The sequence below is a fragment of the Panthera uncia genome (genome assembly GCF_023721935.1).
Source record: "Panthera uncia isolate 11264 chromosome D3 unlocalized genomic scaffold, Puncia_PCG_1.0 HiC_scaffold_8, whole genome shotgun sequence".
Taxonomy (NCBI): Eukaryota; Metazoa; Chordata; class Mammalia; order Carnivora; family Felidae; genus Panthera; species Panthera uncia.
In genome coordinates this window covers 59,473,956-59,616,737 of record NW_026057586.1, presented here as the reverse complement: position 1 = coordinate 59,616,737, position 142,782 = coordinate 59,473,956, and the positions used below count along the sequence as shown (strand labels likewise).

The window sequence follows — 142,782 nt, the reverse complement described above, 5'->3', positions numbered from 1 at the left end:
CCCCCCCCCCCCCCCCCCCCCCCGCACCCGCCCCCAGCCCTGCTCTTTCTCAGGTCCTTGCAACACCAAACTGTGACTCAAAGACTGTAAAGCGCAAAGAAGGAAGAGTCAACACTCTGCCCTCCGCCTCTGCCCAGCCCAGCTCAGAACCGCCTCCGGATCCTCGCGTCCCCACCGGGGACCGGCCCCGCCCTGGACTAGCTCACTTCCTGAGACACTGTCAACCGTGCCCCGCGCTGGTGATTGTCTCCATCCGAGCCTCGAGCCTTTTGAAGTCGCGCTTAAATACTTTTGTCACAGACTCAGGATCACACAAAAACTATTTTTTAAAAAAGGAATCCAGACAGAGCTGGGAAGATGGCGGTATAGGAGGACGCTGGGCTTACCACGCGTCCTGCTGATCACTTAGATTCCACCTACACCTGCCTAAATAACCCAGAAAACCACAAGAAGACTAGCAGAACAGAGTCTCTGGAGCCAAGCACAGATGAGAGGCCCACAGAACAGGGGAGGAAGGGGCGCGAGGCGGTGTGTGCTACACGGACTGGCGGGAGGGAGCCGGGTTGGAGGGGCGGCCCACCGGCCAAGCAGAGCCCCCGAGTCTGACTGGCAAAGCGGAGGGGCCGGACGGAGTGTGTTCCGACAGCAAGCGGGACTTGACATCTGGAAGGTTATAAGCTAACAGCTCTGCTCGGAGAACGGGAGGGCTGGAAGACAACGGGAGGGAGAGTTGTAGAGTCCCAGATGACAGAGCTCAGCTTGGTGGGGAACAAAGGCGCTCGCCACCGCCATCTCCCTCACCCATCCCCCAGCCAAAATCCCAAAAGGAACCAGTTCCTGCCAGGGAACTTGCTTGTACCCCGCAAACACCCAACTCTGTGCTTCTGCGGATCTGTATCTCTGGCAGGTCTGACTCCCTCCTGGTGCCACAGGGCCCCTCCCGAAGCAGATCTCAGAAGGATAAGCAAGCTGAGCCTGCCCTTCCCGCCCCCGTGCACCTTGCCTACCCACCCCAGCTAATACGCCAGATCCCCAGCACCACAAGCCTGGCAGTGTGCAAGTAGCCCAGATGGGCCACGCCACCCCACAGTGAATCCCGCCCCTAGGAGGGGGAAGAGCAGGCACACACCAGTCTGACTGTGGCCCCAGCGGTGGGCTGGAAGTAGACATCAGGTCTGATTGGGGCCCCTCCCACCAACGTAACTTATTCAACACAGCACAGGGGAAGTGCCCCACATTCTGCACCACTCCAGGGACTATCCAAAATGATGAAACAGAAGAATTCCCCTCAGAAAAATGTCCAGGAAATAACAACAGCTAACGAACTGATCAAAAACTATTCAAACAATATAACAGAAAGTGAATTTAGAATAATAGTCATAAAATTAATCGCTGGGCTTGAAAACAGTATAAAGGACAGCAGAGAATATTGCTACAGAGATCAAAGGACTAATGAACAGCAGGAGGAGCTAAAAAATGCTATAAATGAGCTGCAAAATAAAATGGAGATGACCACAGCTCGGATTGAAGAGGCAGAGGAGAGAATAGGTGAACCAGAAGATAAAATTATGGAAAAAGAAGAAGCTGAGAAGAAGAGAGATTAAAAAAAAATCCAGGAGTATGAGGGGAAAATTAGAGAACTAAGTGATGCATTAAAGAGAAATAATATACGCATAATTGGTATTCCAGAGGAGGAAGAGAGAGGGAAAGGTGCTGAAGGTGTACTTGAAGAAATCATAGCTGAGAATTTCCCTGATCTGGGGAAGGAAAAAGGCATTCAAATCCAAGAGGCACAGAGAACTCCCTTCAGACGTAACTTGAATCAATCTTCTGCACGACATATCATAGTGAAACTGGCAAAATACAAGGATAAAGAGAAAATTCTGAAAGCAGCTAGAGATAAACGTGCTCTACCATATAAAGGGAGACCTATAAGACTCGTGACCGATCTCTCTACTGAAACTTGGCAGGCCAGAAAGGAATGGCAGGAAATCTTCAATGTGATGAACGGAAAAACTATGCAGCCGAGAATCCTTTGTCCAGCAAGTCTGTCATTTAGAATAGAAGGAGAGATAAAGATCTTCCCAAACAAACAAAAACTGAAGAAATTCATCACCACTAAACCAGCCCTACGAGAGATCCTAAGGGGGATCCTGTGAGACAAAGTACCAGAGACATCACTACAAGCATGAATCCTACAGACATCACAATGACTCTAAACCCATATCTTTCTATAATAACACTGAATGTAAATGGACTAAATGCGCAAACCAAAAGACATAGGGTATCAGAATGGATAAAAAAACAAGACCTAGCTACTTGCTGTCTACAAGAGACTCATTTTAGACCTGAGGACACCTTCAGATTGAGAGTGAGGGGATGGAAAACTATTTATCATGCTACTGGAAGTCAAAAGAAAGCTGGAATAGCCATACTTATATCAGACAAACCAGACTTAAAATGAAAGGCTGTAACAAGAGATGAAGAAGGGCATTATATAATAATTACAGGGTCTATCCATCAGGAAGAGCTAACAATTATAAATGTCTATGCGCCGAATACAGGAGCCCCCAAATATATAAAACAATTACTCACAAACATAAGCAACCTTATTGACAAGAATGTGGTAATTGCAGGGGACTTTAACACCCCACTTACAGAAATGGATAGATCATCTAGACACACGGTCAATAAAGAAACAAGGGCCCTGAATGATACATTGGACCAGATGGACTTGACAGATATATTTAGAACTCTGCATCCCAAAGCAACAGAATATACTGTCTTCTCGAGTGCACGTGGAACATTCTCCAATATAGATGACATACTGGGTCACAAAACAGCCCTTGATAAGTATACAAAAATTGAAATCATACCATGCATACCTTCAGACCACAATGCTATGAAGCTTGAAATCAACCACAGGAAAAAGTCTGGAAAACCTCCAAAAGCATGGAGGTTAAAGAACATCCTACTAAAGAATGAATGGGTCAACCAGGCAATTAGAGAAGAAATTAAAAAAATATATGGAAACAAACGAAAATGAAAATGCAACAATCCAAATGCTGTGGGAGGCAGCGAAGGCAGTCCTGAGAGGAAAATACATTGCAATCCAGGCCTATCTCAAGAAACTAGAAAAATCCCAAATACAAAATCTAACAGCACACCTAAAGGAAATAGAAGCAGAACAGCAAAGACAGCCTAAACCCAGCAGAAGAAGAGAAATAATAAAGATCAGAGCAGAAAGAAACAATATAGAATCTAAAACAACTGTAGAGCAGATCAACGAAACCAAGAGTTGGTTTTTTGAAAAAATAAACAAAATTGATAAACCTCTAGCCATGCTTCTCAAAAAGAAAAGGGAGATGACCCAAATAGATAATATCATGAATGAAAATGGAGTTATTACAACCAATCCCTCCGAGATACAAGCAATTATCAGGAAATACTATGAAAAACTATATGCCAACAAACTGGATAACCTGGAAGAAATGGACAAATTCCTAAACACCCACACTCTTCCAAAACTCAATCAGGAGGAAATAGAAAGCTTGAACAGACCCATAACCAGCGAAGAAATTGAATCAGTCATCAAAAATCTCCCAACAAATAAGAGTCCAGGACCAGATGGCTTCCCAGGGGAGTTCTACCAGACGTTTAAAGCAGAGATAATACCTATCCTTCTCAAGCTATTCCAAAAAATTGAAAGGGAAGGAAAACTTCCAGACTCATTCTATGAAGCCAGTATTACTTTGATTCCTAAACCAGACAGAGACCCAGTAAAAAAAAAGAGAACTACAGGCCAATATCCCTGATGAATATGGATGCAAAAATTCTCAATAACATACTAGCAAATTGAATTCAACAGCATATAAAAAGAATTATTCACCATGATCAAGTGGGATTCATTCCTGAGATGCAGAGCTGGTTCAACATTCGCAAATCAATCAACGTGATACATCACATTAATAAGAGAAAAGATAAGAACCATATGATCCTCTCAATCGATGCAGAAAAGGCATTTGACAAAATTCAGCACCCTTTCTTAATAAAAACCCTTCAGAAAGTCGGGATAGAAGGAACATAGTTAAACATCATAAAAGCCATTTATGAAAAGCCCACAGCTAACATCATCCTCAATGGGGAAAAACTGAGAGCTTTCTCCCTAAGATCAGGAACAGGACAGGGATGTCCACTCTCACCGCTGTTGTTTAACATTGTGTTGGAAGTTCTAGCATCAGCAATCAGACAACTAAAGGAAATCAAAGGCATCAAAATTGGCAAAGATGAAGTCAAGCTTTCACTTTTTGCAGATGACATGATAGTATACATGGAAAACCCGACAGACTCCACCAAAAGTCTCCTAGAACTGATACATGAATTTAGCAAAGTCGCAGGATACAAAATCAACACACAGAAATCAGTTGCATTCTTATACACTAATAATGAAGCAACAGAAAGATAAAGAAACTGATCCCATTCACAATTGCACCAAGAAGCATAAAATACCTAGGGATAAATCTAACCAAAGATGTAAAAGATCTGTATGCTGAAAACTATAGAAAGCTTATGAAGGAAATTGAAGAAGATATAAAGAAATGGAAAAACATTCTGTGCTCATGGATTGGAAGAATAAATATTGTCAAAATTTCAATACTAACCAAAGCTATCTACACATTCAGTGCAGTTCGCTTTGGTTTTGCTTGAGCTTTCTTCTCGAAACTAGAACAAGTAATCCTAAAATTCATATGGAACCACAAAAGGCCCCGAATAGCCAAAGTAATTTTGAAGAAGACTAAAGCAGGAGGCATCACAATCCCAGACTTTAGCCTCTACTACAAAGCTGTAATCATCAAGACAGCATGGTATTGGCACAAAAACAGACACATAGACCAATGGAATAGAATACAGACTCCAGAACTAGACCCACAAACGTATAGCCAACTCATCTTTGACAAAGCAGGAAAGAACATCCAATGGAAAAAAGACAGTCTCTTTAACAAATGGTGCTGGGATAACTGGACAGCAACATGCAGAAGATTGAAACTAGACCACTTTCTCACACCATTCACAAAAATAAACTCAAAATGGATAAAGGACCTGAATGTGAGACAGGAAACCATCAAAACCCTAGAGGAGAAAGCAGGAAAAGACCTCTTCAACCTCAGCCGTAGCAATTTCTTACTTGACACATCCCCAAAGGCAAGGGAATTAAAAGCAAAAATGAACTATCGGGACCTTATGAAGATAAAAAGTTTCTGCACAGCAAAGGAAACAACCAACAAAACTAAAAGGCAACCAACGGAATGGGAAAAGATATTTGCAAATGACATACCGGACAAAGGGCTAGTATCCAAAATCTATAAAGAGCTCACCAAACTCCACACCCGAAAAACAAATAACCCAGTGAAGAAATGGGCAGAAAACATGAATAGACACTTCTCTAAAGAAGACATCCAGATGGCCAACAGGCACATGAAAAGATGCTCAACGTCGTTCCTCATCAGGGAAATACAAATCAAAACCACACTCAGATATCACCTCACGCCAGTCAGAGTGGCCAAAATGAACAAATCAGGAGACTATAGATGCTGGAGAGAATGTGGAGAAACGGGAACCCTCTTGCACTGTTGGTGGGGATGCAAATTGGTGCAGCCATTCTGGAAAACATTGTGGAGGTTCCTCAAAAAATTAAAAATAGATCTACCCTATGACCCAGCAATAGCACTGCTAGGAATTTACCCAAGGGATACAGGAGTGCTGATGCATCGGGGCACTTGTACCCCAATGTTTATAGCAGCACTCTCAACAATAGCCAAATTATGGAAAGAGCCTAAATGTCCATCAGCTGACGAATGGATAAGAAATTGTGGTTCATATACACAATGGAGTACTATGTGGCAATGAGAAAGAATGAAATATGGCCCTTTGTAGCAACGTGGATGGAACTGGAGAGTGTGATGCTAAGTGAAATAAGTCATACAGAGAAAGATACCATATGTTTTCACTCTTATGTGGAACCTGAGAAAATTAACAAGAACCCATGGGGGAGGGGAAGGAAAAAAAAAAGAGAGAGGTTAGAGTGGGAGAAAGCCAAAGCATAAAAGATTCTTAAAAACTGAGAACAAACTGAGGGTTGATGGGGGGTGGGAGGGAGGGGAGGGTGGGTGATGGGTATTGAAGAGGGCATCTTTTGGGTTGAGCACTGGGTGTTGTATGGAAACCAATTTGACAATAAATTTCATATATTTAAAAAAAAAAAGTCAGTTTAAAAGCCAGCAAGCAAGAAGGCAAGAGATGAAAATAAAAACCATTTTAGTTGACTGCATTAAATTATATGACTAACTTAGTCTCTCTAAATAAAGATAAATAAGAATTTAGAAATAAAAAAATAAAAAATAAAAGACAAAAACATAAGTAAAAACAAAACAAAACAAAACAAAAACAAAAATTATGGAGGCCAAAAACAACTTTGGAATGTCTGTTCAAAGTTATAAAGAAGAAAACTGTTGAGCAATAAGTTTACATGAAGTAAAACTAACCATCAAAAATGAAGGCAAAATAAAGACATTTTCAGGTAAATAAAAACAGAGAATTTATTGCTGGCCGACTACCAGAAAAAAAAAAAAATCCTCCAGTCTGAATAGAAATGATAAATGATACCAGAAGTTAATTTAGATAAACAGAAGGAATCAAGAGCACCAGAAATGGAAAATATATAGAATAAATTTAAAAGAACACATGTTTTCTATTTTTTCTTTTATTTTCTAAATGTTTAAAGTGAAGTTTATAATACTCTATTTTTGGACAGATTTAATATACAATGCCATTGCAAAATTCTTATATTTTAACAGAAGTAATTCAGTATTAACTTTTAAAATATTTCAGTAAGTTTAAAAAGCTCATTTAGTCTCTAGAGAAACCTCCAAAAACAATGCAAAGAAATATAGCTAAAAAACCAATAAATAAAAATAATTTGCTTCACACACACACACACACACACAGGACAGTAAAGGAGAGACAGATACACAGAAAATAAGTGAGACAAATAGAAAAGAAATAGCAAAATGGGGGGCGCCTGGATGGCTCAGCAGGTTAAGTGTCCAACTTCGGCTCAGCTCATGATCTCACAGTTTGTGGGTTCGAGCCCCGCATCGGGCTCTGTGTTGACAGCTCAGAGCCTGGAGCCTGCTTCAGATTATGCATCAACCTCTTTCTCTTCCCCTCTCTGCTTACACTCTCTCTCTCTCTTAAAAATAAACATTAAAAAATTAAAAAAAAAGAAATAGACCATATGGCAGACCATATCATGCAGTTAAATGTATAATTAAATTCATATAAAATTACATAAACACATAAGCAAATATAAATGAACTAAAGATTTTGATGAAATTCCAGAAACCTTTGAACTGGTTTAAAAAGCACGACCCAACTACATTCTCTCTAGAAGAGATGGGCTTTAAATACAGAGACATGAAGTGGTTAAGAGTAAAAACATACAAAAGTGTACATCATGTAAACACTTAACACAAAAAGCTGACAAATTTCTATTAATATCAGAAGTAATAGACAAGGAAAAAAATAAGAAAAGATAAGAAAGCAAGAATTTCCAGAGACACAGAGAGATATTGCATAGTGATGAAAGGTTACCATCATAAATATAAACAGATACTCTAATAATGTAGCTCCAGGACATGTGAAACAAGAACTGGCAAACTGGAAGGAGAAAAAATAAATAAATCAACAAGTTATAAATATATATGTATATATTATATGATTTATATTATATATTTTTATTTATACATACAATATATTCAATTATTATAAATTAAATATAAGTTAAACAGTTATACATTTGATTTGTAAGTAAAACATTTCTATTTATATAAATATACATAACATATAAATATAAATTTTAGTTGGATACTTCAATACTCTCTAAGTAATTGACAGAATAAGTAGAAAAAAAACATCGGTAAGGATACAGATCTGAATGACACTCCCAATCAACTTAACCTAATTGACATATAGAGAACACTTCACCCTATTGAGGAGGGCACCTTTTGGGATGAGCACTGGGTGTTGTATGGAAACCAATTTGACAATAAATTTCATATATTGAAAAAAAAAAGAACACTTCACCCAACAGCAAAATACATTCACTTTCCAGTAGAACATTCACCAAGATGGACCACATGTCAAACCATAAAACAAGACCGAATGAAGTTAACAGAAATGAAGGCACATAGAGTATGTTTTATGATCACAACATGATTAAATAAAAAATCAATAATTGAAATATATCTGAAAAATCCCCCAAATAACTAATGGATCAAAGAGGAAAACACAAGATAAATTAGAAAATAGCAATTATAAATTTTTTTAATGTTTATTTATTTTTGAGAGAGAGACAGAGTGCAAGTGCAAGTCAGGGAGGAGCAGAGAGCGAGGAAGACACAGAATCCGAAGCAGGCTCCAGGCTCTGAGCTGTCAACACAGAGCCCGATGCAGGGCTTGAACTCACGAGCCATGAGATCATGACCTGAGCTGAAGTCAGACACCTAACCCACTGAGCCACCCAGGCACCCCAAGAAAATAGCAATTATAAGTGAAAACACAACATGTCAAAATTTGTGGGCTGCAAGTAAGGCAGTATTTAGGGGACAACTTTAACTGCCTCTATTTGAAGATAAGGAAGATATACAACTTATAGTTTAAGCTTCCATCTTTTAAAAAAATGGAAAAAGTAGGGCAAGTGAAACAAAAATGTAAGGAATAATTACACTAAGGATAGAAAACAATGAAATGATAAATAATTTTTAAAAAAAGATCAAAAGATGATGGACAGACATCATTTTAGATTTTACAGACATTAAAAGGATAGCAAGGTTATAAATATTATGGACAAATGTTGGGCAATGAATTTTACGACTAAAATAAAATGGGGGGGAAAATCCATGAAAGGCATATATTGCAAAAACAGACTCAAAATAATTTAAAAAAAAATAGAATAGCCCTGTGACAATTAGCAAGCTAGAATTCATAATTGGAAACTTTCCCACAAAGAAAACTGCAGACCGGGTGTATTCAGTGATGAATTCCGGCAAAAATTTACAAAGAAATGCCGATCGTTACACAAGCCCTTTTAGAAAACAGAAGGGGGAGTACTTTCCTTCTCATTTCATAAGGTCAGTATTACTCTGATTCTCAAATCATTAAGAACATTGCAAGGAAAGAAAATTAAAGAAAGATACCCCTCATGAACAAATAAACAGAAATTCTTAACAAAATATTAGCAAATATCATCAGCAGTATGCCAAAAGAAGAAAAGGAAAAATCTACCATGATGGAATGGGTTCTATCCCACACAGAGCACTGGTGCTGAACACACACTGAGCTCCTGAAGGACCGCCAGGATGCTGGTACAAGGGGGGCATGAAATTGACTGATACACACCCGGTGACCCCAGTAGAGGCAGGAGGAGCTCACAGAAAAAGTGCAGGATCTTCCCGACCTTTCTATGGTTTTCTCCAAGGAAGATAAAACCTAGCTGAAGTCAGTTTACAGTGTCAAGGAAAGTTGATGGCAAGCTTTTTCTTTGTTGTGCTTTTTTTTTTAATTAAAAAAATTTTTTTTTCAATATTTATTTTTGAGAGACAGAGACAGAGTGTGATTGGGGAGAGTCAGAGAGAGAAGGAGACACAGAATCTGAAGCAAGATCCAGGCTCTGAGCTGTCAGCACAGAGCCCAATGTGGGGCTTGAACTCACGAACCATGAGATCATGACCTGAGCCTAAGTCAGATACTTAACCGAGTGAGCCACCCAGGAGCCCCATTTTGTTGTGTTTCTTATAGTGTCTTATGTGCCTCAGCTACTGACATCGGTCTAAGTGTCTAATAAACCAGGCTGGACATTCTGCCACCACTGAGGCTCATTACTAGTGATGGGTGAGTTGCAGGATAGACACCCAGCTGGGGACCACAGTTCTACGAGAAGGGAGAGGCTTTGAACATAGAGACAGGTTGGGAAGTGATGGTCAGAAAGTTGGCAAGAGATGGGGCGCCTGGGTGGCTCGGTCGATTAGGCATCCAACTTCGGCTCAGGTCATGATCTCACGGTCCATGAGTTCGAGCCCCGCGTCGGGCTCTGTGCTGACCTCTCAGAACCTGGAGCCTGCTTCCGATTCTGTGTCTCCCCCTCTCTCTGCCCCTCCCCTGTTCATGCTCTGTCTCTCTCTGTCTCAAAAATAAATAAACGTTAAAATTAAAAAAAAAAAAAAAAAAAAGTTGGCAAGAGAAACAACCCGTGGAACTTTTCCCTCCACAGGGGAAGGAGAGAGAATACGGTAACTCATTAGAGATGGGAAAGCCTGGCGGTCAGACACCAAAGGAAAAGGATTTCATTTCCAATATTTCCTCGGTGGTAAGTAGAGAATCTGCCCAGATAAGGACTGGCCTCATTCAGTCTGTGGGAAGTCTTTTATAGGGTATAAAAGAAGAGCAAGCAATCCCTGAAGCAGGGGAATGTTGATGGATGGCCGGCCACGGTGTCCAGACTTTCAGCCGTCCTTCATCACCTGCCCGTTCTTCTTGCCTGGCGGGGCCCACAATTGTGTCCACTTCCAGTACTCCTCATGCTGTCTCCTCCAGGCTCTGCTCCTGCACCTGAACCCTGCCTGCCACACCGCACACGGACGTCTATACCGCGCGGCGGGGGGAAATCCGCAGAGAAGCAGAGCACAGTTGGGGCAGGAGACATGTGACCCTTTATGTCCACACAGTTTGAGGGAAAGCTATGCAGAGCTCAACCTTTCTCTCAGGTCCCCGGCTTGTCTCTTCTCCCCAGTATACCTTTTTCTTCAAGGAGCCACCATCGGTACCTCCACTCACTTTTGAAAAAAAATAAATACACACACACTCACACTCCTAAAGACAAACACTAATTCCCTGAGGCAGTGCCGGCGAAACTCGGAAAAAGACAAACATTATCCAAGTTGCTTTGTAAATTACAGGCTCATTTCAGCTGCCCTGGAATAGGCATTTAATGCACGTTGTAGGGTTAGCTCCTTCATTCCCACCCCCCACTTCCAGTCGCCTTTCAGATTGCGTGTACTCTTAACCTGCAGGGAATAAAATGAGCCATATGCCTTTTATGGGCTATTTCCCTAGCTGTCACAAGACTGGCTGATTCTGGAATCACCCCGATGAAGGCCCGATGGAGTGTATGGACATGGCCAGGCTTTCTCAGAGCCTGCCTTGCCTGGGAGCCTGAGAAGAGGGGGAGCTCCGTCTCTTTATTTGGCACATGCCGTGGTGGTGACTCTGCTCACAGCCATGACACATAAATTCAATTTCTTTATTCCCGCACAAAATGTGGTCACCATGACCACAATCAATGGTCTCTCCTCTCTCTCGCTATTAGAGCCTGAGCTCCTTGCTGCATCATAAGATCATGCCAAGGCAGTTCTAGGACCCCTACAAAGGGGGCTTCGTGTGAAAGAGCAGACCTATGCTGGCCGACTCCATCTTGTTCTGTGTCCTCCACCTTGAGTGACTATGTCCCCGACATGGCCCCTTTTCCGGGAAAATCGCAGAAACCTCAGACCACGCCTCCTCCCCTTGTGTAACCTCCCGCTCACCCGTTCAAACTTCCCGATCAAAACACGCCCACCCGGAGACCTGCGTAACAGGACTCGGACCCTTCCCCAGCCAATCGGCTGAGGCCACAGCCATTACCTCACCAACTGCCCCTAGACCCCAATAAAACCTTTGTGCTTTTGAAACTCGCTCTCTCTCCCCGACATCTCACCGCTGCGTCGGTGCAGGTAGGGGATTGAGCTCGAGCTAGCTCGAATAAAGGCTCTTTGCTTTTGCATCGGACTCGGCTCCCTGGTGGTCTTTGGGGATCACGAATTCTGGGCATAACACGTGCACTTGTGAATCAGTCCTTCGTGCGTCCCTTTGGCATCCACGCATGTCCTGTCCTCTGTGAAGGAAGTCTGCAAGGTACCAGTGTGGCCTGCATCGCTTGGAGTCCTTGATGCCCACATGGCCCACGGTTTCCGGGTGGATATGCAGTGAGGTGCCTTTGGCCTGAGAGGTCTTCCTTTGTCATGTATGAACGACTGAAGTGGTACCTTGAGACCTAGTGTCAACAAAGAAAGCCACAGAGCAGACGCCTTGTTCCTTGTTCCGTTCTGTTTGCCGGTTGGCTTGTGTCCATCCTCTCCCCAGGACTCAGATTCAGAGCCGCCTTTTGATACAGCCAGCTAGGTTCCTGCCAGGAAAGCCCTTCTGCGGGTAACATCTGTACACCACTGGGCAAAATGCAAAGAGAAGAGGAGGAGGGAAGAAAGGAGAGGGGAAAAAAAGCAGCCCAAAGGTACTATAAAAGAATAAAGACAGCTTGGCATTTGGAAGAGCGGAAAGGCAATGGATAAGCTGTGGTTTTAATGAGGTTTTAACGAGCTCAGGTTTTAGCCTGAGATCAGGGCACAGGCAAAGCTGCACAGGGACTGCTGAGATACCTGACGTCTGTCTTTCTGGTTCTGAAGAAACAGAGGACAGGGTTTAAGCTCACCAGTGAGGGAAGTGTGGAAGGGGGTCCTGGGAAGAAGAGAATCTGAAAATTGAATTTTTCTGGCCACTCTGAACTAAGCATGGGCAGAGAGGTGACACGCAGCCCAGTTACAAAGCAAAGAATGAAACTGAGAAGTGCTGTTCAAGGGATAGAGTTTGATGTCTGCGACCAACCAAGTTAATTTTGATAAAACAAAACATCATGCATGCTCATTGGAGGAAGATGGCCGAACCTAAAGTCTCTACCACAGAGCATTCACAATGATCAGGGCACAAACTAAAATCATCTGGCATCTAAAGAAACTAGAAAGTAAGGGGCGCCTGGGTGGCTCAGTGGGTTCAGCTGAGTCCAACTTCAGCTCAGGTCATGATCTCGCAGTTTGTGAGTTCAAGCCCCACATCGGACTCACTGCTGTCAGTCTGTCAGCACAGAGCCCGCTTCAGATCCTCTGTCCCCCTCTGTCTGCCACTTCCCTGCTTACACTCTCCCCCAAAATAAATACAGCAAGAAAGAAAGAAAGAAAGAAAGAAAGAAAGAAAGAAAGAAGAAAGAAAGAAAGAAGAAAGGAAGGAAGGAAGGAAGGAAGGAAGAAAAACTAGAAAGTGTGACACAGTCTCAAGAGAGCAATGGAGAACACTCTGATAGGACCCAGGCATCAAAATTAGCAGACAACGATTTTCAATCAGCTTTGACAACTAGATTCAATGAATGGCAAGTTCTTAATGAATTAAGAGACAGCAATTCTCCGCAGAGGAATAGAAAATATAAAGATCCAAGTGGTAGTTCTGAAACTCAAAATTATTATACCTAAAATGAAAATGTTTATCAGCAAAATGGAAATGACAAAAGACTCAGTAAGTGAACTTCAAAGATTGGTAGAAACTAATCTGCAGAAGAGAGAAAATGAATGTGGAAATACCTTGGCAATTAAGATGAAATGGACACATTCCTCAAAAAATAAAACTTAGCAAAACTGGAACAGGATGAAAGAGGAAATTTGAATAGCCAGATGTAGGTTTAAGAAATTGAATTTTTTTATTAACATTTTTCCACAGAGGAAGCTCCAGGCACAGATGATTTGACTGGGTAATTTATCAAACATATAAGGAAGAAATAGCAGTAATCTTACACAAACTCTTTGAGAAAGTATCAGATATCAAAATGTGACAAATGTCACTAGAAAAGAAAAATTCAGGCCAATACATCCACGAAATACATATCAAATTCTTTAAGAAAATATTAACAAATTGAACCAAGTAATATATTAAAAGGATAATACACTACAACCCATCATCTGAGCCCTTTTACTGCAGGTTGCAATGAAGAAGGTGTCTCGTTTATCTTTGCTGGCCAGGGAGAATGAAGTATAGGACTGTGTGATAGTTGGCTTTTAAGACTCAGGCTGAAGCAGACCCAGCAGAACTTTCCCTAAAATTCCCAAGCCAGGATTCCCTGTCCCTCCCCTGAGCATCTCACCAAATACCCCTGGTTATCACGACATGAGTAATCTTCTCCACAGCTCCTCGAAATTTCCTTTCCAATGTTTTCTGCTCCGTTTATCAAGTGTGTCCTCTGCTCCCCCAAGACATCTGGGATCCATCATTAATTGGGACCATGCTTTTCTGGAGACAAAGTTAGTTTAGCTCATTGGAGATAAACCTACAGGGTGAGTATCCAAATTCCGTGAGCTTCCATTTCCTCATGTAAAAAATATGGATTGTAAAATATGTCCGTCTGATGTCTCTGGCCTGTTGCGAGCATTAAATAAGATGATAGGGTGTCAAGGCTTTGCATGCATAGCGTCCCAACAAACTTTTGGTATGATATCCTGTAGCGGGAAGATTGCCCAGTATGATTACACTTATGATCCCCTCCCAGTAGGATACTCACCCACTCATATATAAGTACCATGTGTGAACAAAATAGGAATAGCTTGTCTATTTTTAAATGAGGAAATATCCTAGGGAATATGAAACCATTGTGGGGACCTTGTCCTCTCTGTACCCCAGAAGACCTAGTTTTATACTCTGACCCACTGAAAGCCCTCAGCAAGTGTTCATTGCCATATTTGCTCTTTCTTGGATTCACCCTGCAGCTTGTCTCCCCCTTTGCATTCATTCATTTTGCACGCATACATTGAACACCTACTATATGCCTGGTACAATGTTAGGAACTCGTGGTGCAAGATGGGGGCAGAGAAGGGACAAACAAACCGACGTGCCCTAACGTGTGGTGGTCTGTGAGGGTTACGAATATGCACACGAGGCTTCCAGGGGCGATCAGAGGGGATCAGCAGCTGGAGACATTTCTCCTGCTTGAATCCCTCTCCTCTTGCTGCCTCACTACCCATGAGCCTTTTCAGTTCACATTCTTTCCATTCTTAAGGCTTAGTCCCAATCACTCCTAAGGCAGGAGGGCTCCTCTCATCATGCTGTTTTATCATCTTGTTGAAATCTGGGCTTTTTCTAACTTACGGCGTTCAGACATTTGTAATATATATAAGGGATGGGTGAATGAAAACCTACCAGCTCACAACTCTGTGCAAGCTTCAAAATAAAAACAGAACCTTCTAGAAAAATTAAAATCTCCCCATAACTCTTTTTTTTTTTTTAATTCAACTTTATAATTGATTTTGCTGACTGTGTGGCCTGCGATGGTAACTCTTAGGGTGTGCTGGTAATTGTGTAGACAGTGACGGTCACTTTTCAGGCCGTGGTGGTCACTAGGTTGCAGGGGCAAGGCACATGAAGGAAAAACAGAATAATGACCAAACCTCTCCACTCATTACTCCAGACTTTCTCTTTGGTGGGCATGCAAACCTCCTGCACTTCTGGGTTCCCATAGTGCCAGGCTTACCTGCACTCCAAGGACCTGAGCCAATGAATACTTATGTTCATAGCCTCTCAGCTGCCAAATCATGCACATGACTATCTCTTCATTTCCAGAAGGAGTGCCAGTGGGCTGGTGTGTTGACTTAAATTTACCAAATATTCTTTACTCTAAGAGATAGACATGCATTCCCAGCATTTGGGGACCACATGCCCCCCTTTGATGAAATACAAATGCAATTAATGCTTTGCCCTTTAGTTTGAGGTTTATATGTATTTCTGTCTCAGGTGGTTGATCTGTTTTTGTTTGTTAGACAGTTTTCCTCTGGTAAATGAGAGTATTAGTTGCCAAGACAAAGAGGGAGGGAGAGAGGGAGAAAGAGAGAGAGAGAAAGAGGGAGGTAGAAGTGAGATGAGGAGGAAGGAAAGAGGAAGGAAGGAAGGAAGGAAGGAAGGAAGGAAGGAAGGAAAGAGAAAGGGTAGAGGGATGGAGGGAGGGAGGGAGGAAGGAAGGAAGGGAAGGAAGGGAGGGAAGGAAAGAGAAAGACAGGGGAGAGGGAGGGAGGGAGAGAGGGAGGAGAAAAGGAAGGAGAAAAGAGAAAGAAAAGAAAGCAAGCTTGGTTGATGACTATGGCCCCTGGCCTCTCATCCCTGCCTCGTCTTGGATTCTCATTTGTATCTCCACCATGCAGCAAGGCATCTGTTGCTTTGTAATAGATCAACTTCTAAGATATCAGAAAGCTTATTGTATATAAGTTCGGCTTAAACTCACCTTTCATGAATAATTGAGATAAAAGGCTTATGTAGTTCCCTATTAAGGTTATGGGAAATTACTAACTGCCCTATCTCGCTTCTGTGACCTCGCCTGCTTACTAAATAGATAACTCAAGATGCAAAACGCTCCCCCACCCCCTCTACCAAGATCTGGCCTAGGCAAGACCAACATGTAAAAAGTCACGTACTCGCTGCCCTACGGCATCTCAGGTGCTAACTATGATTGGCCATTTTAAACCCTCTTAGGACAAAGACCTTTAAATTGATAGGTTCCGGCCAAAACTAATGTCTGTGTGTCACAATATAATTGGCTACCATGAAATGCTGTAAATTGTAATTGGTTAACCAAATAATGACGTATTCTGACTTGCTAAAATCCATATAAGCTCACTGCTACCTTGGTTCGGGCCATTCTCTGTGCTTTTCTCCTTAAGATCAGGAGATCATGTTTGGCCCGGCCGTGAATAAAATCTTGCCTCCGGCATCCGGTGGTTTTTTTCGACAGCACCCTGTTTCAGCTTCAGTGACTTTGATCGCAGCTGGGAAGGTAAAAGCTCTGGAGAATAATGGTGGTGTCCTCCCCTTGTCACCTCCATACACCCCCCCATATGTGAGTCTAAGGGTTCATACATAATTCGCAACCCTTTTCCAGCTATTCATCATGTTTTTGTTTTTTTTTTTTTAAACCAAACTCAGGATTTACCATCAAAAAGCTCTTAAGACATAAAAGAAAAATTTATTAATGTGCTCTGGTGTTTGTCCAAACTGTATCTGCTGTTGGACTAACAGCACAACTCAAGTTATTTTGCCTCAAGTTTGAAGAAAAAAAAAAATTAATCTGTGTTTGCCCAAATTAACCAAAGGAGATTCTTTGTGGTAAAACGATAGGGAAGTTTACGTCTTGGTCATGGGGTTTATTTTCCCAAGATGTTCAGGTAAGGTCCCAAAGTGCTGGCCAGAGAAGAGAAAGAACTCACATAGCAGGGGTCCAGAGTAAACTAAATTAGTTTTCAGTGTTTTATGTGGAGGAAGCACTCATGGGCCTTAAGGTGTGGAAAACAAGATCTGGAATGATTTAGCTGCATGTGATAACTCTGGTCTCATCACAGACACCCAGGATCACTCCTTTGCTGATGACATGAGGGGCAGGGAAGCATTCTGGTCAGAGAGAAGAGAAAATCCACAGGGTTCTTTTTATCACTTGCTTTCCTAGTGAGGAGACACGCCAGAAAACTGAAGCCGTGAACATGGTGGACCACACAGAGCCATCTTGTGCTGAGGCACAGAACCGTCACCTCTGGGTCTCACCACGGGTGCTCGCCCTGTCCCAGCCCTTCTACATCTGCTTTCCCTAGAAGCCCACAGCCCCTCGCTTCCTTTGCCACAGGGGCTGTAAACAAATCCTGGCACTTAGTGCCCTGGGGGCCATCAGATGAGGCCTTGTGTTAAGACAAATGTGAAGGGAGGAGGGGAGACAAGGGCTTTCCCCGCCTTCTTAGCACAGCAGGAGCACTTCTCAGCTCAGTGGTCGTGAGCATTACTTTGCCTCGGTTTCCTCATCTGTCAAAAGAGCAATAACACTTCTTATTTTGCAAATGGTGTTACAGGAGGCAATGTCGTACAGTGATGATCACTTTTCTTTTTCCCTCTTCCTCCCCTTTGCCCCTTCCTGAGGTAAAAAGAGGTGAAAAAGTACGCTGGCAGTAGCTGATGTGACTATAGAGGAGGGTATGTGGGAATGTGCCTGCACCAAGTAGCTGTTCACGGGGACGTTTCCTCTCCTTGGGCTCACCCAGGAATCAAAGACCTGGTGCTGGTCACTGAGCTCCTACAGGGAACCTCCTGCGCATGCCTGCTGACCACATGCCCACCCCCTCTAGGGGGCCTTCCGTGTGTGGTCCCCTATGCCCTGAGTGCACCCCAGTTCCTGTAGCTGCTTTCCACCTGTCCCTGCTCCAGAGTGCCGTTCCAGGAAGAGGCTTAGCTCTATGTCCCCCTATTTCAGCCTTGGCAGCCATGGGCTGGCCAGTCCCTATCCATGGAGACATCCTGGTCCCCAGGGAAGACCCTCCCAGGGATGGCCGCAGGTGTTATTTTATGAATGAAATGTCATGCTCTGCCAACTCATAAAGGAAAATGAAAAGACTCATCTTTGGGTTGAGAGATAGACCCAGTAGGAAACTTCTGTATCTAGAGGTCTCTGGCCCACCCTCCAAAACAAGTTTGGGAAGATAAGCCTGGAGACGTCTGCCATTTGCACCGTTTGTGGGGAGGGGCCTTCTCGTGGCTGGGTCTGCATTCTCACACTGGCTGACTTCCCTGGAGAAAAGGCCCCAGTCGAGTTCACCATTGCCATCGGCCTTCCTGGGCCACTGCTCTCCAGTGGGCAATAGAACTGGAGAATCAGGACAAAACAGGACAGGGAGGCATGTGGAGGGGTTCACGGAAAATCCGTGGATTCCTATGTGGTCTCCAAACATTGGTGGTTTCCCTCCTCTGGGGCCTGAGGATGCAGTGCGGGATTGAAACGGTGTTCCTGGAGCCAGGGCAGAGAGCAGAGTCCATGCCTCTGGCTCACTCCTGGCCAAGTTCTGGCAAAGCTCTTCTTTGTGCTCATGGGGCAGAGATACTCAGGTAAGCATGTGTTGATCCTGGAGGGCTGAAGGGATAATAATCCTTCCACAAGCTGCCCTTCTGCTCATATCTAGCTGCCCCCAGTTCACTTCTGCACAGCAGGTATCAGAATGAAAGCTGTAAGGAGTGGTCTGGCTGTCCCTTTCCCTAGAGGGGAAGGTGAGAGGCGGGCCTCAAGTTAGCTTTCCTCACTGCCTCCTTACCTCACCCAGCAGTAGCCACATGCTCTTCTGCAAGCTGGCCTTGCCATTTCTCCATCTGAGGGTAGAATCTAACTCCTCCGCCACCACCACCCCCACTCCCCCATTCAGGGTGGGCCAGCCTTAGCAATTTGCTTGACCAATAGAATGAGAAGGAAATGGCATGTGGAGACTTCGGAGCTTAGGCCGTAACAAGCCTTACAGCCCCCACTTGGGTCCCTTGGCATGTCTGTTCTTGGGATGCCAGCTGCCATGTTGTAGACAGCCATGATGGAACACAGCTGCCATGACGTAGACGGCCCAGCCACGCCAGAAGGCCACATGGAGGTGGTCCAGTTGATAACCGCAGCTGAGTTCCAAGCCAATAGCCAGCATCAACTGCCAGCTCCAGAAGGAGAGCGCCATATTTGATAATCAGCCCGCTCAGCCTTTCTCTGACTCCAACCCCCACCTCCTTCTAGCAGCAATCCAGGAGACCCCAGTTAAGACTGCCTTGTGGAATCCAGTCAATCCACACAACCAGGAGAGGTGACAATAAAACGCTGGCTTAAGCCTCTGAGTTTTAGGATGGCTTGCAATGTAGCCATGGATAATCAGAATATAAGTTCACCCCCCAACACTGCAGCCTCATTGAGCATGGCTGGTCCGGAAGGATCACGTTCACTGTGGATCTTTTCCTGCCACAGGGCCCCCTTTCTATTGACTTACAGGTAGGACACTCTTCTTCTCTAATTCTGTTCTGAATTGGAAGTTGCTCAGCCAGCTTACCCTGCCCCGCAGCCAGAGGACCCACTCAGGGGCTAAACCACACCAGGAGTGAATCCCCCCAAGGTCGTCTAGGATGGCTGAAGCAGCCTTCTGCCGAGGTCACAGAGCTGATCTCTCCTGTAAGCCCCTCTCTGGGTTCCCTTTCTTTGGAAAAGGCCCCACCTGAAGAAGGAGGGGGTGAGGCCCCTAGGCCCCAGGTTCGTGGCAGGTCAGCCAATCCACCCCAGCAACACTACTTCCTCTCAATGACATTTGTATGTATGGTACTTTGTGAAATTTTCTCACCCAAGTTCAAGGATGAGGAGTCACATACCCGAGACAGCTCTGGAAATATTGACCACCAAGTAATACCGAGCCAATGGAATCAATAAATCACCCTCAGTGCTCAAGGATGTGGCTGGCGGCAGAGCTCAGAGAGCAGACGCTGGGCGTTCGCACACCTCGGAGCGCGTAAGAACGCCAGCTTCTCTCCTTCACCTACCGCAGGCTTGTGCAGGGGCGCAGGATAGGTCTTGCGAGGTGACACCAGCCTCCCCATGTAAGTTTTGAGTAATACTTGAACACGAGTAATGATCAGAAAGGATCGCACGTAGGGTCTATACCTAAATAATGTGAAGTAGGAAATTAATATAAGTGAAAGGCAGAGGACAGAGGTGTATCACAAGAGATGCCGCATAAGGAGGACGGTCCATGGTATTGTAACAGCATCGGATGGGGACCGACGGCAGTGACTCTTGTGGCAAGCCGAGCACAGTGCACACTCTTGTCAAATCGCCACGATGTACGCCTAAAACGAATGGAACGCTGTGTGTCAACTACATTCGAATACATTTTAACAGAAAGAAACACTACACAATCATAAAAGAGAGAGAGATGCCACATAAGAAGGAGGCAGATTTAGAGAAATAGTTCTCCGTAGTCTTTTTATGAAACGTTTATTTATTTTGAGACACACACACAGAGAGAGAGAGCACATGGGGAAAAGGCAGAGAGAGAGAGAGAGAGAGAGAGGATCCCAAGCAGGCAACACGTTGTCAGCACAGAGCGCGGGACACAGGGCTCCAGCTCACTAACGGTGAGATCACGACCTGAGCTGAAATCAAGAGTGCAACTTAACCTCCTGAGGTGCCCAGGTGGCCCTCAGTTCTCCAGAGCCTTCAAGAAACCGTGCATACACATGGCGCGACGTGGAAAGGGGGAGGTATTGGGGTCCACGGCAATCTTCTCAAGGAAGAAAGAGAAGACACAACCAGAATTTTTTAAAGATGAAGATGTCGTTGGAAGCAAACATACCAACAATGGCGTGGTTTAGGACACAGTTGGAGACAAAGGAGGCAGGGGTCCACAAAGACAGTTCTCCAGGCGGTCGTGCAGAAGTTGGCACGAGTGGGCCTGAGGGAAGTCCAACAAGCTTACTTACAAGGGTGTTGCCACGGAAGAAGCAGAGCGAACGGAATGGAAAAGACTCGAAGTTGCAGAAGAGATAATGACTGATCCCAGACGGCCCAAAGCACACTTCCGGCACTGCCAACCCCTCCCCCTCCCCGCCCACCTCCCTAAAGCGTAGGGAGGGGGAAGGAAGAAAGCAGGGTTCAAACCCCAACAAAGGAGAACCCTCAAGAGCTGGACTTGTGTGGGTTTCAAGCATGAACAGATTGGGCAGATTGCAAGGTAAGAAACAGAAGCACAGAGAAGGCTACACCTTAAGTGCCTGTGGACCCCCGGGGGGGTCTGGAGAGCTGGAGGTGCTGGCAATCAGAGAAGTGAGGTGAAGGGTGGAAACAGGCACATGGGGCCAAATCTGGCCAAGGAGCAGTGAGACCCCAGATCCCCGGGTCTGGTGCGAGGCAGGCAGGATGGCCTGTCTTGGAAGGCCAGGAGTGTCCACGGGCTGCTGAGAGACGGCCGGCCCCCTCTTCCACCTGCTCACGGAAGCTGGAGGTGCCTTCTCCGCAAAAACGGACAGATCTAGAGAAGAGACCTTCAGTTCCCGGCGATCTGGGGATCCTCCCAAGAAACTTCTGAACACCTGTGCACACCAGCCTGTGGCACAGCCCCTTCATCGTAAGGCCCGCCCACAAATAGCTCCTCCTACTGAGCGCTTAGCCCCTCCCCCTCAAACTGAGGGTCTCAGAGTATCACCAGACACGTGGGGAGCGCCTCTGACAGGAAAGGCAGAGGCCAAAACACACACACACACACACACACACACACACACACAAATGGAACTGAGGGGCTGAATTTCAAAAGCACAGTAACATCCTCCAAAAGATAATATGGTATACGGTATTTCATTCAAGAAATAACAGTTCATGTTAGGAGGGAGAAGAAGAACAATTGGAAAGCAAGGTAAGAGAAGGGGGCTCGGTGGAAATTAAAAATATGAGAGTTTAAATGAAAAATGCATGCAAAATATTTGAAAGATAAAATTGAGGAAATTCTCCATTATGTAACAATAAGATGAAAACAGGAGAGAAAGGGTAATAAAAATCAGAGAACTAAATCAGGATGTGCAACACCCCACTACTAGAGAAAGATCGAAAAGAGAAAATCTAAAAAGGGAAAAACAGAAGAGTGGAAATTATTTTGAAAAATAAAAGAAATGAAGATCTTGGCATTCCCCGTGTAATCTATGCAAAGAATCCCCCAAGGCACATCATCGTGATATTTTAGAATACCAGCTAAAGAGAACATCCCAAATAATTCCAGAGAGAGAGAGATACAGAGGAAAAGCTGCCGTCATGGCAATGGACTTCTCAAAAGCAACATGGGATCTAGAAGATAATGGGGCAATGTCTTCAAATGTCTAAGGGTTTCCAACCTGGAATGTTAGTTTCAGCCCGATCACAAATCTTAGAACGAAACAGTTCATTCATACATGCACTAGCTCAAAACAGTACACAGAGGCATTTTTCAGGGAATTGCTGGAAGATGTGCTCCACTATAATGAAGGAGGAAACCAAGAAGAGGAAGACGGAGAATCAGGAGGCAGGGACCCGGAAGGAGCGCCCTATGTGCGGACGGGGGTCCCCGGCAGACAGCTATAGCAGTCTGGACACCAGGGAGGCTGGGGGGTAGGGGAGAGATCCCCGGGTCTAGCATCACAACATCAAGAAACAGTGTTCGGGGGTAGGCATGGAGGTTACAATTTCTTTTGGAAATTCTGGAAAGGATTGATTATAATTCCAAACATATAAGGAAGTAAAATGGGAGGCAATGATTAATTCTAGGCAATTATTCATTCAGGGGAAAAAATTAAAAATGCACAAAATAGGATATATAATCACAGCGCTTAATTTTCTCAGCATTTATTTACTTAACAAGGACTTAATGAGGAGGAATTTCATGACAGACTTGGTTCTTAGCCCTGGGGTAAAGCAGGAACAACACAGATTAATCCTTGCATTCTTGAGGGGAGGAAGGACAAGAGAGGGTTATGGAAAAGAAACCTCAAGGTAAGGAACATGAGGACAGCTCTCCGATGTTCAAGGAAAATTTCTGTGTTAGTCATGGCAACATCAGATAGGCAATAAACATTATTTATACACTTAAAATAATGAAATCATAAGGCATTAATCAATCAAACTATGTTAGCTGAGAAAAGGAGGAAAGAGTAGGAGGAAAAAATCTCAACTTCCACCAAAGGAAGTTATTAAATAACTTCTAAAATCTAAAAATCAAGAAACAGCATTATAAGTGTGTTATTTAGAAATACAGAGGTGCATATAAAAAGAAACAGAAAATTTGAATTCGGTCGGCTCTGGAAAACAGGATTAGGGCTTGCCCCCACTTCGTGGGGCAGCGTGTCTTTGACTCTTTAAGTTTTGTGTGTATATTACCTTGATGAAAATAATAAATTCATTTAGTAGAATTAAATATTCCTGAGATAATGACATAGTTAACTCTACAGATTAAAAGAACACAACCTGGGGCGCCTGGGTGGCTCAGTCGGTTAAGCGTCCGACTTTGGCTCGGGTCATGATCTCAGGGTTCTCTGCCGTCAGCACAGAGCCCACTTCAAATCCTCTGACTCCCTGTCTCTGCTTTTTCCGCCTCCCTCAAAAATAAATAAACATTTAAATAAATACATGCATACATAAGAGTAGAAAACTGAGGAAATTGTCATTAAAGAATCAACGTAGGGGTGCCTGGGTGGCCGAGTTGAAGGGGTAAGTGTGGGACTCTTGATTTCCACTAAGGTCATGATCTCATGACCTAGGGCTCTGTGCTGAGACCTCGGAGCCTGCTTAGGATTCTTTGTCTCTCTCTCTCTCTCTCTCTCTCTCTCTGCCCCTCCCCCCTTGCACACATTCTTTCCCTCTCTCTCTCAAAATATAGATAAACATTTAAAAAAGAACACAATGGAAATATTCTAAACCTTGAAAATGGAAAGTTAATCCTATACATTTAAAAAATCAGGGCATATTTAAAAAAAAAAAAAAAAAAAACGGTGTGAGGCCCCCAGGAATGCTAATGATCTCATTTCCAAGCAAGAAATCAACAGAAAATGTTTGCAGTTGAGTTAGGCATAAAAGCATAAACAATCTGATCCATTTTAAATGGGGGAGGAATCTTGTAGAAATAAATCTCTCCTGTGAAGAAACATTTATCTGAATTTCTTCCCTTTCACTAAGTTCCATGAAGCTTAAGTATTAACAATTTTATTTCAAAATAGTAAATAAGGTCCTATCCTGTAAAATAATTTATATATTTTTGTATTTTCACCAGTTGTGCAGAGGACTGGCATGATCATCACAAAAGAAATATTAATTTCTGAACGATAAGATTTGCAAGAATTTGTTTTTGCCTTTTCCATGTACTTTTTTTTAACAGTTTTTTGTTTAGTTATTTTTGAGAGACAGAGAGAGAGAGAGCAAGTGGGGAGGGGCAGAGAGAGAGGGAGACACAGAATCCGAAGCAGGCTCCAGGGTCTGAGCTGTCAGCACACAGCCTGATGCGGGGCTCAAACCCATGAACCGCGAGATCATGACCTGAGCCGAAGTCGGATGCTTAACCGACTGAGCCATCCAGGCGCCCTTACCTTGTACTTTTATGGTTGTTTGCTGTACTTCTTCTTCTTCTTTTTTTTTTAAATAAATAAAAAGTTATCTCATGTCCATAAAACAAAACCTAAAAGGTAATATTTATTGACTGGTACTTATTTTGTGTCTGAGCCCTGGCCACACGTAAGCAGTGTGGAAAATACAAAAGGTTCCTGGGGTCTTTCTGTGCAGTTTAGCTAGAGACAGAGGTGGTGGTGGTGATGGTGATGAGATTAGTATATAGAGATAAATAGATGAGAAATAATACAGACGCACGATGTACATATACATCACTAGTAAGCCCAATAGATTAAGAAATACCTAATAGCACAGCAATGCATAGCCCAAACATCTTACTTTTGCATTTGAGTTTACTTATCATAGATTTGCTCAGTAAGGAAAATAAAAAAGCAAGACGATTTTCTGGATGTTACCATATTGTGTAGCTCAGGGAGAGAGAAACCCCCCTACCTGGGTGCTATGATTTGTTAAGATATTTCTCTAGTTCCTTCATTCATAATCCCATGTTCTATTTGAAAAAAAAAAATGTGCTAATATTCAAACTGGGTATACTGGATGGTTTTGATAAAGATTCTTAAAAGAGTGTAAGATCTGCAAATTGCAGGGGAAATGGCTATTATTCTTTTTAGCTAAGTTACACATGCATAAAGGAAGCCGAGTTTTTCAGACAGAGGGGCCTTTACAACCTATCACTACCATTCACCTGTGAAAGAAAGATAGAACCAGGGTCAAAGGGCTGCGAGCAGGTGCTGAGGAGGCAGCCCTTGCTGAGGCCCCAGGCATACACCCAGCTGCTCTAGCAAGTTCCCTCCACTGTGATGGGCTCCAGGGGCCAAAGAAGTAAAATCGGCATTTGTCTTTTTACACTTAGCATCTTCTGTGTTCATCTTTATCCCTTGAATTCTGAGTTGTTCAAGATAAAGGGTCTTCTCTCTCTCGTGGGAGTCCAGGACCTCATGCTCATTCTATTCCAAAATCAGAGCTTTAAGCAATAAAGGTCTGGTGCACGTATTTGCCTCTCTGAGGGAGTGGAAGGCCGACGCCTTTAAAGTGCCTTCGTGGGGAGTGTGTTATTAAAGCCTCTTGCACACTGGCCATGTTGTATCACATTACGGACACAAGAAATCACATTAATCTAGACACAGAGCAGTAAATGTTACCCAGTCAGCATGGAATATGAAGTGGATGAATTATTGAGATGCCAACATACAGGTTCTTCTTTCAGGAATGCTAGTTTGAAAGCCCATGTGTCTTCCCTTTCCAAAGGTGGTAACCCCCATCAATATTTTTATGTGGAAGTTGGGAAAAGACAAAGTGCTTTCCCAGGAGGGCACAGCCACTTGTTTGTGGGGGGGTACTTCTCAACAACTCCTAGAGATTTAGGTCAGATTTCTGCCCTTCTCAATAATCCCTAAAGACTTAGATCCACCCTAATGCCCCAGAAGAAAGCCCCTTCCTCCTGTCCCACCCCAGGGCCATTGCACTTTCCACGGTACAGGAAAGCGTTCGTGCAGCAGGGCGGCCCAGGTGAGCCGAGAACGCAGTGCGAAGGTGGGTGTCCTTAAGGTAGAAGCAGGCAGCTCCTTGGCAGGTCTAATGGTGTGAAGTTTTATTTGGGACCTAGGGAAGAAGGAGAGGCTGAACTGCAGGAAAGATGAGGCCAAACAAGTTCCGTGGTGCCTTAAACAAACTGGTTAGTTTGATTTCTCTGTGTAACAGGGAAGTCTGGGCATAGTGAGAATGGGTTTAAACGGTGGCTTCACAATATCGCGGAGGGTTCAGGCTCCCTCTGCCTATCTGCTCTCACATTCTTCACTTGTTGCTGTGTTGCAGGTCTGAAGCCTGGGTGGGGGTGAAGGATCCGCTTCCAAGGCGGCTCACTCACGTGGCTGGAAGGCTCGGGCAGGTTGTGGGCAGAGGCATCCTTTTGATGAGGGAGCCTGAGATGGGTGAGGACAGAATGCACACCACACCACCACCACCACCCACCCCCCCCCCCCAGGTGGGATATGTGTGATATTCCTCGGGCATTCCTGGCTGTCCAAGAACAAAGGAAAGAAAACAAATGGTTCACCGATAGAGATCACAGGCATACGGGACAGGAGTCTCCATCAATTTGCAAATACCTTAGAAAATTACAAGAAACAGACCTTCTTATCAATAGCCTAATCTCCAGAAACCTATAAACTCGGTTTCCTGGAGCCCTGACATCACCCCTCCATAGTGATAGGAGGAACAAAGGCAAGAAGGAAATGGTGGGTCAAATTAAAGTTCCTCATAACCTGCAGCCCATTGACAAATACTTGAGGCAAATACAGAGTATCCCATTTCTCCAGGAACCCCCTGCCATCAGAATGTTAGTGCCTTACCAGAGGGCAAACAACCTTAGCCTGACAATAGCTAGGCCCCAGGTATCTTAGGAGTCCTCTTTAGCATATCAAAGTCCCTCTGGAGGCCTCTCTTTTGACTTTACCTCCCCAACTGCATAATATATAAGGAGCTACTCTTTTCATCCCCAGCACAGTTCTTCCTCCCCTGGGGTCCTGTCCCCTTGCTTTAATGAAATCATCTTTTGCACCAAAGACATCTTCTAGAATTCCTTCTCGGCCATTGGCTCCAGACCCCACGAACCCCCCCGTCACCCCAACACATGTGGGCCTCCCCACAAAGCCGCCTGAGTGGCCTCTGACCCACTGGGGGAAGCCTCAGTGTCTTTTACGACCTTGCCTCTAAAGGCAGACAGCATGGCTCCAGGTCAGCCCAGCTTCACTGTGGGAGGACCATGCCAGGGCGGGAGTACCCACGGGCAAGGGACCCCCCCCTCCCCAACTGACTGAGCCACCCAGACGCCCCCTGACAAGGACTATTATCGAGCCAGAAGAGAAATGGGCCTGGAGTAGGGCGGGAGGGGAAGGCACATTGCCCCAAAGCTCACACCCGGGGGACAGCACTGACCGGAACAAGAGTGGGGAACCTCCAGGGGCCGCCTCACCATCACCCGTGCTCTTCCAGCCACCGTGAAAATCGGAGCCCAACGCTACTTCACGTCCACTTCCGGGCCCCTTACACTTGCTGCTGACTTTGACAACCCAGACAGTGAGGAGACAGGAACAAGGCTGCTGCCATGGTGCACGCCATGAGCCATGGTGCCCACGTCTAGTGACGCAGACATGTGAGGCCTGACGCCTCCCTGTTTCGGCTGTGTCACTGCACAACCAGCCTGTGAGTGGGAGGCAGCCACTTGGAGATCACCTGAGACCAGAGAGGACCTGTCGGGGGGGGGGGGGGTCCTGCAATACTCCCAGCAAGAAGGGAGATCGGCGTCAAAGTGAGTCTCTGTACCTCCGACTCAGGACAAGAAAGTTCAAGATTATATTTACCTAATCGAGTAGAGCTTGAGGGGGCCCAAGGAGCATCAAGCTCTGTGCTTGGCCCATTGTTTCTTTTCCAAGTCCCCACGCATCTGGAGCTGCACGGGTGGCTTAAAATGCGCAGCCAGCAACACACATCCTGGTCTGCCCCAACGGAAGGACCTCCGCATCCACACCTGCAATCCATTCCCAGCTACAGACGGGGTCACTGGATAATGGCGCTGCCCCTTTGAGGAGCAGGGACTGGTTTGTTGCAGGGACTAATTCTAAGTCTCCCAGAGGCAGGTCAGTGGCTTGGCAAGAGCATGGCCAGCGAGGGCTGAAGAGAAAATTGTGGCACCTCCCTGACCCTGCAGAAGTTTCCCTCCATCCTCAGCGCTGGCTTCTAGGAAACCTGGGTGGAGGGCTGTGTGCTCCCAGGAGTGCTGGGGGCTCTCTTGCCCCTACTGAGACTCATGTTCTCCCGGATATGGAGACACGCACTGCTCTCGGGTTCCCACTGCCAGTGTCAACAAAGAGTTCCTATTATACCTTGTTCTCCAAAGGAATCCCTTGGGACCCAAGGAGGCTGAATTCTTAAGCTCATAGGTGAGATGGACCCAGATTTTCCTGGAGATCACATGATATGCTGGGAATACACATTATTCTGGCCTTTGCCCAGCTGGAGGGGATCACAGGTCTGGTTTTTCTTTCCCTGGTGAAGTGATGGGAACAAAATGGCCCCCACATGAGCCAGAGGTCCAGTGTCTGCTGGGAGGTGTGACCCTGCAGACACGCAGCTGCCATTCTGTGGTGCCTCTGGGGCCTCCATCTTGATGGATATGATTGCAATTTTTCCAGGGAAGTCTTTCGAGAAAAGCTATCCCTTCCCCCTGCTCTTCAGCCACACACCTGCGACCCAAATGCAGCCAAGCCCAGAAGTCAAGTAGTACCTCACCCTCCCAGAGTGGGCTGGGCAGAGTCCTGGAGGGGACAGACCTTGGGGGACCTCGGGGCCATTCCTACAGCTCTGCTCTGGGCCAGAGCCCCAGGTGCTCACGGGCCACCTCACCGGCACGGGCCTCTGTGCTGTAGCGTTCCGGGAGTCCTGAGTTCCCATGGCATAAACATTCACCTCCTGGCCCTTGCTTGCAAGCTGGACAGCCTCCTGGTCCCAACAGCCAGGGCAGATCCAGCCTTCGTGGAACCTGAAGCGCGTACAGTTTAAAGAGACTTCCTTAAGAAAAATTGGAAAACAAAATTAGGTTAGAAGTGCATGTTTATTTAGAAGGAGAAAGAAACCACAGCACTCTAAAAATGTTGAAAGCTGGCAAATACCATAAACATTCCAAAACCCAGGGAAAAAAAAATTGTTAATTACCTTACCCTCTGTCGTAATAATACTTAATTTTCCTAATATTCTGGGGTTTCATATTCTCTCATCTTTTATTATATGACAACGGTTTTATATTGTCCTTTTTCTATGAAGAAGCTAATTCCGCTTTCCTCTAATGTGATCGAACAAATGTTGTTTTCTATCGTTGACAATTTAGGGAAGTTTCTTTTGCGTTAGCGGCTCACTATTAATATTTCCGTGGGTTGAATTTTTGTCAAATTTGAGGAAACCTCTGTCATGTTTCTTCTACATGTTAACCATAAGATTTCGGGATAATTCAAATTTCACAAATACATTTTAAAATAACCACGTTCGGAGCGCCTGGGTGGCGCAGTCGGTTAAGCGTCCGACTTAAGCCAGGTCACGATCTCGCGGTCCGTGAGTTTGAGCCCCGAGTCAGGCTCTGGGCTGATGGCTCAGAGCCTGGAGCCTGTTTCCGATTCTGTGTCTCCCTCTCTCTCTGACCCTCCCCCGTTCATGCTCTGTCTCTGTCCCAAAACTAAATAAAAAACGTTGAAAAAAAATAAAAAATAAAAAATAAAAAATAAAATAACCACGTTCATTAATGTAATTGACGTTCTCACCGTAACGGTGCATTACAGATTCCATGGATGATGTCAGCGTTTTGACAAGTCAGCAAGAAACCCACATCTTTCTCCAGTGTGTTAACACTCTCCACTCCTCTTCGTGTGCGGCTGCCTCTCTGTTAATTTCTCTCCCCAGCTTCCCTCGTGCCCGGGAAGGTGTTGTTAAGAGCCTCCCCAGCCAAACTCATAGACGCAAATCCCCATCCCGGAGTTGGTTTCTGGAGAGCCAACCTATACCGAGTTGAACATGTCCCTCCAGATTCATGTCCGCCAGGAGCCTCAGATGGACCTTATTTGGAAACAGGGTCTTCGCAGCTGTGATTAGTTAAGATCAGGCCATGCTGGATCAGGGTGGGTCCCAAATCTGATGACGGACGTCCTTATGAGAAGAGGGGAGGAGGGAGGTCCAGGCGCGGAGAGATGAAGCCCACGTGGGGATGGAGGCAGAAACTGGTGAAGCAGCCACAAGCCCAAGAACACCAAAGATTTCCAGGAGCCACAGAAGTGGGAAGGAGCAATGGCGAAATCTCTTCTAGAATCTTCAGGAAGGGGCGGCCCTGCTGGCACCTGGATCTTGCACTTCTAGCCTCTTGAACTGACAGAATAGATTCCCATGGTTTGTAGTCACCCAGTTGATAGTACCTCGTCACAGCAGCCTGCACAAACTAGGAAACAGTCCCCTTATCCGGACTCCATCATTGTTCTGGCCACTCACTCCTCACGTAGGAAGGGGAAGAGAGACTGGGATTGAAAGACACTGACCAACACAGCTGTACTTAAAAGTATATTTTTTAAAAGTTTATTTCTTTATTTTGAGAGAGAGAGAGAGAGAGAGTGAGCGGGAGAGAAGCAGAGAGAGAAAATGTCAGCGCAGAGCCCAATGCGGGGCTCGAACTCATGAACCACAAGATCATGACCTGAGCCGAAATCAAAAGTCAGATGCTTAACTGACTAAGCCACCCAGGCGCCCCTGTATTTGCCCTTCCTTGACTCCTCTAAACCTTCCTCTCAAGGTTCTATCAAAAGGTTTAGATATTTAAAATATCTTACAAAAATTTACATAAGCTCATTGGTTGGCCCCTTTCCCAGTCCTGAGAGACCCCGAGACATAAGCTGCTTCCAGAACCAACCAGTTCCCTCACCCCGGGAACCCAGCGCCCTTCTCTCAGGAGCATCCAGGTTCACATCACAGGTCAGGCATTGGGGTTGTCAGGACTCACATGACATCCTTCAAATGTAAAATCCTCCACAAACACAGATGCTCAGAGCAAGCGAAGGAATGAGTGAATGAAGACAGTTTGCCCGGAAAGCGTAGTCCCTGTCCTTAAGTGGCTGGTAGAGGCTTTCGGAGCTCAAGGAAGGACAGGGCAGATGTGGAAAGTAGATGCTGGATGCTTCATGGAAAAAGTGGCAGAAGTCCAAGACCTTAAAAGATCGCAAAGTTTTAACCGAAGGTGTTGAGACCTTTCCTCCAGCCTGACCCAGAACCGAGTGTTTCCACCACTCGGAAGCCCGGTCATACCGCGGGAGCCTGGAGCTTTCCAGGCAGCGAACTTAACAGCAGGCTTCCCATAGCCATCAACGATGAGAAGTTTGGCATGACACCCAATGTCAACCTTACTTGCCCTTCGCAGGGCTTACAGGTGTGGTAAGTGTGTGAGACCTAAGAAATGGAATTTTTATACCTGTGACGAAGAGGAAAATAAATTAAGGCCAACCTGGAGGAAAGAGGGCATTAGGTCATTTTGTCATAAAGCCCGAGTCTTCAACATTTAGGGACCTTGAGTGCACCTGGGCCCAGCCCCTCTTTTCACAGCAGAGGAAATGAAAGCCAGGGGTGTGGTGGCCTGGCCACTGTCACAGCTGGAGTGCGGTGCATTGCCCAAGGCCATTGCCTTCCTGCCACACCAGGCTGCCCTAAGACACTGAATCATTGCTTGATTAACCAGGAGAGAAATAGTACATTTGGATCCTAATTTACTCTGTACGAAATAGCATGTTTTTCAGTTTATTTATTTATTTTGAGAAAGAGAGAGAGAGTGTGTGAGGGAGGGGCAGAGAGAGAGAAGGAGAGAGAGAATCTCAAGCAGGCTCCACACTGTCACTGGAGAGCCCAAGGTGGGGCTCGAACTCACGAAAGGTGAGATCATAACCTGGGCCCAAAACAAGAGTTGGACGCTTAACCAACTGAGCCACCCAGGTGCCCCCGAAATAGCTTTAAAGGTGACATCGGAAGCTAGGTCTTCACAATTAAGCAATATGGCAACTGAATCCTCACAAGAACCTTCAAGAGAAAAATAAAATCAATTACACAAAATTAAAGACAACCAGTGTATTTGGACTATCCTCATTTAAAACAATTATTCTGGCACCATGAAAACACAGTTTGAATCCCTTATTCATTTCACTGATTGAGCTGAAGTCTAAGCATTTTCCCTGGGCTGTGCACTTATTTGACTAAACTAATTGGCTTTGTTTTTGATGGCAAGACTGTTCGGCTTCCCTGTCGGAAAGGACAAGGCGGTGTAGGGGTGGGGATGTGGTAATACCTAAAACCGCACCAGCAGGAGGCCAAAACAACTAATTAAGATGGAGAAAATCAGAGGCGCCCGCGTGGCTTAGTTGGTTCAGCGTCCCACTTCGGCTCAGGTCATGAACTCACGGTTCATGGGTTCGAGTCCCACGTCAGGCTCTGTGCTGACAGCTCAGAGCCTGGAGCCTGCTTCGAATTCTGTGTCTCCCTCTCTCTCTGCCCCTCCCCTGCTCACACTCTGTCTCTGTCTCTGTCTCTCTCTCAAAAATAAAGATAAAAAAATAGAGAAAATTAGAAAGTGATGGTCTCTATGCAGTGAGTCTTTGACTGTATTCTTTGTCTAGTGAGACTGGCTGCTCTAGCTTTATGCGCCCATCACTGGCATAGAACTTGCCTTTGTCTTAAGCAAGTGATGCCTGGAGAAGAGAGTGATGGAGAGGAAATATGGAGCCATTGGTGATAAGGGGACAGGACGTCATCTTTAATCTAGATTTTAGTGGCTCACTTTTCCTGGCTCCCTTGGAGCAAACTTAAAAAAGCTCTACTTCTACGGGCATTCATGTTCAAATGCCCCCTCTCCGTAAAGAGAGATTTCATGCTATTCTTACTTTCTGATCTTATATCCTAATAAACTTTTGTCTGCTGCTCATAAAAAAAAAAAAAAAAAAAAAAAAAAAAGGCTGTACTTCCAGAAGAACAACTAATTGAACTCTTTTCCTATAGGCTTTCATGCATGTGATCAGATGTAAAGTGGAAAAATTTACTCTTAAAACTTCCCTGAGGGGCACTTGGGTAGCTCAGTCAGTTAAGCATCTGACTCTTGATTTCAGCTCGGGTCATGATCTCGAGGCTCGTGAGTTCAAGCCCTGGTCTCTCTCTCTCAAAAATAAATAAACATTAAAAACAACTTCCTTGAGGGGCGCCTGGGTGGCGCAGTCGGTTAAGCGTCCGACTTCAGCCAGGTCACGATCTCAAGGTCCGTGAGTTCGAGCCCCGCGTCGGGCTCTGGGCTGATGGCTCGGAGCCTGGAGCCTGTTTCCGATTCTGTGTCTCCCTCTCTCTCTGCCCATCCCCCGTTCATGCTCTGTCTCTCTCTGTCTCAAAAATAAATAAAAAAAAAACGTTGAAAAAAAAAATTAAAAAAAAAAATAAAAACAACTTCCTTGAAAGGTGAGAATTGCACCTTCTTCTTGGGATAGCCAAATTATAAAGCTTTAAGTCAGAAGACTTAAAAGAAATCCTCCCAGATAAGCTATACCCCTCTATTTGGTGAGATCCACCTTCTTACCAAGAGGCAGACCAGACATTGAAAAAAAACAGACTTGAAGAAAAAAAAAGTCACATATTAAAGGGCAATCATGTCAAGAGGCTTAAAAATAATTAAGAAGAGATCTTTTTAAAAAATGTGTTGCATCTAAAATACAAAGCAGCTACATTAATACAGCTACATTAATCCATTAATACAGCAAAGGCCAGGAAAATTTTGTATAAAACAGGAAATCCATTTTTAACACAGTCTCATTCTTGAGCTCATTGCAGGGTCCCAAGTGAAGAGTCCGAGGGGCACATTCTCCGGATTATAAACCTCACTGGTGTCGATTTCTCACTGCTTTGCATCTGTTACTGTCAGAAGCCTTACGCCGAGAGTCGGGACAGCAATTGCTCTATTTGCCTGGGACCCTTGGGGTTCTAGAACAGACAGTCCCAGGTCCCAGGTAACCTCTAGACCTGAGCAAATCGACTTGCTTGGTCACCCTAACGCTTCAGATAATTTCAGTATTATTTGTTGTTCCCTACTTTTATTTTCTTTTGTCAGGGTGATGGCTAAACTGCTTCCCAGGGATCTATACGAGTAAATGTGTAAATCCAAGAGAAAGCACTGAGAACAGTCGTCAATTACTCCATCCGCTGAATCAAAGTACAGTTTGCTTCCTGGTGGAAATTACAGTGGTAATGAAACTCTGCCACAAACCGCATGGTATCTTCACCCAGGAAAATCAATGAGGTCTTCTTGAACCATATCCTAGGGAAGCTCTTAGCTTGCATTATTTACACATGCAAAGTGGTCCTTTTTACATTTTGGAGGAAGTAGAGGGCGCCTCAAGGTGAGTCAGGTTTTTTTCTAAAACAATAACCAAGCAGTAAGCGATGAATTGGGTAACAGAAACGGTACTGTGAGTCGGTGTCCCCATCAGAAGCTGTGATAGTATCTACTTCATACAGTTGTTCGGAGAGTTAATCGGGGCCATGTTTGTAAACAACTTAGAACAGTGCCCGGCACAGAGCAGGGGCTATATGAGTGTTTGGAAAGTAAATTAATTAATTAAAGCTGCCCTGGTTAAGGGACGCTCAGTCGGTTGAGCGTCCGACTCTTGGTTTCGGCTCAGGTCACGATCTCGTGGTTCGTGAGTTCGAGCCCCACGTCGGGCTCTCTACTGTCAGCGCAGAATCTGCTTCAGATCCTCTGTCCCCCTCTTTCTCTGTCCTTCTCCCACACTCTGTCTGTCTCTCTCTCTCTCTCAAAAATAAATAAATAGACATTAAAAATAACTGCCCTGGTTAAATTTTGGTACTGTTGCCTTTCAGATATATGCAGATGGGTGTAAATACAGATATATACATAGGTATGTCCGTATATATGCACAGGCACAGGCAGACTCATGTGAGAAAACGTTGACTCGTGTGTGAAAACTTGCGTAAGGGATGAATATAAGAAGATTTGAGCAGATGTCTGCACATCTCTGACCGTGTTTCCCATCCGTGCCTTGGGCACCCCTGTGGGGACGGGTGTCAGCAGAGGTCTCCCTGGACACCAACCGAGCCAGCACCCCCGGGAAGAGGGGAGCCGGAAGCAAGGCTGCCCTTGTGAAAATACGTGAAAGAAGATGCCAGCCAGTGCCAGCCCGACCCCCTCCAGGACCGCCCCCCGGGACAGGATAAATCCCCCTACCTGGAAGCGGGAGGCGAGAGAACCTGGACCCCACCTGTAGGTGTCTTGCCCCCCCCCCCTCCAAGCTACATGGAAGGAGAGGGTTTCCCAAACCGGATGAAGGATGCAAGAGCCCAGGGGAGTCTGGAGTCTGGCCTCGCGTGGCCCGTCCGGACCCCTGGCCTTTGCTGCTTTGCCACAAAGGAATGATCACAGCAAGTGCCTGGTAACAGTCTCCAGTCTGCTGGGAGTGTGAGAATAGGGCCTTGGAGCTGGGAAACCGGCTGTCCTGAAGAAGGGCTAGCCATCAGCCACCCAGAGTGACCTGTGAGCCTGTCTCCAGGGATGGCACCCTAGAGGGCTCCCTGGATGCCACAGGACAGAGGCAAATGCCCCAAGTCCGAGCCAGGGTAACCGTGCACCTTGGGAGGGTGGAAGCGAACCAGGGCACAGAAGAGGGCCAGTGGGAACAAGTCATATCTGGAGCAGCACGAACTGGGCCAAAGAAAACGTTTTACTGGAGTTAATTGCACCTGTTTCCTTTTACTCTTTCACATATATGACTATTAGAACATTGAAAATTACATACGTGACCCGGATTATATTTTTACCAGACAGCGCCGGCCCAGATTATTTTCCTCATCAGACTTAACAAGGCAGCAAAGTCAGAAAGGAAAATTCTACAAAATATAGAAAGTGTCAGTGCTGCACCCTGGGAATGAGGCCTATAAAATTCAATCTCACAACACAGGCATTCATTATTCAGCTCTCCTGGCAAAGCCCGCCCAGATGGACTTGACTCATCCGAGTCCAAATGCACTTGACTTCTGCAAGCAATTGGCACAGAATGAGGTGGGACACATGGACAACCCTCGTAAAGCATCTTAAGAGCCTGCGTTTTCTTCCAAGTGCAGGGAGTGGTTATCAAAAGGCTTTAAGGAAGAGCAAGGCATGGGTCCACTTGTATTTCCAGAGCCCCGTTTTTGCCGCTGGGTAGAAAATGGACGGGAGCGGGGAGCCAGGAGGCCACTGCATTTGCACAGGTAAAAGCTGGTGCCCCCCTCCCCCCCCGGGGTGTGCTGGCACAGTGGTTGACATCAACTCTTTGGAGAAAAGAAAGAGTCGAGAGAGCGGAAAAAGCCCTGATTCTTAGGGCTTTTTGTCAATTTCCATGGTGGCGCTACTCCCACGATGGCTGGTTCCAAGCTACCGAGGTCAAGTTATCGATGACGAAGTTGGGGAGAATTAGCTACGGCTTATGCACCACCACCGCCTGGACCAGAAGATTCTGTGTCTCCCTCTCTCTTGCCCCTCCCCTGCTTGCAGGCGCTCCCTCAAAAATAAATATTTTAAAAAACAAAACTAAAAACAACGAAACCTTTTGTTACTGTAAAATGTGCTATCATTGCTGCTGCTGTCGTGCTCATCGGTGACAAGAAGATGTCTTTTTATCACCAGGGCTGTGAGGCTCTAAAATGGCTATTTCTCACTCTGGTGGAATTTGCTTCTGGGGGCAGCGCTCAGGCAGGCTGGCACTCAGCATGGTCCCCCAGAAGGGGAAGCCTGAGCTCAGATGGACATCTGAGTTGCCTTTGTGGGCTGGGGCCGAGCCTGACCACCTGCAGAGAACCTTCCACCCCACAGCTGTGTCTTTGAGGGACCACGTCTGCTGGCTGTGGATGGGGTTTGACGGGAGAAGGTCTTCAGGGTCAAATGCATCAGGAAAACGCGGAGATATACCATTTGTAACTATTTCCTTGCCCAGAACTTCTCTGAATCTTTTTTTTTTTTTTTTTAACATTTACTTATTTTTGAGAGACAGAGACAGAGCTTGAGATGGGGCGGGGCGGAGAGAGAGGGAGACACAGAACCCGAAGCAGGCTCCAGGCTCTGAGCTGTCAGCACAGAGCCCGACGCGGGGCTCGAACCCATGGACCGTGAGATCGTGACCTGAGCCGGTCAGGCACTCAACCAACCGAGGCACCCAGGAGCCCCAGAACTTCTCCGAATCTTTAATATGCTATCGTGCCTTCCAGAAAATACTATGTAGACTTTCTTAAACATTGAGCTGTTTTCTTAGAACTGTTTTCTCAAGGAGCATCTCACGAGAACATGGTCTGAGACATACCCTGGGAGATGCTACCTGCTGGAAGGGTTTCAGAATCCGCTAGTTGAGATGGAAAAGTGTCGGACGGGCTCATTGCTTCTCCAGGACGCCGCTTAGAGTGTCTCTTCCTCTCTGGGGTGAGGAGATGTTTATTTTACTTAAAGTATGTCTCTCTCTGCTAACAGTTCTTACTTGTTGAGCCAATTTAGAAGCCCGCCTAACACGGAGCTGAAGCCCACGCTCACAGGACCTCCCTGGGGAGGGTCCATGCTCCCTGCTCCCAAGCCGCCACCGCCTGGTGCCTGCTGTGGAACTGAGCCCCTGTGTCCTCTGTTGGGGAAGAGGGAATTTCTGTCAGAAACCTTTAAATGTCTCCGGGTTGCTAGCCTGGGAAACCTTCCTCTACTCCAGTCATCCAGTCTGAAAGGAGAAAGAGGAGGGGCCAAGGACTGCATTTAGGCAACTTTGTGACTCTGGGGAGAAGGAATAAACCCAGTGGGGTCAGACCGAAAACAGTTACTCGGGGGCCTGGATACCAGGTCCCCTGCATCAGGCGTATGTGAAACTCAAGGGGGGTCGGACAGGAGGAGCCAAATACATGCTCTGTTGTGCACACCCGGTCTGGTAGCCACTGGACCCGTGGGGCTATCGAGCATTTGGGGTGTGACTAGCGCGGCCAAAGAGAGGAATTTTACTTGGATCTCCTTTTGATTTCTTTCCATTTGAGCAGCTCCATGTGGGGATTATGTAGGGCAACACCGTCTAGAGCCGTGTTGCTGATGCTCTGACGGTAGGTCTATTTAGAAGGTAGGGCAGAGAGATACTGTATTCTCAAAGCGATCTTGGTTCACAACAAGGGACGTTAACCCAACCCTGGGCGGGGCACGTGCACATGTAGGAGGACATTACTGGTTGGTCCCAATGCGTGGGGGACACAGCCAGCATTTAGCAGGCGAGAGTCCAGGAAAGCTAAGTGACCTGCAGTGAGGGGAACAGGTCCATGCAAAGAATTGCCCTGGCCAAAGTTAACGCCTCCTTACTCTCCCCCCCCCCCCCCCCAACCCTTCCCCTCACCACCACCGGAAGAACTGAAAGTAGCCCAGGACAGAGCCTTCAGGAAGGCCCAGTCCTGTTCACATCGACTACATAATTTTATGCTAAAAGAGTAACGGCATGTAAATAAATATAACCAAGGGTTTGCTTACAGACTGCACGATTCAGAGAGACACAGAGCTGCAAGTTTTCATCTGAGTGGTAACTTTGAATCCTAATCAGCCATCCTATAGTTTGTTCACAGTCTCTGTGAGCAGTAACTTTGGAGTTGGTCTGTGCGAAGCACGGCCCGCCCTGGGCCACAGACCCAGGCGCCCCCCCACCGGCAGGCTCCCTTCAGGCCCGCTCTACGCTTGCTCTGCAGCGCCACCTGGTGGCTGGAAACTTCTAACCCTGGAGCCCTGGAACTGTCCTGATAAACCTAAATTATTATGCCCCCCAAAGGGAGGAGAGAAATGAGCAATAAACGTTCCATTCCAGAAATGTTTTCTGGCGGAAAATGGCATGAGGCGTGTGTCCTCAGAGCTCTGTTCCCAGGTGAAATCTGGGGACGGTTTGAGAGGAGCGTCTTCATGAGAGCACGAACCCTGCAGCAGGCCTTCCCCAGGAGGACGTCCTCACCTCCAACACACCGCCCCCCACCCCCCATCCCCAGGGTCCGGGGAAAAACCGTGGCTCGGTCTGACTTGGGTCTACGGGCTTCCTGCCTCTCACGTGGGTAGGTGGCTTCCCTCAGCCCTGGTTGGAGGTCTTCTTCACTCTCTGCCTCTCCATCCATTTTCCAAGGCTCCTTCCAGATGGACTGGCCATGTGCTGTCCCTGCCCTGCTTCCCCCACTGCATCTCTAAAGTGGGAGGCCTCCAGCTCCTGTGTCAGTTATCAGACAATCGGCGTGCACAGACTGGGTCTGAGGACATTTCTTTTTTTATTTTTTAAAAATGTTTATTTTTGAGAGATACGGAGACAGAATGCGAGCGGGGAAGGGGCAGAGAGAGAGAGGGAGACGCAGAATCCGAAGCAGGCTCGGGGCTGTCAGCACAGAGCCCGATGCGGGGCTCAAGCTCACGAACTGTGAGATCACGACCTGAGCCGAAGTCGGACGCTCAACCGACTGAGCCACCCAGGCACTCCGGTCTGAGGACATTTCTAGAGGGCACCCGGAGAGGCCGACGTGTGCCCCGCACTTGAGGAGGCGGAAGAGAAATCACAATGGGAAAACCATGGACACAGGCAAGCCAGAATCACAGCCGGCAGAGAAGCCCCCGAGGGTCTGTTGCTAAAGTACGAGAATCCTGTCCCCAGCAGCCCTTCCCTGGCATTCCCATTGGGTCTAGGGCTTGGCTACGGCAGACTGATAAAGTCTGGGTCCCCTTAGACCTCCCCACTTTTCCCTCACCCCCAGGGGTGTCTCTTAGCTTAATAATTCAAGGAAGATGGATCATGAGAAGGGGTCGGTATTAGCATGAGAAATGCTATTTGTGTTTATTTACTCTGCACTAGAGAGCCTGGAAGGGCTTGGCCCCCTGCTGCTAATGACAGTGACAAGATCTGCACTCCTATGGGTCCATCGTCAGCCCCCTTCTGGAATGAAGATCCGCAGGGCCCCTGAGGAACTCCTCCAGGATGGAATAACATCTGGGATGCCAAGAGCGAGGAATGTGTACCTGACCTGAAGCCCTTGCTTCCCAGCTGCCACGGGTCTGGGCTGGGCTGGGCTCTGGCACTTTTGGCCTTTGGCGGGCGACCTGTGCGATTGCACAGGGTCCACGCGCAAAGGGCCCCACGCCTGGGGTCATCTTGAATTTCTCAATAATCTTGTCTTTGGAGGTGTCTTTTGTAAGCCAATCTGATGGGATAGTGGGGGATGTGCCAGGGCCTTGGAGCCTTGGCTCATGCGGGGTCCGCCTCCCCATCGTCATGGGAAGGCTTCTCAGCAACCGGCTCCCTGCCCCTGCCCACCGACCTGGGGCCGCCTCTGCTGGGAGGGCGGCCTGGGTGTGGGAAGGGTCGGCGTCAGGCATGCACCCCTGTGCAGAGGTGCACGGCAGGGCCAAGGCCCCATGAGGGTCTGCTCCGGAAGCACCCACATTGAATAGCAAACGCAAACACTATGATAGGCGGAGAGAGAGACACACACACACACGCAAAGAAACAGAACTTTTTTTTCCCGTTTTTGAACAAAGGGGCCTGTTGTTTCATGTGGCACTGGGCCCAGAAAAATCATCCAGTTGACCCTGGCTAGAGAAGGCCTCCAAACTCCAGACTCACTGGAGCTGGGTATGGGTCGCCAGCAGCTGTGGGGCAACTCGTGGCAGCCTTGAAGTTCTAGGTCATTTGGGGATCCTTGCATTTCCTCCCTTGTGCCCACAGGCACACCACTGATGCAGGGGGATGCAGGAAAGGGGGACCAGGGCCACCGCTCACCATCCTGGGTAGCCACACGGTAACGTGCCAACCCATACATCCCGGTTGAGTAAGCACCAGCGGTGGGAGAAGTCGCCAGCGTCACAATGGCAGTCAGGTCCTGATAAATCTTAATACTTCCGTCCCATTCATCTTTCTTCTCGTGCCTTCTGCACCCTTCTTGGATAACACAGCTACAGAAACCCACTGCTTTTGCCAAGAGAATTGGTTAGGATTATCGCATTCCAACGTTTAAGCCAATGTTCAGCTCTGAAGACACAAGTCCGGACATGCCTCTCATACGTCTGCCAGGTGACAGGACGGTCCAGCTTCCGGTGGGGTGCTCATCTGTCTATATGCCCACAGAAGCCACAGGTATGGCCCCGGAGCTAAGTGGCTTCTGTAGAGGTGTGGATGAGACAGCGGAGGATATGAAGAGGAAAACATTCAGAGACCGAGGAAGCCGTGGAAGATGCTGGAAAAATGCAAGACAGCTACAAAGCGACTTCCAAAATACGGGAAGAGATCAAAACGTGTTGCTCATTCTACAACGCTCTACACATCACAGTTCAATTTTGTGAGTGAGTTCACGTAGCATGCTTGACGTCAGCCCTGAAGTTAGAAATATTCATCTGCACAGTTCTGGGAGGTATCACTCTGCCCCAGACATTTTATAAAGCCTCCCTAATCAAAATCATATTCAATCAAATCTCAAGAAACATTTGCTAACATCACAGTTAAAAGGAGCTATTGGCCAAAGGACTAAACCTAAACACACCAAAAAGGTGAAACACTGGTTTCATTTTGAACAGAAATCTTCTGCAGGGGGACTTCTGCAAGCCGCCCATGCAATAAGCTATCGGAATGTCGCCTGTTCTCACCATCAAGGTCGTAGGTGCAAAGAAGGCAGGATGTTCCGCTCTCTTGAACTGGGAAGCCCAGGTTCTAGAAAGAGCTTCAGAGAGGCTTGAAGAGGAAAGGCAAGGTTTCTGTGTACGAGTTCTAAGATTTGAACAGCACAGCTCGAACCAATTTTGTTTTCAGATTCTCCAATCTCCGCCCCTCTGATGGATCGCCCCTGTGAAATCAAAGCCAGACTGGACCTCAGCTTCGAGCAATAAAACAACTTCAGGGTCTGGCTCTGATATCTGGAGAACTTGCAGCCTGAGACTCACCCAACATGGCCTCGCTGGGCTCTGGAAGGCAAATAACCGAACGCATGTCCGTGTGCTCAGGTATTTCTCAGAGCCTCCCTGAGGAGGCTTGTGTCCTACGAGTGCCTTGGCCTAAGATCTAGCAGGGAATGTTCAGTCCCTCTAAATGAGGCATGGAGGGACAGGGAAAACAGAGAAGCTCCTAAGTTAACATTTCATGACCTTAGAAATGCTACGTCTACTGGGTTTGAAAGCACTGGATAAATATTGGCTAATACAAATTAAGAGTGACAAAGAACAGGACCAGAGACCAGCCAATTTCTTTTCTTTTTTTTTTTTTTTTTAATGTTTATTTATTTTTGAGAGAGACAGAGCATGAGCAGGGGAGGAGCAGACAGAGAGGGAGACACAGAATTAGAAGCAGGCTCCAGGCTCTAAGCTGTCAGCACAGTGCCCGACGCGGGGCTCGAACTCACAGACCGTGAGATCATGACCTGAGCTGAAGCCGGACGCTCAACCGACTGAGACACCCAGGCGCCCTGAGACCAGCCGATTTCAGTAAGAGCAAACGGAATAACATTTGCTGAGTGCTTTTGTTCCCGTATCTATTAATATTTATTCAGTGCCCACTATGTGCCAGAAACTGTTCTGAAAGACTCACAGGTGAGGGAGAGAATGAAGGCCCTGCTCTCATGGCGGCCGTATTTTAACCTAATGGAGTTCACATTTTCTTCACAATTCGTACACAAAAAACATGCACACATGCCGTAATTTCAAGTACTGAGAAGCACTAGGAAGCAAAATAACACAGGATGAAGAAAGGGCAATCTGGATAGTGAGAACAAATCCCACATTCTCTGGGAGGGAACGAACCCTAATTTGCTCAGCTGGAGTCAGAAGCCAAGTCTGGGACCAAACCACTGTGGCCAGGAGGGTGGGGACAGTGTCTGAACCTGACTGCTGAGGGCCCACCACACAGCCTGCAGAGGGAGGAGGGAGATGTGGGGCTGTCCCCCCACTCCGCCCCCAGGTTCAGAGCCACTGGTCCTGGTCTGAAGGCAGGCAGAGGTCAGCCTCCAAGAGATCACGGGGCCGTAGAGGCCGCAAACGGAACTGTGGGAGAGGCCGGCAGGCAGCATCCTGGGTACGCAAAGCCCGAGGGCTGAGGCCCATCAGTCTAACCGGGAGGTGCCAACAGGCACAGAGACACAAGTCTCTAGCAGAGACGTGGCCTCAGTTGTCATCTGGCCACAATGAGAATAAAATGAAGTCTTAGATCAAATGACTTACGCCGGAGTCTGAAATGCAGAAGTTCGCAAGGAAGTTTGGCTGTCAAAATCGGAACGACTAACTGACCTTTTCTCTCCCAGAGTTCATGATCTCATTCATCCCTGAGCACCCGCTATTTATCAATTACTCTGTGAGGTGCTTTGCGTTTGTGAACTCAATCCCCCAAGCCCCTTTAAGTAGACACCATGAGGCTCCTGTGGTTAAGTGAGGAAGCCAGCTTGCCCAAGATCCACAGCAAGTCAGCTGGGAGCACCGCGGGCCGGCTTGTCCAGGAGCCTGGCTCACCAGCGCGCACAAAAAACACAATATAGCTTCCATCAACTCTTAACAGTAAAGTCATACACGCTTTTCGAAGACCAACTAAAACACTTTACAACAAAACGTGCCTTACTCCAGGTTTATATTCTTATAGAAGTAATAACATTTTTCAAGAAAAATTTCTTGAATAATTCGTCAACTTCTGCACAAATCCTGGGACAGTCTTTACGTACTAAGACGCACTGGAAACCAAGTTCATTCCTGCTTTGTGTGCATCACAGGTCAGCTGAGGGCTCTGCTTACGGCTTCCGCTCTCAGGGCGGGACACGGGAGCATTCCGGATCTGAGTGGCAGGGGAAAGGGAACTCGTGAGTGTCCCTCCAGCCGTAAGTGGTCTGGCCTGGAAATGATGCACTTGACTTCCACCGCCTCCCTTCGTGAAAGAATTACTCTCTTGGAAGAGGTATTAAAGTCTTCCACCTCAACAAGCAGCAGATAGAACAGTATTATACTAACTGGAGGATCAGTATCTTAAAAACTCAAATAGTTTAACTCCTAAAGGTACTTAACTGACTCCCAAAGAGCAGAATACAGGACCTAACAAAATACTGTTCTTGTATATGTATGGCTGGAAATCACATAAATGAGACTATGTTCTTGGAAGAAAGGAAATAAGTGAAGCGAAATGAGTAACAACAGTCATACTTTCATATCATATATATATATATATATATCATAGTTACAGATTTTATTTTCATATCTTCCCACTGAAGCAATAATCTACATTTCCGTAACAACGCATTTAATATTTTCTCATCAAAGAACTGGAAAAAATAGGAAGGAAGCACAGATTCCATACACAAATACCACACATACTCTATGTACAAAGAAATTCAATATATTAAATATATTTGTAGATCGACTTCACTTACAATATAATAGAACACTGAGTATTCAATTCTGAGCATACTCATGCAGACTTCCACTTTGGTAAAAGTGATGGTGTGAGCTCTGCAAAAGGTTTTCCTGTTGTTGTAAACACGTTTCCCACTTCGGACCACACTCAGGATACAGACTTCCGTGCGTGGAACACTAAACTGCATGAGGATGGAACGAGGGCTCTTTCCTGGACACCACAGCGTGCGTCCTGCACGTCAGTCCCTGAGCACGGGCAGGGAGGGAGAAGGAGGCTGCACTTGGAAGAAACAGAGCCTTTTACGTTGCTAAGGGTCAGCTGCCCTGCGGATGCAGAATGCACTGAATCACTCCTCGTTTTTAGAATGTAAAAGTTACCGATTTTTCCAAGGCTGCAATGGGTAATATGGTCTTTAAACAAACGGTCTAAAGTATCTTTTAAGTGCTGCCAAATCTGTTTAGACAGATGGTGGCTTAGCTCACAGGAGCGTTAATATGAGGCTCCTGAAGTTTCCGACTAGATCTAAAGGGCACAGCAGCAATGGCGGGATCTTGGCAGCATTCTAGTATGTCCTTCAGTACAAATGTCTAAGTGCAGCTTTACTGAGATTGTTCAAAGTTAATCTCCATAGAGTCAGTGAAAATGGGCTGCTACCAGAACTAGGAGTGCAACTTGGGGAATCCAAACATTGTATTTGTTAGTATTTTAAATAGGGTCTTCAATAAATCTGTCTACCCTCCCACCCACCCCCACCCAAGAGCACCTGCCACATGAAGATAACGTCCTGGCTAAGCCCTCCTCTCCCTTGGCTAAAACCATGGCTAAACACCACACATTGTGATGGATCGGCCCTGGGGTCTTCAGAGAGCAGCGAACAGACACACGCTGCACTCGCATAAGGCCGGGCTCTGTGAAGACAGGACACGCGGACAGGAAACCACCCTGCCCGCAGAAGGCACCCTGCTGCTGACCGGTGCCTCTTTCCGCTTAGCAGACTGGGAGACAGAGGTGAAAAGGAATGCTTCAAAAATAATCTCTTAGGAATACCCACCAGGACTAAAATGCTGGCAGTCAGTCCTTTAAACAGAAGTGCTTCAGAAACCATTCTTCCCTCTAAGCTAAATGTCTATGGTATACGGCATTCCCACGTCTAGTTACTGTCCGGTTACAGCTCTAAATGAATCAAAAATTATTTTGGAGGGAAGAAATGTTCTAGACTGCTGGGAATTAGAATGCATAAAAACAGTCCTCATTAATTCCCATTTAGTCAAAACCAAGTGGATTTGGGGAGAGCCGCTGTGTTTTTTTAGGTGGAAAAAATGTATTTCAAAGAGGAGCTAAATATGCCTTCAAAGGATTCAATTTACGTGTAAGACTTTAAATGTACCTTTCATTGGGCTAAACAATATTGTAAAGCTCAAAATAGCATCCTGTCCCAGTCTTGCCTCTGAAAAGACTTAGATTTAATAATTTAAATGTATCTGAGATCACTAGGGATAAATCTCCTTTTCAAAACAAAAGTTTAAAATACTACTTTGTTTAACCAGTAAACTTTACTTTTAGCAGCAATGATTAAATAAAATGCAAAGAAAATTCTCTAACAATAAATTAAAAAAACCCAAGAGAAAAGAATCTCTATGTCTACTGTCCCTTTTGTTTAGAATATCATTTGTGGCTTGCAAATTTCAAAATCAACTGTATTAAAATGTGACAATACATTTGCCTGTTCATTCTTGCTGGGTGTCTTAGAAAGGCTCTTATGGAAAGAAAAAAAAAGTTCTCAGGTAGTGGGTACAATGGGTGACTTCGCGAAATGATGACTAAAGATGAGTCTTTATTAGCATTTTCAAAACCATGACTGCAGTGAAGTCTGGATCCCCTTAGACAAGGTCCAAGTCCATGAACGGCACGTCAGAAATTTTCTCTTCCTTTCCGCAGAGCCAAGACCCTAGCACAGGCCTCCGGCGTACTCGTCCTCGTCTTCCTCGGTGGCAGGGGCAGTGGCGCCTTCAGACTTAGCCTGCGGTGCGGCAGATTTCTTCTTGATTCCCCCTCCTGGAACCACCAAACTCAGGCCCAGCTTAGCATACTGTCAACGACAAAACATGTTCTCAGGAGCTGGATGACCAGAATCTCAGTGTGCCACGTGTCAACAGTAGTTATCTATACGAGACAGATCTTAGTTCTCTACCAATACTACCATTTAGATGGAAGAACACCCACAGCACAACCCACACTGCTCTGCCAACAGATGGCTCATGACCGTGACGTGACAGGTACGCAACCAGTAAAAACATCAGTTCTCTGCCACACCTAGGAATCTGAGATCATTGGGACCCGCTAAGTAATACTGGCAGGTACCTACAAAATAAAGATCTGTGCAGTAAATGAGAAGTTAAGCTAGAGACAAATTCTTAAAAAATCATCAAACTTACAAAAACCTACAGAAGAATTTATCAAGAAAAAAACCTATATACATCATTACAAAAAACCGAAGGTCTTAAGCTGCTCTAATATCAAATCAAATGAACAGGGGCTCATCAATCTACTGAACAGACACGGCTCGCACTCTGTATACGGCACCGTGCGAGGCTGTTTCCCACATGCAAATCTATTCTTCGAGACAGGTGGGCAAGACAGGGACCTGCTGCTCCATTCTTACAGATGAGTTAAGTGAGGCTTCCAGAGTTCAGGAGTTCAGTAGTACCCCGTGTCACACAACCAGCTGTCACGGAAGTGGGCCTCCGACAAGGTCCCTGAATTACAAAGGCCACTACCTGAGGAGCCTCTTTCGGTGAAGCCTAAAAGAAAACTCAAACTAAGCGACCTACAGAGGTCTACGGGAGGAAGGCAAAGCTGAGAACTGGAACCGAATTAAAAACTACAGATATGGTCAACAGTTAGAAGGCTAGATAAATGGCTGTGAACCCACATGGCTGACATCTCAACAGTCTAAGACTATGGTGAAATTCAGGGCAAGTGCCGCATTCCTTGTCGGGCAGTAGCCGGAGGTGAAAAATAGAGGGGGAACATCTCACACGCCCACAGGAGGAAAATGATGTCACTAGAAGCCTCCACCTTTGAAGGGGAAAGAAAAGAGGCCACTTACATCATTGTCCATGTACTTGAAAAGGGGCGAGTTGCAGACCTCCGACACTTGGTCTTGGTCTTGCTGGTCATAGCCTTCAAGGAGCTGCTCCAGGGCGGCGCAGTCCTCGCTCCCGCTGAACCCTGGAATGCTGCGGCAAGCACGAGTCACACGTCTCCACCTGCCCCCCGGCCATCCTGCCCCCGCAGCAAACGTTTGGCAATATCTGGAGACATTTTTGTTAACAAGTGGGTAGCGGCCTGGGATGCCCCAGACGCCCCACAAGGCACAGGACAGGCCAGACAGCAAGGAATTATGTATGCGCCCAAAATGTCAGCAGTGCCCAGGCTGAGACCACTCATTTGAACTACCTTCAGTAAGACATGATCCTCCTGTAACATATAATCTGAGAACATTTCTTTACTCCTTTTTTTGTTGTTCTTTTTTTCTTAGAAGGCAAACAGAACAAAATCATTGAAGTCATTCACTCCCGCGAAATCCCCAGGAGAAAAACACAGGGAAGATCCGAACTTGTCAAAATCCTGCTGAAGTGGTTAGGGAAGTCCCCCCACCACTATGAAATGTATTAAAAACCAAAAATGGCTTCAGGACCAATAGCAGCTGTCTAAGCAGTGGTCTGCCACTGAGAACTACAGACGTTAACACCGCACATCCGGGCAGCGCTGCCTCCGTCTTACCTGTAGCTCTCTCTGACGCACCTCTCCGCGGCCACGTAGTCACTCCTGTGCAGGTGAACTAAGACTTGAGCGATTGTCTTCTAAAACAGAACAGGTGATGACGGCCCAAATTTACATCTGTTTAGCCAAGTCAATCCCCTGACATCTGCAGTCATACGGAGACTTATACATTCTTAGTAGCTTCCACAGGACGCATGAAAGAAAACACACAACGGCACAGGTCAAACTGTACCGTGCCCATGAGCCACGCAGGGTCTTGCTAAATGAAGGCTGATCTAGGGGGTCCGAGGCAAGCCTGCAATCCCGCTTGCTCCCAGGTGTCCCAACACTGCCAGTCTGAGGACCACACTGAATAACACAACTTAGAACACAACTACCGCACGCTGTAAGAAAACGTCTCTTAAGTATCTACATAGGCTCAATCTTGAAAAAGGAATGAAAAAGAGGGGAGACCTGTGACGCCACAATAATACTCTGGAATTCTTAGACAGTAGGAAAAAGACAAATGAATGAATAAAAACTTTAGATAATAGGAACAATACTATCCATAAGCCCACAAAAGCATCATTAAGACCAAAAATATGACTGATAAGATCTTATTGGCAGAACAGCTCTTCAAAATGGGTTTTTCAGTCTTTTTCCGTTCTTCAGACAACTTTTACTGATCCATCTTTAAGTTCACTGTATCTTTTATCATCTCCATTATCAGATTAAGTTCATCCAACATTTACTGCAGACATTGCCTTTTCAGTTCCAAAATTCTCATTTAGCTCATCTTTAGTTTTTATTGAAAGAAAGAAAGAAAGAAAGAAAGAAAGAAAGAAAGAAAAGAGAAGAGGAAACAACAGTCCTTTTGTCTATTCATCTGTTTGCCTTTCCACCTCATGGGCCAGTTGCAACAGCTGCTTCAAAGTTGTGAAGTTGTGGGGCGCCTGGGTGGCTCAGTCGGTTGGGCGTCTGACTTCGGCGCAGGTCATGGCCTCATGGTTTGTGAGTTCGAGCCCTGCGTTGGGCTCTGTGCTGACAGCTCAGAGGCTGGAGCCTGTCCTCGGATTCTGTGTCTCCCTCTCTCTCTCTCTCTCTGTCCCTCCCCTGCTTGCACTGTCTCTCTCTCTCAAAAATAAATAAAACATTAAAAAAAAAAAAAAAGGCTGGGAAGTTGTGACCTGGTAATTCCAACATCTGGGGCACCTCTGGGTGGGCGTCCACTGTCTTCTCTTGAAAACTGGCCGACTTCCTGGCTCCTTCTGTGTGGAGCGCTTTGGGGCTGTATCCTGGACACTGTGGATGTTATGCTGCATAGACTCTCCTAGAATTCTCGGGAGAGCATGGATGCTTTCAGCAGGCAATACCGCAGGCAGGCTCAGACTGCAGGTTCCGTCTGCAGCTGGCGGGCAGCGGCTCTGGTCTTCAGCGCCTCTGCCCTGCCGCTGCGGCTCGGCCCCAAGCAAGAGTCCTGCCAGGGTGCTGTGGGCCCTGGACAGTGGTCAAATCTTACTTCAGCTCCCAAAGCCTATGCCCTGCTGCTCTGGGTCTGTCCGGCACACGCGGAGCTGGAGAGTAAACCCAGGACTTGTGTGGGCGCCTGCTCACACCCACACTCGGGATTCCCTTCTCCTCCTTCCTGAGCGTTCTACCTTGCTCTTAGCTCATCGTCCCAGCTCCTCTGGCCAAAGAGACTGATAAGCCTCTTGCGGTGTTTCATCTGCCTGCACCATCGTCACAGCCGTTGCCATGACTAGGACTCACCCTCAGAACAAAGCCATGGGAGAAACACGGGATAGATGAGTCCCTCCAGTTAGAAACATGGGGTAGATGGGTTTTAGCTGCTGGAGCCTCTGCTGCCGAGCTCTAGGACTGGGGGCCTCTCTCAAGCAATGCCACAAGAAAAATAGGGAAAACTCTGGAAACCATCTCCTGTACTGGCTGCCTGTCCAAGTGCTTACTCACCCTCTGCTTTTATTTTTCAGAGTCCAGGAATTTTTATATTTTGTCCAGAAGTTTTAGCTGTAATCAGCAGGAGAGACAGACTATAGGGGGCTTACTCCATCTTGCCCAAAATTATTTTTAAAAATATCCATGGAATCCAGTCCTAGGTACCCAGTTACACCAATATGAAAAATTAACAAATATAAAGCCAAAATAAGCACTTTCAAAGCATACCTTATAACAAGTTGGATAATTCTCAATCTCCTTATAAATATTTTTTTCTTTCTGAATAGAAAGTGCTGCCTCATCAAACCTAAAGACAAAACAAAGAAATGTCAAACAAGGCAGCTCTAAATGACCTAAAGGGAAGATCGCCTTTGTATTTGATAGCACAGACTTTAGCGAAAATAACACATAAAGCACTGTGAGCTCAGTAACCCAGTTTCCATGAGCTCTGTACATCTGGCTTATGATTTTGTTTGTTTTTTAATGTTTATTTATTTTTGAGAGACAGAGACAGAGCACAAGCAGGCTCCAAGCTCTGAGCTGTCAGCATAGAGCCCGATGCGGGGCTCGAACTCATGAACCGCGAGATCATGACCTGAGCCGAAGTCGGATGCTTAACCAACTGAGCCACCCAGGCACCCCATGGCTTATCTTTGAAACACTCCACTCACCCGTTCAGGCATCAAGCAGACAGACAAAAAGCAGCACGTAAGGATAAGTTACTTCAAACAGAGAAGTTTAAGTCTGGTAAAGATCACCCATTAATGAGCCATCTATCCAATTCAACAAACTGCTCTGTGAATTTCCGTGAAAAGCATTAGACAAGCCCTGATTTAATCACCCCAGAGTTCTTCCCTTCCACTAAGGCCATTCAGACACCCCAAGGGCAGTGCCTCACAGCTGGAGAGTTCTTTCCCCAACTCTGTCCTCACCACCACACGCTCCACTGCTGCTCAGTGAGCCAGAAAAAATGTCCCTTTCGTCCTCACCATTCACCGGTTTCAATGAACTCTCACCCACTTTCCTTTTCTTCCATCCCACTCAGACGGCAGGATGAAGAGGAAAGGCACTGCTAACACTGTTCCCCCAAATCCTCCAAGGCCCTCGCCCTTCCCATTCCGCAGCCTCAACCCCAGCACACCGTACACAGCTCCTCATCTCTTTCTACAGGCGTACCATGGCCCCGTCCTGGGACTCCTTTCCTGGCACCTAACCCGTGCCTCAAGAAAGTGTGCAGGCCTCACCCCAAAAGCCAAAAGGGCAAGCAGTCTGCACTGTTCAGATGCAGAGGCAAAGGGCTGTTTTGTAACCCAAATTAACATATAAAAATGTTAACAATTATCTTTTAAAAAAGATAATTTTAAAATTATGCCTGAATAGTTGAGTCGCATATGCGTGCACACACCACACACACAGTATTGGCTTGGTTTACTTCTTATGAATTAAATTGAATTTCTGTGGGCCTTACCCTGGCAACTTAATACTTCATATAATACGAGCACTTGTTGGGATGAGCAGTGGGTGTTGTATGTAAGCGATGAACCTCGGGAATCTACCCCCAAAAACCAAGAGCACACTTTACACACTGTATGTTAGCCAATCTGACAATAAATTATATTAAAAAAAAAATAAGGCTCACTGGAGAAATACATTCTGAATTTCTTAAGCCCAATTTGATAAATCTGGGGAACAAAGCCAGTTTATAAATTGCACATGGTAGCAGAATTCTAAGACTGTTCCCCAAGATTCTTGCTCCTTATATATATCCTTATATAGTCTTCCCTTGAATGTGGGCATGACCTCTGAATATGATAGAACTCACTCCTATGAGGAGTGACTCAGTGACTAATCAACTGACTTTGAGTGAAGCAGAGAGACTGTCTGGATGGGCCTGACCTAATCAGAAGAGCTCTTAAAAGGTCAGAGATTGAAGTCAAGAGACATGCTCTCACCAACCTTGAAGAAGCCACAGAACTACTATCTTGTAAACCGTCCAGAGGGCACATGCCAAGGAACTATGGGTACCTCTAGAGCTGAGGACTGCCCCCAGGCCAACGACTAATAAGAAAATATGGGTGTGCGTCCTACAGCCACAAGGAAAGGAATCCTGCCGACAGCCAATGAGCCCAGAATGACTTCACAGCCATACTGGACACCTCATTCCAGCCTAATGAGACTCTGAGCACAGGACCCAGCTATACCGGAGCTGGGCTTCTAACCTGCAGAACTGTGAGACAATGAATAACTGTTGTTTTAAGCTGCTAGGTTTGTGGTTACTTGTCATACAGAAAAGGAAATTAATACGCTGGGTAACATACATTTGTATCATTTGTAATTATGACATGAGCTTATCCCAGATCCTGTTTTATAAAACGTATTACATCAGGACATTCGGTGAACATCCAGATTATACCACTCTAGTAGGAATCTTAACATTTTAAGTTTTTCATATATTTAACGATAAAGGCTGTATTCTTCACACGTGACTCACTTATCTCCTTGGCATAAAAACAGCATTTCCATGTGCTAACAGCTAGTTAGCAAAACAGCCATCTAAGAGAAATACTGTTTGTTTATGTGTGATTTAAAAAAATGATCAACTTGGCTAAAAGTCCATGAAACTGACATATAAAGCCAACTGTTTTCAAATGTATCCAGGAAATTATTCATAAATTATAATGGAACATGGAGATAATTCTTAATACTCCTAACAAAATAAAATGTGTCTGGTTTTGCTGAAAAGAGAATAAACTGTTTTTGATCTTCCTACAATTCAAAAATAAAATAAAATGTAAGCCCCACAAAAATTATGTGCATACAACAGGAAATTGTCACAGGACTTCACTCAACCCAGTTTTCAATGGACATCTCTCTCACAATAACTCAAAACTCCTCCACGGCCTCCTGAAATCCAGAACGTATTTTTAACTACCTACAAAACTTTCAGCCAATTCATCACATTGCCAACTAAGCTTAATATCACCCTAATAAACCTTGGCATCACAACGGACAGGACAGGACAAGGACAGGAAACTAGTTATGTTCAACTAGTACCTACCCCACATACACACACCCAGTTCTCCCTGTGTTTACAATCTAGTGACTGTCTCAGCCACCAGGGGAGAGTCTGAGAGAGAGCCTTAGAAGTGGGGAGTCAGGTAGTGGTGGGGGTGGTTAATTGATACAGAAGTCGGATTCTCCTCCTCACTGAGAATTATGACAAAGCTCTGGAAAGCACTCTGACTTGGTTCACTGCGCACCAACCACTCAGTGTTACCAACCAGCTCAGCTGCCTCAGAACTTCTCTGGAAGGCACAGGAATGGTCTGTTAAGTCAAACCAACTGGAAGGGCCTGTTCAGGGAGGGGACACGGGCACTGGTGTGGACTGATTTAAGGCCTCACAGATGGAACCTAAATGAACTCTGACTCACTTCTGAATTATGGCTCTCCAGAAATGTGGGAAGAGCATGAGACTAATACCAATATATTAAACAGGATATTTAATGTCACTATACTTAGAAGCTACTGTTAAGTTGTGACTAAATATTACAGAATCACATTAATGTAAAAATATATTATTCTAAATGTAACAAACATAAAATTTAAAATTGCAAGCTACACTCTATTAGATGCTCTTTCTATAATTATATAAAATTACTATTTTAGTTCTTTTGGACAACTGACAGCCCCAATTGAGATTAGAATCAAAGTATATATTCAAAATACTCAAATATCATATAAATTCTCACAGCTATCTTTTTTTAACATATATCCTCCAGGTTTTTCTCATCCCGTACTAGTGAAATTCCTGACGGCAGTACTGTGACAGCTGACTTGTAACTCTTTCATACTATCCATACCCAGGGATAGTTTTCAAAACATCAAATTCCTTACCACTCCTGAATAAATTCAAATCAATCTTTATGTTCTTATAAAACTTAAAGAAAGTATTTCCATAAAATTTTTGTTCAAGATACTACATAAAATACTGTTTTTCAATGCACTTTTACTAAAAAGGAAGAAAAAAAGCAATAAAACATTCATGAAGTAAATAAAAGACATACTGGCTGCCCTAGACATATAAATGTCCCCCTTCCAACATCTCCATACCACTTTATTGGACTGTGAAGAAAACTCCGCATTTGTTCTAGAATAATGGTTCTCATCACACACGCTACAGCTGACTAGTAACTTCTGGGAATGGTGGTGGCTACTGCTCGGCAGGGGACCATGTACATGTAGCTAGAAAAGGCTGCTCAGCTGCCCTCCTGGGGAGCTCCTCCTGGCCCCCTCCTTCCCTTTGCTCCACCCCCTAGAAACCAGCTTTAGATAATCTCAGTCTGGACAACAGGTGAGCAGATGTGAAAGCAGAAATACCCTGGGGAGACTGAAGCAGCGCGCGCTCGTGCCCAGAGCAGGCCTGACTTTCTGTCCCTAGCTCCAACTTCGCTTCGGATGCCTTCAGTGGTTAAGGGACCTCGGTCGGGCCTTAAGAAGGCTCTGGAGGTCTGCGGGGAGGACCGTCAGGGAGTGGATGAGAAGCGGACAAAGTATGCCAGGGCATGCCTGTCTGCCCTGGGATGAGAAGAGTCCAGGGCACCGTTGCGACAAGTGCGAGGCTCTGCTCAGAGAATCAGAATCCTGGTACACTTCAGCTATGCTGCACCACCTGGGACCATCACCACAGGCAGCTCTGTTTCTACAAGAAACCCTTTCAGGCACTGACCTGAACTTACTATATCACCGTTTATAAGTTGGGAATCGTTGGAGTTAGCATTCCAGTTGTTTGGATTTCTAGGAAGCTTAGATAAGTAAAATGAATAAACGTAATGACCCGAGGCTTATGTATATGTTAAGTTTTGCCTCATGGTTTAGTACAAAACTCTTAATTTAAAAACACAACAAAAATACTACGCCGTTTAGCCCAACAAAAAAATCCTAATCAATGAAAGAAGGTCCTATAAAGTAGTATATCTAAATGAAAACACACCAAAGTTATCAATTCTATATTAATTTATTCCGATGCTACTTTAAATCTGTTTGAATTATATTTTACAATCTATTGTCTTCATGAAGAAACATTTAATTCAGTCTCAGAAAAAGGTCAACTGATTCTTTAGTCATTTGTTTTTTGATTCCTTCACAAAACAGATCTTGGGTCTTTTCTGTCACGAGGGAAGTAGGGGCAAATTTTAACGAGGTTATCTACCTTCAGATTTACAGTTTTCTAAGTGTGTTCATCTTAAATAGTACTAAACAGTGTCTTGGCAAACAATTCTATTAATGACAGAGAGTGCCTACTAAGCTTAAATTAAGGTAAATGAATAAAAATAAAGGAAAATCCAGTAGCATTCTAGGTTCCTGGGGTCCAGCTATTTATGCATTAAGTCATATGTTTAAAGGATAAAAAAGCAAATACCCTATTTAATGACAATATTTGACTGTCAAGAACCGGGCAATTTCCCTGGGTGAACACTGGGGGATCTTGTTATTTATGCCTGTACAGCAATTTCTCCTCAAGAGAAACATGTTATAACCCAACCAAATAACGTATCAAGACAACTGCTCTCCCACACTGCTGAGCCAGGTTTTAACCAATAAAACCACAATGCATGATACATTTTGGCATCAGATTTACAAAAACAGATCTTTTCATATTTAATTCCATGTTCCATCTTGTAGACATTACTCTTTCTACTCGGTGGCCTGGTGTGCCTGTGGCTCACACCAAATAGATTAACAAGCCATTCCCCACACTACTTAACGGTTCCAAATGTGGACTGAAGGTTTACATGGACACACAGCAACACAGTTTTGGAAATCTTACCTGCGTCCTCGGACCAGCAGTCTGGAGGCTTTTCCTAGTAATTCAACTGCCTGTCGTAAGCGTTCCTCATTCTGAAGGAATCAGAGAAAAGAGACAGTTGGCTGCTTTAATCTAGGAATCTTCTTTTCCTCCCAATAATTATTTGATAAAAAAGTAACAGCACTCAGAGTGGGCAGAGGGAAAATGCCAAAGCTGTTAATCCATTTTATTAACTGTCTAATAAAAAACTACAGTTCAACTGTGAGCACAGAAAACTTTAAAAGCAGTCACTGCCTTTCTCTATTTTCCTACAGAAAATGAGCCTAAACATTCTAAGTATACTTAAAGGGAAAAAGTAAAATTCAGACTTACTTCGAACACATTTGCTGTCTGTTGATACAACTGTACAGCCTTTTCTGGATCTACATTTTCTATAAGCCTATGAGACAAGAAAATTGGACTCTTATGAGAGATAGAAAACTTGTTTTTCCAAGGACTTTATTAAGACAAAAAGCCAGTGGCTCCTATGCAGACTTGTGTTCCACGCACTCACTTGCCAGCGCGTTCCAAGGCCATGGCTGCCGTGTCAGGGGTGCCGTTTTCCAGATACATCATGCTGGCTTTCTCAATCAGCTGAACGGCCTCTGGTAGTTTCTGCATCTCCTTTAGGCAAAGGATAAATGCATCAGCTTAAGCACAGAATTAACAATCAGAAATTCATTTTATTCCTTATTCATGAAAGTAGAATTTATTAATTTTAACGTTTGAATACGTTATACAACAGATAGATTTAAGATGAAATGCCTTCACGTGGTTACTCTCCCCCATCAAGTTCATTTTGCCAAACTAAAAACGTTATCAGTTGAGTTCTGCAGAGTTCATCACCACTTCAGAGTTTCAGAAAAGCTCTACCAACGGTAGAAACCAAAACCCTTGCTCTTGACTGTTTTGTAGGATTTATAATTCTCTGAACACTTACTGAGTCCCTACCAGGTGCGAAGCCTATGCCAAAGGCTGCAAACCAGCAGCTCAAGGGCTGTACCTCATTTCCAAGTGCATCTTGCTTGAACCGTTCAGTAGTTTTAAATCAGAAACTTTCACAAAGGTTCTGTCTTACAGCTTCCTATTTTAAAAAAGGCTCACAAGCTCTGGCATCAGCAGGTTTTCATTCCCACATGGCAGGAGTGGGTTGAGGCTGAGCGGATGTCCCGGGAGGCGTGGCGTCTCCTGCAGTGGCCTCCTCTCTCCGCACTCCCCTCCACACTCCCTGCTGTCCTATACGCCCAGGCCTGCCTCAGTCCCCACTGCCCTGGGCTCATCAGAGTCTGCAGCCCTTTTCCACAATGAGTGCCACCAGCACGTTAACTCCATGCCTCACTAGGAGATCATAGGTCTCAGCATCCTGTGGTCCTTACATCTATTATCTCCAAATCTAAACTCTTTTAGAAACAGAACAATAATCATTTACAAGCCAGATATAAGGTTTACGTGGCATTGTCCTACTTAGGGTTGACATCCTTAGATCTTCAAGTAGGCTCCATGCAGACGTTTCATGGGTTGTTTTCAAATCTGCCTGTTCAGTCACTCATTAAGTTGGCAAATTCTTTAGGATACAAAACCTGTTGGTCTCATTCTTACTGATGTCCAAATATAACTTTTTCATTCTTTAGCTAAGGAATAAGCTAGGATAGGCTGCCATCTGAAAAGTTATACTATTTTATACTCTTCCCCATGTTCTTGTAGCATGGCAAAATCAAGAGGAAAATAAAAACATGCTTATTTTCAGCGGTTTTGTGCCTGAGTCACCCTACTGCTTCTGTGGAGCAACCAGGATATGAAATCTAACAGTCGTACAATGACAGAACCAGGGGCGGCTCCAGTAAGTAGTGTCTTCCACTCGGCCTCCTTCCACATATTGTCACTTCCTAAGCCTTGCTGGCAGATGATTACGAAGGTCTGTATGACAAACTGATGGAAATTTTAACCCACGGAATTAACACTGAGCCAAGTAGCTCAGGACCCCTAATGCTGCTAAGGACTGTCCAAAGGCATTTAATTTAAATACAAGAGCATGGCAGAAAGCGTTTTCTCTTGTCTCTTCCCCTACCTACTAGGTTTATTTTTCCTTCATTCAAAGCAGTGCCTTCAAATCCTCAAATTAAACCAATACTATCACAGCGGAAATGATGTCAAAATAGTATCTTTTTATGAAGACTCAAGTCAGCCCAGCTGTTAGAATATAAACTGAAGCTGTGAGGATTATAAATTATAGTGGTCTAGCATTTCTGTATTAAGAGAGTGGATCCTAATAATAGCCACAAATGAGATGACACGAGCCACCTGGGAGCTTCCTATTTCTCAGGGGGACCTGGGACAGCAGAAGGTCAGGGCAGACACCCAGCTCCTTCGGCTACAAGAGATATTTTAGTTGCTAAGAAACTGCTGATAACCTGACCTGCATCACCAAATCTGGTTGCAGGTTTTATCCAGAAAAGCTTTACTACAATGGCAACGTAACAGTTTATCACAAGGAAGCACCATAATTTATTTAAATATCTCCTTATTATTAAAACTTTAGATAACTGCCATTTTTCTTAAGCAATATATAGTAAACATTTTTACACATAAATCTTTGCTATCTGTCTCTTTACAACAGAGTCACAGAATTGGAATTCCTAGGTCAAAGGATACGGAAATTCTTAAAGCCCGTGATATATATTTTGAAAGTAATTTTTTAAATGGCATGAAAAAGAAAATCTGCATGAAAAAGTTAAATGTAAATAGTAAGATATGTATGTACATAGAAAAATGACTAAAAGAAAAAAACTCATTACTAACATTTTTTGGTCCTTCCAGTTTCTAAATGTTCTACAATGAGCATGTATTCTTTAAAAAATCAGTAAGATTATAAAAGTCATTAAAATTAAAAAAAATAGTTTTACTAAAGCATGAGTTCTTAGAGCTTCATAATAATTCAAACAGCTTTCACCGTATTAGGAAACATAAAAATGGAAAGGAAATGTTCTATGTCAACTGCTACTTGGCATGCTTTGTAAGTGTCATAAAGTAACATGTTTTTTCTCACCACAACAGTGTATTACTTCCCAACCTGCTTTAATGAGGCAGAAATGTGAAAAGCGGCACAAGCACATTAGCCAACTATTCCATTCAACAAGAATCAGAATTAAACATCAATTGCTTAAGTCTAAGGTTCTTTTCAATGCCAGCTTTTATAAAACAAGCAAAACTCTTCTTTCTAAAACCCAAGAGTGGGGTGCCTGGATGTCTCAGTCCGTTAAGTGTCTGACTTTCGCTGTTCATGAGTTCAAGTCCCATGTCGGACTCTGTGCTGACAGAGCAGAGCCTGCTTCCGATTCTGTATCTCCCTCTCTCTCTCTCTCTGCTCCTCCCCCACTTGTGCTCTGTCTCTGTCTCTCTCAAAAATAAATATTTAAAAAAAAATTAAAAAATAAAAATAAAAAAAATAAAACCCAAGAGTAACAAAAAACATGTATTTGTAAATTTTTACTGCAATAAAATGTCCTGAAGCTCTCAGCAGTAGGGAAATCTCCCAAAGAGCTCTCTGTTTATCAACAAGCTCCTGGTTACAAAGCATAGAAATGTGTTCCTGGTTTCCTCCATTAAGTTTTCTCTTAAATTTCACCTTTAAAACTCCCTATCTTAAGACACACAGAATATACTTTGGAAATGAAATCTTAGCACCTCTCACCTTACAGCAAGGAGACTTTTCAATCTCAACACAAATTTACTTTAACACCTTTTAGTTAATTCATTTTACCTACAGAACAGTTGTGACACATTACTGACCTTCAACATCATGCCAGCTTGCTCATAAGCTCTGCAAAGAGAATACAAGTTCTCAGATGAGATCTTAATGAAATAAGGAGGAGAAACTTTCTACCACAGATAGGAGAAGTTAGATCAATTAAAACTGGCTCAGGCACTATATGTTGCTTTAGGCCTTGAGTAACAGTTTTTTCTTCTTTTTATTTTTGAGGGCAATAATGCCTTGGAAACAATTGACATCTGAGTTAAAGGGATTTTACTTTGCAGATGCAAAATTAAGTAAAACTCAGACAGGTTAAAGGACTTTCTATGTGACAAAACTAAATCCAAGTTTTGCAACATGGTACTCTCCACGAAAGCAGGAGAAAGCCTGCTTCTATCCACAAGTACTATTAACTATCAAGGAAGAGGGGGGAAAACATACTTGTTTTTTCATAGGTCATTGAAGAAAATGGCCCTAAAAATATTTGGTGAATTGAACTTAACCGCTGTATATCTTAGGAGTGACTTAGTTTCTAAGGGTCAGGTAAAGACTGAAACAAATGGAAATGATGATTTTATCTAAATCACTACAAAATAATTCACTATTTATGGATTTATAACGTAGGAAAAATTTACCGACCTATGGAAAAACAGCAACATTTAAAACATAAACTGCAAATACATGAAAACATGGAAAATATTTACTTACTTGGCAGCATGAAAAAGACTGAATGGATGTAACAAAGTTAAAATTAAGGAAAAAAACCAAATCAACAGTTTCTACAGATCTACCACTTAAAAAACAACGTCAACTGCCCCAGTTGGTTCCAAAAGACAAATCCTACAAACAGATGAAGCAGTAATTTTATGCCTGTTGATGTCGCTTAAAACTACATAATGCACAAAAACACTGAAAAAATAAAAATACCACATAGATTTTTAAGTTCTTTCCACTGCCCATTTATCTGTAAAGTTTCACTAAAATGCAAGGTTATTACAACCGCAATTTCAAAGTAGATAAAAAAGACACTTTTTACAGAGTAAATTTTCAAATACCTCAGAAAAATTTATTTAAACTACTCATCTTTTTTCAAATACTTAAGAAAGACTGTATTTTAAAAATTTCCACTACCTGCCTCACTCTTCAGCACCTGTGTATTTCCCTCACTTCAGCCCAAGTAAAACCACTATGGAGCAAATCCAGAAACAACAGAAATAAACTCTCAACTACAGTTCTGCAAAACAGTGTAAACATTATGAGAAGTCTCTGTAAATGCTCCCTCAGTTAAAAATGCAGAACTTTTCTAATCATTTTCTAACTTAATAGCATTGTTCTCTCCACACGTAGCCAACTTATAACAAAGCGAGTTTCAGTCTGTATCATTCTAATTCCCCAACTCCTTTGTAAAGGTTGAAAAAGATACGCCCTGTTATTCTCATGAGCAACAGCTTCTCTCAGGCAGGCATCTTTTGCTTGCTCGAACTGTTTGGCGTTTTTAAAAGCAACAGCTGAAACGGAACAACAACAAAGGCAGACGTTCTAATCCATCATGACAAAACTTCAAACGAATCATTACTAAAATCTGTATCACGTGGGAAGTATTAGAAAATATACTTATTTTAATCAAACACCTAAGAAGTCTTATAAAACAGCACTTTTTAAAAAGCAATTTTCTTGTAACTTTTTTGATTACCAGTAACTTAGAAGTACTTTCAAAAGTTTCTTTTTGTTTTTGCTTTTTTTTTAATTGTAGACTACTGGCGGTAAGTCAGCGCTACTTTCACTCAAAGCCAAGTCTTTTTAACACCTACGCTTTGAGAAACTACAACCGCATCAGTCAAATCAAGACTCCCCAAGTAGCGGGTACTGTCATAAAAGACAGTACCTTACTTCACCAGTTTTACAGTTAATAATAAAAACAGTGCTGTAGTTATAGCTAAGTCCATCTTTCAAGTTATTTAGAAACTGAAGACCAATAAACACATTCAATATTTGTGTAATAAACCCTCCTTTTGTCACAATCTTTAAATAAATGCCCAAAACATTAACGGTGCATGTCTTTTAAAGCTTTTACACTGTTCAGTAGGTTTCTGTGAAAATGACATTTCTATTGTCCAAAGAGCTAAAATATATTGCTCACTGTTACAAAGTGTCAGCAGAGTAAAACAATTAGGAATGGTCCTAAAATAGGATCTTACAGATTTTGGAAAACTTGCCAAGGGTTGCTTACAAATAAGTAAAAAAGGATACTGCTTAAAAAAAAAAAGTACTTGTTAAAATCAAACTCTTAAAATTCTCGTCAGTAAAATGTTGAAAATAAACTACCGAACTATTTTCACCCCTGGACTTCCACATTTTGCTTTTTAAAAAAGTTATTCTAATGATTAAATGTATTTTGCACAACCCCTTAAAGAAAAGAAACAATGGACGATTTAATGGCAAGACAGGACCTGAAATACATTATCTGTGAAAGCAACTCATGGTCTCGGATGCATATAAAACAAATCTGTGTTAAATTTCCCTCAGGAGATTTGCAAAACGTTGTGCCCTCCACTTACAAAAGCATTCCTGTACAAGGTATCCACAGAATCCACACGAGGTTTGATTTTAATAATTTTCCTTTTAAGTATAACATAAATAACCGGCGTAAGTCAACAGAGAGAATTTACTCAGGATTTAAATGAAAGTGTTAAAGACTCATTAGTTCCTACTTACCGGATTTCTGCATTCTTTGGTGATATACTAAAACTAAAGTCTATCAAAAGCACATTACACAGGTGGTCTCTACATTCGGCTAACAAACGTGATCCAAGCTGTGGCTGAAACACAACTGCAAATGTATTCAGAGCACTTCAAAAACTGCATTAGGCTTTATATCCGAAATAATTGTGGATATGCCGAAAGCTATCATTGCATAATTGAATGCTAAATTTTTGATAAAGTCCCTCTCTGTTGCATATTGCAGATCATTTTTATCTAACGTACAGATAAATTTATTCAAAGATTTATACAACTTCATATTTCATGAACACTTATCAGTGTATCTCAAAAGCGCGGCTCTTAAAAAAACATGTGCCAAACAACCACAAGATTGGCAGATCTATTCAGATTAAGGCTAAATTTTGAAAAATTAAGAAAAATTTTTATTCAATTATAGGAAGCACAAGAGAGAGATACAGAAAAACTCCTGGAAGTAGCAAACAACTGACTGAAATTCAAGCATGTAAGAACAATGCAAAAACCCTGCAGCTATGTGCCACCAACCCTACCCATCTCTGCCGTCAGGACAGACAGCTGCAGGGAACTGGACCTCTCACTCAGTCCTCAACACATCTGAAAATAACAAGTGAGAACAAAGCAAGGGTTTGGGCAGGTTTATTATTTTTTTTTGTTTTTTAGTTTTTTTAACTATTAAAATCTTACAGAGAGCATCGAGTGTTAAGTACTTTGCCGAGAAGTTACCAGCCTATGTTAAGATTACATGTTGGAGTTACAAGGCTACGGTCACACATACCTGCTTTTCCATATTCAGAAGCGGCACTGTCATAATCTGGCTTCCATTTTAAAAAACCAGTTTTCAGGCTAAAATGAAATGAAGACACAAGTTACCAACTACATGTGTAAGTCAGAACCCTGCTTTAATAACTATAGGTGATTTTAAAAAACCAACAACAGGGTGCCTAGGTGGCTCAATCGGTTAAGTGTCCAACTTGATCAGGTCATGATCTCACAGTTCGTGGGTTCGAGCCCCATGTCAGGCCTGTGCTGACAGCTCAGAGCCTGGAGCATGCTTTGGATTCTGTCTCCCTCTCTCTCTGGCCCTCCTCTGCTCATGCTCTCTCCCTCTCTCAAAAATAAACAAACATTAAAAAAAACAAACAAACTGGCATTTATCTTCTTACCCAGCTGCCTTCTTGGGCTGTTCCAAGGAACAAATCCAAGCACACCTGGTGGAGGGTCCAAATTATTACTACCAGTAGGGTAATAAGATAACCAAGGACACGAAAATAGAGATCAAGTAACAATCTCCAGAAAAACACCTCCTGAAGGGCCAGGCCCTGCACAGTGTACGACCCTCCTTTAACATAGCAGTGCTCACAGGTGCAGAGCACACAACAAGCTTTTAAAACGCATAAGGGACAGAAAACTAGCCAAAATGGTGAAACAGAAGAATTCTCCTCAAAAGAAATTCCAGGAAATAGCGACAGCTAACGAATTGATCAAAACTGATTTAAGCAATATAACAGAACAAGAATTTAGAGTAATAGTCATAAAATTAATCCCTGGGCTTGAAAAAAGCATAGAGGACAGCAGAGAATCTATTGCTACAGAGATCGAGGGACTAAAAACTAATCATGATGAATTAAAAAATGCAATAAATGAGGTGCAAAATAAAATGGAGGCGGCCACAGTGCGGACTAAAGAGGCAGAGGAGAGAATAGGTGAATTAGAAGATAAAATTATGGAAAAAGAGGAAGCTTAGAAAAGAAGAAATATGAAAAAATCCAGAAGTACGAGGGGGAGAATTAGAGAACTAAGTGATGCAATCAAACGGAACAATATCCATATCACAGGAATTCCAGAAGAGAGAGAGAAAGGGGCTGAAGGTGTACTAGAACAAATCATAGCTGAGAACTGCCCTGATCTGGGGAAGGAAACAGGCACTGAAACCCAAGAGGCACAGAGAACTCCCTTCAGACATAACCTGAATCGATCTTCTGCAGGACATATCATAGTGAAACTGGCAAAATACAAGGATAAAGAGAGAATTCTGAAAGCAGCTAGGGATAAATGGGCCTTAACATACAAAGATAGACATGTAAGAGTAGTAACAGACCTATCTACTGAAACCTGGCAGGCCAGAAAGGAATGGCAGGAAATTTTCAATGTGATGAACAGAAAAAACGTGCAGCCAAGAATCCTTTACCCAGCAAGTCTGTCATTCAGAATAGAAGGAGAGATAAAGGTTTTCCCAAACACACAAAAACTGAAGGAATTCATCACCACTAAACCAGCCCTACAAAAGATCCTAAAGGGGACTCTGTGAGTAAAAGGTTGCAAGGACCACAAAGTACCAGACACCAGTACAAGCATGAAACTTACAGATATCACAATGACTCTAAACCTGTATCTTTCAATAATAATATTGAATGTAATGGACCAAATGCTCCAACCAAAAGACATAGGGTATCAGAATGGGTAAAAAAAACAAGACCCATCTATTTGCTGTTTACAAGAGACTCATTTTAGACCTGAGGACACCTTCAGATTGAAAGTGGGGGGATGGAGAACTATCTATCATGCTACTGGAAGTCAAAAGAAAGCTGGAATAGTCATACTTATATCAGACAAACTAGACTTTAAATGAAAGGCTGTAACAAGAGATGAAGAAGGGCGTTATATAATAATTACAGGGTCTATCCATCAGGAAGAGCTAACAATCATAAATGTCTATGCACCGAATTCAGAAGCCCCCAAATATATAAAACAATTAATCACAAACATAAGCAACCTTATTGATAAGAATGTGGTTAATTGCAAGAGACTTTAATACTCCACTTACAACAATGGATAGAACATCTAGACAGAGCATAAATAAAGAAACAAGGGCCCTGAATGATATATTGGATCAGATGGACTTGACAGATATATTTAGAACTCTGCATCCCAAAGCAACAGAATACACTTTCTTCTTGAGTGCACATGGAACATTCTCCAAGACAGATCACATACTGTGTCATAAAACAGCCCTTCATAAGTATAAAAGAATTGAGATCATACCATGCATACTTTCAGACCACAATGCTATGAAACTTGAAATCCACCAAAGGAAAAAGTCTGGAAAACCTCCAAAAGCATGGAGGTTAAAGAACATCCTACTAAAGAATGAATGGGTCAACCAGGCAATTAGAGAAGAAATTAAAAAATATATGGAAACAAATGAAAATTAAAATACATCAATCCAAACACTTTAGGATGCAGCGAAGTCAGTCCTGAGAGGAAAATACATTGCAATCCAGGCCTATCTCAAGAAACAAGAAAAATCCCAAATACAAAATCTAACAGCACACCTAAAGGAAAGAGAAGCAGAACAGCAAAGACAGCCTAAACCCAGCAGAAGAAGAGAAATAATAAAGATCAGAGCAGAAATAAACAATATAGAATCTAAAAAAACAGTAGAGCAGATCAATGAAACCAAGAGTTGGTTTTTTTGAAAAATAAACAAAATTGATAAACCTCTAGCCAGGCTACTTGAAAAGAAAAGAGAGAGGATACAAATACATAAAATCACGAATTAAAATGGAATTATTACAACCAATCCCTCAGAAATACAAGCAATTATCAGGGAATACTATGAAAAACTATATGCTAACAAACTGGGCAACCTGGAAGAAATGGACAAATTCCTAAACACCCACACACTTCCAAAACTCAAACAGGAAGAAATAGAAAATTTGAACAGACCCAAAACCAGTGAAGAAATTGAATCAGTTATCAAAAATCTCCCTTGGGGCACCTGGGTGGCTCAGTCAGTTGAGCGTCTGACTTTGGCTCAGGTCATGATCTCGCGGTCCATGAGTTAGAGAGCCCTGCGTCGGGCTCTGTGCTGACAGCTTGGAGCCTGCTTCCAATTCTGTGTCTGTCTGTCTCTCTCTCTCTCTCTCTCTCTCTGTCAAAAATAAATAAACATTAAAAGAAAAAAAATCTCCCAACAAATAAGAATCCAGGACCAGATGGCTTCCCTGGGGAATTCTACCAGACGTTTAAAGCAGAGGTAATACCTATCCTTCTCAAACTGTTCCAAAAAATAGAAAGGGAAGGAAAACTTCCAGACTCATTCTATGAAGCCAGCATTACTTTGATTCCCAAACCAGACAGAGACCCAGCAAAAAAAGAGAACCACAGGCCAATATCCCTGATGAATATGGATGCAAAAATTCTCAACAAGATACTAGCAAATCGAATTCAACAGCATATAAAAAGAATTATTCACCACGATCAAGTGGGATTCACTCCTGGGCTGCAGGGCTGGTTCAACATTCGCAAATCAATCAATGTTGATACATCACATTAATAAAAGAAAAGATAAGAACCATATGATCCTGTCAATCGATGCAGAAAAAGCATTTGACAAAATTCAGCATCCTTTCTTAATAAAAACCCTCCAGAAAGTCGGGATAGAAGGAACATACTTAAACATCATAAAAGTCATTTATGAAGAGCTAATATCATCCTCAATGGGGAAAAATGGAGAGCTTTCCCCCTGAGATCAGGAACACGACAGGGATGTCCACTCTCACCGCTATTGTTTAACATAGTGTTGGAAGTTCTGGCATCAGCAATCAGATAACAAAAGGAAATCAAAGGCATCAAAATTGGCAAAGATGAAGTCAAGCTTTCCCTTTTTGCAGATGACATGATATTATACATGGAAAACCCAAGAGACTCCACCAAAAGTCTCCTAGAACTGACACATGAATTCAGCAGTCGCAGGATACAAAATTAACGTACAGAAATCAGTTGCATTCTCATACACTAATAATGAAGCAACAGAAAGACAAATAAAGGAACTGATCGCATTCACAATTGCACCAAGAAGCATAAAATACCTAGGAATAAACCTAACCAAAGATGTAAAAGATCTGTATGCTGAAAACTAAAGAAAGCTTATGAAGGAAACTGAAGAAGACACAAAGAAATGGAAAAACATTCCATGCTCATGGATTGGAAGAATAAATATTGTTAAAATGTCAACACTACCCAAAGCAATCTACACATTCAATGCAATCCCAATCAAAATTGCACCAGCATTCTTGAAGCTAGAACAAGCAATCTTAAAGTCTGTATGGAACCACAAAAGACCCTGAATAGCCAAAGTGATATTGAAGAAGACCAAAGCAGGAGGCATCACAATCCCAGACTTTAGTCTCTACTACAAAGCTGTAATCATCAAGACAGCATGGTATTGGCACAAAAACAGACACATAGACCAATGGAATAGAATACAGACTCCAGAACTGGACCCTCAAAAGTATGGCCAACTAACCTTTGACAAAGCAGGAAAGAATATCCAATGGAAAAATGGCAGTCTCTAACAAATGGTGCTGGAAGATCTGGACAGCAACATGCAGAAGAATGAAACTAGACCACTTTCTCACACCATTCACAAAAATAAACTCAAAATGGATGAAAGACCTGAATGTGAGACAGGGGAAACCATCAAAACGCTAGAGGAGAAAGCAGGAAAAAATCTCTCTGACCTCATCTGCAACAATTTCTTGACATATCTCCAAAGGCAAGGGAATTAAAAGCAAAAATGAACTATTGGGACCTCATCAAGATAAAAAGCTTCTGCAGTGCAAAGGAAACAATCAACAAAACTAAAAGGCAACTGACGGAATGGGAAAAGATATTTGCAAATGACATATCAGATAAAGGGCTAGTATCCAAAATCTATAAAGAGCTCACCAAACTCCACACCTGAAAAACATAATCCAGTGAAGAAATGGGTAGAAAACATGAATAGACACTTCTCTAAAGAAGACATCCAGATGGCCAGCAGGCACATGAAAAGATGCTCAACGTCACTCCTCATCAGGGAAATACAAATCAAAACCACACTGAGATACCACCTCACACCGGTCAGAGTGGCTAAAATGAACAAATCAGGAGACTATAGATGCTGATGAGGATGTGGAGAAACGGGAACCCTCTGGCACTGTTGGTGGGAATGCAAACTGGCGCAGCCACTCTGGAAAACAGTGTGGAGGTTCCTCAAAAAATTAAAAATAGACCTACCCTATGACCCAGCAATAGCACTGCTAGGAATTTACCCAAGGGATACAGGAGTGCTGATGCATCAGGGCACTTGTACCCCAATGTTTACAGCAGCACTTTCAACAATAGCCAAATTATGGAAAGAGCCTAAATGTCCATCACCTGATGAATGGATAAAGAAATTGAGGTATATATACACAATGGAATACTACGTGGCAATGAGAAAGAATGAAATCTGGCCTTTTGTAGCAACGTGGATGGTACTGGAGAGTGTGATGCTAAGTGAAATAAGTCATACAGAGAAAGACAGATACCATATGTTTTCACTCATATGTGGATCCTGAGAAACTCGACAGAAGACCAGCAGGGAGGAGAAGGGGGGAAAAAAAAGTTACAGAGAGGGAAGGAGGCAAACCATAAGAGACTCTTAAATACTGAGAATAAAGTGAGGGTTGATGGGGGGGTAGGGTGGAGGGGAAAGTGGGTGATGGGCATTGAGGAGGGCACCTGTTGGGATGAGCACTAGGTGTTGTATGGAAACCAATCTGACAATGAATTTCATATTAAAAACAAAACAAAACACCAACAACAACATGGGGAAGCCACCAGGTACAAAGTCCCCATCTTGCCCACCTCTACCCGAATTTATTCACAATGAACTACAACCTCGCCATTTTCCCTTTCACTATCATAGATGTGGATTTCCTTCTTTTGAAATGTTGGTATAACATCCACATACAGCAGAAATTCTCAGTGTGGGGTCCCCAGACCAGCACTGCCAGAAAGCATGCTAGAAATACTAACTCATCCTGCCCCAGACCTACAGAACCAGAAACCCCAGGCTGGCAGCAGCAATCACAGTATAACAAACCGTGAGGTGCATTAACGATTGAGACCCTCTGCAGCACAGCATCAAGTAAGCAGTTGGATTCATGAGGCTGAAGCTCAGGAGGGGCTAGAGGTATTAACCAAGGAGCCACTGGCTTATGCCACACCAGGGGCCTAGGTAAGATCCCCTAGGGATATCTTAGAGAATGAGCAGAAAGACTACAGAATGCAAACATTCAGAGGAACAACACAGGGAGTCAGCAACACAGGTTGAGAACTCACACCAGTGAACAGGGAGGATAACAAGAAAGATGAGGATGTTATGAAAACAACACAAGCTATTCGAGGATGACCACTGGTTCTTTAGATACCAAAGCAAAGGACCATCAATTTTGAGTCCTTACCTTACTTGCCCTTTCTTCAATATTTTATTCCTTTTTTATTTTAAAATAAGCTCAGACTTACACTTTGAAGTAACTTTAAAGTAACACTTTAAAGTCACTAAAGTAAAGTGACTGTCAAACTTGGGTGTGCATAAGAACTGCTAAATAAATGTCATTTTAGTTTCTAAATTTCAATTCAATAAGGAAAGTCTACTTACACAGAACACTGTAAGGTGCTTCAAAGGAGCACCCTAACTGAAAGACGGGGGAATCCCCAAGAGCCCTCAGAAATACATGTTTATTTTGTCAGCCCTAACTTTTAAGCAATATTTTTTGCCAAATAAGCGTGTTTAACATTTGTGTTTGCGTATTTAGTGCTATAAGATCCAAATGTGTGAGCAATTTTTTAAGCTCACCAAGAATATTATTGCTCAGAAAAATAAAATGTTTAAATTGCAGTCTAATCCACAACGCTAGAGAAGTACTCCATTAAGGCAAAATTCTAATCCTTCACCCTACCCTAAAGGGTTCGTTATATTCTGTATACTCACGTAATTTCTTAAATCCCGACCCAAACACAATATGAATGTATTGTCTCATGTGCTACACATGAAAAGAACTAGAGATTTAAAAATACAGCAAATCATCCCCAGTCAACTAAATACCTCTAATAAGAAAGAGAGAAGGCACACTGGTTAATTTAATGGCTCTACCTGTTAGTGTTTTTGATATTTTGGTCCAAAGAGTCAATAAAGAAGGGTGCCTGGGTGGCCCAATCAGTTAAGCATCTGATTCTTGACCTTGGCTTAGGTGATGATTTCTTGGTCCCTGAGACAGAGCCCTCATTGGGCTCCGTGCTGTGACTGCAGAATCCTTTCAGGATTCTCTCTCTCTCTCTCAATAAATAAATAAATAAACAAATAAATAAATAAATAAATTTTAAAAAATCGTTTTAATTTAAAAATTTTTTTTAATTAAAAAAAGAGAAGAGTCAATAGCTGAAGATCTCTCTTCCACTTCATCTCTCCAAACTCTCCGAAACCTTGACTCTTGTCAAGCTTTTCACTCCAGTCAAGTCATTAAAGATTGCCAATTCTGTCTGACAGATGTTGCCCAATCCTGCCCCCTACACAGTTACTTTAATTTGGACCCTGGTCAAGTCTACTAACCTGTCATGGGAAAGTCACCTTTCCTGCCTGCTCTCTTCTTCCATTTCCCCCACTCCGAGGATAGTAACTTTTCCTTACTTTGTATATCCACTGAAACCACTGCATACCTCTATTCTAGCATTTAATATCTGACTTATATGCCCACCTGTGAAGTCTAGGCTCCTGAGCAAAGGACCACTTTTCATTACCTCAATAACCCCAGTGGCTGGGACAGATACACAGGACAGCTTTGCAGATGTTTGCTTACTGAATAGGCCAAAGTTCTCACTTTTCTCTCTCCCTGCCCATTCTCCATGTTGCTGCCACACCTCTTTTGCCAAAAATAAACCTAAACACGTCCCACTCCTTATATGATCCCTAGAAGAGCTAAGGTTCAGGACCATCAGAGGGGCAGCCCCTTCAAAGTCCAACCCCAAATTCTCTGCTCTAGCTTATCCCCTGGCACTACAACTACTCTACATTAACTATTTTCCCAGCATATTTTCAGGGCTGTGCTCAGACTACATCCTGTGCATAAATTCTGTCTCACAGGATTTTCCCTCCGTCTAAAAACTTATTTTCTGGGCCCTGCTCAGAAATCACCTCTGGGAAATCTTCCTAAATTTCCCCAGGCAGAATAAATTTCTCTCCCTGTGCTACCAAAGCAAAGTTAACACAGCTTTATTCTGGTCCGTAGTACACACACTTTTCTAATGATACTTTTGTTTGCTCTCAGTAGAAAGCAAGACTGTTGTGGTCATTTCCAGTACCTTACACACTGCCTGGAAGCAGTGATATGGTACAACAGAAAGATCTTGAATTTTCCCACTGTTCAAAAACTGGCGCTGCCACCTTTCAACCGTACAGCTTCGGGCAAGTCACCATAAAGCTTCTCCAAGCCTCGCCTCTTCTTCTGTAAAATGAGATTCTGCACGTCCAAAGTTGTAAAGATCTCAGATCAGGTATGTGAAGCATCTGCCACACGGCACCATGTAGACTTTTTCATGTTCTAGAACTGCTAGACAAAAATTCGTTGCAGTAATGACACGGAGGAGGAGGAGAGTGTTCAAGGACTGGACGAATCAGTTCAGTTCCGCAACTGTCTGTTGGGTGCCTACTTAGTACCATCTCAGAAGCTGGGCGAACACATAAAATGACTAAGGAAGCTCAACCCCCAAAAACCGTATATTGGGACACAAGAGACAACTGCGGAGTTTTCAGGGTACATCTGTAGCTCCTTTCTCAACTCTACTTTAGAGTGCTGGTTGTCAAGAAGGCGATTTTATCTCCCAGGGGGTCAGTTTCGTCGGCTCGAACAGGGAGGAGAGGTGCTGCAGGCATCTAATAGCTAGAGGCCACGGACGCTGCTAAACTACAGTGCACAAGACGGTCTCCTAAGCCAATCATCCAGTCCAGAGAGCCCAGAACAGAAGCAGCTGCACAGCCTCCAGCCCACCGACCCCAAAAGACAGAGGAGACGACTTCCGGCAAGGGGGACCAAGTCCGCTTCCGGAGGAGAAGCAGGCCCCGCCCAGGCCGCAGCCCCTCCGGGAGGCCGCTGCCTTCCCCGCTCGCTCCCCCGCGCCCTCCCTCCAACTCCCAGGTGCCAGGACCGGGCGGGGGTGGGGGCACCGACCCACGGCCGGGACAGCGGCCCACGTCAGTGTCTCTCACTCACTATTTCTCTGCTTTGGCGAGGTGCTCCAGCCCCTCATTTATCTTCTGAGCCGCCATCTCGAAGGTCCGGGCCCTGACGTGGAGGGCGAGAGCCCGGCTGAGGAGGCGTGGGAACGCCGAGGGGAAAGCCGGGACGACGCGGCAGCCCGGCTGCTACAGGGGCCTGTAGGGCTCAAACCTAATGCGGCGAAGCAGGCTGGGGGCGGGGCGTTTAGAGGCCTCGTAGTCACACAACGCGCAGGCGCAGAGTGCCAGGGTTCGCGTGAGCCTTGCGCTTCTAGCGCAGGCGCCGTGGGCACTGTTGGTGGTTGTTTCGTTCCGGCGTTCGTTCGATGATTATTTATTGAACATCTAATATGTGCCGGGCACCGTTCCAAGCACCGGGAAATCAGCAGGGGGTACAACAGACAAAAAACCCCGCCCTCGCGGAGACTTGCTTTTCTCTTCATGTGAAAATACGTTGGTGCTATAATTTACTACATTTGTCCCATAGCTGAAAGAGTATTCATTCACTTATCCTGCCTTTTGAGCGCCAACTATACGTCAGTCAGTAAGCAAAACAGACTGTCCGTCCTGGTTACTGTCAAATAATCATCCAGCCGCTACAAACTACGGTGAGTGCTCTGAATGAAACGGAGTTAGGATCGCTTGCAATGTTCAAACAGAAATAATAGCCAGTAACACCCTTGGCTCAATTGCTAACTCACGGTGATTCCAATATCCACAAAGACGATTCTTGCAATGCCTAGGCAGCCTCTCAGTTTCTAACCCCACCAACTCATCCACCCATTCCCAGGATCATACTCTTGACCTTACTAATTACTCGTAACTGCGTACTTAACCTCCACTTAACCTCCTCCTGCCATTCCACATCACCTTTCCTCGTGCCAGGAATTTTTCACCTTCAACAGAACGCTCACCTTTTCCTATCCTTCTACTCTTACTCATCTCCCCCTCTTTACCCAGCATAGATTCTGTGTTCCATCATTTTAGCTACTCTTTGGTAGCTAAACCTCAAACTCCGTGGCCCTCCCTTTCTCCTCTCTCCTTGTCTAGAAAACCCCCAACTCTCTACCTACTCTGGAACTGCTCTGGAGCAAGGAAATGTGGCTGGAGAAAAAAAACAAACCAGCATGCCAACATTACTCATTCTAATGATCATAAGCATCAAGGAGATCTTTGGTGCTGCTAAGCAATTGTTCTTTATTTTCCTGTCAAATTACTCACCCACTCACTTGGATGGCTGTTGACACCCTCTTTCTCCTCAAAATTCCAACACAATCGTCCTGCCTGCCTGCCTGCCTGCCAACTCTTAACTTCTTGTGTAATAGGAAATAGCAATTGAAGAGACATCTTGCATTTGGCCTCATCAGCCCATCTACCAATTATCTGTATCAGTTCCCGAATAGTCCGCCTTTTCTCCAGTGAACCCCTCTCATCTATCCTCACTTCCTTACTTAGTTTCTTGGGTATAAGTACCACCCACACATGGGGCTTCCCGCCATCATCCCATTATCTAGCCTGGGCTTCCCTATATGAAGGCACAGCATTCCAAGGGGGGCGGAAGTGGAAATCTAGGCCTTCTGGGACCAACTCAAAATCACCTCCGCAGCTTTCATTGGTTAAAGCAAGTCACAAGGCAAGTCCAGATTCAAAAGGTGGGGAAATAAAGGAGTTGCAAAATATTGTGACCTTGACTTCCAGTTCACCACAGCTCCGGAATGACTGGTTCAGTATAAGAGAACTGGGGCCTTTATCAGAAAACAGGAAAGTCTTACATTTTTAAGGGAAATTAGACCTAACATCCACCCAGCATTATCAACCTCTAAAACCATTTGACTGTCCCAGAAGTTTTTCTGCACCAAAAGGCTTCTCCTCGTTCTCCCTTGTTCACACATTCATTTATTAAACATTTTCTGAGCATCCACTCTGCACAAGGCACCGTGCCCACACCCACAGGATACAACTGTAAGCAAGGGAACATAGGGGAGAAAGAAATATCTTCCTCTACCCAACTTAGAGTCTCCAACTGGGGCACTGTAAATTAGACTGGAAAGACAGATCAACAGGAGGAAAGCATACAGATTTGCTTAATGGAAGTTTCACAGGACACAAGAGCCTTCCCAAGGAAATGAAGACGTGCAAAAGTGGGTAAACCTGAATGTGATGCTAGATTTGATGAAGGAAAGGAAAGTTGTGGGAAAACGTAATAGGACAAAGGGTATGAGTGAAGGGTAGTAAACAGAGGGAAGCTTAGCAAGGACTAATCATTCAGGGTCCCCTCAGCATCCCTGCATCTTCTGAGATAAGGAAGGTCCTCTTTTCCAGGTATAAGGAGGGCACATCTCATAGGAGGGCTGATGGGTTCAGGACATGATCCTCAAAATATGTCACCTTGGCGTATTGAATGTTTTAAGCTGAGGAAGTTTGAGAAAACAGTACAAGCAGGAAGATCACTCTGAATTCCTCTGCCCACCGCCCTTCTTCTCTGAAAACAGGTCATAAAACCCTCACGTGAGAGCTGCCTCCCTACACCTGGAGGAAAACAACATCCTTATCTCCAAAGACGGAGGAGAAGAAGCTGAAGAAACAGGCTTTGCTAAGCGTCCACCAGTTTAATACCCTTACTTTCTGCTCCTTAACCTGTCATATTCCACTCTTCACTGAACCTAGGATAAAAGTACACAGGTCTGGATCTTGGGGTCTTTGTTTCCTTATGAGGGCTCCCATGCCATGTAAAACTTACATGAAATATACCTGTAGGCTTTTCTCCTGTTAATCTTTGTCTGTTTAATTTGCAGACCCAGCCAGAGATTCCAAGAGAGTTGAGAAAAACTTTTCCCTCTCCTGCAGGGTCTTATGACCTGCTCCGGCAGAGAAGGGCGAGGTCAGAGAGACATCCTGCACCTGCTGTTTCTCGAATTTCTTCATCTTAAAGTTTTCACTAAGCCAAGGTGCCATATTTAGGGGCAGCCTGTTCTAAACCCTATCAAGACATAATGCCTGCCCATGTGGAACTTGTGGTCTATGAGAGGACACAAATATTAAACCTACTTTTGTTAAGTAGCGACAAAGACAGAATGGAAAAAAGAAAGAAGGCTAGGACATCCCCATGGCATCTGAGGGTTCTATGTTCCCAAAGACCTTTGACTAGGGAAGGTGTGTAAGTACATGCTAACTCTCCTTCACAGGAAAGGGAGCAAGAGGAGGGAGAACAGGGACAGTAAATGGGGGTACACAAATATTCTACCTTCTTCTTCCCTCCCCGCCTCCACCAATCCTTTCCTACATTAGGGTTGAAAGAGGGCTTGAGGGAGGGATATTAGGGAAGCCAGCTTGGGTGAGCCAAAAATGAAAAGACTGGACCAACTGAGGAAAGGCGAAAGAGTGTAGTCTATCAAGCTAAATCTGGTGGTATACCCCAAGAAAATAATTCTTGATATCACAGCAGCTGCTTCCAGCACCCAAGCAAAGGTTGCCATCGTGGCCTTTGCCTTCGACTCACCTGCTGCCTCGCCTCCTTCCGGGGCATCTCTCACCTCCTCTCCTGGACCCCTTCATATGCTCAGTGTCCCTTGGTGGTGCCTGGGTGGCTCAGTTGGTTAAGTGGCCGACTTCGGCTCAGGTCATGATCTCGCGGTCCGTGAGTTCAAGCCCCGCATCAGGCTCTGTGCTGACAGCTCAGAGCCTGGAGCCTGTTTTGGATTCTGTGTCTCCCTCTCTCTCTGACCCTCCCCTGTTCATGCTCTGTCTCTCCCTGTCTCAAAAATAAATAAAACGTTAAAAAAAAAAATTTCAGATGCTCAATGTCCCACTCATTCCCCAGGCTGGCTGCTGGTTCAAGCAACCCCATCAAACTCATCCTTTCCTCTTATTCTAAAAATTCCTTCTTTATCTTGCCTCCACAAAAATTTACCTTCCCACGTGCTGTCCTGGTTTTGGATCTGACTACAGTGATTTCCATCAAAGGGTGAACAAGGCTGAGGTAGAGCTTGTTACCCCCAGCTTTCTAATGGCGGGCTGTGGTCTTGGGCTGTGGTCTTGGGAGAGTTCTTCATGCCCATGCCCGGATCCCCGGGCTCCTCATGTGCACAAACCTCCCTCCCCTCGTCTCCTCTGCTGCCAGAAAGGAAGATTCTTGGACCCACCTTCCTCAGCTGAATGTTCAGGGAAATGAAGGGTCTTTGTCACTGCTTGGGAGAGAGGTTGGTTGATGAACTCTGACTATTTTGACTCAAAACCCCACACTTTTGGGGCACCTGGGTGGCTCAGTCAGTTGAGCGACCGACTTCAGCTCAGCTCATGATCTCACGGTTTGTGAGTTCAAGCCCCTCATCGGGCTCTGTGCTGACAGCTCAGAGCCTGGAGCCTGCTTCAGATTCTGTGTCTCCCTCTCTCTCTGCCCCTCCCCCACTCATGCTCTGTGTCTCTCTGCCTCAGAAATAAATAAACATTAAAAAAATTTTAAAAAAAGAAAAATAAGAAACCCACACTTTTAGTCCTCGGCATTGCCCTACTTTCCCCCCAGAGCATCTGTTATCTCCCTACCTGATGTCATTTTCTTGTTTTATGAAGATCTTTGTTTACTGTTCATCTCTCCTGGTGGAAGTTAAGCCTTGTGTGGCTGGCTTTCTTTGTACTGCCTGTTTGCTGGTGTTTAGACCAATGCCTGACCCTTAAGAGGCACACAATGTGCACACCTGGGGTTAACTGGTGAATTGTTCCCTGTCCCTGTGGCTGCAGGGCCTCCATCTGGCATTGTCTGAGGGTTTGCAGTATCTGCCTTTGCCCTTCACCTGTGAGCTTTGGGGGACAGGGCCCCTGACTTCTGCAGGACCCAGTACAGGGCTGCACGGAGAACAGAGGTCACTCAGCGCTCTTCTGCAATTCTCTCGTTCCTGCGGAAGAAGAGAAAGACGAGTTAGGACGTTTAGACGCTGCTTCCTCCAGAGCCTTGGTGTGGCTCCTCCCCGGGGTGATTTCCAGATGGATTTATAGATAGGAAACTGTTGCAAGCATCATTGTTAATGCCTTAATATCTTCAGAAGAATTCCAGAAACAGAACGAGAGGGCAAGGGTGTGAGAATGGAAACAGACACACCCTATGTGCTGTTCCTCTTACCTCGGCACAAGACGGCAGACCAGTGTGGCCTCAGCCGGAGCATAGCTTCCCATGTAGCCACGATGCCACAGTCGCCCCTGCCTCAGTGCGGAGGAGGTGGGTGTTGGCGGTGCCGACAGTGGATTCTGTCCGGATTGCCTGACCCTGCAGGCTCCGGATGGAGGCCAGCCGCTAAGACCCCCACCCTGGCAGTCCCTGGCAGCTGAGAGACAAACGGCTCAATAGGACAACTAAAATCTGCCCAAAACCCTACAAAGCATTTCATGTGCACCACCTCAGAAGCACGATAATGATCCCATTTCACATATGAGGAAACTGAGGCTCAGAGAAGCTAAGTAACTTGCCTAAGATCACACAATCAGTAAATGGGAAGGCAGAACTTGGACCCAGAACCATGAGACTCCAAAATCTATACCCGAGCCACTCTGGTGGACTTAAAAATGGAACCTGTTTTGTAGTCGTTTAATAACAACTCACACAATACACCCACTTAGGCGCATGGATCAATTATAGACGTTCAAATATTTCTGAAGAAAAAAAAATCGGAGCACGTTTTACTACATATCTGTTAGTGTTTGGAAATTTCACTAACCATTGAAAAATTGGGGAGTTTATTAGATACGACTGACAGAAGTTGCCAAATGGCTGAGAAGGAAACATCCCTGCCAGATGCAGTAAGGGCACCTTACAGAGACTTTCCCAGTTCATTGCCTCCTTGAGGTGGTCTTGTACTTCTCCCTAGTAGACACACGGTGGCGCCACTCGCACAGGCGTTTAGAGCCGCGGGCCATCCAAACAGCCGTGATTTGCTACTTTTGGTACAGAGCCAGACGCCGGCAACATGCTGCCTTCATAACTGAACTTTCCACATAAAAGTGATACCTCTCATTATTTTGTACACAAAGTTAGGCAGTGTTTCCCAAGAGTTCAGAGCACAGTAAAGCTAGAAACATCTGCAGCATTAATGGGCTTAGTAACAGATTTTTAAAATCCCCTTTAACCAACACAATTGTTTTGATAAATAATACTTGTAAGAAGAGAAAAGATGTAGAACTTACTCTGATAGTTATCTTTGAATGAAAGTTGAAACCAATTTACCAAATCGGCTTAGTAGAGTCCTACTGTATATTTTATTAGCCTGCTTGCAGACAACCTAATTTCATCCTGAAAATGTTCTTTTTAAAACTACATCCCAAAGATATACCTGTAAAGATGACTTTAGCCTTCAATTGTAATAATTTAATACTGTTGCAAAAGAATACATTCATGTGGCTACATTTTGTGCAAATATAAATTAGACAGATTTGAAGTAACACAACATTGACTTTATCAATAAAATTTTACAAATAGCATGCATCTTCCACACTAAAAATTCCTCAAGAATTGCACAATTTGAACCTGTCAGGAACAAAGAGCTGTAGACTGAGTTTATGCTATTGACTCTTTTGTTTAAATTTATTTTTGAGGGGGGCCTGAGTGGCTCAGTTGGTTAAGCGTCACACTTTGGCTCAGGTCACGATCTCACGGTTTAAGCCCGCATTCGTCTCTGTGCTGACAGCTCAGAGCCTGGAGCCTGCTTCAGATTCTATGCCTCCATAGCTCTCTGCCCCTCCCCCGTTCACGCTCTGTCTCTTACGGTCCCTCAAAAATAAACAAACATTAAAACATTTTTCAAAGTTTATTTTTGAGAGAGAGTGAAAGCACATGCTTGAGTGGGGGAGGGGCAGAGAGCGAGGGAGAGAGAGAATCCCAAGCAGGTGCCACACTCAGTGCAGAGCCAGGCACAGGGGTCCACCTCACAAATCCTGAGATCGTGACCTGAGCTGAAATCAAGAGTTGGACGCTTAACAGACTGAGCCACCCAGGCGCCCCTATGCTGTTTACTCTTTAGGCATTCATTCAAGAGATATTTGTGGACTGGCTTCTGTGTGCCAGGCACTGTTCCAGGTCCTGGGGGTACAGCTGTGGACACAACAGACAGCAGACTTGCCTGGTGCTCTCAGAGTTTATATGCTGGGGAGGGAAGGGTGCGGGTGGGGGCCTGGGCGACCAGCTGGAATGCTAGGTGGGATCTGTGCTTCTTGGAAAATAAAGCAGGAAGAGAGCTGGAGCAGTGCACACACAAGGGTGGGAGCAGTCACCTGACTGGGCAGGTGACAGCTGAACGAAGACACGCAGGCACGATGGCTTGAGCCAGTGGGCTCTCCGGTCAAGGAGCGTGGCTAATAGAGAGATAAAGCAAAGCAGCACGTTGGTGTTGGAGGGTGTGTTCCTGGCCTATTCCAGGGAACACAAGGGACCCGCAATGCCAAGGCCCCATCGGAGTGCAGAAGACCAACTGCTGAGTGAACGAGCCAACACACCCCTCCTCCGTCGAGTCCCATCTAAAGCCAGGCAAAGTTTGGATTTGGTTGAAAATCTTCAGGAATATGCCTCATGATCACATACAGACAGCTTCCTTCTGCTTGTGTGATTAGAAATGAACAAATAGTAATAAAGAAGGCAAAAAAAAAAAAAAGTGCCTATAGTCTATGATGGAAAGCTTACTCAAACATGAAAATTTCAAGCCCACAAAGTGCACTAGAGTTGCAAAAGCAGCCTTTCTCTCGAGATTCTCGTGTCGCTGTGAAGATAGAATAACACTATGGTGGGACACATTCTAGTAAAGAGACGTAAAAGTTCCAGAGACGAATCATGTTCACAGGGATCAGTAGGGCCCCTGCAATCCCGGTGAACCTACACAGCCCGCACCAAGCTCCCCTTTGCTCGCGGTTCCCGTTCTTCCCGCTGGGGGGAGCTCTAGGGCCAAGGCCATTGCCAGAGGAAGGCGTGGACTCAGAAATAGACTCTGGTAAGGCTTTTTAGTCATGCCCACATTAGAAAGGAGACCTTCCAGATTTGGGGGGAAAGAAAAAAAGAAGAAGAAGAAGAAGATAAAAAACAAAAACAAAACAAAACCTCATCTCCCAGCTCCCAACAAAATCAGAGGTTGAAAGAAGACGGTTTTAGCATGGCAAATAAGAAAAATAAACAAGTGCTTGAAATGGATAAGGTTTTCCTTTTAAATTTGTTTTTGCAAAGGGTTTTTTCTTCCCCGAAAAACAAAATACTAAAATAGCAAGTTATGTTTTCACTTATGAATCCTTCTCAAGAGGAAATCTAATAATAACAAGGGGTTCCCATTGGATTCCAGTGTATTTCATAATGTAAATATATTTCTATCCTCTGTGGAGAGAAACCTATCCCGCGCCAGGTAGTTCTCATTTCAATTGGTGATTTTGCTCATTGGTAATTTTTCCTCGTCTTTTACCTCGAACAACCTCTCAAACTGAAGGAAACTTTGGATTCTACAGCTGTATGTTGGGACCGGGGGCCTACAGCTAGTGACAGAGGGTGAAAGGTGGCGGTGGCGAAGGGAGTTCTTACGCTTTCTTCTAGATTCGGTCGGAAAAGTTCTTTGCTGCTCACCAAATGTTCACATGTTGAGAGAACAGGGCTGGTACTGGAAAAAGAAAAGGCTTCGAGGCAGTCCCACTGCCAGTCTCAGCTGTGTTCCCGTACGATGTAAATTATTTCACTTCTTTGAACCTCAGTCTCCTCTTCTATGAAATAAGCATAATAATAGCGTGGTGGATTCAAAATGGCAGTCAAATCTCTGGCGCTCCTCCCATTGAGAGATGGAGTCTGTGTCCCCTCCTCCCTTGAACCCAGGGTGGGGAGGTGTGCTTTGGCCGCTTTGGCCCGTAGGACGTGGAGGCGGCAGCGTTGTTCCAGGCAGCCACTACTTCCTGCCATTCTTGGAGCCCTGAACACAATCACCCCAAGGCCACCATGATGGGTAGACTCCCGAGTTTACCCGGAGATGGTCTGTGTGCGCGTGGAGGGGGAGATGCCCAGCCAGCCCCCAGCTCTGCCGGCGGCTCCCAGCCCTGTGGGCCACCCCAGCCGGGGTCCCCCACGTCGCGAGGCAGAGGTGAGGTCCTCCGACCGTACCTATCTAAATGCCTTTTTACACTATCATGAGACACATAAATAACAATCGTTGTTTGAAGCCACCGAGCTCCGGGATCGTTTGCAAAGCAGCAGCAGATAAGCACACTGAGGGCTTATCTTGCGAAGCTGTTGTCAGTTTTACCAAAAATACCTGCAAGCCACCTAGCCCAGAACGGACACAGGCTGAGCGCTTGGTAGACAGTGCCCTCATCATTACTGCTGTTTGTATTTTCTTTCCAAAGGACAGTTTTTAAGACTGTGGGCAGAAAATCCTCTCTGAGCGCACAGAGGACATTGAGAGCCCTCGCAGCTGACTCGTCTGGAAGTCCACGGGCTTCGGGACTGCAAATCCTCCGCGGTCTAAGCAAGTCAGGCGCAAGGAGAGCCACTGAGTCCAGCCTTTGCTGGCACTTCTGGTAAACATGAGCTCCGTCCGGGAGCAGGACATGCTGTCCCCACATTCCAGGGACGCTACGGCATATGCAAGAGCAGCTCTGTGCCTGCCTTGTGCTTTTTCTCCGGTAAATCTCTTTGACCACCTAACTTCGGTAGGCAACCAAACACAACCGGGCTTAAAGAAGGTACGGTGGCCTAAGAGATTGTCTTGAAATGCAGCTGCTCATGCCCAGGTCCGTGGAGGAGCTGAGAGCTTGCCAGCCAGGCTGAGAGTCTCTCAAGCACTCGCCCTCCCCATGGCCTCCAAGTGACCTTATCTTTTGGTCACAGGTATTTAGGGGATCCTCTGTGTCAGTGATGACACTAGACCTCCTGGGATAATCAAGGCGGTAGTAATGTTAGGATAGAAAGTATTCTTTTTTTTTTTTAATTAAAAAAAATTTTTTTTAATATTTATTCATTTTTGAGAGAGAGAAAGGCAGAGCGTGAGCAGGGGAGGGGCACAGAGAGAGGGAGACACAGAATCCGAAGCAGCCTCCGGGCTCTGAGCTGTCGGCACACAGCCAGAGGCAGGGCTCAAACCCACAAGCCGTGAGATCATGACCTGAGCGAAAGTCTGACACTTAACTCACTGAGCCACCCAGGCCCCCCTATAAAGTATTCTTAGTGCAGTGAACTTCTAGAACTCAGAATCCCAAAGAAGGGCGTGTGCTGATTCCTAATCTGTCCCACATGAGCCTACATTCCCATCCCTGCTGCCACTGGCCCTTTCTCTGGCCTGGACGACTGGCCAACCTGTTCTTACCGGCCAGTCCTCCTGCCATCGCTCTGACTTCTGTAGAAGCCATCATCCTCCCGGCAGCCTTCTCGACGCCCCAGTGTCACGGTGTGACAATACCACTCCCTGTTTCAACGACTTCAGTAGTTCCTCTTCACACAGAAGAAAATGTAGCAAGTCCAGGGCTGGGAGCCCAGCTTTCCTGGCGCAGGCCCTGCGTTTGCCCCACTTGCTCTGACCGATGGCTCAGGCCAGTGCTTTGCCCATCCCCAGACAGGAGGGGACGTGGGGAGGACTGGGGGCTGACGGTGGGGATGTCACAGCCCAAAGGTGGCAGAAGCAGATGACTCAGTGGGAGGTGAGGTGAGGATCTTTTGCTTAAGGACTTTGTACCTCACAATCCACCCCTGGATCCTCAACCTGGGAATCTCAAGGTTGGTTCAGACCGCCAAGATTGGAACAAATAACTGAGTGAGGTGCCGTCCCCATCGGTGCTTTGGAACCGCTCGGAAAAAGGCAGGATTCGCTAAAATCGACGAGTCAAAAAGCAAAAACTGAGACTTTCAGCGAAGGCGCTCGTGTTCCCCAGCAGACTAGGACCAGGCACCTCACTTCTCGTACTGATGCTTCCAAACGCCTCTGTTCCCCAAGGAATGCAACTCTGCCTTAGGGCCCTCACACAGCCACTGTGACCTCCCCTGTCCCCATTTAGAAACCAAGCTTCTATTTCTCATGTTTCCGGTCTCTCTTGTCACACGAGCTCATGTTTTCAGTTCTTCCTTTGGAGCCATAGCACACATCTCCAGTATTCCCACAGGCTTGACCCCGATTTCTTCTGTTGACCTGGCACACAGCCCCGGCTCACTTCTGTTCTCCCCACTGGCCTCATTACCTTTGAAGGACACTCCCTGTGTGGCTTCTCTTTGCCTTTGTTTGGCTTTCTGCCACCCACCAAGTATCAGAGTGGGGACAGAAAGACAAGGGGGCTGGTGATTTCCACCTAGCGGGCTCCGGGTTTAACCCTGGGAGTCTGCACACCCGGACAGACCGTTATAAGAATGCAGGGTGGTTGTGAGTGGTTCTAGGAAGCATTTTTACATTAGCTGTGATTTGCTCTAAGTCTCTCCATTTCTAGGGGCCAGTGCCGGTCCTGCAGAGGAACAGAGAAGATTCCCCTTCGGAGCAGGGGGAAGAGATAGCAGCAATCCACTTGAACAAATAGATCTTGTAGCCCTGCTAAAGCTTCATTTTCAGAGCCACCGTTTAGAAGCTGTCTCATTTATCATTGTAGAACTTTGATTTTATGGGTTTCACTTTTGAGTAAGCATCGACCAGCAGGCAACTTACGGTTTAAACTACAGAGTAAGTCTTTGATATTCAAAATCAGCTCTCAAATCAACCTTCTAACTGAATTATAATCTTTTTTTAAATTTTTTTTTAATTTTTTTCAACGTTTTTTATTTATTTTTGGGACAGAGAGACAGAGCATGAACGGGGGAGGGTCAGAGAGAGAGGGAGACACAGAATCGGAAACAGGCTCCAGGCTCCGAGCCATCAGCCCAGAGCCTGACGCGGGGCTCGAACTCACGGACCGCGAGATCGTCGCGGGGCTCGAACTCACGGACCGCGAGATCGTGACCTGGCTGAAGTCGGACGCTTAACCGACTGCGCCACCCAGGCGCCAAATTTTTTTAATGTTTTATTTATTTTTGAGAAAGAGAGAGAGAGAGAGAAACAGAGCATGGGTGGGGGATGGGCAGAGAGAGAGAGGGAGACACAGAATCTGAAACAGGCTCCAGGCTCCAAGCTGTCAGCACAGAGCCCGACACGGGGCTGAAACTCAGGAAGAATGAGATCATGACCTAGGCTGAAGTCGAACGCTCAACCAACTGAACCACCCGGGCACCCCTATACTCTTTTTTTAAATGTTTATTTATTTTTACAAAGAGAGTACTAGTGGGGGAGGAGCAGAAAGAGGGAGAGAGAGAATCCCAAGCAGGCTTGGCATCATCAGCACAGAGCCCGATCGATGTGGGACTCGAACCCACGAACTGTGAGATCATGACCCGAGCCAAGTCATGGGTCAGACGCTCAACCGACTGAGCCACCCAGCTGCTCCTGAATTATCATCTTCTATATCTTATTTATTAAAAATACAAATTTGGGGGCACCTGGGTGGCTCAGTCGGTTGAGCGTCTGACTTCGACTCAGGTCATGATCTCACAGCTTGTGAGTTCGAGCCCCATGTCAGGCTCTGTGCTGACAACTCAGAGCCTGGAGCCTGTTTCAGATTCTTTGTCTCCCTTCCCTTGTTCATGCTCTGTCTCTCCCTGTCTCACAAAAAAAAAAAAAAAAAAAAAAAGAAGTTAAAAAAAATTAAAAAAAAAACAAATTTGTAAAAAGGGATAAATTTAGTAAGTTTTCCTTGTTGAATGTATCAAGACTTATCGGTTGTCATTGGAAGTCCTTACATTACAGGCAGTGCCCTGCCTTGGACTGAGTCCCGGTCAAGGTCAGCCAAGTTGGTGCTCTTGGCTCCCAGAGACCAGCTTCAGCTGCCTTGCTTGCCAGGCATTGAACAGAAAAGACATAGATCTTCACAATTGTTGCTGGGACTATCTCTGTGTAATTTTCCCAGACAAGATTCTTTTCTCTGCCTCTGGAATAAAGGTTCTCTTTCTGTCTTAGGCAAGCATTGGATGTCTTTGCATAGAGGAGCACTTATAATTAAGTTTGCTCTTGACAATAGTTTTAGATAGATAATTAGAATAACATTCATCTTAGGAAAAAAAATCAGTATGTTTTATACAGAACTAAACATAGTGAATTGAATCAAAAGATCGTTTCTGAAGCTAAAGGTCTGCTAATTGTATTGCCAGAGCTACGATGAAGTTTGTTTATTTTCAAATTTTGTAGCATTCTGTGACCTTGAATTCTTTCTGGGGAAGTTTTTAATAAAGCGAGGCTTTATGGTTGGTGGGGAAACCAGACGGTACATTCAATGTTCACGTATTCATCTAGAACATGTTTGCAAAGTACTAAGGTCCGCTGATACGGAAACAGCATGGGCCAGTCAGGCACCATCCCTACCCTGGAGGAACTCACTCTGTAGCAAAAGTGTCAGATACTAAATAACATTTAACATTTTTTAAAAATGTTTATTTATTTTTGAGAGACAGAGACAGAGTATGGGGGGGGGGAGGGGCAGAGAGAGAGGGAGACACAGAATCCGAAGCAAGTTCCAGGCTCTGAGCTGACAGCCCAGAGCCCAACGTGGGGCTCGAACTCGCGGACCACGAGACCATGACCTGAGCCGAAGTCGGACGCTTAACCAACTGTGCCACCCAGGTGCCCCCTAAATAACATATTTTTAAAATTACAAGTAGCTGCGGAGGAGATAGAGCCTACCAGGGGGCGGGTGTGGGAGAGGAGAGAGGGATGAGCATGGGCGTAATCTCAAACAGCTCAGGGAAAAGTTAAGGAGACAAGATTCTAGGGAAGAGAGCACCCTGCAGCTCACAGAGACAGGCCCTGGTGCCCATGAGCCCCAGCTAAACTTTGGGTGGGGATATGGACCTCTGAGCAGCCAAGCACTGAGTACCTATCGACCGAATACATGATGCTTCATCGGCATGTCACAGGTTACTTCTCAAATACTGCAAAGTTGGCAGAAAAGGTTGAGAAATAATAATATAAGAATTCAAGGGAAAGACATATTCCGGTTAACAACTCTGGTATTTTTCCCATTTGAAGGTTATTCTTTAGAATGACTGGCTTTTAAATGATCAATTACTTATATGTGGATATTACAATTATATGAAGATGAACAGAGGAAACTCTTTTTTTTCTAGTATTTATTTTTGGGAGAGCGCAAGTGGGGGAGGGGTAGAGAGAGGGGGACAGAGGATTCGAAGCAGGCTCTGCGCTGACAGGCTGGCAGCAGAGAGCCCAACGTGGGGCTTGAACTCATGAACTGTGAAATCATGACCCGAGCAGAAGTCAGACGTTTAACTGACTGAGCCACCCAGGTGCCCCCCAGCAGAGGAGACGCTCTTACGGGTAGAAGGGAATGGAAGAAGGAAAGAGTCTAATTTGGGTTACTCTTAGATCGGAAGAAATTCCAGGGAAGGGTTGGACGCTACAGTTAAAAAAAAATAGTGCTCAGGGGCGCCCGGGCGGCTCAGCTGGTTAAGTGTCTGACTCTTGATTTCGGCTCAGGTTATGATCTCATGGTTTGTGCATTTGAGCCCGGTGTCAGGATCCCGTGTTGGGATTCTCTCTCTCTCTCTCCCTCTCTCTCTGCCTCTCCCCCACTCACACACACACACACTCTCTCTCTCCCTCAAAATAAAAGCTTATCTTGTGGTGCAATGCTTGCTTCTGGTGATGAAACCTGCCCCAGTTCATGCCAGTGAAGACGGTGAGGAGGATATGAAGGAGGCTCTTTTTAACTGGTTTTGAACTCACTTAGAGACCACTCCTTCTCCTGCTGTTTGGGGGCAGCTGTGACCCAGCCAAGAAAGCATCTCTGATTAAAGCCTAGGACACTGTTTTATAAGACAAAGGAAAAGCTTTGTGATGCAAAACACAGACACACAGACACACACATACAGATTCACACACCCATAGATGCATACACAGAGAGAGAAAGAGAGAGAGAGAGAGAAACACAGAAACACACACATATAGACACACACACACACACACACACACACATCCCTGTCTTAGCAATAGCAGGGTTTTCTTTGAGAAGAGATTGGCCTGGATTGAGGACTTAAAAAATAACCCTCTGTAAGAAGATAAAGGAGAACTGAAGAAAGCAAGATAAGAGAGGGTGGACAGTGGGCATCTGAGGAACTCAGCTCTGGAAGGCCCATCACCTATGGGTAAGACAAGAGAATGGTTTGTGATCAAGTGAAAGAAAAATTCCATCCTTAGTGTTTTGGATGCCATGCCATGGCTCTGAGATCCAGCTGACTCTTCATAAAGAGATACCACCAAGGTCTGATGCAATTGGTCTGGGGTAGACTATCTAGGCAGGAGGGATGGACAAAAGGACTCCGTCCTGCCAATCGTTCGGTGAGAAAACTGGGGTGAAGGAGGGCAAGGTTGATGCAATTAGGGCTGGTGGAGAGAGAAGGCCCACTGGCTGGCCTCACTGAGCCCCTCCAGCTGTGGGGACAGTAAGCAGAACTCTGTGTTGCCACTTAACTCCCACTCCACCCTCCCAAAGTTTTTCCAAGAACACCCTTGGATGTATAAAAACGCAAGGACCCTTCCACATGGAGGCCACACAATAAATGGTTTTGCTATAAACAAGTAGAGCCATTTAGGGTTTTAAAGTTGGATAAGCTTAACCAAGACTGTCATGTCAACTATTCAGCAGAAGGTACTCTGCATGCGGACTGCGTGTTCGGGCCTTCATTGACACCTGACAATAGAATGCCATAATTGTGGGACCGCTCTGGGGACAGATAATTATGACCCTTTGATGGGAATGCAGCTTTGTGTTTATGACTAGGGTAACAAGAGGACAATCTGCCTTTCATTAGCACACAATAACATCTCACTTTTATGGGAAGTTCCTTCAGTTGATTTTCTTAATTAGATTTAACCGAAGGATGAAAGTCAACTTTTGCTACACAAAGCCCTGAAAAGGAAGACCACTGTGTTTAACACAGTAATTGAACATGAAAGCCACATACATCAAAGGTACACACAAATAAGAGAAGTATGTTTCCTAAAGATCCCTGCACCAGAGAAGGCTAATTTCAGACGGACCCAGGGCTTCAAATTTAAGTGAAAGCTTCCATACTGGGACTAAATGGTGCGTAGACCTGGGGTATGCAACACAGACATCCTTACTTCACCTTCTAAAAAATACACAAAAAGGTAGCCAGCTCACTAGGTGCCAAGATGGTCTAGCTTTCAAATTCCTCAATGGAAATGACTAGACTGAGGAATAAACAAGCAGATTCTTCTTTATTGAGTAAGTTTTCCAAAGAAGAATCTCTGCTTTCAGAAATAGTTGTTCTTTTGTTCCTGAGCAATTAACTTGTTTAAGTCACTTGAGATTTTAAGTCATGTTGCCTCTTTGGCGTCTAGAAAGCCTGGCATTCAATATGGCTCCCCTCTAAGTGAGGAGCTGAGGTTTGCCAGCACCTCCTGAGAATACCCTGTCACGTCCGGATTGTTCTTGTTTTTGTAGCCCTACATTCTGTTTGCTCAGATGCACTCAGCTATTTTTACATTTCATTTGGTCTTGTTGAATTGTAGGTATTTCCGTAAGCTGCCTTGAATCATTTTGGGAATATAGTGGGATATGAATAAGTAAATGAAGAAACATTGATTGCACATTAAGGAACTCCAACAATTTAACCATACTAAAGTAATGCAGTAAGATCAAAGCTTCAAAAGCACAAATAATAAAGCACTAAGATAGGCAAAATATAACTTTATAACCCCTCCCCTGCTTCAAATACAACCAGTCGCTATCAGGCCAAGGTGATGTTCCCTATTTTGTCTTCCCCTGAAAATACATCAAATTCTTGACCCATTGAAACTTCTTGATCCTTTATGGAAACGAAACTCAGGGGTCCTGCCTTCCGGGGATAGTGTCTTGTCCCACACACTCATCTCGTTCTTCCACCATAATTAAGTGTTGTTTGTGAGCTTTGATAAGCATGGAGTCTGTCAAAGGTAAAACATTTTAGCCACTGTCTTCATGAAATATGACATACAGTGCATATGTCAGATGCCAGACCAGAGGAGGTGATGCTGGAGTTGCACTGGTAGAGCTTCTAGGGAGACAGAACAAATGCAGACATCCATCATTTCTGGGTGAAACAACTTGGAATCTTCTCAAATTCCCAGAGCAATTGAGTCCTTACATTTCTACACTCTACAACTCAAAAGAGACAACTCTAGCTTCTAAATCTTGCAGGACACCAATGCCAAAAATGAATGCAAGTCCTATATTTAAAACTGTAACTTACTGATAACCACCAGAACTGGCTTAGAATAGGGGAAGCATGGGTACTAATATTAGTTTCATTGGTCTATTCATCTAAATATCTCTGACAGTCCTTTCAGTATTTTAAGAGAAATGTTAATTTGTGAGACTGACGCCAACTGAAGGAGAAAGAATAAAGAAGTGATTTTTAGCACTGTATCCAAGTCTATTAGGAAAGTGTGAAGAAACTACCAGAGAACAGAATTGGAAAGAATAGTTATTTGGAAGCGTATCAAGTCAAGGAAGACTATAGTTTATTCTGACAAAACTAAGGCCATGGGTAGGAGCATATTCGTTTTAACTCAATATGAGAAAGTTTTTAAGAATTTCAAGTGTTTAGGGGCGCCTGGGTGGCTCAGTCGGTTAAGCGTCTGGCGTCGGCTCAGGTCATGATCTCACAGCTTGTGAGTTCGAGCCCCGCGTCGGGCTCTGTGCTGACAGCTCAGAGCCTGGAGCCTGCTTCAATTCTGTGTCTCCCTGTCTCTGCCCCTACCCTGCTTGTGCTCTCTGTCTCTCATAAATGAATCAATATTAAAAAATAAAAAATAAAAAAATAAAAAGAATTTCAAGTGTTTAGAATGGAATGGGAAGCCTTGGGAGATTTGAGCAATGTTTCTGAAAGTGTTTGAGCTAACACTGGATGTCCCGAGCAGTTACAGGATCGAGGGGCTCACTGCATGGGATATGTGGTGGGACTAGATAGATTCAAAGTTTCGTTGTGTAGAACATTCTCTATTTGTTGCAATATATTTGCTGTTGCTTAAATGGTGTAAGGGCAGAGCCTGGAGATTGGCTTACATAATGGTGGCCATATAAAAATAAGTGAACTCTAGGATAATTGATTTAAGTCATGCCATCTAAGATTAGCTAAGCTGCATGTACCACTGTGTTGTGAAACAGCTGCTAGTAATAAAGCAGTTAGGATATGTAATTTGCATGGAGGAAGATGCCGGGACTTCACAGACCTTACAAGAACAGGTTGAATAACCATATTTATACTTGTAAATAGATATTCGTACGCGTGGTAGAATTTTGCGTGAGAGCTATTTTCATTTTGCCAGAGTGCCTGGCAAAAAGACTATAGATAGAATCACAGATTGTGGGGCAAGGCTGTGAAGTCACAAGTCACACAAAATGTGCCAAAAATAATACGAAAACTATAAAGAGCCAAGTTCCCATTGCCAACAGTTATTCTTGAGTCTTTTCTGAGAGTTAGAACATAATAAAGCAGTATTCGTCTCCAGCTTGTTGTTTTCAAACAATATATTATTTCAATGAACCAGATCCTAAAATGTCTTAGAAGGAAGGAAGGCTTGAGTTTTTAAGACATGGTCAATAAATAGATAGATTTTATCTTGAGGCAATCAGGGATATTAAAAAATATGGAATTGATCCTAAGTCAATGCCCATCAAGAAAATACGTAAAGAAAATTTGATTCAGAGGTGTGGCAAGATTTTGGACTTTTGGCAAAGTCCTTCTGGGATCGGCATAAATTGTGCTATTAAATATGACACAGAAGTAACCGTTGGAGAAAAGTTTAGGTTAAAACATTATTGAATGACTGAAAAATGGTAGTGTAGAGAAGTCTAAAACTACCTTCCCTCACTAAAGCAACAATTAAGCTAGCCAAACCTGTCAGAATTAACTTTTTGGATCTCTGGAATATAATTTAAAAACTTGCAACAACTGGGGAATGATTAAAGAAGAAGGAAGCTACTGAAATTCAATAAGAAATAATGGGGGTATTTGTACTTACCTGCCCATGACCATCCATGCCCCAGCATGGCAGCAGCCATGAGTCCCTGATGCAGCTTGCACCAACCAGCGGGAGCAGTGTGGGCCTTGTTATCAGAGAAGTGTGTTTGCAGGTACTGATCTGTCTGCTGGCTCCCTGAGCATCGGTGCCAGGGTGGGGGTGGTGGAGGGTGGTGAATAACCTTTATTTTCCTGCCTTAGAGCTTCCTCAGGGATGCCTAGGTAGCATTTGTCAAATGCATTTAAAGGAAAACACATGAGCAGAAGCCACCCACCAAAGGGCAAGCAGCAGACAGACCAAAAAGCCAAAGAAGGTAAAGTCTCGGAAAGAGACAGCATGGGGAAACAAGGGCTTTAAAAAGCTCCTGCGTGTACCAAGGAATTTAGAAAGCCATGCCCAGGACTAGATACGTGTTCAGGAAAGACCTGAGAAGACCCTGAACTTTGGCCACCCTCGGGCTGACCATTAGGCTCCGGATAAGCAGGAAATGAAGGTTAAGACAAATTTGTCAATGGCCTGGCTAAATGTGGAAAGAGTGTCCCAGCAAAAGGCCATCTGCAAACCCAGGATTTTTTTTTTCCAGGCATTTAAGGAAGACTGTCTAATGACACAACTAACAGAACAATCAGTGACCCTGGGTAACAAAGAATACATTCTTTATAAAACTAACTTAGAAAAGTCACTAAGCAAGCAACTCTTAACGCATAACACACAGCAGCAGCAAGCCCTAGACAAAGCAGCAAATCTGATCTCAAGTTGTCTCGTTATAGAATTCAAAATACCCAATTTGCAATAAAAATGTATGAGGCATGTAAAGAAAAAAGAAAATAGGATCTAATCACAAGGAAAAAAAGAAATTAAGAGGAACTGTCCATTATTAAACCCAGGCATTGTACTTACTAGACAAAGATTTTGAAGCCATTTTCTTAAATATGCTCAGGAAACCAAGAGCAAAGAACTAAAAGAAACCAGGAGAATTATGTCCCACCGAATAGAGACTATAAATAAAAAAGTAAAAATTATAAAAAGAAGCCAAAAAATATTCTGGAGCTTAAAAATAGAACTAAAATGAAAAGTTCACTCATGGAGTTCAGTAACAGATTTGAAAAGGCAGAAAAAAGAATCCGTGAATGTGAAGATATGTCAGTTGAAATTATCCAGTTGAAAGTCTGAGAAGTAGAAAAAAAAGAATGAATAAAAATGAACCGAGCAGAAGAGACATATAGAACACCATGAAGTATACCTATACATGCATAATGAGGGTCCTAGAAGGAGAGAAGAAAGGGAAAGAGACTGCAAACATATTTGAAGAAATAATGGCCCCAAATTCCCCAAATATGATGAAAGACATCAATCTCCACATCCAGCAAACTCAATGAACTCCAAGTAGAATAAACTCAGAGATGCACAGGGACACATTGTAATCAAACTGTGTAAAGCCAGAGACAAAGCAACAATCTTGAAAGCAGCAAGAGACAAGAGGCTCGTCACACTCAAGGGATCTTCAATAGATTAACCATCTATTCCTTGTCAGAGACTGTGAAGGCCAGAAAGCAATTGGATGACACATTTAAAGTGCTGAGAATAAAAATTGGATCTGCCTGATAGGTAGTCGGAGTCAGACTCCTTACAGATGAATCTGGGACAAGGAGCCTTGGGCACTCAGAACACCCAGGAGTTCCTCATCCTAGGAGCCCCCTGCCAGCCCCCATAGAACTTCCAAGATCCCATGAGATTGGACTTCCTCTGGGAAGAGCAGTCATGGCTGTAGCATCCCAGGCCTGATTTCACCATTCTCTGAGCTGCCCCTACACTAAGCTCATCTCAGCCCATCTTCTCCCTGCCCCTCCATCAGGACCCACACTTACTTCCCCTATACACATGCAGTCACATAGCATATCCTGCAGGCTCTAACTGAGCCCTGTTGGCTTCTTGGGACACTCCACCCACCTGGACCAAAAGAATTTTTTTTCAAAATATTGAGATTATAATTCTGGGTTGTTGTGTAACTGAATATTTTCATTTTTATTTCTTTTCTGCATTTTAAATACTTCTACATATGTGAACCATGTCATGATTTTGAAAAGATATCAGTTATTTAAAAAACGTGAGTATACATATAGATGGCAGACAGATAAAACTGATAGACATGTATAGAACACACTATGCAAAAATAGTAGAATACACATTCTTCTCAAGTACTCATGGAACATTCTCCAGGGTGGCCACATGTTAGGCCACAAACAACTATCATTAAAATTAAAAAGACTGAAATTTTACAAATTATCTTCTCCACCTACAATGGAATGCAAGTAGAAATCAATAATGAAAATATAACTAGAGGGGCGCCTGGGTGGCTCAGTCGGTTGAGCGGCCGACTTCGGCTCAGGTCATGATCTCGCGGTCCGTGAGTTCGAGCCCCGCGTCGGGCTCTGTGCTGACTGTGCTCAGAGCCTGGAGCCTGTTTCAGATTCTGTGTCTCCCTCTCTCTGACTCTCCCCCATTCATGCTCTGTCTCTCTCTGTCTCAAAAATAAATAAACGTGAAAAAAAAAATTAAAAAAAAAATAAAAAAACCCAATACTATGAAAACTTGTACATCACAAATGAGATTACCTAGATGAAATGAACAAATTCCTAGAAACAGCACACTACCAAAACTAACTGAAGAAGAAATAGAAAATCTCAATGACCTATATAACAAGAGATTAAATCAGTAATAATAAAAAAAAAAAAAAAAAAAAAAGAAAAAACCCTGCCAATAAAGAGAATCCCAGGACCAGATGATTTCACTGGTGAATTCTACCAAATATTAAAAAAATTAAAGCAAAGCTTTCTCAAGTGCTTTAAAAAATAGAAGAGAAAGGAATACTTCTTAACTCATTCTATGAGGCCAAAATTACCCTGATACTGAAGCCAGACAAAGATATTACAAGAAAAGAAAATGATAGACCAACATCCCCCATGACTACAGACTAAAAAATCCTCAATAAAACACTAACAAACTGAACCCAGCAGCATACTGCACATAAACATCATGATCAAGTGGGATTTATCTCAGAAATGCAAGGGTGGGTGGTTCAATATAAGAAAATTAATCAATTGAATGCACTACATTAGTAGAACAAAGAAGGAAAAAAAGCCCCACAATCACCACAATTGATGGAGTAAAAGCATTTGACAAAATCCACTACCTTTTCATCATAAAAACACTCAACAAACTAGAAATAGAAGGGAGCATCCTCAAAATGGCAGTGGACATTTATGAAAAACTCCACAGCTAACATCACACCCAATGATGAAAAACTGAAATCTTTCCTGCTAGTATCAGGAACAAGACAAGGATGCCTACTTTGGACCCTTATCTTCAAAATTTTACTGATTGTTATATCCAGAACAACTAAGCAAAAAAAAAAAAAAAAAAAAAAAAAAAAAAAAGGAATAAAAGACATTCAAATCATAAAGAAAGAAAGAAAACTATCCATATTCACAGATGACATAATCCTATGTAAAATCCTACAGTATCCTTATGAAAATGATTAGGGCTCATAAATGAATTCAGCAAGTTGCAGGACACAAGATCAACACACAAAAACCAATTGCATTTCTATACATTAGCAATAAACAATCTAAAGGGAAATTAAGGAAGCAATTGCATTTTCACAGTAACATTAAAAAGAATGAAACAGTTCGGAATAAACTTAACTGAAAAGGTACAAGACTTGTACACTGAAAACCACAAAATATTGTTGAAAGAAGTTCTAGAAGACCTAGGTAAGTGGAAAGTCTGCTGTGTCCATGGGTTGGAAGATGTAATACTGTCAAGGTGGCAGTATTTCCCAAAGCAATTTACAGATCTGCTGCAATTCCTATCAAAACTCTAAGAGGCTTTTTTGGCAGCAATGGGAAAGCCAATCCTGAAGTTTATACAAAATTGCAGGGCACCCTAAACAGTCAAAACAAAGGGTAAGGCTGCAGTACTCATATTTCTTAATTTTGAAACTTACTACAAAGCTACAGTAATCAAAATAATGTGGTATTGGCATAAGGATACACCATAAATAAAGGTATACATGAGATCATATTCATATAGGTCATGGAATAGAATTGAGGCTTTATAAATGACCTATACATCTATTTTTCAACATGTCTGTTGAGATCATTCAATGGGGAAAGAATAATCTCTTCAACAAATTGTGCTGAAGAAGGAAGTTGGAACTCTATCTCACCCCATATACAAGAATTAATGCAAAATGGTGTTTAAAACTATGAAAATCCTAGAAGATAAGGTAGGACTAAATCTTTATGACCCTTAGATTTGGCAATGATTTCTTACATATAATATCAAAAGTATATGTAAGAAAAGAAAACATAAATTGAACTTCATCAAAATGAAAAATTTTTGTGAATCAAAGAACACAATCAACAAAAAAAGGAAAAGCCACAGAATCAGAGAAAATATTTGTTAAATCATGTACTCAGTCAAGGTCTAGGATCCAAAATATGTAAAGGACTCTTAAAACTCAACAACTAAAATACAAGCAACCCAATTCGAAATGTTCCAAAACTGGAATAGACATTTCTCCAGAGGAGACATACAAATGGCCACTGAGCACATGAAAAGATGCTCAACATCGATAGTCATTAGGGAAATACAAGTTGAAACTACAGTGAGATACCAATTCACAATCACTAGGATGGCTATAACAACAATAACAGAAAAAGGGAAATAACAAGTGTTGGCGAGGGTATAGAGAAATTGAAATCTTCCCACGATGCTGGTTAGAACATAAAATGACACAGCTGTCCCTCAACAAGTTAAACATTACTCTATAACCTGGCAAATTCTACTCCTGGGAAAAAGCCCAAAAGAATTTAAAACAGGTGTTCAGATAAAAATTGGCACACAAATGCTCATAATAGCACTATTTTCAATAGACCAAAGTTGGAAACAGCCCAAATGAATGAATAATGAATGACTAAACAAAATGCGGTATGCGATGAAATATTATTCAGCCACAAAAAGGAATGAAGTACTGATAAATGTCACAACATGGATGAATCTAGAGAACATGCTGGATGAAGAAGCCAGGCAGAAAAAGCAACATATTGGAGGATTCCATTCAGATGAAATCTCTAGAATAGGCAAATCCATAGAGACAGAAGGCAGATGAGTGATTGCCTGGGGCTGGGGGAAGCAGGTAACAGGAACTACTACTTAAAGGGTATTGGTGTCCTTTGGAGGTGATGAAAATGCTCAGGAACTAAATGGCGGTGATGGTTGCCTAACATTGTGAATGTACTGAATGCCACTGACCAGTGCACTTTATAAAGTGGTTAAAATGAAAAAATTTAAGTTACATGACTTTAAACACAAATCAAATCATTATTAATTCAGAGGCGCCTGGGTGGCTCAGTCGGTTAAGCGTCCAACTTCGGCTCAGGTCATGATCTCACAGTTCGTGGGTTTGAGCCCCACGTCGGGCTCTGTGTTGACAGCTCGGAGCCTGGAGCCTGTTTCGCGTTCCGTGTCTCCCTCTCTCTCTGCCCCTCCCCTGCTCCTGCTCTGTCTCTTTCTCAAAAGTAAATAATGTTAAACAATTTTTAAAAATCATTACTGTTCAAATGGTAAATTATAGATATCGTCTAAACTTCATTGTCATATTTTTCTGAAAGTGAACAACTCTGCAAATGCACCGATAACATCTTGCCTCGGATGGAAGTCATTTCTGTTGCCTTGTCAATATTCAGTTGCAAACACTTAGAAGCCAGGGTCCAAGTACTCATCTCTGAAGTTTTCACAGTCCTGCCATCCCACCATCCCACCCAGAAAGTTGCCTTATTCATGCCTTACTCAGCAGCACATTTTCATTCCCTTTTTATACTGTCTTCCCAACACATTCAATGTGGATTTCATGGCCATGACAGTTCTCTTTTGAAGTTTTTAAAAATAAGTTGTTTATGAATTTCTTTCTTTTCTATCCTTTTAAAATTCAGCTTTGAAGTTATTTAAAAAATTTTTTTATTAAATGTTTTTATTTATTTTTGAGACAGAGAGAGACAGAGCATGAGCAGGGGAGGAGCAGAGAGAGAGAGAGAGAGAGAGAGAGGCAGAATCCGAAGCAGGCTCCGGGCTCCGAGCTGGCCGCACAGAGCCTGACGTGGGGCTCGAACTCAGGAACCGGGAGATCATGACCTGAGCCGAAGTTGGACGCCACACCGACCGAGCCACCCAGGCGCCCCATGAAGTTATTTATATAATGACAACAAGAAGAAGAGCATGTGCAAATAAGCGTGGGGATTAAAACAACTCGTCAATGAGCACACAAGTCAGTTGGTAGCAGCAGAAGTGCTGAGTGTACTAGAGAGTAAGTTAGTCACACCTCTCGAGCTTGCATTGTGCACAGGAATCACCTAGAGAGAGATCTTACTGAAATGCAGATTCTGATTCAGGAGGTCTGGAATGGGGCCTGGGAATGTGCATTGCTAACACACTCCCAGGGGACGCCATGCTGCTGGTTCGTGGTCCACACTCTGAGAAGCAAGGTGCTGAAGCAAGCCCTGAGCACCAGCCAGGCCTCCAGGATATTTTCTGGAGGGAACCGGACAGTCCACAAATCCAGGACACTGATAAGTGCAGGTCTGCTATAAACATTTCTATCCCACCGGGTTAGGCTTCTCATTATATGAATGCAGAAGCTGAACACAGAAAAGCTGAAGGACTTACTCAAAGAGGGCAAGTGGGCAGTGGGTGAGCAGGCATTCAGATGCGGGTCTGCTTGGCTCCGAAGCCTGTGGTCTTCCCACTGGATGTCTTGCACAGATGCTCAGGGAAGGGCTACAGGAAATGATGGCAGTTCTGGCCAACCCGCCCAGAGGAAACAGCAAAAAGGAGAAAATAGTTTCCAGGGCAAGATCGGTGACTTTCGGGATCGCTTACAAATCATTAGAAGGGTCAGCTAAAGGTAAGAGGCTAGACATTCTCTTCCTTAAATTTATGTATTACCACAAACACTTGGGGCTTGCAGAGTTCCTATTAGCTTGTAATTATTTTTGTCATCACCATTTTCTCCAACATCCTGGTGCTTTTTGAGTGAATGGCGACTGGAAAGTTAACTTCTTGGCTCTCTGTTGTCTGGAAAAATGATCAGAAACTAGGCACAAATGAACAATTGGGCATAGTACAGTGATGTTATTGCCTACCTCATTCCTTAGAAGAAAGGTTGCTCCAGAAATAGAAAGTATTGTTTTGTTTTGTTTTGTTTTGTTTTGTTTTGTTTTGAATCAGACTGCTCATTTGAATTCATATTCACTGCTTTATTATGCTGAAAATTGCACATGACTTCTTTGGATCTTTGGCTCGATCATCACTTTGATGTTTTATTTATTGATGCAAAAAAGGGACCTGCCTTTCAAGTTTGTTATCTCTCATTTCAATGGAATTTTTCAAAGTATCCAGAAACTAGCTTCATAGTACTGTCTACCCAGTTTGGAATTGGCACAAGATTCTGAAGTGTTATTGGTGCCCCTGGGTGTTTCCTGCCATTTAGTTTCAAGCTAATAAGGAAATGCAGAGGTTGGCTAGAGTTTGCTATGAATACTGTAGATAGACATTTGTACTGGAACACACTCAAAGAAGTTTCTTTAGAGAATGCATTTTATCGTACCAGGGACTTTGTTTTTTTGGCCATTGAAATGATTTGTATTTGGAAATCAGAGCCATTTCTCATCTTTGACCAACTCTTTGTGAAGTCTGAACTTCCATGTTTATGGAATCTGTCTGTGACATCATTCAGCCGTTTCCATGGCAAAGAAAGTAATTTTTAAAAAGTTTAGAAAAAGTCAAGGAAAAGACAATATAAAATGTAATATTGTTTTTGGAGAAATGTCTATTCCAGTACTGTGCCTATTTTGAAAATTAAGTTACTTCCTTTGTGTTTAGCTACTGAGTTGTAGTAATTCCTTATACCTTATATTTCTTGGAATATTAACCCCTAATTAGATATATGATTTGTAATTTTTTTTTCCTATTCCATAGGTTGCCTTTCTATTCTATTAATTGTTTCCTTTGCTCTGCAGAAGCTTTTGAGTTTGATGCAGGCTACTGATTTATTTTTTCTTTTATTGCCCTTGCTTTTGGAGTCACATTCAAGAAATAATTGCCAAGACCAATATCATGAAGATACTCTATATGTTTTCTTCTTAGGAATTTTACAGTTTCAGGTGACATGTTTAAGCTTTTAATCCATTTTTATTTGAACTTTGTATATGGTGAAGGGTCCAATTTCATTTTTTTGGGTGTGGATATCCAGTTTTCCCAGAATCATTTGTTGAAGAGGCTGTTCCCATGTATTTCTAGTGCCCTGGTCAAAGATGACTTCCTGTATAAGTCTGACTTTATTTCTGGGCTCTCTATTCTGTTCTATTGGTCTATGTCTTTATACCAATACCACACTGTTTTAATTACTGTAGCTTTGTATATATTTTGAAATCAGGGAGTATGATGCCTCTAGCTTTGTTCTTCCTCAAGATAGCTTGGGCTCTTCAGGGTCCTTTGTGGTTCCATATATATTTTAGTATTATTTTTTCTATTTCTGCAAAAAATGCCATTGAGATTTTGAAGGAATTACATTGAATCTGTAGATCTCTCTGGCTAGTATGGACATTTTAACAACATGAATTTGTCCACTCCATGAGCTGGATGTCTTTCCATTTATTGTGTCTTTAATTTCTTTCATCAATGTTTTATAATTTTCAGTGTGTAAATCTTTTGCTTTCTTAGTTAAGTTCATTCTAATATGAAAAAACAAGCTATGAAATTAGAGGATATATTTGCAAACTATGAATCTGACAAGAGGTTAATATTTTAAAAATATAACTCTTACAATCCAAGAGCAAAAGAAATAAATATCCTGATTATACAATGAACAATGAAAAAAATTATGCACAATAATTAAGTGGAATTTATTTCAGGCATGCAAGTCTGGTTCAACATTTGAAAATCAATAAATGTAATCCATCACACCAATAGAGCAAAAAAAAAAAAAAAAAAAAAAAAAAGGAAAATCACATGATCACATCAATAGATACAGTAAAAGTATTTGACAATATCCAACATCCACTCATGATAAAAATCCTCACTAAACTAGAAATAGAGGACTTAAGTCTCCAACTTGATAAAGACTACCTACGAAAACCTACAACAAACATCATCTCCAATGGTGACAAACTGGAAGCTTTCCCACTGAAACCAAGTACAAGGCAAGGACATCCCCTCTCACCATCACTTTTCAATATCATATTAGAAGTTGTAGCTAATGCAAAAAGGCAAGAAAAGGAAATAAAATACATGCGGATTGGGAAAGAAGAAATAAAACTGGGTTCACAGTTGACATGGTCATCTGTGTAGAAAATCTGAAAGAATCAACAAAAACCTTCTGGGACTAATAGGTGATTATAGAAAGGTTGTTGGGACATAGGAGTAATATACAAAAGTCAATCACTTTCGTACATAGTAGCGACAAACAAGTGGAATTTAAAATTAAAAATACAACGTCATTTACATTAGCACTCTAAAAAAATTAATCCTTAGGTATAAATCAAATAAAATATGTACAAGATCTATATGAGGAAAACTACAAACCTCTGAGGAATAAAATAAAATAGCTAAATAAATGAAGAAACATTCCATATTCATGGATAGGAAGACTCAATAGTTTCAAGATGTCAGTTCTTCCCAAATTGATCTACAGATTCAGTGCACACCCAATCAAAATTTCAGCAAGTTATTTTGTGGATACTGACAAATGGGTTCTACAATTTATGTAGAAAGGCAAAAGACCCAGAATAATTGACACAATATTGAAGAACTAAGTTGGAGGGCTGACACTACTGGACTTCAAGATTTACTTTAAAACTACAGTAACCAAAACAGTATAGTACTGGGGAAAGGATAAGCAAATAGATCAATGGAACAGAACAGAGAGCCCAGAAATAGACTCACATTAATGTACTCAGCTGATCTTTGACAAAAGAACAAAGGCAATACAATGTATCAACAAATGGTGCTAGAACAACTGGACATCCATATGCAAAAAAAAAAAAAATGAACCTAGACACAGACATTTCCGCTTTACAAAAATACCCAAAATGAATCATAGACCTAATGGTAAAACATAAAACTCCTGGAAGATAACACAGGAAAAAAACCCAGATGAACTTAGGTAGGGCAATGACTTTTTAGATACAATACCAAAGGCATGATCCACACACACAAAAAAGTAATAATTGATAAGCTGGACTTCATTAAAATTAAAAACTTCTGCCCTGTGAAATACAATGTCAACAGAATGAGAAGACAAGCTTCAGACTAGGAGTAAATATTTACAAAATAAACACCTGATAAAGAACTGTTATCCAAAATATACCAAAAAAAAAAAAAAAAAAAAACCTATTTAAACCAAAGAATAAGAAAACAAAAAGTCCAATTTAAAAAACGGGCTCAAGACCTTAATGGACACCTCATCAAAGAAGATATACAGATGGAAAAGAAGCATATGAAAAGATGATCCATATCATATGTCATCAGGGAAATGTAGATTAAAACAATGAGATACAACTACCACTACACAGCTATTAGAATGAACACCACCAAATGCTGGTGAGGATGTGGAACATCAGGAACTCTCACCCATTGCTGGAGGGAATGCAAAATGGTACAGCCACTTGCAAGACAATTTGATGGTTTCTTACAAAACTAAACATACTCTTACCGTATGCTCCAACAAGAATGCTCCTTGGTATATAGCCAAAGGAGTTGAAAACTCATGCCTAGCCAAAAACCTGCACATGGATATTTATAACAATTTGATTCATAATTGCCAAAACTTAGAAGCAGCCAAGATGCTTTTCAACGTGTGAATCAATCAACTGTGGTACATCTAGAAAATGAAATATTATTCAGTAGCAAAAAAGAAATGATCTATCAAGCCATGTAAAAACACGGAGGAACCTTAAATGCATATCACTAAGTGAAGAAGCCAATCTGAAAAGAACTACATATTGTATGAGCCAATGACATGACATTCTGGACAATGCAAAACTATGGAGACGATAAAATGGTCAATAGTTGCCAGGGGTTAGTGGGGTGGAATGGGGGAGAGATGAATAGGCGGAACACAGAAGATTTTTAGGGCAATGAAAATGCTCTGTATGATACCAGAATGATGGATACATGTTACTGTACATTTGGCCAAACCCATAGAAGGCACAGCACCAAGAGTGAACTGTAATGTAAAACCATGGACTTGGGGTGATAATGGTGGGTCAACATAAGTTCATCTATCCTAACAAATGCACCACTCGGGTGCCAGGATGTTGATAATGGTGGAGGCTGTGAATGTCTGGGAGCAGGAAGCATCTGAGAAATCTCTGTACCTACCCCTCAATTATGCTGTGAACCTTAAACTGCTCTAAAAACATAAAGTTTTAATTTAAAAAAAAATGAGCAAAGGACTTAAGTAGGCATTTCTCCGAAATGACATACAAATTGCCAATGGGTACACTAAAATCATTAGGGACCTGCAAATAAAAACCACAATGAAATATTACCTTCTACCTGCTAAGATGGCCCTTATAAAACCACTTCACCACCACCACCACAACAAACTGATAACAACTATTGGAGAAGATGTGGAGAGATTGGAACCCTTGTAACTGCTGATGAGGATGTAAAATGGTGCGGCCATCATGGAAACTAATATGGTGGTTCCTCAGATCCTTAAAAATAGAATTGCCATCTGACCCAGCAATTCCACTTCTGCCTATTTGTTCAAGAGAAATGAAATCACTGTCTCACAAAGATATCTGTACCATGTTCGCTGCGGCATTGTTTATAATAACCAAGATGTAGAAACAACCTGAATGTCCATCAACAGACAAATGGATACATGGGGTATATGCACATCATGAAATTTTGCTCGGCATTAAAAAAGAAGGAAATCCTGCAAAATGTGACAACACGAATGAGCTAGAAGTACATTATGCTAAGTGTAAGAAGCCACTCAGAAGGACAAATGCTGTATTATTGCATTTATATGTGATATGCAACATAGTCAAACGCACAGAACCAGAGAGTGGAATAGTGGTTGTCAGAGGCTGTGGGGCGAGGGAAATGGTTATTGTTCTTCAATAGGCATAAAGTTTCAGTTATGCGAAACACGTAAGTTCTAGAGATCTGCTGTACAACATCGTGCCTATAGTTCACAATACTTTCCTGTACATTTCAAATTCTGTTAAAAGCCTAGACATTCTCAATCTTCTTACTATAATAAAAAAATAATACATGTAATACATACCACGTTTTGGCATTGAACTCTTCATATTGAAAATAAAAGCGTCAACTAATTCAAAGTCATAGTGACTACGTAAGTCACCTACGGGAAGATTAATAGAGCACGCAGGCAAATAGAAGAGAGCTTGGGGTGAAAACATGAAATCTGATCTGAATTAAATGATCAGTTACTCCCCTCCCCCAAGTGGAGAGTGAAGTTTGTGTAATATGGAAAATATTTTTCACTCAGCATGCCCTCATGGAACCTGAGCAGTTCAGCTTCTCGTCCACGTCTCTCCTCTTCTTGTTTGCCCCCTCCCCCTGTCCAGCAGTTAACCTGTCTCCATGGAAATGCGATCTGCAATGTGAGGGGCCACCACATGTGTGGGCATGGGCCCCGGAAGATTGGGTCAGGTAAGGAAGGACTTTACTGCTTATGAAAGTAGGCAGCTCCTTGGAAAGGCTGCCACCAGATTCGCCCAGATGTCCTAGAAGCGCTAAGGCATCGTCTGAAAAAAAAAAAAAAAAAAAAAAAAAGATTCAAATGCATATTTATGTGTTCCCTCTAATGAGATCAGATGTGCCACAAAGATAGAAAAACAAAGCTGGTCACCAAAAGTGGGGGAAATGAAGGTTATTTACGAAGGAATGCACCAAAAATGAAGGGCAAGCAACGAGGGCCAAGCCTGGTGGGGAGCCATGCAGGGTGTGGGAGGAATGGTTTCCAGAGAGAGCAGAGAAGACAGCTGTGTGGAGAGAACTGTCTGGTAGGAGCCGTGGCTCTGGCAGCTGACCAAAGTGAGCCAATGGGGAGAGAGCCAGGGCTCCTACCAGCCAGTCCTCTCCACACCCTCTCCCACCCCTCTCCTCCTGCCTATACCCCCATTGGCTGAAGTCAGTTGGATGGCCAGGGAGTGCATGGCTGCCGTCTGTGTGGGGACCCAGGCAGGGAAGAGTGGAGCCCAGATCTGGACCTGGAGAAACCAGCAGATACTACCCTGCTCAGCTTACCATGGAGTGCTTCCCCTGGACTTTCCTCTGGGCCTCTCCTGCTGAGCATGGCTTCTGAGAACTTCATCCTCAAGACGTAGGTGAGCCTGTATACCTGAAATGTCTAGGCTATGGCCTGGCTGATAACACCACCCCACAAAGGGGAGCAATGGCTGAATATTTGACTTGGGTGACAGAACTGAAAGGCACAGTGGAGAGCTGAAGTGAGTGATGGACTGAACAATGGCTATTTAGCCACCCTGGCAGATGTGGCTTTCCTGGACTGTGTGATAAGCCAAGGCCAAGATGAAAGTTGGCCTAAAATATACTTTGGCCCCAGAGAGCACGGACGCTAGTTCATGTACTTCTACCCAGAGGATCCCTCCCATGCACAACATGCTTTTTCTAAGGACTTTCACTGAGTGCATTAAATATCTCTCCGGCTTGACCCGAGGGGCTCAAATACCTGTTCCTCGAACCTTAAATATCAAGTGTGTGCTCGTGTGTGAGGAGCCCATCCTGAAGGCACCTTTACCCATTGGTCTAGTAGACCTTGGACCAACCAGGAAAGACCAGGACGGAATCATTTTGGGTTGGCTGAGGAACCGAGGGTCGCCACTCAAGCCTGACGAGGTTTGGAAGTTGAAAAGGCCCACTTGTTGCAAAGAGGGCATGGGTTGTTCTGTCTGGGAGGAAAGAGGCTCCCTCGGCTTTCCCAAGCCTGATCCTGGGAGGAATGATTGGGAGTTTCACTCTCAAACTTAAAAGCAGAGACTAATGCCCCCCGATTCTCTCTTTTCTCTCTATCCTGAAATCGGGGACTAACATATGCTTCGTAACCTTTGCTTGCTGCGTCTCCACATGTTCCGGAAGGGTGGGTGATAAAGTCCCTAAAGAAAAACTGGTTTGTTTGTAGGGAATTAGGACAAGCAAACCATGACCAGACTTTTCAGCAAGAACTCCAAACTGCAACGCGTGGTACTAGGTTGAAGATTAAACAAAGCAATATATGTAGACAACCAATTATGATGCAATATATTCGGTGAGCATTCAAGAAACGGCTGCCTGCTTGAGAAAACCAGGTTGAACTGCTGGGGCATTGAAAAAAAACAAACAAACAAAAAACAGCTCACTAAAAGCTCTTTGATTCCCAAATCCTTGACCTCAGGGAGCTTCACCTTCATCATCTATAACATGAAATTAATAACGCCTTTTTGTTCTGCTCTAGAGCTGATCGAAGTTTCCAGGCAGTTTAATGCTTGTTTAGGCTATTCGCTAGCCTTATTTTAATAAACATTTAACACCTGGTCAAATTTCATGGGCAATAGAATCTGGAACACGTAATGGGGAAGAATTGATTTGTACGTTGACAAAACATACACACGGTTAAAAAAACAGAAAGATCTTCCCATTGATAAAGGGCCAAAAAAGCATTGAAAATGCATAAAGATGTCCACCGGAATTGGATGATGATTGCCTCTCTTTCTACATAGGTGGCAGAGAACTCTATAAACGAGGTTCTTTCTTTTTAATGGCCCACAGTGCATGTATTGCTGTGCTCTCCATCTGATATTAGGAAGAGAATTCATTTCAAAAGCTTAATTTGTGCAAAGGGATTTTAAGACAAAGCAGCCCTATGTGTTCCTAAGGTGTCTTTTGTTTCCAGGGAGAGCAAGGCAGCAATAGCGAAGAGGTGTTTTCTTGCGAATACGAGTTTCCCAGGACAAGCTGCTTGCTTCTAATACAATGCAATATACTCTCTTTTGCTTCGAGACTGCACACTCTTTTCAGGGAATTTTTTTTTTTTTTTTTTTTTTTTTTTTTTTTTTTTTTTAATGCTCTACTTAGGCACCATGAGTTGAGAATACTGCGAGGCTGGTTAACTATTTTCTTTTACGTAAGTGATGCTGGGACTGAGAGGGTAAGACTGCAACATGCAACCGATATCCTAATTTTTCCATCTATGAGATATCTCAGTTTCAATGAGATATCTCAAGACATCAAACTGATTCCAGGGCAGATGCATTACCCTGGGCCTAGCATATGAGAACACAGACTATTTTAGTTAGGGAACAGGAAGATATTCTGTAAATGAGCTGTATTTATTTTAAAAAAATTTGTGAAATGTTTATTCATCCATTTTGACAGAGAGGGAGCACGTGCACGAGAATGGGGGAGGAGCAGAGAGAGAGGGAGAGAGAGAGAATCCCAAGCAGGCTCTGGGCTGTCAGCGCAGAGCCTGACACGGGGCTTGATCCCACTGACCGTGAGATCATAACCTGAGCCCAAGTCGAGAATCAGACACTGAACCGACGGAGCCACCCAGGCCCCCCATAAATGAGCTTTCTTAATACACAGTGTCCCTCACCTGTTTGTTATAACCTTGATCTTCTGAAGGTTACATACGTCCTCTCAATCGTCCTACCTATGTTGCCTTATCTGCTGCAGAAAAAGCCCGAGCCTCAAGTGCCTAAAGTCCTCAGGAAATACAATTCCCAGCCTTCTGAGGATCTTTCTCAGCCTTTCATATCGCTTGAGAGGGAGACACTTCAGGAGGAATAAGAAGGCCAGAGCAGTCCTTGAGCGGCTGACCAAGCTGCCAGGAGCCCCTCCAGCTCAGGAGGATGAAGATTTACCCACCGGTTGCCACGGCGGCGTGGAGGCCTGGGGCTGCAAAGTTCTGCTCTCTGTGCCTGCAAACCCTCTAACCTCTAAATTCTAAGGTAAGAGCTACACAATATTGATTAAGTGAAGGGGGTGTGGAATTTCTCAGGTGGTGTTCCAGAGGGCGTAGGGCTCTCAGAGGTGACTGTGTGGCAGATGTGAGACACCAAGAGACCAAAAGGAATCCACGGCAACCATGGGGGTGCCCACCGGTCGGATCCTGCAACCTGCTGCCCAGTGTGCCGTGCATTGGAGTAGAAGAGCTGTGTTTGCTCAGTGTGGCACCCTTTGTGGAGCACAACTTGGTGTCGGGTCTCCCCTGGAGTAATGTGATTATGTCACGTGAGCGATGTGACATAACGTCATCACGTCTCAGTCAATGCAGAAGCTGGAGGTCATAACCGCCCCCCCCCCGCCCCCAGTATTTTTTTCTCATGATAGTGTCACTTACTTCTGCCTGCTGGAACACCGGGGAAATGGGGCAATCATAAAATAGGAGTCCCACGTACCTTCAGAGACCATTTACCCTGCAAGCCGGAAACACTCTTGGACCATCACAGGGATTTAAAGCATTAGTACTTTAGGACACGTGATTCAGGAAAGAGTGCTTACACATTTTCTCATGAACCCAGAAATCAGTGAGAAACATCTGCCCCAGCTACCTTTATTTATTCTTGACGCAGAGGTATCCTTACGAAAGATGTTTGGATTCATGAAAGCTTCAATGTCTCGAAATGGCCGGAAAGTTCTGTGCCGGGCAGAGAAAATCTGTGTGTCAGAGTGGACCCACTCTCGCTTGTATTTCCACCCCACATCCTTGCCCCAATACCACCACCTCGGGATGGTCTGCGTTTTCCTTCAAGGACAGCGTCCCGAAATGCCCAGTGAGGTGCCATCTGTCGGTTTCTGCACTCCATTGCCACGTGCCTAGTAAGTCTTGTAGGGACAGGGGGAGGGGGGATTACCACGTTACAATAAAACATGGCAACGTGTGTGTGGACTGTTTTGAACACCATCTTTGTTTTCAAGATATATTTAAAGAGTTGGTGGAATACAGAATGGCTTTTCTATGATTGGGAAAGCCGTCCCTTCAACCAGGAATCACAGGACTTACATTAATCCAGTCATGTTTACAAGGTGTGTGTAAAGCCCCATTGAGGATGCCCTGACCCCCAGCCTCTCTTGCAGGCGTCCTTGGTGCTGGGCACTGCTGAGAGTCACCCCCGTGGGCTGCCACGGCACTGTGGCATCATCGCGGACTGTTCAGGATGGCGGGATGGACATCACAGACACTGGGCCCGGTGTCAGCTACTACTCTCAGCAGATGACCAGATCTGTCATGTCCGCACAAGTGGGGGACTGGAGGCTCCAGGAGGCTTCTGAGTCCAAGGTCAACTTGGACTTTACAATGCTTGCCCAAGGAACAACTTCCTGATCCTGACCATCATCAGCAACTACCCAGGAAGGGAGCAAGTCTAGTTGTAGCAGGCCAGGGAAGTCTAGAAGAGCCATCCTTTATTTACTTACTTCTTTCACCAAACCTGGAATTTACACGTGGACCTGCCCGCTACTAACTTCCTAACCCTTATGTGTGTTAGCACATCGTAACCAAGATAAGATGTGATAAATGTGGGGGATACAGCAAGTGACAGGCATACACCTAACTGAGTTGGTAACTTGTGAATAAATTATACTGGCCATTCTCTGTATAGAGTATCAGAAAGTGATATGACCACATGAATGCCACCTTGTCCCTAAGACACATATACATACACATACATTATATGCATGTTAATACCTATGTATTTGGATATAAGTATGTGTGTGTGTGTGTGTGTGTGTGTGTGTGTGTGTGTACTTTTTTTAAAAGTATGAGCAGCTAAGTCTAGGTGAATGGCTGTGAATTAAATGGCTATAAATCTATCACTTTTATGGCAAATCACTGAGGTATTCTTTAGCGGTGAACATAGTTTTCCACATAATTTTATTATATCCTTTAAAGATAGCATTAGTATTAAATAGATCCACAGGCAAAATGTATTCTGTGGGAGTACTGTTGACATCTTTGTTTATGAAACTTGGCAGACATTTAAGTTAGTATTTTCATTTGAATAAACCCCCTCAGTATGCACCACAACTTCAAATATATTCTAAAGATAAAGCACTTTGGTGCTCCATGCTATCCATTTAACTTATCACCATCCTGAATGCTACAGCATTTCATAAAGTTAATTTTTAAATACAAGTATGACTCTTGACCTTGATCATGGTTTGATGCTCACTTCCGGTCGCATCCAGGCTTTCAGTGACTTGCTATTTCCCTCCATCAGTCTCTATTAGCAATAGCACTTGGTGTGCAGACAGCACCGTTTGTAATAATCCAAAGTAATGGGCAGACGTGACTCAGGCGCCCTCCCAGTGCCTGTGAGGAAGACGCTCACGGATTCTGTAGAAGGTGACCCTGAGACTCTCTGCCACACGGCCAAGGCAACAGCAGGACAGAAATCGAGTCAAGCTGGCATGTCCGATGAGAAAGCGGCTTTACCCAGAGCCTGGGTTTCACACGAGTCGAGGGTCTAGTGCAGCCCCCGTGAGGGTGCCTTCACTGCACTCTCTGAACAGCCAGGCCCCTTAACAGCAAAGCGTGGTCTCTGAACAGTCATCTTTGAAGGCAGCAGAGATGGCAGAGTGAAGATGTCTGGTCGCCCCTCACCAGAAACAGCATGAGCCAGGACGACGGTCCCACGAAGAGGCAACTGTGGAAGGAACAGGCACTTTCTATCAGTAAGGTGGCATTTAACACACTGTGACCATCCCGGAGGTCACTGTTCCTGTCTGTACTGCTTTTGATATTTGCTCAACCGCCCTCGTCAACGGAGCAGGAATAAAGCAGTGTGCGTCCTGCAGCCACCCAGAAGCCGAGTCTCCTTTCCCCACCAGTTAAAACAATGATACTTTAAATTATGTTGAAACTTTAATTCCAGATACTTTTGCACTCAACATCTGAAAGCTTGGATTCCCTCCTTTTTTTTGCATAAAGGCTGTCGAGGTGGTTAAGCTAAACCCTGTGTCTTTCCCTATGTACATATCTACACCCAAGTCTCTTCTTTATTAATGAAAGGTGTCTTGATTGCAGTTCCAAACCAACTCCACACTGGATTCCCAGCTCATAAAGCAGTTTTGAGGGAAGACAGGAAGCGACTGCGGTATAGTGGCAAAAAACGCCATAGCTTGATATCCATTTAAGTTTAACTCGGAAATTTAATAATAATTACAAGGAAGAAAAGAAGAGGACTTAGCTGTCACCCTGCCCCCTCTACCACACACACTAGCTCAACACTCTCTGCGGTCTTAAAGTGCAATTACTCTCGAGAAGGCACCCAGGCCTGGGATCCCATGGACAGAGTTCAAAGCAGGAACTTCAAACAGCGCTGCTCAGGACTCAGGCCGGGAGGGAGGGGGCCGGACAGCAGAAAAGGAGCCACAGTTCTCGGCCATTCAAGTGCATCACAAGAAGTGTCCTTCCTTTTTGTAAAGAAAACCTGTAAGTTGTAAGGAATCCTGGCGTGGAAAAATATGCAGCTTTTTAACAACTTCTATCTGAGGACGTGCCACTGCAGGAGAGTCAAAAGGCCAGCAAGCACGGCCAGGAGCAGGGGACGAGCGCTCCTCCCTGGCGCCCGGCTCCCATACTGGTGACCCCGGTGGTCCTCGGAGAAGTCCTCGGCTCTGGGCGCAGAAGACGCACACTGGACTAAGGGCATCTGATAGGAGGTGGCTCTCTTCTCAGGCCTGTCCGGACTGGACCCGTCGCTGGGCCTCTGGCCGTTGAAGAGCAGATAGCGGCCGCGGGCATCCTGCTCCATTTTGAAGATCTCGTACTCGGTGTGAGGTAGCTTGATCCCCAGCGCCACACAGCCGTTGGTGTGGGTCACGTCCTGCTGGACGCCCACCTGCCAGGAGCCCTCGGCCCCACACTCGTTCCCATTGAAGACGTTGAGGAGCGAGGCTGTGGCCGCATCCATGGGGGTGACCTTCATGTGGTTCACTGAGAAGGAGAGACGACAGGGTGGTGACTCTAAGGGGGTCGCGTGCGGTGAAGAAAGCACTCTGTCTGCACAGGCCACCTGCTCTAAACCCGACCCCGCGCAGCCACCCACCTGTCGCGGCCTCCCTAAAAGCATCCCCCAGTGGAAAGAGTTCAACGTGTTGGTCCGAATGGCCATCACATTGCATACAATGCAGGTAGACTGTATTTGGCGTATAAATGCGGAGCCCAGACTGTGGTTGACTGCCTGTTAATGTGAAATCAAACTGTCACGCAGAGGGCCTCCAAGGAGTTGTCTTTGGGAACACTGACTCTTTGGGATTGACCGAATATTCGACGCAAACTGGAATTTTATTTTTATGAAAGGTTTGGAGGTTTTTAGTTTTGCTGTCATGTCACACACCTATACTAATTAGCGGTCTTGGAAATTAATATTGGCCCATAGATCAGGCAACTAAAAAAATTAGGCTGAGAGCAAGGAAAATGTGAGTAAACGCATTAAATAAAAATCCCAGCGCTTGGAGAGGGCTGTTTTTGAAAGACCCCAGGGGATTATATTTTATGTATCCCAAGGCAGCTTCGGGGTGGAATCAGACAGAGATGGTTGTTCTCTTGGCCAAATCTAGCAAAGGTCCATATTTCCTGGAGAAAATCTTTCTCTCCAAGCGGAGGGTTAAGATGCCCTGGGACTTATCTGGGTCAGCAGAAATACTTCACATTAAAAAGACTGAACCACGGAATGCCATCCTAGAAGGGGTCACACCCAGTTTCTGGGCCACCTCTCTTTTATTTGTCAATGACATGACTGACTCCGTCTTAAAAAGGTGTACAAGCTTAAAAGATTCTAGAAATAGAGGCCACAAGGCCTCCCTTGCGGATAACGGCCTGGTGAATTTCACCCCTCACCGTACCTTCCTCGCTTAGGTAATCATTGCAAATCTCAAACCTCCTCCCCCCAAGCACATGACAACTCTTAAGCGCGTGACAAACTCAGCGCTGGAAAGGACAACTGTGGGAGCACCTGCGGTGTGACTAACACCGGCTCTTTACCGCCCACTCAAGAAAGCACACTGAATGCAGCAAGTAAGTGTGATGTTATCACAGGGGCAGCTCAGAGTCGGCATGAGCTGTGCACAAGAAAGGAAACATGCAGACTTGAGGCTTCATTACTAGGAGAACATGCTCCTTGACCACATCTGACACCGTGCACAGCGGGGTGGGCAGCTCCAGCACTGTGGCCCATGGGCTGAGCCACCCCTGTTGGCCCCATTCTGAGCAGAGAGGACCTCAGAGGCTGTGGCGAATGATGAACTTGAAGCAGAAAGTCCTCCCTAATCTCTCCCCCAACATCTCTACCAGAAGAAAAGCCCTTTCCCTCAGGCTCTGCCTGGACAAAAATGTCCCCAAACTGCCCACTTTCTCACCCGTGGGGCTGCTCCCTTGGGAGTCGAGGCGGGAGCCCTACCTTTGAACACAAACTCAGTTCCTCCCATGACCCTGGAGGAGTGCACGCCCCGGCTGTAGCGGCCCTTGGCATAGATGGTGAAGGTGGGGTGCTTGCAGACGGGGTCGGAGTAGTGGTAGTAATGCCCTTCCCAGGTGTTATTGTTGTCATGGAAGATGAAGTGGCGCGTGAGGAAGAGGACTTCGGGCCGCACCTCGCAGCGCTGGCTCACCCACTCGCCGTGCAGCCCGACAGTCAGGTCGGCCTTGGGGGGCAGGAGCGGCGGGCGGTGCTCATCTGACCGGTGGATGATGCGGCAGGCTATGCAGGCCTGGTCGTGGTTCTGGAGCCAAGAAACAAACACACGGAGAGACGTTTGTCTTCATGACAGAGCAGCGCACACAAGCTTCCTTCAAGTGAGGCTCACCAGTGGGGCCGGGCAAGGCACCATTACTAGCCACCTGGGAACCCAAGAGACACCTGGAGCTACGCCCTTGGGCACAGACAGGAGGGTCGCAGTGGGTGTGTGCGCGCGCTGGTGTGGGCTCAAGAGTGCACCTGTGAGCACCGACATCAGGGACTTGTCTATTTCAGCCGCAATGTGTACTCTCTTTAGAATCCTATCACACGTCCTGGACACTTGACTTCAGAAAGGCGAGCCTCATCTCATACCCGTTGGGACGGCTACTCTGAGAAACATCTGAGCCTAACAGTGTTGACAAGGATGTGGAGAAATCGGAACCCTCGTGCACTGCTGGTGGGAATGGAAAACGGGGCAGTTGCTGCGGAAAAGAACTACCGTAGGATCCAGCAACCCCACCTCCGGTTTATAGTCCGAAGAACTGAAACCAGGGTCTTGAGGAGACAGCTGTTCACCCGTGTTCACAGCGGCGTTATTCGCATGGCCAAATGATGAAAACAACCCGATGTGCACGGACGAGTGAGTGGATAAACAAGACGTGGTTCACGCATACAACAAAATATTATTCAATCTTGAAAAGGGAAGGGAATTCTGACCCACGCTACAACATAGATGAGCCCTGACGACATGACGCTGAATGAAATAAGCCAGACACACTTTGGCTCAGGTCACGATCTCACGGATTGTGAGTTCGAGCCCCGTGTCGGGCTCTGCGCTGACAGCTCGGAGCCTGGAGCCTGCTTCCGATTCTGTGTCTCCTTCTCTCTCTGCCCCTCCCCCACTCGTGCTCTGTGTGTGTGTCTCTCCCTCTCAAAAATTAAGTAAATGTAAATAAAAAATAGGCCAGACACAAAAGCACAAATAACCGTACAATTCCACTTCTAGGAGGGACCCAGAGTGATCAAAGTCAGAGACAAAGGAGAACAGTGGTTGCCAGGGGCTGGGTGGGGGGAGGGGCGGAACGGGGAGTTAGTGTTTGACGGGGACAGAGCTTCAGTTCAGGAAGATGAAAAAACTCTGCGGATGGATGGGGGAGATGGCTACACAACGGTGTGAACGTACTCCATGCCACCGAACCAGATACCCTAAAATGGTTAAGATGGAAATTCTGTGTGAGTATTTGACAGTTAGATTTTTTTTTCCCACTAAAAACAATGATGAGACACACAAAATAACACACACAAAAAGGATAACATTCTAATTGCTGGGATAACAAGGGGAGCTGTGTAGTAAAGCAGGGGTCCTTTCAAAGGAGGGCATAAAGGAGGAGGCCGGAAAGAGGGCGAGAGCAGCGGCCTCTGAGAAGTCAGCACGCACATCCATTTGTGTCTGCTGGCCCCGAGGTTTCAAGGTTTATGGGCTCTTCATTTGCTTCCTGCTTTATAGCTTTAAGCCACTTAATTAGTGCAAGATAGTTGCGGCTCTTCCGGGACTGCCTCCCTGTTGCATTTGCTTCAGAACGCTAACAGAGCCTCGGGGACAAGGGCCGTCTGTTTAGGGTTGTGGCTTAGAAAACCTCCAGTGAGTAGAGGTGGCCAGGGACTGCCAGCCATATAAATGCTGTCTGCCTAGACGGCTCAGGGCGCCCCTCAAAATGCCACGGTCTAGAAGACAGCAGAGCTGGGTTCTTGAGCACCCGCGCCATTGCCTGCCTATCTGACCTCAGTCAGAGGACGCCTGTGTGCCAGGGGCTGCCTGCCCCTGGCCGTGGGGGGCGTCTCTTTAGAATTCTCCCTCCCACACTGGCTGTGGCAAAGCGGACAGAAGCACGAGGCAAATCTAATCAGTGCTGTCGCAGGAGGGTGACAGTTGTGGCCCGCTCTCAGGGGGACAGCTCCCGGACACCGGCCTGGGGCTCCCCCAGCCACGGGGCCCAGGGTGTGCAGCTGCTCACTGGTGCGGCCCCAGGCCCGAGTAACAGGGACTGGCAGGCACTCCCAGGAGGGCACACACGTGTTTCCCGAAGTCAGGAATCCAACTTCCCAAGGCTTTTTCATTGCCAGCACTGACACAGCGTGATGTTCCTGCGCTTGTTTGGTTAAGTGCTCGGATGTCTCTGAGAGCGAGGGAGCTGCCCTCCCTCCACATTCTCCTCCAGGGAGAACTCAAGGCTCACTAACTTGTCACCGTGCTCGTTAGAGGAGCCTAGAGTTGTCACTGAGGAGAGAGAAGGCTTCCTTTGCTAACACCGATTATGGCTTGTAGATGGTAAGATCAAGTGGGCCGCCACAGAGTGAGATGAAGGCCAAGTCCTCACTGTGTTGGGGTCCCGATGCATCTGTTACACATTCTGTGCACAGAAGGAGAAGTGCTGGCCAGGTCCTGGGAGCCATGGGCCAGCCCCATGCTTTCAGCTGGTGACCTTGGGCAAGTCACTAATCTCTATTCCAATGTCCTGATGTGTAAAATGGGGGTCATTCTACTTGCATAACTGCTGCAAGAAATTAGCAGTAGATTAAGATGGCTCCCACTCAGTGCACCCAGAATCACTTTGGGGAGAAACTTCTCAGATGAGGCCCAGGGAGCTGGATCGCAGGCATGCATGGCATTTGACAGGAAGACTAAATAAAGGCATGTCTCCCACTACAGGTGCAAACACAGGTTAGGGTGGATAAGATAAAAATGTAGTTAAAGCACCACCGAATGCAAACTGGTGCAGCCACTCTGAACAGTATGGAGGTTCCTCAAAAAAAGAAAAACAGAACTACCCTATGACCTAGCAATTGTACTACTAGGTATTTATCCAAAGGGTAGAAAAATACAGCTTCAAAGGGACTCAGGCATCCCCATGTTTACAGCAGCACTATCAACAATAGCCAAACTCTGGAGAGAGCCCAAATGTCCATTGACTGATGACTGGGTAAAGAGGATGGGGTATATCTATGCAATGGAATATTACTCAGCCATCAAAAAGGATGAGATCTTGTCATTTGCAACGATGTGGATGAGCTAGAATGTATTATACTGAGCAAAATAAGTCAATCGGAGAAAGACAAATACATGTGGAATTTAAGAAACAAAACAGATGAATATACGGGAAGAGGAAAAAAGGAGGAGAGAGGGAAATAAATCACAAGAGACTCTTAACTGAGGGTTGACAGAGGGAGGTGGGTGAGGGATGGGCTAGATGGGTGATGGGTGTTAAGGAAGGCACTTGTTGGGATGAATACTGGGTGCTGCATGTAAGTGATGAGTCACAGAATTCTACTCCTGAAACCAGTAACATGCTGTAGGCTAACTAAAATTTAAATAAAAAATAAAATAAACATAAATAAATAAAACAAAGTACCACCAAATTCAGTAGTTTTGTCATTATGTATTTTCTTAGTCAACTATCAGGAGGGGAAGAATCCAAACTTCTTACCCTGGAATGGGGTTCTGATACTCAAAGTCTGGGGTGCAAAGTGAACATAATGTCTGTAACACATATGAAGAGGAAGCAGCCTCTTAACTGCTAACAAGTGTCATCATGACCAGCACCTTTACCAAACCATACCTGCGGTCCCTGGTCCCCTGCCCCTGCCCCACACAGTCTGAGTAAAACCAGCCCAGTACTCAGATCCAAACCCCTGAGATTTCACAGACAGGACAGCAGCGTTCTGGTGCCCGGGCCTATTACAACAAGGATGCTGAGCTGTGCGGAAGATGGCTCTGGAAAGAAAGAGGACCGTCCAGCCTGGCCCAGGCTGTTCCAGAAAGGTGCCATGGTAGCACCTGGAGTCCACTTGGCATTTTTAAGAATAATGGGGCAGGGTCCTGACCTTTGAGATGGGGACCTGGAGGAAGAATTCCTGTTTGGCAACAGAGAAAAGCAGGCCACAAGCAAAGGAAGCTCGCCGTCCAGGAGTTGGGTCGGTGAGAATTTAGGGACACAATGGGAAGAACCTGGCCCTTAGGTATTGATCTTGCCAAATTCTTAAACTATTTTAATTGTGGTAAAATATACATAACACACAACTTGCCATCTGAACCATTTTTAGTGCACGGCTCCGTGGTACTAAGTACATTCACACGGTTGTGCAACCATCACCACCGTCTACTTCCAGAACTTTTTCCATCCTCCTGAATTGAAACTCGGTACCCAAGAAACAACAACTCCCCGTTCTCTCAATCCCAGCCCTCGACAACCACTCTTGTACTTTCCGTCGACGCTAGGTCCCTCACACAAGTGAAAGTATACAGAACTTACTGTTTTTTTGTGACTGGTGTATCTCGCTTAGCACAATGCCCTCAAGGTTCATCCATGGTGCAGTATGTTGCAGAATTCCCTTCCTTTTTAAGGCCGAATAGTATCTCAACGTACGTACGGACCACACTTTGTTTATCCATTCATCTGTTGACGAACACTCCAGTTTTTGGCCACTGTGCGTAACGATGCTATGAGCACAGGTGTACAAGCTACTTAAGACTCCACTTTCAGTAACTCTGGGCATGTGCTCAGAAGTGAAATTTCTGCATCACACTGTAATTCTGTGTTTAACTTCCGGAGGAACCACCATACTGTTTTCCACAGCAGCTGCGCCATTTTACACCCCCATGCACGGTACACAAGGGTCCCAATTTCTCCACATCCCTGCCAACTGGTATTTTTTTTCTCTTTTTGATAACAGCCATCGAAGGGGTATGGTGTGCTGTACTTTGATTTGTGTTCCCCTAATGAGGAGTGATGTTGAGCATCTTTTCGTGTGCTTATGGGCTATTTGTATATCTTCTTTGGAGACGTGTCTATTCAAGTCCTTTGCCCATTTTTTGACAGGGTTGCTCTTCTGGTTATTGCCGACTAGTAACTTTTGATAACAACTTTTGAGAAGGCATTAAAAAAACCAAAGATGTAGCAGACAGGGGTGGGATTTTTGACCTCTCTGTGGATATTATCACCAAGAGACCAGTTTTAGTCATGGTTAGGTAAAGGGGAAACCACTCTGTTTTATGGACAGATTTTTAGATTTTTGTGCTCTTCATTCCCACCATCCTTGGTTTGAATAAAACCCAAAAGACCTATAGGAACAATAATGGGGAAGCAGAAATTAAGACCTACACACTGTATTGGCTCTAACGTTTCTCTTTTTCAGGATGCTTTCCTCAAATCGCAGCTCTTCAACACTACTAAGTAATGAGAAGTTTTTCGACATGAAGACTCATGTGTAGTATGGAATATCACTTGCTTTATGGAATTGCTCTCTTTTTTGGTCCACACTCTGATACATGATTCTCCTCTGAGAAGCTGTCAGTTTGTAGCTCTCCCACTGGGCTTCTTTCTACATCACTCCCCTCCCTGATTCTTAGAAAGGGCTGCTTTGAAGTCTGGGTTTCTGAACACAAAAGATCCGAAGGTTAAAGCAAAGGGACCAGAATATGTCTCCTTGTTACGACTCTTTCCACCAACCATAAAAAGCTTTAATTCTGAAGGAGGAGGGGGGAAAACAAAATCTCTATGTAATTAACATCGTAAAAGAAAACAACCAAACTTACTCTAAAAATGAAAGATAAACCTTCAACATCATAAGCGAGCAATGTTCTAGGCAAAGAGTGGGGTTTTGCCCACTCTGTTCTCCTGCCCAGCGCCCTGGCAACACGTCAGCTAAGGGCAGCTTTGCACACACAGGACATTTGATTCTGAGGAGGTTCAAGTACACCATTCCCTTAGCTTTACAACCTCTCAAAGAGACCACGGGGACACTTCACAGATGAGGCCACCAAGGCACAGAGAGATAGAATAACGTGGCCCAGATGACTTTACAAGCCAAAAGTAGAATCTGGAGCATAATTTGGTCTTGGGCTTTGCTGAGCGCTACACCCTGGCCCCAGGCTGTCTCTTAGGCTGAGGTCCTGCAAAGAACAGATGTCTCCCTGTCAAGGACTCGGGTCCCTGGGTAAAGGTCTTCTCTGGCCGATGACTGATAGGGATTCTCTAGGCTTTCTCTCATTCCTTGCCAATATTTATTTCTGGAGAGCCTTGGTCCGTCGACAACATTTGCTGACAGTATCCACTTGTTTCCAGCGTCTTCCCAGAATGGAAGAAATTACTTGATATCATCTTGCTGTGAACAGATCAACTAGAAAAGCAGGATGAATAAAACATTTCTTGGTCTAAAAGTTTTGCTCAAAGAGGAGGAGAAATGGGCACAGATGATGGAAAGTTCCTTTCACAGAGTTTTCTTCCATGGGATAAAAAACATTCATGTTTCTCAGGAAGAAACCTGCCAATGACTGAAGCTGAAAGCTTTTTTATTTATTTTTTTTTTACAACTCCGAATCTCCACACATTTGATTAAATTTCTACTGTAGGTATTCCTACACATACAGACTTCCCAGGACCTCTCCATTTCACTGGAGAACAACTTCATCAAGCCTTTTGAAACTAAGACCAAAGTACTCTCCCTTTCTCCGACTTCCTGTGACATCTGGGGGGAGCACAGAGGGTATGATAAAGGTTCGAGAGTGACAGCCTGATTGCTTGAATGCGGTCACCAGCTATTTAACAATATGAATAGATTAGGCCAGCATTCATCACAAATGAGAGCTGACCACCTTGTGGAAGGGGCCTCACTGGGTGCTTTTCAGATCTGGGATCCCAGGAGTTCATGAACTTGGGCTCATTCTGACCACCTCAATGAGTCATGATGATTCTGCTTTCAGGAGGAAGCAAGGGGAACAGCCACGGTCACACCTGTTGTGTCTTACAGCAGCTTTCGGGGCCACAAGTGGTGGCTGATGGTGCCCACGAAGGGACGGGGGATGGAAGGCAGATGGAAGAACACAGGCCAGGTGGGTTGCTGACTCTCACGGATCACATCTGTCTCCCGAGGCAGAAGTCAACTCCACTGTCTGCATCCTGGAGTTTAGAAGGGGCACATGTTTGGGGGTGGGGGGGTGGGGTCTTTGGGAGCAACCCTTCATTTCCTAGAACGGCATTCTCTAAGAAGTCTAGAATCTGAGAGGTTAGCCCACAAACGCCTTTCCAGTTTGCAAAACATCAGCAAATCACACAAAAGACAATTTTGCCTCCACCTTGCCTACACGTACACACTATGTACAGACTCAACAGCCAGATGTAAAGGGCCCTAAGAGGCTGGTTCTTTAAAACAAAGGACTTCAAAAACGTTTCAGAAGAAAATTTCACATAGATGTTTTTGCTTGTTTCTTCTACTCTTATCAATTTAAATTCATTTAAATAGTTGAAGTAGATTCATTGTAATAATTAAATTAAATCTGCTGTAAATCCAGCAGACCCCAAGGTCTGGCCCATCCAAGGGTCCACCCTCCTTCCACTCTTCCCCCAGAATGGGCTTCCTACAGACTTTGTGGATGGTTGATTTCTGGCACGCCCAGGCTCTCACTCCGTCCTCTGGGCTCTCTTGCTTTTTTTTTTTCTTTTTTTTAAAATTTTTTAACATTTATTTATTATTGAGAGACAGAGAGAGACAGACTGTGAGCAGGGGAGGGGCAGAGAGAGAGAGAGAGGCACAGAATCTGAAGCAGGCTCCAGGCTCTGAGCTGTCAGCACAGAGCCCGACGCGGGGCTGGAACTCATGAACCGCGAGATCACGACCCGAGCCGAAGTCGGATGCTTCACCACCCAGGCGTCCCTCTCTTGCCTTTTAAGGGCTGAAATGTTTACCCCTTGTTCCGTCCCTGACAACAAGTATTTCCTGGTCTGCTAACTCCTTAAATAAAGCAACGTTGCATGTCTGTTTATCTGCTGAAACACTCTGGAGTCAAGAAATGTAATGAACTGTTTCTGCAGTAAAAGTGTATGCCAGGAGCTGTGAGGCAGAGCAACTGTATGGCATTCATACTTTGGCCCAAATAAAAGGTCCACACAGGCAACCCTTTCACAGTCAAGACCCCATCACTCAACCCCAGTCATCAGCTCTGTCTTCCCTTATGATGTGCAACATTTGCTGCTTTATAGTAGACACCCAGCCCCGGCGAGCTGGGCCACACTTCTCTTTAGGATTCATCCTTAATGCGAGACGGGCTTTCCTAGGTCATGACTCCTTGAGCTCTCCAGTCCTCTATCACCTCTTCCATTCCCTGTCGCCTCCACGAAGCCCGTCTCCTTTCCCTACGCTGGCGGGAAGAGAAGGAACACGAGATCTTCCACAAACACCATGCACGGCTCCCTCTACTGTTAGTTCCGTGACACCCACTCACCCACCCATCCGGGGTTCCCGCCAAGCACATGCCTAAGGAGGAGCCACTTCCCACGGCACAGCCATCTCCCGGAGCTGGCCCGAGAAGTGCGCTGCCCACGGCCCTGGTCCACAGTCTCTCTGATGTCACAGATAGCAGAAAGTCTCTGTATTTCTCACATACTCTGAAAAGGCTTGGAAAAGCAAGCTCCCTCAAAACCGAATGCTCGTTCACAGGCTAGAAGTTTCTACAGAATTCAGGACAGAAAGCCCATGAGTATTTCCTTCTTCCTTTTCAGTCCTCAGCTACTCTTTAAAACACTTCGGTGCTTGTCCTCCTCCGATGTGCTATGCATGTGCTGGGGCAGAATACTTGAGATACACGGCTTGAGGAAAGTTGTCTGGTTTCAGACAACCCCTTTGATTTACGACCCTGTGGCTAAATCAGTGCAGGATTTTGGCGAAAGACCAATTCCATTTGCTTACAAGTCTGATCCTGAGGCTCTGGCGTTTCCCGGGCAATCATTTGCTTTTAATTACTATTTGATTCTACCACTGAAAGAATTCGGCTGGCTAACCCTTCAACTGCACAAAAAATCTAGGCAGAGGGTGACAGCTGCCCTGATGTTAAGCTCAGTTCAGGCAAAGCCTCTTCTTTCGGGGTTATTTTATGCAGTCCTGATTTTTCGTAGCGAAGGGTAGCCAATTTCATCCTGAAAGAATCCTCCCGGCACACCTGATTCTCTTCAAAGGCAATGTATTTGCCAAAGGATTCTGAACCTCACAGCAAAGCTGTATAAAGCTTAGAAAAACAAGTTGATTTAAAGTTTCTATTTTTACACGGTGTCCCGTTTCCAGAGGGGCTGAGACTAGTGGTTTCAAACTCAATTTAGCATTTAAACTAATTTTCAGCCAGGTCTCTACGGACTGGCAATTAGGGGGGAGGCAAAGAGTTCAAAGAGGCGGGTGGCGGGGGGAGTGCGGTCTCTCCGGATGTGCTCCCAGCCCTCCTCCTTCCCGTTCCCAGCGGGTGAGGCGACCCGCCACTGGCCAGCAGGCAGGGAGCACCTGGGGCTTTGCCTGCACCGAGTCTGGAAAGGCACCAACGGCCAAGTCCGTTTATTCTTCTCGTAGCTGTCCTGGGGAAGGATCTAAAAACTTCCTGAGGACCTGGCGGCATGCTGCAGGCCAAGACGTTCAACGCCAGGGACAACAAGAGAAGAATGGGCCCTTTCAGCTCCCAGAGCCACACAGACCTCACTGGCCTTCGAAGGACGCCCCTGGCCACGCGGGCTGGCAGTCGAGGCGGTGGACAGCACGCATCGGCCCTGGACGCCTGCCTGGGTCCTCCTCCCAGCCCTGCTGCCGTCTTTAGCTGTGGCCACTGCACTCCTCTGAGCCTCAGGGTCCTAACTTTCCCAATTCATTGTAAGTTTGCATGGTGATTCTGTTTAGATAATACGGGTTCATGGCACAAACTGCAAAAGGTACAAAAAGGTATACAGTGTTGAGGCTCCATCCAACTGTCCTCCAACTGTTCCCTTCCCCGGAGACAATCATTTTGTTTCTCATGTCCCCTTCCAGAAATACTGCCCCCTCTGTAAGCTTATCTTGTTCTCCCTTCATTATTAGTTTTACACAGTGGTATCATACTGTTCATACTCTTCTATACTTCTTCTTCCTCCACCCCTTGCCCGTCCCCTTTCACCCTCCCCCTCCTCCTTCTTCTTAACAGTACGCCCAAGGTTCTTTCTACCTTTAAAATTTCTTAAATCAGGGCATTAGGATTGGGGCTTAAAGGATCTATGTCTTAAGAATCTGGGTAAATGTCCTCACAATTGCCTTAGCAGGGGAGGGAGCAGAAAATGGAAGGAGATGCTTCATAGTGAGTCATCATCAAACACCTGGAGGCCCGTGGTCAATGTCATCCCTCTAGGAGACACCTGCCCAGAAGGGCTACCTACTCCAGGAGTGGGGAGAAAGGAGCATTGGTGGAGGGCCCTTTCCAGATGGCAGGCATTCTGCACACCGATCCAATCGATTCTTATAGTCTTACTACTTTATAGAAGAAAAATTAAGGCTTCAGAAGGTCAGATGACACAACCAACACCCCGCAGCTGATGGACACAGAAGAGGATTCCAGGATTGGCTACCACCTCCAAAGTCCATATTCTCATCAATTTATCCAGACAGTGTTAAAAAAAAAAAAAAAAAAAGCATGTTGCCCACTTTTTTGTTTACAAAAATCCTAAGGTCAGCCTTACAACTGTCATCCCTAGTCCCTGTGCCAATGGTAATAACTCACAGTCAAGACATTTTTCCTCCAGGAACCACAAGTGTGTGCCTTTGCCCTCCCAACAGACAGGCTCTGTTCAGTGAGTCGACTGACAGCATGAGAAATCCCTCCTACAGGTCTGGGAAGGAGTGGGAGAGAATCTTCCAGAGCTGCAAGTCTTAGGAATACTGATTTTACCTGTCAGGCCTCCTGATGAGGCATGCCACAAGTACCACAGTGAATTCAGAGTGAGGGCGTAGAGGTAAGAAGAGAAAGGTGTTATGGTTAAATCTGTTTTTCTTTTCAGTCCTAAAAAGAGCCTCCATAGGCATCTGAAGCTGAGGGAAAGGAATCTGAACCTGAATGTGTGCAAGCTATCAGCCCAAGGTCAGGTGCAGACAGCAGAGCAACCAGACTCCAGCTCGGGCAGCTCCAGGGCTGCACCTGCCTCTTCCTGCAGCAATTCAGCCTCCTCCCTCGGACTCCCTCCTCCATATTCAGTTCCCTGCCTCAATGCTCCTGCCTCTTGGCTGTCTGTTGTTGAGCAGTGTCTCTGCTGGTGGGTGAGCAGGTCACGAAAAGGACTCTCTGTGCATAGCAGATCTTCATAAAGCTTCAGAATGGGACCCGGTTGGCGCTCTTGGCTTGCATAACGTCTGGATTATCTGTGGGCCATTATCTGTGGGCCATTTTGATTCATGACATTCTTACCTCTCATTACCATAGACAGTTGAAGAGTTGGCTAGATTGTACTCAAGGAAAGCCAAATGTTTGGAGGAAAGCTCCTTTCCCTGCTGCTCTTTCACACCGGAGATATCAAGAGCAGTTCTACTCACAGGGCAGCCGGTGGCTCAGTTGGTTAAACGTCCGACTCTTGACTTCACCTCAGGTAATGATCTCACGGTTTGAGAGTTTGAGCCCCACATTGGGCTCTGTGCTGCCAGCATGGAGCCTGCCTGGGACTCTCTCTTCCCCTCTCTCTCTCTGGCCACCCCACTCACATGCTCTCTCTCTCAAACTAAACAAACATTAAAAATAAAAAGGAGGGAGGTGCTGTTTAGCAGCAGCATTCAGCACCGCCTCTGGATGACACTTCTGCCTGGAAGGGTCCCACGATGGTACTGGGAGCCTGTGACTCCTAAAAATCTCCCCAGAAACCGCACCCGTGCCCCGGTGCCACTGTCCTCTGGATGCCTTTGTGTGATGTGCATTTGGGTGGAGCTTCAGCTTCTCAGCTCCTCCCCCATCCTGAGGGGTGCTGGGGGATCCCAGGCAGATACTGGGACGAAGGCAGGCAGGAAAGGCCACCCTCTCCCTCACTGCCCTAACTCACTTCTTCCTCCTCAGTGCATCTGGCACCTTATGGCAGGACACAGTCAAGCTGTGAGCCCAGGGAACGCTGGGTCTGGGGCCCTGGGCCCTCCGTCTGGCTTCACCTCACACGTGGGGACAGTCCCTGATGAGACGCATCTAGAGGAAGCAGCCTCCGCCAAGTGGGCTTCCTCAGCAGATTTCCCACAATTATAATAAAGGCGACTTTCATTACAGGAGCTCACAATAACACAGATAAATAGAAGATAACACCAAGTGGTCTTTGGCAGGGAAAGTACTCTGGGATATCTCTACCAGTCATAAATGAACTCAAAGGACTAAGAAAAAAAAAAAAAGATGAAAAATAATGAGTAAACTGTCAAACAGAAGTCAAATGGGGCCCCTCATTTAGAAAATCATTGTTCTAGAGAAGATTCCACAGAAGCCAATCTGATGCAGGGGAGCACTGGAGAAATCTCCCCTGGCACCCTCTCCGCACCCCCTCCCTGTCTAGAGCCTCCCCAACTTCTGCGGTGGAAACGATCATGTTACAGGCTGACACGGATTCTGAGCCCATGGGAAGGAAATGCTTTGTGAATTCCAAATATAATTACTGGACTATCATTCAAGAAAAGAACATTATAAGGTTTTAATTGTTTCCTGCCCCCCTCCGTCCTCCCTGGTGATTACAGTGACTTTACATTTCACTTAGTCGAATGGAAAGAATGTGGGGTCTGGAGAAAGAGGGCTGGGTTCAAGTTCCAGTGCAGAACCTCCCTAACTGGATGACCTGGGGCAAAAGACAACCCCTTGAATCTCTGCTGCCTCTCCCTTCAGCCCAATAGGGTGGCGACATCTGCCTCAAGGGGTCGTTGTGAAGACTGACAGCAGTAACGTGGGTGGGTGTAAGACCACAGCCTTACAAGAGCCCTGTCGCTTTTCCTCAGGCACCCCTCCGCCTCCTCCAGGGCTGGGATCATTGCTGTCGTTGTCTCTCCCAAGTGTGGTTATAACATCTTCGAATTCCCTTTATGCTTTCCTCTTAGAATCAAAGAAGATATTCCTGGAGGGTTAGAGCTAAACAGAGCCTTATGAATCTTCTAGAATAACCACCCCAGGAACCCCTAGCACACCAACAACCCCACTACCACAGCCCCTGGCCGCAGAGCAAGGTGGTGGCCCAGCCAGGCCTCCTGCTTCTGCTGCGCGTGCCTCCCCGTGCAGCCCTCCACATCTCCCCCATGACGCCGGGTGCTTCCTCTCATGGGGCTCTTTGGGCCCCACTGACACGTCTCCCTGCGGGCCACTCATCTTACTTAATAAAGAACAAACAGCCCGCAGGCCGGGAGGGCGGTCAGCTGCAGGGTACCTTGGCATTCTGCAGCGGGGGCTGGTAACTGGACGGCCGATAGAACATCCTCTGCGAGGCGTCGGTGTGGATGTCCCCGAGGAAGAGCTCCTCCACCAGGCGGTCCAGGTTGTGCTGGAGGTACTGCTTCTCCACGCGGATGAGCTGCAGCTCGTGCATGGCGAAGTTCACGGCCTTGGTGCACTCGCAGCCATTCTCTTCTCGCCACAGGTCGTAGGGCACGTCCTGCACCCAGGGGCCCCCGGCGGGCACGAAGCCGGGGCACGTGCGGTTCACCAGCTGGCTGAGCCTCTCGGCGACGGCCTCCGTGTGGCAGACGACCTGCACATTGTGCAGCTGGTAGTCAGCCTCAGTGCCCCCGCGGATGATCCAGGAGGCCTGGCGCAGGCGGACCTTGCCCCGGATGACGAGGGTGTAGGTGGGGCTCGTGCACCTGTTGCCGCCATAATAGAACTGGTAGGCCTTGAAGGTGTTGTTGTGGTAGAATCTGTAGGACCTTGTGATGAACTCTGGGCCCGACCTCACTTCACAGCTGGAGGAGAAAAGGGGAAGGAAGGCATTTTAAAACCCAAAGGCATGCGGAACAGATTCGTTACCCTGTCAAGAAATCATGGTCATGATAACAAACGTTTACTCGGCCGGACATTACTCTCTGCCTTCAGAGACACCAATTCATTGAATTCTCACAACAACCTCTGAGTAAAGTAGTACTGTTTCCATTTTACAGCTGGAGAAACCAAGGCACAAGAGATTAGGGAATGTGCCCCAGGCTCCAAAACCAGCCAGGAGCAGGAGCAGACCAGGAATCCAGGCAGTCTGGCTGCAGGTCTGTGTTCCTAATCTCTCTACACCACATTCTTTCATTCATTTCATGAACAAGCCAGGAGAGCCCAATCCTGCCAGCCTCACTTCCACCTGGGGGCCTGACTGCAGACAAGTGTCTTCCTTTCTGGTGGGACGAGGGAAGAGTATAGTGCCGGCCTATGAAGGAAGTATCCTTATGCTAGTGCAAAAATAGTTGATTTCCTGAACAATTCCCTTTTATGGACCTTGTCTAGAGCAGGCAGGTGCTGGATGTCTGTCATCCTGAAATGGAATCCAGTCTGGGGAGAAGTCACTTAGAGGCACTTGCACATTCACCCTCCCATCTAGTGAAAATTAATTTTCCCTCTCCTGGAAAAACAAAGGGTCCATTAGTGAAAAAGCAAAGCTAACATAACAACAGATATAAGGGTTCCTTTCGTCTGTGCTGACAAAATGACAATGATAAAATGGTTTTATGCTGTGGCTTTAGATAAATGCTGGATTCCTAGGCCAGAAATACTTGGATGAGGTCTACAGGGCACAAATGGCTCACAGGAACTGATCACCGCTGTACCTGTGGCCAGTTCCTGTCTCTGCAGCACAGCCCGCACCAGAGAAATGCTGGAGGGTTTCTTCAACACATCGGCCAAAGAGCCAAAGACTCCGTCCTCTGTAACCCTCTGCTAGATCCCACTCTCAGTTATATCATGACTTACATGTCAACAGTTTTGACCTTATAAATCTGCTCCAATCTGTAATATGTATATGTGTATATATATATATATATATATATACACACGTATACACACACATATTTTTTCATATATATATGCACACAATGTAATATCAGAACTCAATGTGATACACAATATATCATATATCATGTTATATCTATAGTATTTACTATATATTATTTATAATAATTTTGGTTTGAGCAGATCCAGCATCGCTAAATCAAGCAGTGGGGCTGAAATCTCAAAGGCCCGTGCTTCTCAAAATTGCTAACATTTCCTTTTTTTCAGCTCACACACTGGAGAGAGGTAAACATTACTCCAAGCGGGCACCTCCCTCTGGGGAGGGCAGTCAGTGAACGTCCGATGAGGGTGCATGCACAGAAGGCACTCAGAGGAACTCGGCAGAGTCTGCAGAGAAGGCTTGGAAGGAGACAGTCGTAAGGCTCCTCCCCCCTAGGAAGGAGGCTCCCTTTGGCGTGAGTGGTTAATGCAGTTTAACTGCTCATCTGGGCACTGGTGGTGGTGTGCCTCGGGGGGCCCCAGAGCTCGGCGCTCTGAGCATCTCAAGTCCTCCACACTCCACAGACCCACCACCTCCCTCACCTAGGCCTCCTCACCGCTAGATGCACCTGCTGCGTCTTTTAATTGGTCACCCTCACATCACTTTTCTACCACTCAGCCAGGGTGCCCGTATGAAAGCATGGTCTTTGCTGCAAACTCGTCAAAGACCTTCCAGTTCTCCTCTTGGATGGTAAGTCCAGTTCGGACAGACGTGCTGTGGCTGGCCTTGCCCGCCTCAGGAGCCTCCTCTGGAGCTGTTCTCCCCAGATCAGACACCCAGGTTTACTGCACCTCAGCTACAAGGATTCTGGGTCAGTTGTTTCTCCAACCCAGCCTTTGCTAGTTCTTCCAGATGGAAAGCTCTTCCCCGGGTCTTTGCACAGCTAACAACATCCCAGCTCAAGTGTCCTCTCCTTCGGTAGCCTTTCCTGACCCCACCCCCATCCTAAAATAAGGTCCCTGGTATTCCCCTTTAGCACCTGTTGTTTTTTTCCCTCTTCATAGCACTTCTTTGTATGTTTATTCGAAAAATTCCTGAAGACGGGGACCATGTCTTGTTTTGTTCACTGCTATGTACACAAAATCTAGAACAGTACTTGGCACACAGTAAATAGTTATGCAATCAATAAATATTTTTTTGAATAAAATGATAAATTATTAAAAGCACATCGCATTCAGGCTGTGCAAATATTTACCATCTCCTTATTTTAAGAAACCCCACCTTTAGAAAAAAATAAAACCTCTGGGTCTTCATCATCTTATAAAATTCCTTTTTTGTCTTCTCTGTGTGCATTTGATCCCTCCCCAAGGTACCTGGAGGCTGCAAGGGAGAAGTGATTAGATCCCAGAGTGAGCCTTGTTAATTCTCAACAATTTAATGGGTAGGGGAAAAACTGCAGGTCTGCCTCTAGGCTATTTTTAAAAGCTCTAATGGAAGATAAGCCAGAGCTCAAACTGGGATAAATCTCAGCTCTGCAACCTGGAAAAGAGTCCAAGATATACGCCCTGGCTAGTAGAGGTAGCCTGAGTACTTTTTCACGTACTCTTAGAACCCTGAAGCCGTGTATTAAATTACCAGAATATGGCTAGAATATTTAGACCATCAGAACCTTGCAAGTCATGTTTCAGGGTTGGTGAAACACAGACTCCTAATTTCACTTGCTAATGGTTTCTTTTCATACACGAGTGGTCCCACAGACTTCGGTAAACAAGGACCCATTCACTCACACCCCTTGGTTAACAGTGGTACATCTCTGCTTTAGCTAAGATTTCTACAGTACTTAGCTCTGTTTCTTTACCAACCAGAGTTTCAAAGTGTTGCTTGGCTTTTAGTTAGAACTTAGATAACACCTACACCATTGCAGATAGGAGAGAGTCTCTGTGCATCTGAGAAACCCTAAGAAAGGCCTTCCAAAGACGTTGTGCTCTCTGGTCCCTCCCTGGCCCGGTCCAGCCCTGGCCCTCTTACCCAGTGGACACCCAGTGGCCCTCGATCGCTGGTGGCATCTGCACAGTGATCCTGGCGCCATTGTGGAGATGTTTGAGCATGTGATGGCACTGTGATTCCTTGAAAGCCCTCCAGGCACTTTTCTCTAAGGATCTGGGATGGGATCTGCTGTCAGGATGAAGGAGGGCAGAACCCTCTCCCAGCCCTGAAAGAGAAAAGTGGAAGTTCGCTGAAAGGAGAGCTTGCAGCAGACAGGAGGGAGTCAGGCTGAGGAACTGCTCCTTGGCCGGAAATCACTGCAAGTGGGAAACGCACTCCTACCCCGCCATGCTTATCACTGTCTCTGTTCTCGTGGAGTTCACATCTCAAAGGCAGAGGTGTCCCTGGAGACCGTTTCCCAGGTGGGAAAGCCGAGGCCCATGGAGACAACACAGACTCGCGGGAGGTCTCTTGGCTAGTTCCTGGCAAAGCCTGAGCTCAAATCCGTGCATCTGTGAAGCAGCAAATAAGGTCGTGCATCCAAACGAGCAGCTTACCGTGCAGACAAATGAACGTAACAGGGACTGAAGAGAGAAAGGAATATGTCCCAAGGGAGGAGTAAGAAAGGGGTCGTGCAGGGACACATTTAGGGGAGGAGGGGGAAGAGTGTGGAGATCAGCCTCAGTGGAAAGGGAAAGGGAATTGTGATGGAGGGGAGAAAGGCCCAGGAACAACTCGGATGGACTCCCATCTGACATGTGCTCCCTGGCTTGGCTCCCAGCTGTTCCCACCAAGCCTTCCATCCTCTGGCTCTGTCTCTGGACGGACACCCTCCACGGGCTGCCCATCAGTAGGGTATAAGTCATATTACCCGCCCGACACTGGGGAAGTGTGGGACGCTTTCCCCCAGTTACATTCCCACTCCAACTCTTCACACCCACAAAGTCAGTGACAATGCAGGGTTCTAATAGGAATAACTACAAGAAGGCTGTACATTTTTATTTCCCACGGGTAAAGGGATATTAGGACTAAGTTTGTCTTCAGTATAAGTGGTTTATGTTGCCGGACACTTAACCATGCAAAATAGCCACCAGCCCCACGTTCAGAATAAAGCCAAGCTGGCAAATGAAGTTATAATCTGAAAACCCATTGTTTTGAGATTCACTCCTGAAGTAATTAACACATTAATACGACCTCATCGTGGACCTACTAAGTACTCAGCACCTTGTTAGCAACCCCCCCCCCCCGCAAAACACCAGTTAGACAAATGTATAAAAACAAAATAGAAATATACACGAAATAAATAAAATGCATCTGTTAGAATGCTACCTATGAGGGGGCAATCATATATTTTTTAATCAACACCTTAATAACTTCATAGAGAAACCATGGCTTACAAGAGAAAATTTAATTTAATTTAAAAATGAAACGTTAGACCCAGAATATGGTGACTTACAGCAACATGATGAAATCTACTGGGAAAACTCAGACCCACAGGTCGATAACATTCAGATATTTGTAAAATATTCAGATTTTCAGATATTTGCCATGATTCAGAGGGCTGAACGAATCCTTTGTGGAAAGTCCTTGGTACTGAGAAGACAGCAGTCTCCACGTGGGAAGTCTGGGGCTTTCCTCTGAGCAACATGCTGGCCGTGGGCTAGAGCAGGGATTATTCTTATGTATCTTAAATGAAGCGAACAGGGAACGAGGCAGAGACACCTATGGGTACAATTCAACTAAATGACAAGCGTGAAAAAAGATTCTAAAACGAGATGATGGTGCTGTGTTCAAATGGCATGCAACCTCACCACCAGCCCCGTGTCGCCCAGCCAGGTGATTGGGACCCCAGCCAGGTGATTGGGACCCCAGCCAGAATGAGAGAAACACTCAAATCCGAAATCCACGTTGGGCGGTGTCGATGCTCGTGGCTGTTCCATGAGGACCTTCTTTCCCGTGGCCCCTGCTTCCAGGGAGGAAAGAAGAGTGGCATTTCTCGGTGCCCTTTCTGCCTCCCTCATTCACCCTTCCCCAGTGAAGCCCGGTGCAGGATGGAGAAGGAAACAAGTGTGTGTGACCACGCCACTTTTCTCTTTCTTTGACAAACTGGCCTGTTTTCAAAATATAGTTCACCCTTGAACAACATGTTATATGTTTTATGTACTGTATTCTTACAATAAGGTAATCTAGAGAAAATAAAATGTTATCAAGAAAATCATAAGAGAAAATAAATTTATAGCACTGTAGTGTCTTTATTGAAAAAAAAAATAGTCCACATGTAAGTGGACCCACTCAGTTCAAACCTGTGTTGTTCAAGAGTCAACTGCTAGTGTATCTTGATCAGCTCCCACACTCGCCACGTAGTAAGGACCCCACCCCTTCCGATGTTTGACTGTGGCACTAGGCCAGGTGGAAAGTCTGAAAACTTCAGGGGTGAACTGTTAGCAATCCTATCCTGGCCATCATCTATATGGTATCTTCTGATTTTTATCACAATCCTCATGTTTTCATGTCTTCATCTGTCTGAGACCTCTGTTGATCTGTCAGTTGGCTTTGAACTAGAGGAGGGAGAGGGGGTACTATGGACTATACCTCCCACCAATCCCAAGAGTTGTAATTATCCTGATGATGGGAAGCCTTTCCTGGATTCCCTGTTAGGCAATCAAGAAATGAAAGACAGTACAGCTTGCTGTCTCTGGTAGGTCAATGGACTGTGTGATCAATTACAATGTTAATTCAAGTTACAAAGCAGTGGGAGTTGGGGAAGGCTCTGCTTTAAATGCGACACTAAGCATTTAGTAAAGAACCATCAGCTCGCTATCAACCAAGCTATGTTCTAAAATTCTATTTGTAAGCCCCTTTATACCCCGCAACTGTTTTCCTGTAAAGATGATGAAAGCCGGGAGGATAGTGGGTATGGGCGAAATATCTGGAGCTAGGCTGCGTGAGTTTGAAACTGGATCTGCCACTTAAAGGATTTCTCTGAATCTAAGATGTCAAGGATTGTTAAGATGCATCATTATTTTACTACTAGTGACAAAACACTTGCATTTAAATGAGGACACAATGCCTGAACTACAGTCCCGAGATACCCTGAATCAGAGTAGCATTTGCTACTCTGACATTGCTTTTATCTGTTCCAAGAGATTTGACAATGTCTCTTGCCTCCGGCTGCAATGCTTCACACGTGACAGGCAATATGTTTGCTTTGCAAAGATCTCAACAGCAAAACAACAAACACAGCCACATCGTTTTGTGGGTATCTTCCTTTCCAGGTAATTGATCACTGCTAACATGAGAAAATATAGAATTGCAGTTATTCTTCCAGTGATAAGTATTTGCCTCATTGATGTCACACTAACGCTCTGCTGCTCTATTATGAGACCACTCCAATTTTCACAGTGGTTTTTCTTTTCAGCACAAAGAGTGTAATTTATCAGTAAGTTACGGAGAAAGCAACCAAGCATGCGGGCTCAAACGTTTACTCTACTTTCAAAACCAACCTGTCTGCAACTAATCCATAGACATGGAGTCGCAAGGACACACACAAGGGAAGCGATGGGATGACAGTGTGTGCTACTATGTCCAGGTTCACAGAGGCAAAGGCCGTATCACCCCCTGACTGCTCCCGGCAGGCTAACAGGGACTAGAACCCCCATCGACCATAAGATGCATATCCACTGCAGAGATCTTAAAATGGGAAGAAAATGTGTTTCTTACAATTGATGAAACACACCATTAGCACTGTGACCTTAAACAAATGACTTAACCTCGCCAAGCTTCTGTGTACTCATCTGTAAAAAGGGGATAACACTACCCATCTCTTAGGGCTGGTCTCAGGATTATCTGAGACTGTCTTCCTTAGCACAGGCACATAGTTCTCATTAAATGTGTTATTATTTTAAATAACGATTAGGCTCTTAGACTGCCCTCAAAAAGTCCATTCTAACTAATAGGACAGCTAAAATAATGGGAAAAGTCATCCAGAGCTAGGCCCCTCTGGGCTCTGAGAATGACACGGGGCTCCCCGGCAAAGTTAACTGGTGACCCTGATGCAGAAGAAGGTGGGACCCAAAGCACCGGGCTCTGTGGTTGTTGACGAGTTCTACTCAGTTTAAAAAATGCCTATTCACTGTTACTTTGTATATTTCAGGAGCTGGAAGCATGACCAAGAATGAAGATAAGTTTTTCTGACCTTGAGGCTCTTAAGGACTCATTGGCCTGGATGTCAAAGAACAAGGGTGGAGATGATGAAGGAGGGCTCTGGGAAGGAAGCTGGGAGTTCAAAGGCAGAGGAAGAGGGAGTGGTGGTCAGGATTTGCATGGATCGTTCATAAGGCCAGTCACACAGGAAGGGAGCCTACCGTGATGCTTTCTAACCGAGGGTGGAAGAAATAAAACCCCAGAACCGCCAACACACAAACCATTTGAAAGCAGGCAAAAGATCATTACATCACTTGGGTTTCTAGAGACATATCTCCACTTGGCCATCGCTCTCATCAGACAACGAGTAAAGCTCACAGACCCAGCAAGGCTGTCAGGGGAGGAGAGTGGTAGTGTGAGCAGCCAGATGGAGAAGAACTCTCCAGTTAGCACAGCTCCTCAGCACACAGTGAGTTAGGGTTTGCACTCGTGGCTGATGCTATACTTTTAGCGTAGAAAAAATGGGATTTGTTCCCTTTCTATCTTTGCCCTTTGAAGTACCCACCACCTTGGTTACCACGAAGGAGCAAAATTAAATGGGTCACGTGAGGGGCGCCTGGGTGGCTCAGTCGGTTAAGCATCCGACTTTGGCTCAGGTCATGATCTCACATTCTGTGAGTTCGAGCCCCGCGTCGGGCTCTGTGCTGACAGCTCAGAGCCTGGAGCCTGCTTCAGATTCTGTGTCTCCCTCTCTCTCTGCCCCTCCCTCATTCATGCTCTGTCTCTCTCTGTCTCAAAAATAAATAAACATTAAAAAAAAAAAATGGGTCACGTGAAAGTAGGACCTGCTGTACGGTAGGAGAAACTCTTTGGTCTGCAGTCAACTGCCAACAGTGGTCTCCAATGTTTACTCGTTTTGTCTGGTGTGGAAACTCTGGGAGGCCTTCTCATGAGTGCTACTTTTATTAATTGGCTTAGAATTAAAAGGCCATTTGAAGCACAAAGTCTAGCTGCAATAGAGGTCAGGTATAATAGCTCTCCTTATCCCCCAAGACTTCCTCCTCTGTTTCAGCCATGGTGTGCCCTCCAAGGAGACCAGCCTTACTAACCCAGGGACCCCTTTGTTCATTGTATCGCTCAGAGTATGTCAACTCCAATTTGGGACTGAAACTAGTAACTCATTCATCAGAATGAGAAACCATCAGAATGGTTCTGAAGGGCCAGACTCTGTTCTAGGCACCGAAGCTACACACATTATGCCCTGAGGGAGTCTCAGTTGGGCCAGAAACCAGACCCCAAGTGGGCTTGTAGAGGGCCTCATAAGGACAGAGAGAGCAGGCTCTACATTCATCCTTGGAGGGTTCATGGAGGGGCAGCCATGTCTCAAACACTGAACCAAAGTGGTCTAGGCAGAGTGTGCAGCATATCCAAACATAAAGAGACAGGAGGGGATCACATAGGAGGAACTGGGGATAGACTCAGGGAGGGGGGACCACAGGGCGGCCCACGACAGAAGAGCAGAGAGGCAGGGCCGTGATCAAGAGTGTCACGGCCATATTGAGTGTGCATTTCACTGGAAAGGTGAAGAGAAACCATCAAAACACTTTAAGCTATGTCACAGCACAATAAGAATTGCAATTGGGGAAGATTACTTTTCCCATTTTCGGAGGGATGGGAAACAGATAGGAAAGAGGAAGATCCATTATGAAGCTTCTACTATGGGTCAGTGTATCGTCTGGTTCAGTGTATCATTTTTGCCTGAATAAATGAGAAGGGAACCACTCTGGACAAATAGCAGTAAATCTCTTGTAGTCTTGGGAGTTTTTTGTACTGGCCATCTCTTGCGTGTTGTAGAGAAGGTATATGAGAAGTTATAGTCAAAGAAAGGAAAGGGGGGGGGGAATGGAGGAAGGGAGAAAGGAAAACAGGAACCTATACTAATTTAGCACTACATCTGAAATAAAACTTGTGCAAAATATTTCTATGTCCTACTTTAATTTTAAATTGTGTAAAGCCGTCATCCTGGTACTTAGCAGTGTAGTAATCAAGGATGGTGACTATCATAATGGTTCCTGTCTGAGTATTCCTATTATTTATACTAAACGCGCTTGTTATATATAATAACTTTTTAAAACCTCCACTTAATTGGATTACCTATGTAACTGGAAGTGTTGACTAATCACAATATCTAGTTGTTGAAAATTCTGCCATTGTGTGTTGAACGCAGTTGACATTTACGGTCTTTCTTTGATGATTTAGGTTCTCAAAGTGGCTCAAGGTCATTACTAGGAACATCAGTCCTTGTAGGACGGTACTTTGGATACGGAGATACTGGGGTGAACAGGTAATAACTCTGTTTAAGCCATGAAAGTTTTTTTTTCCCTCATTTTTTTTAATGAGACAAGAGTGACAAAGTCTGTGTGTGGGAATGCGGGTGCAAGTAACATCAACAATTTGGTTAACTGAGGATTCTAGACATTTTGGCTAATTGAGAAGACTAGCTCATTGGGTTCTCATTTATTAAGATTTTTGCTGCAAATGAATCCAAGGGAAAGAGCATCTCAAAGGATTAAAAACCAACACCCCTACAATAAGAAAGTGACTGTGAATTCAGTCCCAAAGGCAGCTTTGGGTGGGCCATGTAATATGTGCCTTTTATCTATTTAAAAGTAAAAATTATAGTAATGGTAATAATAACTAAAGTCGAAGGGTTATATAGATTGCCAGTCTGCGACACCAACTAAACTGGAAGCTCTCCACAGCATCGTGCCCTGTCCGGCAGAGGTCCAAATCAGGAAAATGACTTCACCGTAAAATGGTCTCCAGCATTGGGGGGGGGGGGGTCCCTGGCCTGGGCTCAGATAAAATTATGATGACAAATGCGTACTTCTTTCAAGTGAGTATGGGGGAAAAAAGTAGATTCTGGAAGGAAATTATTCATCTATTGAAAAAAAAATTAATTCCTGAAGGTTTTAGGATATAATTCTACAGATTACCATTTCTAGAGAACTAAATGAGACCCTGGAGCTCTGGAGGGTTTATTCATGTGTGTGCCTGTGTGTGTGTGTGCGCACACATGCACACACACAAATGATTTACTCCCAGGGAATAAATCATTCTATACTAGTAATCCAAAATGACTGTAGAATGACCTTAACCACTATCATAATTGTAACAGTCTACTGTTCAGAGGCTGATAACTCTCAATGATATCAATAAAAAAAACCACAGATTTCCCAAAATGAAGCATAGGGTTGACCACTTACACAGAGATTTACACCCTAAATACAAAGCATATGGGACCAGGTGACTGTTTATACCACCGAATTCACCAGATTATGCATTCAGAAAGCAGTTCTTGGCATAGTTTTCAGAGGGAATGAGTATAGTACCTCTCCTACAGTCATCCATGGCAAACCTTGTTCCTAAACCCACGGTGTTGTCAGGAAGCAAGCCAATCCAGGGACAGGGACCAAACAGAAGAGTGAAGGGTGGGGGTTTGGGGAGGAAGCAGGGGCTACTTGCGTTTTGAAAGTCAATATTCATTCATTCACCAAGTAGCTGAGTGCCTACTACCTGTGAGGTTCTCTCTCAAGCATGGGACATTGTTTATAAATGAAAGGAAAGGTAGGTATACCCCAAGTCCAAATTGCCAACTTTTCAGTAACATATTAAAATTTTTGAATTTTCTAGATATATTCCAGAGTTTTTCCCCTATCTAGATTGAGAACCAAAAGCTCCAAACTGCTTTATGTGTCGTAAAATGCAAAATTAGTGGGGAAGGAAACAATTTTCCAGCACACTGGGACTGAACCAATCTTTGATCAGGTCAGTCTTTAGAATATGTGGTTGAATGCTTCAAAAAAATTTCAAGAGCTAAATAAGCATAATGTGAAAATATTAACAATGGTTGTCTCTGGGTAGAGGGTTTTGAGCGATTCTTTTCTTGCTCATTTCGCATGCTCCTGTTTTCAATAACGTGACATATATTACTTGGATAACCAGAATGAGAAAGTATTCTCAAGTTAGAACTGGTGTGATATGTAAAAACCCAAAGCAGATAAAATGTGACTGATTAGATTAAATGAAGGTAATTACTTGGCCATGAAATTGCCCAGCCCAATTATATAAGCAGTCATTACTGTAAATGTATGCTTTACCCTGGATACTGCTAGATAAGCCCCAGCACAGTTTTCCATGTGCTGGAATAAAAGCACGCACGCATTGCAGACAAACTGGATTTTACGACCGTGTGGGTAGCTGTGCCTACCAAACTCTTATCCCAGATTGTTTTTTGAGACAAAAGCTAAAAGAGCTGCTTTGCCAATCTTTAAGCCTTTTTATCTAAAGGATATTATATTATAATAAAGTCAAGATTTCAAATTCCTGGCTCCATTCAGCTGTCGTTGCAAAGGAGGTAATTTTCGATGTCCTTTTCTTCTAATGCCACAGTCCCCAGGCTAGACACTGAGGTTGAACTGGAGCCACAGACTGCGAAATTTGCATGTTGCCTCTGAAACTGACTGCTGCTGCCACACCCGTACTCTTCAGCTCTGTCGTGTGCATGTGCGTGCATGTGTGGTGCGTGCGCATGGAGTGTGTGCGTGGTGTGCACGTGGTACGTGTATGTTTGGCATGGTTTGTGGCGATTCTCAGCAGGGAAAATACTGCAGTCATCTAGAGCCTGCCACGCTCCCAGCTCGGCTTTTGTTTCCTCGCCCTTCGATATTCTTTGGGGCTCTGCAGGAAAGGCAGTGTGCGTCTCCTCACAGCTCCTGTCCCTAGCATGCAGGGCCTCTTGGCCCAGAGTAGGACCTCATAAACGTACCTCCTGAACGAGTGGTTAGCTGAACGAAACGGGACAACTCCCACAGAACAGAATACTCTTAATGATTTTAGGGTGGCACTGTATCATTTCTCTGACCTAGATACCTATCATGTGACTTTCCTGAAAAATTCTATTCCCGCATTAGAAGGAAACAAGGATCTATACGCACAAAATCTTAACACAGCAAGAAGCTGTGCGTGGATGACAGTGGCAGGTTCTGTGCTTCAACTACATAAACGAGACTCTACAGAAGACATGTCCTCCTGTGTTAGCTGTCAGCAGATGTATACAATCACTAACATCTCTTTTTATGTTTCTAGTCTTAAACGTTCTATGCTCCACTTTAATTGATTACATCAAGTTGTCATCAGTCTGTCCCTAAGCAGTATATAATTACACAGTCATATCATCCACTTAATGTTCGATTCTCTTCTCATTTGGGGAGAAAAAAGAATAAATGTGGCTATTATAGATCTGCCTGGCCACATGTTTGAAGCAAGTCCATTTATTTCACAAGAGAATATTTAACATCTAAGACCCTTGCTCCCTGTTATGTACTAATGAGTCATATTTCTTTTCAAGATTTCATTTTATGACCAACAGGGAAAGGGCGCAGGAAACACAATGTTTTCTTGGTTACAAAACCGGTCTTCAGAAAAATGGTATTTCAAAGATTCCTATCTTACCCTAGTTAAGGGTTTCCTTAGATTTTGTTGGTGAAGGTATCATTTGGAAATCTACAGGTTTTGTGTGTGTGTGTGTGTGTGTGTGTGTGTGTGTGTTTCAAGTTTTGCTAGAATATGCTTGAATGAAAGGGAATGGCTCAAAAGTGCCTTCACCTTTCAAAAAAAGTCAATGAATTCTGAACAAGTAAACAGCTCTGGGGAATAGAACATCTCCCCCAGCATCAGTTCCAAAACTTAAAATCAAAGGTTTCCATTAGCAAAGAGAGTCAGCACTTTGCTTCGCATTAAAGCACCACTTATTCTGGAATACCTCATGCTAATCTGTGTTTCTGGAGCCGAATGATTTTTGTGGCTTTTCATCTAAGCAAAGAAAACAGTGATAATGGACATCTTCCAGCTGCATTCTTCCGTGACATTCAATAGGTTTTTTTTGGATTAAGAAATGCAATTGTTTTCAGAAGCTGAAGGAGAAGAAAGTAAAACTGACATGTATACTTTTATTCCATCAAATTTTGAACTTGAGTTTTGCACTACATTTACAGCTTTACAAAACAGCAAAAACAAACAACAGGCTCGAGTCTAGCTGGAGCCTAACTTACTCACCAATAGGAGCCGGGGGTGATTTATGACTTGCAATGAGTTGAAATAAAAGTAACCAACAAACTGAACAAAGACTGGAGGCCAAACATCATAGTTTCTACAGCATCCTCACGCAGAATCTTCATGAAGGCCCTGTGCCCTTTTAAATCTCATTAATGTGACTTGCAGGTGTAACAATCTATAAATGTCTGAAACTACATTTATTAAAGTTGGTCACAAATACACTCATAACTCTAGAAAATGTGTTTTTACCTACTAATAGTTACCATGAATAGACAAATAATGTCCTATGGTTAGCAAAATAAAATGCCTAGGTATCGAGGGAAAAAAATCATGAAGCCATTCTAAAGAGATCTCAGGTAATCTTCAGACTCATAACTATTAAAATATATGATCAAGTTCATCTGTCACTGCCAAATTTGTAAATGCTTGTAAAACCCCTCACTATAGAATAGGACACATTCATCAAGGCATTCTCCTGGATTAAGTTGATTAACACCCATTTTCTGTTAAAATTACTTCCATCGGGTAGAATCAGGAAGAAAAAGGGGAGAGGGAGCATACTCCATTCCTTCTTGGTGCTTTACACTATCCTAACGAATTATGACAAGCCCTTCTTAAATCCCAAGGATTCATGCATTGCACAACTATTCCATCTGTTTATTTTTTGTGCTAGGGTTCAACACTCCCTGCAGGATCTAAGTTGATCTTTGAGCAACTTCAGTGTTAATAATTTTGCCATTGCAGATTCACTTTGAAATCGGATAGCTTTTTGCAGGGTATCAATGTCATCCAATTAAACTTCGCAAACTCCTTTTTTATCTTACATCCTCTTCGTCACACAGGCACACACGTGCACACAAGCACGGGGTCTGCCCCCCTCCCCCTTCCTCGGGTTACAGTGCAGACTGGCCCCTTCCTTCCTCCCTCCCACCACAAGGTTCTCTCCCCAGCACCACCGGGTCTGGGTAAATCGCTCATTCCAAGACGTTCAGGCCAACACGGACTCAAGTTTGGAGATTAGGGGCTATACTCACTAAGGATATACTTGGGCTCTTATTACGAACTATTAGTTACTATCCCAGCTTGGACTGGCGGGGCCGTAATTACAACCCCCACCTCTGAAAAGAGAGAGAGAAAGTTGGGAATGAGACGGTCCGCACTGCACATCTGAGGACCACTTTTGTAGTGCAAAAGGCAATGAGCTTATGCGAAAAAATTCTGTTTATGCCAAACTCTCAAGTAATTTCTCATTTCAAAAGTCATTTGACCACACTGCCATTTTTGCTCACAGATATTACAACAGATTTTTTTAAGGGGACAATTTTGTCTGTTTCATCTCTCTCACCCTTTTTTTCCCCCCTGGTGTGTGTGGCAGCTGCTGTTTGATCTGTTCATTGGCTCTGATTTGTTTCATGTTTCAGCCAAAGATTAAAACTGCTCTGTAATTCTAAGCAGATGGGCCTAGGAGTGCAACCCTATAATTATACCTTCTCTCCCCGGCCCTGGAACTGCAAGCCTTCCATCCTGACTTTTAAAGTCTGGGATCACTGGGGCTCGGGGTACACACCTTGGCAATCAGGCAGGTCTGGCCCCACCAGACACCTTAGCAGGGCTGCAGGGCTGGAGCTGTCTGCCCTGAAGCCCTACTACAAAGAAAAGAGCCACTTCTAGCCCCTAGATTCTCCCCCTCTTCCCTTCCTAGAGCTTGGGGGGGCCGGGGGGCACAGCTTGGTCTTCAGTGCTGTCAACAATGCATCAATGCATTCTGAAGCTCCATCCTGCTGCAGATCCTCAGAAACCCAGAGTGTCCTCGAGGGTGCTCATCTGCCCTGCAGGGGTTGTGGAGGCCACGGCGTTGACGCTCTGCCGAATGTCAGGTGTCCACCATTAGGGAAAGTTCACTCTGGATTTCTGAATCAGCACAGTGCGTTCTGCCCACCACTTGCAGCGAGCATCAACACCAACCTACCACAAAATCTGCCTTATTTTTCTCAGGG

At 44.6% G+C, this 142,782-nt stretch overlaps 2 protein-coding genes across 4 annotated transcripts in view; both read right to left on the bottom strand.

The window, feature by feature from the left end:
* Positions 1–44,634: 44,634 nt before the first annotated feature.
* NAPG (NSF attachment protein gamma) lies at positions 44,635–107,791 on the bottom strand. 3 transcript variants are annotated; one of them, XM_049620439.1, is made up of 13 exons: positions 107,702–107,791; positions 77,656–77,853; positions 63,656–63,723; positions 61,565–61,649; positions 60,850–60,867; positions 60,180–60,210; positions 56,905–57,014; positions 56,724–56,790; positions 56,373–56,443; positions 50,773–50,851; positions 48,610–48,689; positions 47,933–48,062; positions 44,635–46,912 (listed from the first exon to the last, which is right to left on the bottom strand). In XM_049620439.1, the coding sequence occupies exons 2-13, from the start codon at positions 77,712–77,714 to the stop codon at positions 46,772–46,774; spliced, it is 939 nt and encodes a 312-aa protein (XP_049476396.1). In that variant the 5' UTR covers positions 77,715–77,853; positions 107,702–107,791; the 3' UTR covers positions 44,635–46,771. The 3 variants fall into 3 exon arrangements, with proteins under 3 accessions (XP_049476396.1, XP_049476397.1, XP_049476398.1); XM_049620440.1 differs by lacking the exons at positions 77,656–77,853; positions 107,702–107,791 and adding an exon at positions 72,957–73,107; XM_049620441.1 differs by lacking the exons at positions 77,656–77,853; positions 107,702–107,791 and adding an exon at positions 72,049–72,070.
* A 2,268-nt stretch (positions 107,792–110,059) lies between these two features.
* The window catches only part of APCDD1 (APC down-regulated 1), a 109,132-nt gene continuing 76,409 nt past the window's right edge, over positions 110,060–142,782 (bottom strand). The window contains exons 7-10 of the mRNA XM_049619569.1: positions 130,568–130,837; positions 127,001–127,532; positions 113,511–113,832; positions 110,060–112,045 (exon numbers count right to left, since the gene is read on the bottom strand). Coding sequence (XP_049475526.1) covers positions 111,594–112,045; positions 113,511–113,832; positions 127,001–127,532; positions 130,568–130,837 — 1,576 coding nt within the window. The 3' untranslated portion in view covers positions 110,060–111,593. The remainder of the gene's footprint in view (positions 112,046–113,510; positions 113,833–127,000; positions 127,533–130,567; positions 130,838–142,782) is intronic.

Bases quoted from the DNA above. Each gene is read 5' to 3' on its own strand.
- NAPG (XM_049620439.1), bottom strand. From the start codon at position 77,714: ATGCCAGATGGAGGCCCTGCAGCCACAGGGACAGGGAACAATTCACCA. The intron at 56,791-56,904 runs GTGAGTGCGTGG...CTTGTCTCATAG, and splicing joins GCCTTGGAACGCGCTGGCAA to GCTTATAGAAAATGTAGATC. The intron at 46,913-47,932 runs GTAAGTGGCCTC...TGTCGTTGACAG, and splicing joins TCAAGTACATGGACAATGAT to TATGCTAAGCTGGGCCTGAG.